General features: G+C 35.3%; 1 protein-coding gene across 1 annotated transcript; it reads right to left on the minus strand.

Annotated features, from left to right (window-relative positions):
- Positions 1-23,242: 23,242 nt before the first annotated feature.
- Positions 23,243-112,340, minus strand: DPY19L2 (dpy-19 like 2). Its single transcript, XM_068550038.1, has 22 exons — positions 111,959-112,340; positions 108,671-108,695; positions 107,226-107,313; positions 103,114-103,251; positions 96,060-96,180; positions 93,307-93,400; positions 89,255-89,312; positions 87,450-87,541; positions 86,271-86,370; positions 68,485-68,562; positions 67,555-67,641; positions 62,192-62,251; positions 58,503-58,583; positions 56,349-56,450; positions 55,215-55,286; positions 52,667-52,713; positions 41,197-41,221; positions 34,504-34,623; positions 33,411-33,585; positions 29,917-30,016; positions 28,492-28,617; positions 23,243-23,425 (listed from the first exon to the last, which is right to left on the minus strand). The coding sequence occupies exons 1-22, from the start codon at positions 112,338-112,340 to the stop codon at positions 23,269-23,271; spliced, it is 2,328 nt and encodes a 775-aa protein (XP_068406139.1). The 3' UTR covers positions 23,243-23,268.
- Positions 112,341-127,705: the final 15,365 nt, after the last annotated feature.

The raw sequence follows: 127,705 nt of genomic DNA on the forward strand, positions 1-127,705 counted from the left end.
CAGAATATAGCTTGGCTCTGATGAATTATGTCCAGACCCTGGTCTCACATTTGGCTGGATCTGCAGGAAAAATATGTGTGTTCTGGGCCCCAGCTGATCTTTTAATCTAGCTTCTGTTCTAAAGTAAACATTCTCTGTTAAAATTGCAAACTTTCACCTGCTTCCAAATAGATTGGTAAAAAGACATATAATATACAAAAATCATTTTTACTTGTAATAAGCTCAGGGTTGCTGGGTGACCAGCACTCACCCAGCATCCTCGGATTGTCCCGTAAGTCAAACCTGATTTCTATGTTTCCTTTAATCAAGGAATTCCTGTACATAAAGAAGAAGGAGGGGGGCTTCCCTGGTGGTGCAGTGGTTAAGAATTCGCCTGCCAATGCAGGGGACACGGGTTCGAGCCCTGGTCCGGGAAGATCCCACATGCCACGGAGCAACTAAGCCCGTGCGCCACAGCTACTGAGCCTGTGCTCTAGAGCCCGCGAGCCACAACTACTGAAGCCCGCGAGCCACAACTACTGAAGCCCACGTGCTCTAGAGCCCGTGCTCCGCAACAAGAGAAGCCACCGCCATGAGAAGCCTGCGCACCACAACGAAGAGTAGTCCCTGCTCACCGCAACTAGAGAAAGCCAGCGTGCAGCAACAAAGACCCAACACAGCCAAAAATAATAAATAAATTTTAAAAAATAAATTTTTTTTTAAAAAAAGGAGGAGGAAGAGGAGGGAAAGAAAAAGAGGGAGGATTCAGCATTGTGATAAGGAGTAAAAATTTTGTTTAGAATATTATGCATAGTGCCTGGCCCATGATAGAGGCTCAATAAATGCTAATTATTGATCTTTACTATATTCTGCCTTATCTTTCCAAGGCTTCTCTACCAGGAGGATACAAATGAGGTCAAACTTACTGGGCGACTTAAATTTCATTGACTGCTTAGCCGGCTCACATCTGCAGGACCTTCAGGCATCCTTCACTGTAAGTTCCATGCCATAGTTCTGGCTATCTTTCTGTTTTTGATTTTTTTCTTTAATTCTATTATGGTCGTACACACTTATTACTGTCAACATACTTAGTGTGTTTTCAATTATTTTTTCAAAGTTTAGGGTTTATTTAATGGCCCAGAATATGGCCCATATAGGTACTTTAAAAGAATGTGACTTTTGCTTTTTTGGAGTGGACTGGCATCTGTTGATAGAATTTCCTTGAGAACCGGTCAGTTTCCTGGTTTTTTGTTAACTCCTTTTAGATTGTATTCTAAACAATTTGGTATTATGTTGTAGGAGTCTGGGTCCTGTTCACATCCTCTGGAGATTTTTGGAGTTTTCCCCAGAAAAATATCTGGAGGATATTGATTTTGTTTGTTTGTTTCAGCAACTAATTAACCTCATTAGGTACAAATCACAAGTTCTGCGGAACAGCGGTCTCATCTCAGGTCAGGTCTCAAAGTGGTAGTGATGCTGCTTTGGGTCTGATTCATGCATGTCCAGCTTGGGCACTAAGCCCAGAACTTGTGTTAGTTTGTACACAGAATTAGTGTACAATTCTGGCCTCTCCAGGGTTTCCCGCACACTCTCCAGTTCCCAGGGCCATCGGTACCGTGTTCCTCTGGCTGGAAAGATGGGCTCCTCATAGCATTTATTTGGCTCACTCTGTTCTACAGTTGCATGTGACTGGCACTACATTCAGGGCAAAGCACTGAGGTAAGAGAGAGAAAACAATAATGGAGATTTCTTCCATACTCTTTGGAACACAGAGAACCCTTTTGCCAGATCCTCTGACCAGAGAGACTGAGTTACTTTTTTTTTTTTTTTTTTTTTGTCCTCAGTGCTTTAGGTGTTCACGCCACTGCCACTGCCATGAAGTTCCAGACTGGGACCACCTTTGTGTTAGAAGTAGGAGAAAAAGAAGAGGAAAAAATTGAGATGTGTTCCACATTTTTCAGGTTGCAGGGGGCCCCCTTTCTTGCTTTGGTTGAAAAAGGTAGGTTCAGAGTTCTGATGTCTGTGTCTGCTGCCCAGTTCCATAACTGGGGCCACTTTCCCCTGAGAGGAGTGAAATAAAGGAGGAGAAACAACCCAAAATACTGGTTTTTCTTCAATTTTTGACTTTCCTCTTCAACCTCCCTCCTATTGCTTATTTTTTAGATTCCTTAAGTAGTTGTGTTTTGCTGTACTGGTTTTAGCCATAATTAGTGAGAGGAAGAGCGTGTAGAGGGCTTACTTCACCTTGACCAGCAATAGCAGCTGCAGTAACATTAATAACTAATTATTATTGAATTCTATATATAACTTGCATCTCCCTGTCCTTCCTTCTTTGGGAAGGCTTTTAAAAATGCTGAATATGTGGGAATTGTGGAGACATGGGAGTCTGACTTCTGCTTCTGCTAGGAGACGTGCTGAGAACTTCATAAGGGGGGTGCTGTCTGTTAGTCCACATGCAGCTCCTTTGCAAATTGGTAGCTTCAATGTCCCATGAGTCATAATGATCCAGTGTCCCATCCAGTGTTCATATGTGTTTTTGTGTTTATGTTCACATTCTGGAAATATAAGGTGCCTGTGATACTAGGTGTAATTGTTGGTTTATTTGTCTGTTTCCTCCTTGAGGGTCCCTGAGGGCAGAGAATTCATCACTGCCCTCTGAGCTCCTTCCATTTTCTGGCACATGGCAGGACTGTGATCATTTTTTTTTAAATAGTATGATTTTGCCTTAAAAATAACTTTCAGATTCTTGGCATGAGTGCCAGCAATTTTCTTGTCTGTTAACCACGTCTGATAATAATAATCTGTCACATATCTCTGAGAACTATCCTGTAATCACAGGCTCTCATTCCTAAGAAAGGGTCAACAGTTCCCAAACATCAGTGTCCTGGAGCTGCCGGACATGGTCACACCGAATATTCTCTACTTCAGAGACAGGTAAACTAACGTCAAGTGTCTCTTTACTCAACCTAAAATTACTAGTCATCATGAAGAAGCTGAAATGGAGAATCTCAGTCAACCCAGACTCATAGTGGCAGTTCTGATCTCAATTGCCCTCAGCTGCCTAGCAGACAGCTCAATATACATTTACAAGCACTCATTTTTATTTTTGCATTAAGACGTCACTTAAGAATAGGTTTTAAGGCTTCCTCTGCGTCTCTGGCTGTATTAACAGTGAAATGCATGGTGTGCCATGCTTCACTGCCATCACTGTGCTCCCCCACTGCCATATCATTTCCATCCTATTGTGGAGCAAAAGCCTTAAAAATATTTTTTAGTCTTAAAAAACAAAGCATTTACATTCTGCTGGTTTATGAGTGCAAGGCAATTTTATGTTATTTTCCAAGTCTTTTACATACTTGGGGAACTTTGCCTTCGAGAGAGATCACCAAGATGTCACATCAACCATTCACCCATGTTCTAAAGTGAGCACCTGCCCTGTCTGGCTGAATGCATGTCATTCATCATATCACCAGGAGCAGCTCCACACCCTCAGGAGCTACGTGGAATCGCACACACAACTCATACTGTCACGAAATTGCCTCAGATGGGAACTTGACTTCCTCCAGAGCATTTTAAATTCCAGCAAATGGGCACTAGTAAACAAATAAACAGGAAATGCTCAAAGGCCTGTGCCCTTGACTTTTGTTCAACGATAATCCTGTGCTTGACCCAGCAGGGAAGCCTATAGTTTGGACAGCAGAAACCTGAACTTCCTCAAGAGGAAGCAGGATCCCTCAAGTCTGCCAGTAAGCCCGGCACGGAGTCAGCTGTGGGACTCAGGGAGTGTCTGCAGCTCCCCACTGAGTCACTTCTTAATGAGGAATAGAAAGAACAGGAATCCCGCTATGGGCTGGAGCTCCTGGGTGTACAGAATGACCCATGTGCCTGCCTTCCTTTCCCTCTCCACTGTTGTACCAGCCGAGACTCGTTCCCCACCCCGAGGTTCAGCCCTGCCCTGCACCCCCAGGCCTACACACTCAGGCTTACACCAACCCTGAGAAGGTTTGGGATGAGAAGAGCTGGGTCAATTACTTGGTCAGTAATTTTTGAAGGAATTCTTGAGATGATCTTTGGAACCCAATTTCTTTAACTCCAGGGTAAATCTATCTTATTTTTCCCTTGCAAAAGTTCCAAGGCTCTTATTCTCAGCAGCTATTCCTCATCCTTCATTTCTTTCACTACCCGGTCCCAAATATAAAATGACAACTCCTGGGTCCCTTACTTTCTAGATCTCTAGTTTTGTCTCCCCATCTAGGGCAGTTTGTTTTTTGTTTGACTGTATCTGTGGATCAGACAGACCTGAATCTAATTTCCAGCCTTGCTCCTCTCTAGCTAAGGGATATTAGGAAGATACTTGACATCTCTGAGATCCAAGTTTCTCACCTGTGAAACATTACTAAGTTGTTCTAAAGATTAAATAGATAATGTATAAAGTGACACAGTGCAGAGAAGGCCTATAAATTATGGCTTATTATTATCATTATTACTATTATTATTTTTAGGAGTGTATGCCTGTCCATTTCCTCCATGAGTGTTGGCCTGGTTTCCAATCTTCCTCAGATTCACTTTTCTTTTTTCTTTTTACTTTATTGAAGTACAGTTGATTTACAATGCTGTGCCAATCTCTGCTGTACAGCAAAGTGACTTAGTTTCACACATATATACATTCTTTTTTAAATATTCTTTTCCATTATGGTTTATTCCAGGAGACTGGATAGAGTTCCCTGTGCCTGTTCCCAGTAGGACCTTGTTGTTTATCCATTCTAAATGTAATAGTTTGCATTTTCCGACCCCAAATTCCCAGTCCATCCCTCTCCCTCCCTCTCCCTTGACAACCACAAGTCTGATCCCTGTCAGACTCACCTTTCTTAATCACACATCACTGAGGCCATAATTTAAAGAATCTGTCCTTGGCCCAGCTCTCACATTCAGATTTATTCTTTACTTTCACCTAAACCTGGTGGTTATCCATGGACTACTGGCCCTACCTGAATTACTTTCCCTGCTTTTTCTCTGCCTGACCTGTCCTTTTATTTCCTGAGCCTCTAATTTATTTACACAAGAGAGAAAGATTGCACAGTATAAATTCTGCTTCCTTCAAAGGTAAATCTTAATATCTTGTATTATTCAGTAAATGACTGGATGCTGATTGTTGTGCATCCATCTATTAAAACAGTGGAATAAATAAATTGATTGTTCTGTTTTTCTCTACTTAACTGATGAGCTCTTTGTGTCTGAACAGACGTTCACACTATTAAGACTATGGTCAATGGTTTTGTGGATATAACCAATAATGATAAAGTTTTAAATTGTCTTTGGATTTGAGTTAGTTCACATTTACTCTCTGAGATGGAAAGGCCTTTAATGGTACTGCCACATGGAGCATCAGATCGAGATTAGGTAGAGAGGGACCTTACACTGTGTCACAAGAGCAAGACTCCTTGCCTGGGCACTAGAATCATGACTGCATTAGTAGGATGGAGTTATCAATCTATAACACCAGAAAGGAAAGGCTCTTTAATCAACTTTACGAAGATAATAGAGTTAAGAATGATTGGACACACACAGAAAAAGAAGTGTAAAAAGTTCATTATAGCATTAACGTGAGCAAAAGTATTTGCAACAACCCTAGGCATTATATTCTCATTTCCCCTCCCTTTAAAGGAGAGGATAGTTCTTTTAAATATGGATCACTCAGCTCCTTCTCTTCGGCATGCTTTGTGTCATTCACGTCCCATGTAGGTCTAAGCTTGATGGCATTCTTTGTGTCAAAACTATTTTTAATGACTGTAAAATCATCAAACTTCAAATTTTAAAGAAAAGAATTTCTATCCTATACATTGCTAACAGGCCCTCCTCCTTTCTCCTCCTTTTCCTCCCTCCCTCCCTTCCTTCCTTCCTCCCTTCTTTCCTTCCTTCCTTCCTTCCTGCCTGCCTGCCTCCCTGCCTCCCTCTCTCCCTTCCTCTCTCCTTTTCCTTCTCACTCTCCTTCTCCTTCTTCTTTATAAAACACATGCTGTTAAGTAGGTGTTATGGGTTGAATTACGTCTTTCCGAAATTCATGTGTTGGAGTCTTAACCCCCAGTACCTCAGAATGTGACTATATTTGGAGACACTGTCTTTAAAGAGGTAATTAAAGTAAAATGAGGTCATTAGGGTGGTCCCTAATCCACTATGACTGCTCTTATGAGAATAAGAGATTAGAACACAGAAACATACAGAGGGGAGACCATGTGAAGTCAGAGGGAGAAGACGGCCACCTGTAAGCCCAGGAGAGAGGCCTCAGAAGAAAGCAACCTTGCCAACACTTTGATCTCAGACTTTTAGCCTCCAGAACGGTGAGACAATTAAGTTTCTGTTGTTTAACCCACTCAGTCTGTGGTGCTTTGTTATGGCAGCCCTAGCAAGTTGATACAATAGATATTCCCCAGGGGTGATCGTTGTGTGTCATTACACTGCTCTATGTTCTGGTCAAGAATGTCTGTCACCTTCCCTTGTGTGGAAATGGGTCGCCAAAGGGCAAATGCATAGGCAATATTAAAAACATACTATGATCTTGGATCTTTGAGGATTTAGTCCCAGGGATAAGTTAGTGAATATAAAGCTAATGTAAAGTACAGCCAGTAAAATATCAAATGTGCTGTGTGGCACAAGAAGTATTGCAGTGGTTTAGGGAAGAGTTCACATTAAGTGACAAGAAAGGCTCCAAAGTGGGAAGATTTGAGCTGGACTTTCAAACTTAGGTAGGAATTGGTAGTGGAGAGATTGGAGAAAACAAAGAGAAACTAGTGTCAACCAAAATGTGGGCATGCTCAGAAGACAGGGCAAAGTCTTCCGGTTCAATTTGTTTAGATGAGCAGTGGGAGATGAGACTGGAAAGGTAGACCTAGACTGCACTGTGGAAAGGTCTTCAGTGTCAAGTAAAGACATTTGCCCTGTGAAGAGTGGGAAGCAATGGAAAGTTTGGAGCAGAAATGTAGCCTGAATGTATGGCAGCCAGTATTTAGGAAGATTAATCCATTATGAGATAGAAGATGGTACAAAGGGAGGAATTTCTGGAGACAGGGGCACAAGGTAAGTTCCTCCCATTGTCCTTATACAAAGTGAAAAGGAAGCTAATGGGGGTTGTGTATCTGAGTAGGAAAGGAAAGGACAAAGCAAGCTTTCCTGAAGGCATCAACAGGAGCTGGCTGCCCATAGGGCTGTAGGAGAGTGAGGTGACTGACCTTTCAAGTTTTGATTGAAAAAGGCCACCTTAGCCATTATTATTTCCATTTTACTGATGGAAATATCAAGGCACAGTAGATTTGCCTGTGGGTATTCAAATTATCTAAGCCAATGAAAACGAAAGTTCCTACTCATTTGTCCTCATTGGTAGGTAGCCTCTATCACATCTTCTACTGCCATGATCTCACTTTTAAAATATTATCATTAAAGTGTCCCTTCCCAAATAACTCTTGTTGTTTCTTTATTGTTGCAATCTCTGTATGCCTTCTCTCATAAATCCTAATCTCTTTTACTCTCAAACCATCACATCTATTATTTTTCATTTTATCAGAGGCATATGGAAGTGGTGATGATCCCCTCAGAAAAAATATATCAGCTGCAACTACCACAAAATAGCTTTTTAGTAAGCACCTACTTTAAAGACTCTCTGATATATATGGCGTTTAATCTCCACAGGAGCCTGTGGGATAGGCAGTATTATCCTCATTTTATAAATGATTAAATAGATGTTCATATGGATGAAATTACCTAAGGTCAAATGGCTATTAAGTGGCAGAGCCATGGCTCCAACCCAGATCTGCCTGTCCATGCTCTTCCAGCATGACCATTGCTAAGATAGAGAAGAAAGGATCAAGAAGACAATTTGCCATGGTTTTTAGGCTAGTTCTTCAAGGTTACCACTATCTGTCTCTTCTAAGTGTATCCAGGATTTTTTCCCCATTTTTAAAATTGGGTTGTTTGTCTTATTATTGAGTTGCAAGAATTCTTTGTAAGTGCGGGTTACAAGGTCTTTCACATGTATATATTTTTAAAAATATTTTTTAGAGTAGTTTTAGGTTCACAGCAAAATTGAGAGGAAGGTACAGAGATTCCCATATATCCCTGCACCCATACAGGCACAGCCTCCCTCATTATCAACATCCCCCACCAAAGGGGAATATTTATTACAGGTGATGAACCTACACTGACACATCATAATCACTCAAAGTCCATAGTTTACATTAGGGCTCACTCTTGGTATTGTACATTCTATGGATTCAGATAAATATATAACAACATATATCCATTATTATAGTATTATACTGAGTATTTTCATTGCCCTAAAATCCTCTGTGCTCCATTTATTCATCCCTCTTTCCCCACACCTTTACCCTTGGCAACTACTGAACCTTTTACTGTTTCCATAGTTTTGCCTTTTCCTGGTATCATATTGTTGGAATCATATAGTATGTTGCTTTTTAAGATTAGCTTCTTTCACTTAGGAATATATATTTAAGGTTCCTCTATGCCTTTTCATGGCTCGATAGCTCATTTCTTTCTAGCACTGAATACTGTTCCATTATCTGGATGTTTATCCATTCACCTACTTAAGGTCATCTTGGTTGCTCCCAAGTTTTGGCAATTATGATTAAAACTGCTATAAACATGTACAGGGTTTTGTGCAGACATAAGTTTTCAACTCCCTTGGGTAAACACCAAGGCGTGCAATTGCTGGTAAGAGTGTGTTTGTAAGAAATTGCCCAACTGTCTTCCAAAGTGACTGGAGCATTTTGCATTCCCACCAGCAATGAACGAGTCCCTGTTGCTCCATATCCTCACCAGCATTTGGTGCTGTCACTGCTCTGGATTTTGGCCTCTGGGATTTGTTTTAAACATCTATGGTAAGACACACAGACACGGCAATGACTGTCATGAAAAAAGAAGTTTACTCACAGCTCCCAAGAGGAGAGGGCACTCCATGCACCCACATGGAGAAGCATCAAGGCCCATCAGGAGGCAGCGGAAGGTGGGGGGAATGTACGTATGCAAGAGGCTTGCTTGTGGTTTCTGTGGGAAGAAACAGGCGAAGTAGGGTAAAGAAGTCTAGGATTGTCTAGTAGACTCTGGGGCATAGGGGCTGTCCCTAGTTGTCTGGTACCTGGCCCTGTGGTGATTAGGGCGGGTGGGTAATGGCCCGGAATCTGAGATCGTATAAACAAGGACCTGCTGTATAGCACAGGGAACTCGGCTCAATATTCTGTAATAACCTAAATGGGAAAAGAATTTGAAAAAGAGTGGGTACTTGTATGGGTATAACTGAATCACTTTGCTGTACACCTGTAACTAACATATCATTGTTAATCAATTATACTCCAATATAAAATAAAAATTAAAAAAAATTAAATGAAGGGAGGAAATGGAAAGGAAAATAAAACCGTATCTGTATTGCTAAAAAAAAAAAGACACCTGGAGGTGTGGACTCAGGATTGGTTAGTTTGCATATGAAAGGTGTGCTTGCAGTTGTTTGAGATCTCTAGGAATTAGCTAACCCTGGGAGGGAGGGCCTGACCCAGTCCCTCCTGGGTCAGCAAGTCCCCAGATATCAAAGCATCAAAATGTAGAAAATAAAAATCATGGTTAATATACTGTCCTTACCACTGCCCCTTCTGTCACCAGCCATGTAAGAAGTGCTTACAAACTACTTAACTGTGTTAAACTGGATTGAATTCAGGGTCTATGTGTGTTACTAAAAAAAGTCACCAACATAAACTTCTTGAAGGCCTTCCTTGAAAACATATTGAATGGAAACTTCCTTACTTTTCAAATGACTGACAGCATATGCTGCTAGACAGTCTGTTTGCTAACCATTTTCACTTTTGTTTTGCAACAATATTTTCATTATTTCATCTATCTCCTAAAATTTCTTGTGAAGATAGACTTCTCTAGAACTCCAGCACTTACGTACTTCCCACCTGAATCTAAGATTTTCTGCCATTTTGACTTTTTTGCGTATTTTAAACTGCTTCACTTTTCTCCTCCCCCTGAAGTAAAGGTATCGGTAGCAATGAGTCATTCACAAATCATGGGCATTTAAGAGCCAAAAGGCCTTAGAGATGATCTGAACTAGAGTGAGTTGCCTGCAAAAGAGGCTTCTGCTGGTCAGGTAAGAGAGAAGTAGCTGCAAACAGAAAAGAAGGAAGGGAAGCCCTCATATTTATCTTCTAATGTCTGACGCTACCATAGACTCAGTTAAAAAAATTGTTATAATGCCAAATTTCTTGCCTTAACAATAATGTTCATTTTCCTGCAGGAGGGGGTGGTTCTAGACAAAACAATGTCTCTTCATTGAGGGTCTCTTTCTACTTCTCTATGACCTTACTTCTGGCTCAGGAGGGCTGTGGACACACCCAGTATGAGGATGGATTTGTGTGCGTGTCAGAAGATTTGTAAGTATGAAATTATCTAACAAAGAATATCATTTCACATGAGTGTGTGTGAATCCATAATTACAAACCACCTAAGATGAGAAAGCGGCATTAGCTAAAATATTTTAAAGTTGAAGTTGAAGTTTCTTTTCTCTTGGGTGGTGGTAATAGTAGGAAAATAATGCCCAGAAAAAAAATCACCTGTTGTGGTAAGTACAGCCATGGTCAATACAGTGAGCAGTGTTGAAAACCTGGGTAGGTTGAGATTGAATCCCCAGCCTAAGCAGATAATCTGAGAGATTGGTCTCACAAGCCAAGTTTTATACTCTGACTGTCCACGTCATGGCTTTACCCAATTAAGTGAAAAAGAGCTTCTGGGAAGCTGTTCCAACAGGAGGCAACCCAGACAACTACTGTCTTTCGTCTGCCTCAACCACCAGCCACCTCCTACCTTTCCCTCCACATCTTCCCCTCTTCCACCATCCCTTCCCTTCTCCTCACCTTGTTTCCAGCAGCAGGAGTGAGAGGTAGGAAGAAGAGCGAGAACTACTTACTAAAGACCCAAGCCAAAAACCTTTGCCTCTGTTTACGTTTTTTATATCTGACTCTCTCAAGGTAAAGCCATCTACAAGAACAGGAATTTAGAAAAATATTTGCAACCTCCATCTAGAAGTAAACCGAAACAGCCACCTTTGCCATTCTCCACCCAACTAGCCTGTGACATTAGGTAAAATTTGTACACAGGACATCAACTCCCTTGATGGTATTCATTTCCATCTGAAAAGCAGTTATTTTTCTTTTTCAATTTGCTTTGCTTTTACTGGTGAGAAGTTAATCAGAAGCCAAACTCTGGAGGCCTGAGATTGTTGGGTTTCTTATTTTACACCTGAAGGGAAAGCCCACTGAGTAAATTCTAAGTTATTTTAAAACTTAAAGCAACATGATACCACTACACTATAGTTACCAGCTATTTTGCAGTATAAGCCATACGGTCATATATTTAGGCTGTGTGCATGTTCTGTTTCCAGCATAATGGCTTTTTAAAATTAAAGACACGGAATTAGCCCTGACCAAAGAAACAACGCAGTAGCAAAGATTCCCCAAGTTGACATAGCAAAATATTGATAACAGACTCCAGAGGGGACGGACAGTCCCTAGGAATAAAGAAAATGTTGAGTGGAGAACAGAAACCCCACCCAGGCAGCAGTTGCTCTGTGCTGTGCTGATCTTCAATCAGTTCCTGGACTTTAGCAAGAACAACAAAAAGAACAACAAACAGCTTAACTGGACACTTACTCTGTTTTATATGCTTTACATGTATTACCTCACTTTTTTCTTCAGAAGATATACCTTTATTATCTCCATTTTGTAGATGATAAAACTTTAAAATGTTAAATAAATTGCCCAGCTAGTAAGTGATAGAGCAGGGATTCAAACCCCGTCTTAATTTAGATACTAATATTTTGAACTTGATCCCCAGAGCACCTAATACAGTGTTGGATACTTAAAAATAATTAAGAATATGTTGATCTACTTTGGGGATAATTTAGCTGTATAGTGGGGACAGCAAACAGGAAAAGTGACCTAAAGGGATCACTCATCATTCTATCTTTAAATTTTTCTGGTTATTTTCCACATTATTCCTTCATGCAATATTTACTGAGCTTTTACTATGTGCCAGGTACTGTGCTGGGTGGAAAACAGAAATAAATGACACAAATCCTGCATGTAAGTAGCTCCCAACTCAGTGAAAGACTCCCAAGTGTAATCAGATAAATTATCAAAAAACATGGCAAGTGGGGTGTCATTAGCAGACCATGGAGGAGCTGGTCAGGACCGGCTTCCAGAAGGAGGGGGCTTCTGAGCAGAGATGTGAAGGATGAGCAAGAAGAGGAAGTGGGAGAACAGGTAAGACCCTAGTAGACTGAGAGGAGAGTGTGAGCAGGAAAAAGAGACGCTGGGGATTTCAAGCAGTTCATTGTTGCTGAAGTGAAAGTGCCGTGTTGGGAGTATCAATGGTCCTGAACAGGGACGCAGGGACAAAATTGGACAGAACCTTCTAAGGCGTCGGAGGTGGGAGTTGGGTGGAAGAAATAGCAGAGATGTGGTGGCTAAGGGAGAGAAGCCAGGAATTATTCTTCTATCACTATCTGTGAGATAATCACAACTAAAAAAGTATAGTTCGTGTCCTTGAGTTCTGTTCATTTCTCCCTGGATTTCTCCCATTTTCTATTAAAACACATGCAGACTAGCTCCTTAACACTTTTTGTACCTGTTTCATGACAAATGTTATAATATTTCATAGCCAGCAGATGGCACTAGGCATATATAAACATTTTGTGCACAGTAATTTTTTAGTGGACATTCCCTCCTACTTATTCCAAAAGAAAATTTTTTTATAGTGCAGCAAATCATTTTGTTAAATATGGGGAATAAACATGAACTATATTTCAGCTTAAGATAACTTTGCTTTTCATAGTATTGTAGCGAGTGTCTAATAAAGCCCAACTGTTCATTTAAGATAACTGGATTTAGCTAGAGTAATTTTGTGACCAAATTTTGGTGTACTCAGCTTCGATGGTTTGAATGCCTGGCTGCTATGGTTCACAAAGGACTTTTCTCCATTCTGGGAACTCTGAGGTTTGACTAGGGTCCAGGGTGTGAGAAAGACTGGGCATCTGATAAGACATGCAGTCCCCTCTCCTGCCAACAGCTACCGTGATACAGCCCAAAAGGGATCACACTCAGGGCCTCAGTGAGCTTCTAAAAAGAAATTTCCTTGGTGGCACCATCTCTGAGTGGTCAGGAAAATTCATGGAGAACTAGCATGGGTGAAGGAGTGAAACTAGGTTTTCCTATAGTCAGTCAGGTTTTTGTTTGTTTTGGTCTTGGTTTTTTGTTTTTTTGTATTTATAAGCCCTGCACACACAGAGAATAGCAGCACCTCTCCAGAATCCCCGACAGACTGAGACAAAGGCCTGAACTTGCTCTGCTTGTGATCTGGGCTGGAAATCCGCCTAGGTTAGTTCAGGTTCTCCAGGAAACACGCTGAGATGGAGTAGGGAGGGCAAGAGGCTTATTGGAATGGGGATCAGCTGTTAGAGGAAGAGGGAGCTGGACTGGGTGGGGAAGATTTTAGGAGTGAGGCAGATCTGATACCTGTGACAGGAGGGGCAAGAAAGGAGAGCCTGGGGATCTGACCAGGTCTTGGCTTACTCAGTGAGGAGCTCCAAAGTCCAGCACTGGGCAGAGACGGCCAGGCCCTGGTACCCTGCTATGCCCAGTCACTGGCTGGGGACTGCCCAGAAGAGTGTGACCTTGGCTTGGACGCTAGTGGCAGGTGCAGAAGGGGCTGCAGTTGGAGGCTGTCAGTAAACTGTACTCCTGTAGCTGGACAGTTAGTTTTTTCCCAGAAGAAGATCCAAGGGCTGGTGCACCTTTGTGGCGCCACACTAGCCTAGTTGCAACAATCACTATTCATGTTAAGATCCCCTTTGTATTCCTTAGGTCTTTCTAGGATGAAGCTGTGTTAACAGGCTACTTCTTTTCCAGTAGTTGAGGTGCTATTTCTGTACAGATGTTAACTCCTAGATGCTTGGGTCATGATTCGACCCAGAATATTCCATGAAGGGGCCTTCCGCTTCATTTGAAGAATTCTCAATATCCATATATGAATTATACATAGCTCTTTTATGGAATTTTAAAAATAAAAGACCACTGTCTACAAGTGTTCAAAAGTTACAAATGAATTTTAATCTCAGGCAAGCATGATAAGGAAGTCAGTATCTGCAAAGGCTCCTCTAACATAAGGCAAAGTCAAATATAAGTGATTTTGTTATTTGCTCTTTTGGATTAATAATTCTTAGATCTTCCTTGTTAAGATCCATGTCAAAGTTGACTCAATGTCTGGATCGCATGTGTGGTGCTTTATAATGCACTTCCACGTGGAACATCTTGTTTGATGCCCACAATTCAAGGTATTCAAGGTGAGGAAGGTATTATAACCAATTTACAGATGAAGAAACAGAGCCTAAGAGTTAACAGACTGGAGAGTAAGGCATGTACGACTTTCCACTCCAGAGGCCTAGCTTCCCTTGAGACCCTGCTACTTGCAGGATCTGCTCCTCTCTCTTCAACTTATGGTAAATACCTCGACACCCACGTGCTCTCACTGAACCAAAATGCAGTTCCTGGATTGAGCCACCTCCCTCAATGGTCCTGTGCTGTTGCACATGCTGCCACCTCTGCCTGGAAAGGCCTCCCCGACCCTGGCCCCCTTTACTTGGTTACTTCCTACTTTCCCTTTAAGATCAGATCAAGCAGCACCTCTGCTAGGAAATCTTACATGAAAGGAATCAGTCTTTCCTTCTGTTGTACCCCAGCACTGATCACAGGGTGATCATCACCTGCTATCTGAACAGACTCTTGTACATTGTATCTATACAGTTGGCAAACAATGTATTTTGAAAAGATCAAACAAAGGACTCTTAAGAACTGCATGGCATACAAAGAGTATCACATAGCAAATATTAATACTTGGTTAGATCTCATTTCAAAGAAAAGCAATGTATCCTATTGAATATTACTGAAACTCATGCTAGAAATTTTGCTTTTGAAAAAAAAGTCTCTTAATGGATATATGCTTCTATGAACTGGGTACACTTTGTATTTTTTCTAGTCTTTGTAGTTAACCACAGGGGGAGAAAAGAAGGTAATTTAACACAATACAAAAGAAACAGGGAGACTAACTTGAGGTTCTAATCAAGGTACTACTGAAAGCTGAGTAATAAAAATCTTGACCTTTGCAAAAAATAAAAACAAATATAATTTGTATTTTTCCTATCTATTAAAGAACATGAATGCTTGATATACAGAGGCTATCAAAGACTCTGATGGGTTGCAAAAACAGAATTCTCATCACATGGAGGCTATCTTAAGGCCATGAAGAAGCTACATTACATTGCACATCTTTTTTTTTTTAAAGGAATCAAATAATTATTGTGAATTGTAACACAATTTCTATGAATGATGTCTTTCTTCAAAGTCTATGAACCATAATGTAAATTTTTTTTCACATTTTCTAGGGAATTATAAGAGTTTCCTTATTTAAAACAAATAAGATGTAATTTTGACTAGAGAAGGGCAGACAGCAGAGGGGAAAATGGTGATAAAATCTTGGGAATTGCAGAGACTGGTATTTATTAACATTTCTAATGATGGAGAGAAGAATCAGACAAGAGTTGTGTTTAATCTGACATACAGCAGTTTTCCAGAAGGATTTAATATCTTCTCAAGACTTCACATATATTTAAGAATTGCTGCCTTAGCTTTACTAACACTAACATCACAAATTTTCATGCCAAAATTTATTCAATGACATTTGTTACTTATTTTTTAAATAGACTTTGTTTTACAGCAGTTTTTGGTTCACAGCAAAATTGAATGGAAAGTACAGAGGCCTCCCATATACCACCTGCCCCAACACACACACTACTTCCCCCATTATCAACATCTCCCACCAAAGTGGTAGATTCGTTACAATTGATGACTCTACATTGATGCATCATTATCACCCAAAGTCCATAGTTTATACTAGGGTACACTCTTGGTGTTTTACATTTTATGGGTTTTAACAAATATATAATAACACATATCCACCACTACAGTATCATACAGAATAGTTTCACTGCCCTAAAAATCCTCTATGCTCTGTGTATTCATTCTTCCCTCCTCCCTAACCCCTGGCAACCACTGACTTTTTAATTATCTCCAAAATTTTGCCTTTTCCAGAATGTCATATATCAATAGCTGGACTTAGCCAGTACATAGCCTTTTCAGATTGGCTTCTTTCACTTAATAATATGCATTTAAGGTTCCTCCATGTCTTTTCATAATAATCGATAGCTCAGTTATTTTCGGTGCTGCATAATATTCCATTTCTGGATGTACCAAAGTTTATCCATTTATGTGCTGAAGGACATCTTGGTTGCTTCCATGTTCTGGCAATTATGAATAAAGCTACTATAAACATCCATGTGCAGGTGTTTTGTGGACATAGGTTTTCAACTCCTCTAGGTAAATACTACAGAGTGCAATTTCTGTATAATATGGTAAGAGTATGCTTACCAAACTCTCTTCTAAAGTGGCTGTACCATTTGGAATTCCTCCTGGTAATGAATAAGGGTTTCTGTTGCTCCATATTCTTGTCAGCATTTGGTGTTGTTAGTGTTCAGGATTTTGGCCATTCTAACCTCTGTAATTTTTCATATTACTATTACTAAGCCCAGAGAATTAAACAGCTTTCAGGAATATATATAAACCAATTTCCACATGAAAGCTGATTCCCAAAACATAGCCAGAACAAGCAAACAGAGACCCAAGAAATTGTAAGTTATTAAGATAAGCTTAGTTATTTTCTGTATGTGTGAACTATTTTCAAGGATTTAGCAATATTTGGTAGAATAGTACATCTACTTAAAGCACTAAAGAAGAGACCAAAGTGAAATGAGTTCTGAAACCAAGGATGTAAGTTTGCAAATCTTCTGAATGATGAAGGCTTTGGGTACTAGAAGGTGTACAACTTGCTTGAAGGCATGTTAATTCAATGTTTCCCCCAAACACTATCAAACAAATAAAATACATTAACACAATTTCTTTCACCACCAACCACAAAATGTAGGCAAACTTTGTTGATACTATACCTGCCAGGGAAGGAAACCGTGAGAACTGAAAAAAAAAGATTAGTGCTTTCTATGAAAGGGATGTGTTCACAGGGCTTGCTTTTTTGTTGCTGCTGTTGGGGGTACTTAAAGGAAGCACCACATGTACACACACCCACGTGTCCTACATTCTTTTCAAATCCCTATTTTACACTCTAATGCTCTGTGTAATAAAAGCTTCCTCCATGTGCTAAAATGCTTTTTAAGTATTAATAAGTGAATTTTAGATCTTGACAGCCTGGTTTCCCTCCCTCACCTCTAAACTGTTCATGTTTTTATCTCCATTCTTGTTTAATTACTTGTCTATTTTCTCTATATTGCTTTGGCTTTTTATTATGCGTAAACTTATGTTTTACATAAAAAATTACTGATTCTCCACTACCAACATCACAAACCTCATCCTGGGTAAGCAGTTTCAGACTCTCTGCAGACAGCTCAAATAAGTTTTGTGAATAAATTTCAAAATGATGCCAAGAATGGAGATTGTGAAACTTGTAGATTCATATAGTTTATAGGAAATTATATTCAGTCATTTGACTTGATATTTTAGGGTCATATTCAAAGAACAGAATAAACACTCATAAATACTACAAGTTATAAATGGTATACTCATACTTCAGCAAGTAAAAAAAATGATATTGACATCAACGTACCGAGAATTTAATATTAACAGTAACTTTGTGAGGAAGGTATTAGCATTCCCATTTTCTAATGGAAAGGACTTAGCAACAGACAGTAAATTGGGAACCTCAGTTTATATATTCAAGGATTGGGTGACAATCAACTAACATATGATTACTTAGCAGTGATATGCTCTAATGTCTTATTATAAAGAAGCAAGAGTTATAAATTTTAGTTTTTTGAATTAATAACAGTAAAAGTAATGATTAAGGCTTTTCATATACCAACTTTTTAGAAGATAACATAATGTAATTTTAAAGAAGCTATACCACTCTTGAAAGACCATGTATTTTCTTCTCATTACTATCCTGAATTTTCCAACTTTCCCTTAATGAATATGAACTATTTTTATAGAAAAAAATTTTAAATAAGAAAAAATAAAAAATAATAACTGCTTTCTATCCAGTTTGTGCTGTTCAATAAAGGTACTGTCATATCATCTGCCACTTGAAGAAACTAAGTAACACATTGCACAAATGGAAGATCATCTACAATTAGAGAATTTGTTTGACTAGCAGGACCCCAGTCTGATGATGCTTGTTGAAGCACCCTAGAGCTACTGAAAGAGAATCGCGGTTTAAGAACCGCTGATGATCAAAGCCCTACTTTGAAGGGTATAAAATATATCACATTATAAAGTATATGTACATCTTAATTACAAAATGAAAACTTATGTACTTAACACCCAGTTAAGAACTGGAACAGGAGCATTAAAGCACCCAGGGCTCCTCCTGGATTGCATTCTCTCTTAGAAGTGATTGCCAGCCTAACTCTTGTATGAATTATGCCTATGCTTTTATTGTTTTGCTACACATATATCTCCTAATATTATTGTTTTGTTTGCTTTTAGGCTATATACAAATACCATATATATTTACACATACATACACACACCACCTTTGATAACTTAGTTTTTTATTCTTAACCTTGTATTTGAGATTCATTCCTATTGATGCGTGAACAGATCATTTTCATTCCTGTACAATATTCCATTGTATGGAATTACTTTGTTTTAATTCATTCTATTCGTGGTCCTTTAGGTTGTTTTCAGCTCCCTCCACCAGGTACAAATAATGCTTCCATGAACATTCTTGGATTCGTTTTCCCTGGCATATTTGCACAGGCATTTCTTTAGGGGAAGTTATTGGTTGCAGGGTCTATATACTTTAAAATGTATTAGGTAATAAATTATTTTCCAAGATGGCTGTATCAATATATACTCCTACTACAGTTTAGTGACAGTTCTTGTTGCCCCTTGTTCTCATGAATTCTTATTATTACCAGACTTGTACATTTTGTCATGTGGTATTAATTTGCATTTCCCTATTTTCTTCTAAAAGTTTTAAAGTTCTACCTTTTTCATTTAAGTCCTTGACCCATCTTAATTTGACTTTTGTGCCTGAAGTTATATTCCTACCCATTCTTTTCAGATTTTCCTTTTATGTATCATGGTTAACAGGAATTTTCAAATAGAGATTTTTCTCTTTTCCCTTATCTGTAACCCCACTCCTTTTGAGGAGACTCAACAGATTTACCAAAGAATATAAGCAGAGCTCCAGAGAACATACTTTCTAATAAGAATACAGTGAGTTTTTACTGGACAATAATGGAAGGTATAAAGCTTTACTAGTTCACATGAGGCCCAAAACTGTTGAAAATTTAATAATTCTGCTTTCTGTATCCTATAAAAAGCAGTTCAGATTAGATCAATAATAATGGTTTAAGAAGTTTCATACATAAGACACAATTTACAAAGTTGATGGTGTCCAACCATGAAATTATGATTACTGAATCCTTATCTAAGCAGTGGCAGCATTGAGATTTTTAAACTTGGCATTTAATATTAAATGTGACATACTGCATACAGTATAAAGTATATAGTATAAGTTATAAACTATTTTAGATAGCCTGAAACATAATGTCCAGCCTATTGAGTAGTAAGAATATATACGGCATTTTTATCAACTTTATGGAATACTTAATGACAAGAGAGACTCACCAACAGTGAGTATCTGTAACACAGATGGTCTTAGGGCTAGACTGGGCTTACATAAATGTGGATGAATGTAAAGAGGCAATACATAAGAGGAAATGCAACCGTTTACAAACATGAATAGGTATCCAATCACACAAACTATGGAATAAATGCAACTTAAAATAATAATACCATTTTGGGTGTCACAAATTAGCAAAAAATATTTTTAATAAGGCTAACCAATGCTAATGAGTGTTGTGAGATGAGCATTATCATACACTGACTTTTGGTGGTGCATACAATCCTTTTGCAGAGGTAATCTGAGGCGAACTGCATTGAAGGCTTTAAAGGTATCCACATTCTCTTATTGAAATTTAACTTTGTGGAATATACCCTACACAAACAATCTGAAAATTAAAAAACTTAATGTACTAACATATTCATGGCAGTGTTCTATATATACATCCATGTAGTAGCAAAAATGGAAACAGCTAAACAATGGCTAAGATACAGATATCTATGCATATATTTATATACAAAATAGGATATTATGTAGCCAGTAAAAACAGTCTATATGTAACACTTCCACATTTACTATATGAAGAACAAAACATAAAACTGTTTATGTTAAAAGAGGAAACCAAGGAAAAAAATTATGCCTAAAGGTTGGAAGAAAACAAAGAGATATTAATGATGCCTGGTGAATATTTTTCCCTTCTTTTAAATTTCCTGTTTTTTTCAAAACTAATTTTCTATAATGAGTTTGTATTGCTTGTATAATAGAAACATATAAAATATAAGCATAGTTTTATTATTAAAATTAAAATGAAAAGTACTCAATGATTTTTGATGCAGTGCCTATTAGCAGCAAAAGAGTACAACACACATATTATTCATTGAAGCTGTACATCAACTTCTGACAACTTGATGATGGAGGGAATTGCTGAGCTTGTGCACAACTCACTTCTACCATGGTTTCAAATAAATGTGCAAAAATATGACCACAGGAAACTAAGGAAAATGCTTCCTTGCACTGAGGAAAAATCTACCCATCACTCAACCCACAGCATTTGTGCATAGTTTTTCAGATTTCAAAAGAATAAACAATAAAATGTATGCAGGTAAGAATCTAATAGCATAATTTATATAAGAGTAAGCAGTAGTCTGGTATGCTTATTTTTTTTAAATTAATTAATTTATTTTTGGCTGCACTGGGTCTTCGTTGCTGCACACGGGCTTTCTCTAGTTGTGGTGAGTGGGGGCTATTCTCTTTGTTGTGGAGCACAGCCTCTAGGCATGCGGGCTTCAGTAGCTGTGGCACGCGGGGGCTCAGTGGTTGTGGTGCATGGGCTTATTTGCTCCACGGCATGAGGGATCTTCCCGGACCAGGGCTTGAACCCGTTTCCCCTGCATTGGCAGGCGGATTCTTAACCACTGCGCCACCAGGGAAGCCCCACAGAATTGTTTTAAAATGGCCAAAAAAGATCACTGCCAATGTAAACATGGTCAATACATCCAGGAAACTATGATTTCTACCTTCATATCAGAATGATTTCAATTTTAAAATGTGTGTTTAGTAAAGAATGAGGAAAGATAGAAAACACACAAAAGAATCTTCAAGGGCTTTTTTAATTTAAAATATATATAGTACATGAAAATAACAAAAATTCATATTAATACATTATATTTATATGAAACTTGTTTCAGTTAATACAGCTCATCCATTTTTGTTGTTAAATTCTACCAACTTCTTTAAAATGTTGCCTATGAAAAGACCATCCAAAATGTGTCACTTTAATTTCATGAATGTTAGGTGTTATAGTTCTTTTCCTTCTTTGCCCCACACTTACACCAAAATGAATTATTTGAAAATGCTAAAATAAGGCTTTCTTAGTGGCTTAGTGGCTTTGTATTTGTATTAAAATATTTTACAACTATAAAAAGTTGAAAATAATTATATTGGTTTCCCTATATATAAATCCACATAAATATATTTGTATTGCATATTTTATTAGCTAATACAGTTTTTAAAAATATTCTACCAACTTCTTTAAAATACTTCCTATGAAAACATCATCCAAAATCTATTTCAATTTTTATGAATGTTAGGTGTTGTATCTCCTTTCTCTCTTTGCCCCATACTTATGCCAAAACAAATTATCTGAAAATGCAAATATAAATAAAATTTGGTATGCTTTCTTAGCTGTTTTGTATCTTGTATTAAAATATTTTACAAGTATAAAAGTTAAAAATTTTATTGGTTTTCCTGTATATATTATATATATGTAATCGTCTACCTACTGTAAGTGAACTAATCTACAGAATTTAGTCATTTTGTTATCTCAAATGTAGAGGTCCAAAAAATAAGGGAATTACAAAAATTTCAAGATGATTAAAGCAGATACACATTAAAATACTACAGCTATGGCATATTTAACATCTCTCAATCAGAGAAAGAGAGTGTTTATCTTTCCATTTGGCAACAATATCTTCAAGATAACTATTTACCACTTTTCAAAGCACTACTATCCGGTAGGTTTTATACTGGAAGAGAGGATCTATAAAACATTGCTGTCCTCATCCAAAACCAAAAATAAATAAAGGACTTTAAAATACATTAATTATGAAAGATGGTGACCAGAAAAAATGACTATGTCCAATGAGCTATAGGGCTTCAAGATGAGAATGCCTTTGCTTCATTCAAGATCTAGAATCTTCAAATTTCATTTGATAAATTTAACTGGATTTTCTTTTCTGATTATGTTTAACCCCTACATTTGGCTGTATACTGTAACAACTTTTATTTTACTTGGATAGTAAAAGAAAAACCACTGAATTCTGAAGACAGATTAATAATCTGTTGAACTCAAACTGAGAACTAATCAGTGAAAAATACTTATCTGGCTGGGTAAATAAATTTAAAGAGATTGAAAACATTACAAAATAAGCTGTTGTTAAAAATACGTAACCTGAAATGATAAAAAAAGTTTTTAAAAGCTATTAAAGATCTTTTCTGAGGGCTACTAAAAGCAAAACAACCTTAATAGACACATGGTTACAAACAAATTTCCTCACAGAGGTAAAGAGGTTGTGATCAGTAACAGGATCTTAAGGAAGTGTCATTTCAGAGACTGCATTAGTCTCTTCTAAGTGGTTTAAAGATTCTGAGCTGGTACATCCTGGAACTAGAGAGAATCCGAAGCAATTCACCTAGTGGGATACAAAAGGACTTACATATCCTTGATTTATTAAATTTCGCTGTTCTTTTACATATATTTTTCTTCTTTAAAGCTTTAAGATGATTTACTCATTTATATGACAAGCTTAATAAGGCTGACATTCAATGGAAAACAATGAAATAATTTACCTTTTAGCAATTAGAAAAATTTAAAGCATTTTTATTATCTTCTTTTTAAGGGTCCCTTATTAAAGCTTGTGATTTTTATTAATGTAAATAAACTAAAGTGATTGTTTTTTATGCACCACAGTGTAAAGGGTAGTCTCATTCCCAGTTAACCTTTAACACTCTGTACATACTATTCTGAAACACTGTGGTGAAGTACGGCCTCTCATCCTTGAGCAAGACGCTACATAAGGGAGGGTTAGCTGAGTTGGAAGGGTCTTCCACATCCCAAATTTCAAGCATACTGCAACCAGGCCTGAAAAAAACAGGCACATATATCTGTATTAAAAATGCATTCATATCTAGAAGAAGTATAATTATAAAATATCTCCTAGAGTTTTAGAGACTAATTTAATAAATTAAAGATTTTAAAGCATCATTTCAAAAAACGTAAGTTTATAATTTAGAGATAATAAAATGAAAGTACGCTGCATTTTCGTGTTCCACTTAACCAAATAACCAATATACTATTGAATCAAATAATAAGGGCTCAATGCACATTCAGAAATATATATTTAAAAATCCACTTTCAAAGTAAAATATAAATGAACATATTTTCTAAGTGGTATTGCCATCCAAACATAAGGCCCATTTATAGCAGAATGAGACAAAGAAAAGTTAATCTAATTCCTGATGAATTTCATATTTCATATTTTTGAGCTTAAATTGACTTGGATTAGCATGAAAACATATATAGTCCAAAGCAGGGCAGAGAAGCTTTTCTGCCAACTTTATTCTCCTCAACTCTTTCCCTTTTGAATGGATTGAATGAAATAATACTTCTCACTAGGCAACAACCCGGCATGAGAGTCATTAAAGGGAAGAAGTCAGGCAAAATTGGTTTCTAATTTTTTAACAGCTATATTGAGGTATAATTTATGTACGATAAAATTCACCCATTTTATGTGTAAGGTTTGATAAGTATGGGCAAATGTATATAGGTGTGTGAGCACCATCATAATCATAACACAGAGAATTTCCATCACCCCAACGAGTTCCCTTGTAGCCTTTTAGAGTCAGTCCTCTCCCCCAAATATAAACCTAGGCAAGCACTGATCCCCCTTCTGCACTATAGTTTTGCCTTTTTTAGAATATGCTAGATAATGCATATCTAGCATATGTTACATACATGGTTACTCACATGGTAACATTGCTATACTTTCTCCTTCAACCTTTCCTTCATGTATTTGTATTTACAATGCATCTCTTAGAGAAAGGCCATAGTTGGGTTTTGCTTTTGTATTCAGTCTGTCAATCTCCGACATTTGATTGGAGTGTTTAGTCCCCATTCACATTTGCAAGTACTGATATGGTTTGATTTAGGGTTGCCACTTTCCTTTTTTTCTTCTATTTGTTTCGTATCTTTTTGATCATCTGTTTCTTTCTTGATTTCTTTTATGTAAAGCAAAAAGGTTTTATTATACCATTCAATTCATCTACTGGCTTATTCGGGTTTTTTTGTTTTGTTTTTTGCTTTTGCATTTTTCAAGTGGTTTGCTCTAGGGATTACAACAGACATCTTCAATGTATCACAATTTACTTTACATTAAAATTACATTAAAATTGGATTATTTCCAAGGAGGTGTGCCAAGAGGGTGGTGTAGGAAGGCCCTGAGCTCACCCCCTCCCATGGGCACACTAAAATTACAACTATTTACAGAGTAACTATTGATGAGAAAGACCAGAATCTAGCAGAAAAGATCTTATACAACTAAAGATATAAAGAAAGAACCACAATGAGATAGGTAAGTGGGGCAGAGGTGTGGTATAGTCAAGACTCATCATATACCCAGGTGGGTGACCCATAGATGGGAGGATAATTACAATTGCAGAGGTTCTCCCCAAAGAGTGAAGGATCAGAGCCCCACTTTGGGCTCGGGGTCCTATATCAGGAAGATGAGCCCCCAGGATATTCAGCTTTGAAGGCAAGCAGGGTTTACTTTTGGGAAAGACAGAGGGCTGTGGGAAAGAGAATCCACTCTTAAAGGGTACACACAAAATCTCACACACTACAGGACCCAGGGTAGAAGCAGCAATCTGAAAGGAGCTTGGGTCAGACCTTCCTGCTGATTTTGGAGAGTCACCCAGAGAGGCAGGAGGCAACTGGAGCTCACCCTGGGGACGTAGATGCTGGCAGCAGCTATTTTGGGGAGCTTGTTCTACCACGTGGACACTGGTGCTGGTAAGCGCCATTGTGGAATTCTTCCTCTAGCTTATTAGCATCGGACCTGTCCCGACCCACCATCCTGTGGGTACCAGTACTGAGAAGACTCAGGTCAAGCAGCTAGCCTGACACAGCCCCACCCACCAGCAGGCCAACATCAGCTTTGCCACACCCTGGAACCTATAACCAGGTGCCTCGTGATCTGGCCCCACCCACCACTGGCCAGTAGCCTCTGCACAAGGTAGGGCCTGGCAACCAACAGGACCGGGGGCCAGCCACATCTACCAGACCATCCATAGTTCTCAGCCTGCCACAACAGAAGGGCCCACGCAGCTGACACAGGGGGCAACCCTAGAGCATGTAGCTCTGGTGACCAGAGGGGAGTGCACTTCTGGGACCCATAGGATGTCTCCTACAGAAGGCCACTTCACCAAGATTGGGAAGTGTAACCAAACTACCAAATACATAGAAATAATAATGGCAAATTAGGCAAAATGAGGTGACAGAGAAATATGTTCCAATCAAAGGAAAAAGAAAAAAACCCTGGAAGAAGAATTAAATGCAGTAGAGATAAGCAATCTACCCAATAAAAAGTTCAAGGTGATGATCACAAAGATGCTCAAAGAACGTGGGAGAAGAATGGATGAACACAGTGAGAAGTTTAACAACGAGATAGAAAATATAAAGAAGAACCAAACAGCTGAATAATACAATAAGTGAAATAAAAAAAATACACTACAAGGAATCAACAGTAGATTAGATGATACAGAGGAATGGAACAGCGAACTAGAAGACAGAGTTATGGATGTCACTGATGCTGAACAGAAAAAAGAAAAAAAAAAATGAATGAGGACAGTTTAAGCGACCTTTGAAACAACATCAAGCATACTAACATTCTCATTTTAGGGGTCCCAGAAGGAGGAGAGAGAGAAAAAGGGGCAGAGAACATATGTGAAGACACAATAGCTGAAAATTTCCCTAACCTGTGAAAGGAAACAGACTTCCAGGTACAGGAAGCACAGAGAGTCCCAAACAGGATCAACCCAAAGAGGTCCACACCAAGACACACTGTAATTAGAATGACAAAAATAAAACATAAAGAGAGATTCTTAAAAGCAGCAAGGGAAAAGCAACAAGTTACCTACAGGTTTTGAGCTATTATGAATAAAACTGCTGTGACACCCTTTCTAGAGAGATGTTTTAATTTCTCTCATTTAAATTCTTCGGAATGGAACTGCTGAGTAATAGGGTAGATGTGTGCTTAAATTTTTTAAGATTCCTCCAAATAGTTCTCCAAAGTGGTTGTATCATTTTCACTCCCCTTAGCAATGTAAGAGATTTACAATTATTCTGTATCCTCTCCAATGTATGGTATTTTAGTTTTAAAAATTGTACTTATTGGTCAGTCACACATTTTCTTTGGGGAATTACGTCTTTCCAAGTCTTTTGCCCATTTTCAATTGTACAGTCATTTTATTATTAATTTATAGAATTTCTTTATATGAACTATATTTATAAGTCCTTTATCAGATATATGCTTTCCAATATTTTCTTCTAGTCTGTGGCTTGCCTTATTTTCTTAATATCTTTTTGAGGAAAATATTTCAATTTTGATATAACCAATTTATTGATTTTTTAAATGGTTAGTACTCTGTGTTCTAAGAAATCTTTACAATTTTAGCTCTTACATTTAGTTCTATCCATGTAAAGTTAATTTTTGTGTATGGTGTAGTATGGGTCATGGTTTAATTTTTTCCTGTACATTATATCCAGTTAGATCAGCAATATTGTTAAAAGACTCCTTTTTCCATTCAAGTGAAAAATAGTGTTTTAAAATTTTCTTTGTGGTTTTTTTCTTTGACCCATAAATTACCCGTAAGTTTACGGCCTAATTTCCAAATATGCATGGATTTACTAGGTATCTATTTATTATTGTTTTCTATTTTAATTCTGTATGATTTAAAACCTTTTAAACATATTGAGACCATTTTTACAGCCTAGCATATGTTCTCTCTTGGTGAACATTCCACATGCCCTTTAAAAGAATGTGTACTCTGCAGCTGTTTCCTGCAGTGTTCAATAAATGTCAATTGGATCAGGTCATTTGATACTATTTGTTGTTCATCTCTTTTATATGCTTACTGACTTTTTATCTACTGTTCCTAGTAGAGAAAAAAATGTTAACTTTTCCAACTATGATTAAAGCCTTGCTTATTTTTTCTTTTAGTTCTACACGTTTTTATTTTGTGTGCTTTGAAGCTCTGTTTAGAGGTATGCATATTTAAAACTGTTAGATATTTTTGATGAATTAATCCTTTTGTCATCATAAAATGTCCACCTTTATTTGTGATAATATGCCCTGTTTTGAAGTATGTTTTGTCTTAAGCTTTAAATTAAATTAATATGATAAGCATACACATTATGATATTTCTGTTTCTTCTTTTGCAAGATGCCGTTTCTTCCTATACATATTTATTAGATCTTAAAATTAGATACAAAAATTAGCTACTAAAATTTCCGAACTTAGCTCTTCAAAATCTGTTATAGCCAATTCTTAATTATCCATAGGAGAAATGAAAATTCTTAATGCTAAAATTAATATAACTAAGGACTTCTTAAATCAAGGACACTAAACAAAGGTCTCAAGATATCCATTACACATCTTAGAATTTTATGTATTTTTAGAGATTCAAAATTTAGAAACGAAAAAATGTTAATTAGAAACGTTTTCTTATTATGTCCTTTTGAGTTACGTGAAACTTTTCTTATGAGTCTTATAAATCCAATGTAAATCAGCTGTAGTAGCAGAATGCTAATATCTGACTTGGCTGTAAATTCAAATCTGTATTTCAGACATCTAATAAAAGTTATCATAAAAACTTGAAGATTATGGAAAAAAGCTACATTTAAGATGTTAAATTAAAATGAAAAAATTAGGATAGCAAAATATACTATACTTTTAAAAAATTACATTATGCTTAAATAATAGTATAATTTTAATTTCCTACATGAAATAATTTTAAATAAAATACGAGGGCAACAATTTAATGGAACTAATTTAAAATATAAATTTTTAAAGAATCAGGACTGCTGTAATAAAGTAAAACATTTGTTGTTTTAAAATATACCATATCATATACCATAGGGCTCATACTCACTTAGTTCTTACAACACACCACGCCTCTTCTAAAATGTAGTAATTCACATGTAACTCCACCAACTTATCTCTCAGTTCTTTTGCAGATTTTCGGCTATATGCAGAATAAACTATTTTTGTCCGAGCTCTTTAAATTCAAACAAGTTAAAATTTTTTAAAATAAATGACAATAGATTTATAACCAAATTAAAACCTCAATGCTTACTGGATGGAGCATTGATTATATATGACCCCAAATAGCATGAATTATTCTGGGGATAGCAGTTGCCACATTTCTACTTATATTTTGCATGTGCTTAAACTTACAGCAATTTGAATTTTGCAGGTACTGCTTATTAGTGTATAAACCAGTTTAGAGTCTAGAGGTAGGTAGCAGTTCAGAATATAAAATTTGCTTTGCATAATTCATAAAATAATTAATCTGGAACAAATTCAGATAGAGGCTAAATATAGTGAAAATATAGATTTCAGTAGATAATTTCATTCACAGAGACTCTGAAAAGCATATGAGTTGAAGCTGAATGTAGCAAATAGAACAATTAGACAGTGGGCATCTAGGGTAGTAGTCATGTAGAGAAAGCAACTTAACAGAAGCTTAAGAGACAGGGATGGTTACCAAAATATGGTACAACAGATGGTTTAGCCCTAAATGGGGGTTTTTATAAAATCCTGAACAAATTATCAATTATGCATTAGACTTTTCTTAGGATTTCAAGCATACAGAATGCCCAATCTCCACAACCAAACATAAAACTTTAAATAATTTAAAATATTACCTCTAAAAATAAGCCAAAAATACATTAAAAGGAAATGATTACCCAATTACTAGAATGACTAAAATAATTTTTAAAAGTCAGTCATTTAAGGAAAACAAAACTTTCAGACCTCAGTGGAAACTAGAGTTCCCATAATCAGCTAGCAAAAGAGCACCCCAAAGTTTCATAAAAGCATTTAATATAGCAAATTTCATGTAGCTTTTCTGTTAAAAAAGGCTAATCATGGGCCACCAGTAAGATGAAGAATGGTTTCTTAAACCAGGCAGAGGGGCTGTGGAATCTAGAACAGGGGTTGGCAAACTATGGCCATGAGCCAAATCTATCCCCACTCTTATTACTATTACTTAGGAGTTTCACTGGAACACACACCCACATAAACACACAGAGGCTAGTCATTAATGTGACATATTTTTCACTTTGAGAAAAACTGGGTGTTGCTATTTTCAGTTTTCAGAGGTTTATTAAGGTTACTTTAAATCAACAGGTACGTATTGTAATTTCTGAATGGTTATTATTAACTTCTAGCACAAATATGAGGATAAGAGTGATTGTGTGTGTGTGTGCGTGTGTGTGTATAAAAATTTCCCTATTCCTATGAGTCAGTAGAAGTCGTTAGTGTGTCTGGTTGAAGTATTCTATCAGTTGCCCACCTCAAGTCTGCATCCTCATAATGTGGGTGATTCACAATGGGGTGAAGAGTGGAGAGCTTGACACTTGCCATTGTAGGCATGGCACCTGCGAAAACAGCATCTGGAAAACAAGATTATATTCCTTAACAACATGTTTTAAAGAAAACCAAAAGTTACCTATCTGTAATATTTGAACCCAGATTAAGAAAGATGAAGTACATTTAAATAATAATCATTGGCAGCATTCTTTTTCTTCACTTAATATTTACTGATGGTCTACACAATAGCCAACTTTCGTTAAATGTTATCTTGGTGCCAGGAACTGCTAAATACTTTTACTAAGATTATAGAATTTAATTTGCACAGCTTTGAGGTGGGTTCTATGTATTCTTATTTTGTAGATCAGGAAGCTGAGACACAGCAAAGTTAAGTGACTTGCCCAAGACTGCACAGCTAGAAAGTATCAGGGCCCACCCTCTTAACCACTTCACTACAGCATACTACCATGTTCAAGCACTATACTAAGAGACAGCACTACAAAGACACACAGGACTGGAAAGAATTGTAAAATTTGATATCTTGTTCCAGTAGTTTAAAGTTCTAGAAACTGGGAGACTATTATAAAGGGCAAGTCTTATAGAACATGTTTTAAAGTGACTTTTGTGGGTTGTGAACTGTAATCCTGAGAACTTTCCAGATAAAAGCATTGTTTTCTTCCCTCAGATCATCTTTAAATATTCATAACTAAGTTTTCTTAGTTTCTGTTTGACTTTATGAATGTATACATTTCATCAAACCACTTCATTACTTGTTAGTAGTACTTTCTGGAATAATAGCTTGTATAAATGTATTGCCTTTTGGTTATAACTAGTCTTACACCAAAATCTACTGTCTGGCTTCAGTTTTAGTTCTGTCTCTTGGGAGACAAAAAGACCAAATGCTTACTTCCTGGCACTCCTGTACAATAAATGATTACATGATTAGGAAGGTTATTGTCATTTTTAATCAGCACAGTAAAATCACTAATAAGAACAAGGCATATTATTCAGATCTACTGTAAATAATTGAATGTTTACTTTCAAATACAATTAAGCATTCTAAATGTAACTTTGGAGACTTCCCTGGTGGCGCAGTGGTTAGGAGTCTGCCTGCCAATGCGGGGGACATGGGTTCGAGCCCTGGTCCGGGAAGACCCCACATGCCACAGAGCAACTAAGCCCGTGCGCCATGACTGCTGAGCCTGCGAGCCACAGCTGCTGAGCCCGCGTGCCACAGCTGCTGAAGCCCACGCGCCTAGAGCCCATGCTCCGTAACAACGGAAGCCACTGCAATGAGAAGCCCGTGCACTGTGACGAAGAGTAGCTCCAGCTCACTGCAACTAGAAAAAGCCCACGTGCAGCAACAAAGACCCAATGCAGCCAAAAATAAATAAATAAATGGATAAATTAAAAAATAAATAAGTAAATAAATGTAACTTTGCATGAATATCTCTTTATATGCCTTAAATTTGAAAATACATAAATAAATTGAAGTAGATGTGTATTTATTATTGTAAGATTCAATAATTAATGATGAAAAGCTCTTAGACTAGAGCAGGGGTTCTCAACCAGAAGTGATATTGTTTCCTAGAGACAGACAACTTCTGGAGACATTTCTGGTTAGCACACTGTGGGGGGAGAGGGGCTACTGACATCTACGGGTAGAAGGAAGGAATGCTGCTCAATATGCTGTCAATGCACAGGGTAGCCCCAAATAACAACAGTACCGAGCTTGAGAAACTCTGGGCTAGAGGGACCCAAAGCTCAGGGCCAGGGTCATCCAGAAGAAACTAGGTAAGCCTGTCCAGCAAGAACTGGAACCACTGAGAAGAAACCATCTATGAAACAGAGAGAAGGGGAGAATACTCCCCAAATGCTTCTTTCCTCTTGGGGGCAAAGTAAACATGAGCATGACAGGGAAACAATAGGATCTTTTCTATAATATATTTAAATCTCCACTTAGCTTACTGCATGTATTAGAAAGAAATTATCCCTTTTGACTTGACAGAGCCTCACTAATACATACATGACTTGGTAAGTGGACCACAGGCTGGATATCAGTTCCCACTTTTCCTCCCAACTGAGCACCTTTGTGCTGTGTACAAACTATACAACCTTACATGGTAGACCTGAATGTAAGCTCTAGTCCCACCTTTACTATAAAATTTAATAAAACATGCGGTAAACATGACAGAATTCATAATACAGTGATGAGAAAGATTGGTAAGATCAAAGAAGAGGCAAAAATGAGGTAGGAGTTTGTAGGAGTTATCTCAGAAGGGTAAGTTGCCAAACATAGGCTCTCTCTGCCAAGAACCCAAGACAAACACTGGAACAAAGAAAGACACAAGCAAACATGAAAAGAGCAGGTATCTTTTAAAGCTTTGGAAAAGCAGCTGTAAGTGGGGAGGGGCAAGGAGAGTAAAGGGACTAGCTACCTTGTACTATTGTACTACAGGGAAAAAGTCAGTAAAGTGTTCATTCAAAAATTCTGATTAAACTAACCTGGAAGCTCTAAGTGATAAGGCACTGTCACCTACCCCCTTTGAAAGTTATAGGCCAAATATCTGAGTTGACGTTCATAAGAGTTTACCTTAATGATAGCTAGTTAGTAAAATGATGACTACCAAATAAGAGATAAGAAGAAACTGGCTCAAGGAGTCACAGGATAAATTTAAATAAACCATAGTGAAGAACTTGTGCCGGAAAAAAATTATGAAACGTCAAAAATTGTCTAGGACAAGACTATAGATTACTTACAGAAAATAATGTAGAATATATTTATCCCCTGGAAAGGTATTTAAAAGTGAAATAAATATCAATCTGCTTGATATGGTTTTGGATAAAGATAGCAAGAAAAGAAGATAAGCTAAAAGAATATTTTAAAGTATTTAAAAATAGCATGTATACTCATCTTTTTGATATGAATTAGTGAAGAAAACAGAATATCCAAGATTTTAACTCTTCTGCATGTGACTGGTTTTACAGACATGGAGCAGAGAGTAGGCACTGATGGAAGTGATGGGAGGGGTGTTGTTAACCTCCCCACAGTCAAAACTATCTTCTCCAGTGGCCTGTCACAAGGTGTGAAAGTTGTCATTAAAGGTTTTTTTTTTTCTTTGAGGTGTCACCGTTATGGTTAAAATACAATAATCTCAGAGTTATAGCACATAACTTGTGAATAATCATTAACTCTTAAAGTCAAGTAAAATTCTTTTTGACAGGTACCTAGGAGGGGTTTAAAGATGACACAAAATCACCTTTTAAAAAGGTTTGATTTGGTGAACACTGCAATTACCATGCTCAAAATCTGTGAAGGTATGAATGCATATGTATTTTAAAATTTTATATCTATATATACACATACACATATATATGAAATAACTGTACAATATATGCAAATGTATAATAACATATAATAATAATGTGTGCGCATGAGTGTGTGCTAGCTATACATATAACCAAACAGCTACATACCCGGTCTGGTATTGTATTGGATCCACTGTATCAGTTCTTCCTGGGGCAAATTATTAAATTCTCCTATTATGCTCCATTGATTATGGAGGTTTGCACAACCTTGTATTGACATCACTGTTAGAATGCCAAAGATAACATTCTCAAAACGAACTCTCCAAAAAAGCCAGCCAAAGAGCTGAAATGAAAGAAACCAATTATTTATAATTCTTATATGAAGAGTGCTATTAGGCCAATAATAAATTCTCAACCTTCTACCGAAACCAAGGTGGATTACCATTTGATACTAACAATATACAGAATATAATAATCATCACCTATTGTTTAAAAACAGCAAATATTTTGGAATTGGAGTCCAGTTAAAAATGGAGGTTTCTTTCCTCTTAAAAGAAGTAAAGAAGGAATACCTGATCCTTCTAGTACTGATTTACTACCAGGAATTAAGATTAGCAAATCACAATTCTGAAACATCCTGGAACTAAATCCGTAACATCTGGCTGCCTTTTATGGACATCTTGAATAACTAGGGAAACCTCACTAGTATTGACAAGTATATTCCTCTCAGGAATATAAGCATTATGATATTCTAAGGCAAGACACTTACAATCAAGACTAAATAAGGTGTCTCTAGAAGTAAGTAACTTGGTCCCAAAATTCTAGCTACTTTGTCTAGCTCTTTTGCATACAGTAACAGAACCCCAGAATTGACAATTTTCCCCACGAATTATCTGAGCCCAACAAGACAATACTAGAGCAATTACACTGCATCTTCTCTAGTATTACAAGAGCACTTGAGGATAGTTTTGACAGGCCAAGAATCTCTTACACTGACCTGAACTTAAAAAAACTATATTTGTGGAGAGGATACTAATAGAGGGGAAAGTCAAAGAATTAACAGCTAAAATCTAGGAATAATTTTCAAAGCTACCTGAATTTGCTTTTCTTACTCTATAATGAATCATGAACTAACATTTTAAATCATTTAAGATAAAAACACCTAGTGTTTTTATGTTTTGGATTACTCAGCAAAGCCATGGTAACTACACCGTAGTTGCTGTAGTGTTATAGTCTAGTTATACAAGAATGAATACCTTACCCGCCGAGAGCATATCAGGGAAGCCATAACACACATGTGAGGTGTCAAAAAGAGCTTCAGCCTCATAATTAAAATGGCAAGGGAAGAAAATGCAAACAACTGCAATGTGTGAAAAATTAGCTATAAAAACACAAAACAAAATTAAATTTTCACTTTATATATTTTTAAATTAATATATGTAAAATAAAGTATATTAAAACTATTATTATTCACTAGGACAAGGATATTTTAAGTTAGTAATAAGTCTATTAATATTTATTCATTCATTCAACAAAGATTTATCAAATGCCTGCTATATGCCAGGTACTGTTCTGGGTGCTTTGGATATAGAAGTGAACAAAACAACACTGAGCAATTCCTGTCCTATGAGGCTCACATTTTAGTACATTTACTAAGGAGAGACAAAAAATAAATAGACATAGCAAATAACAAAATCTATCATACAGTCTATCAGAAAGTGGTAAGTGCAATGGAAAGGGAAGCAGAGCCAGGAAAGGAGACTGAAGTGCAGGGTGTGGTGTGAGACCACAGGCAGGAGAAGTTGCAAGTGTAATTAGGATCATCAGAGTGGGCCTCTTCAAAGAGGTGGTATTTGAGCAAGGACCTACACCAGGTGAGAAAGGGAGTCACAGAGACATAAAAATATGGGATGCTTCACAAATTTGTGTCATTCAGTCGGCAACAAAAATCATAACACAAACTAGATTATTTTAGAAGTAGTGGAATTGTATAAATACTTGTACTAATTAGTAGGACACCCCATTTTGATTAAGATGGGGTTCCACTGAGCAAAGGTTTCAAACAAAACTTTTCTAACAGACATATTCATAAAACATCAACAAACTCCTCACTAGAAAAATGGACAAAGAATTAATACAACCAAAAGTAAGCACAACTAAATATTCATGTTCTAATTCACTAATATTCAAACAAATTAAATAGTAAAGATAATATTTTCATGTATAAAATTGACAAATATTAAATTAATAGAGTGTTAGAGAGTATGCCATGAAACACACTGAAATAACTGGTATATTTCTGTAATTTAGCAATATTTATCAAGACCCTAGAAAACAGCCAACTCCTTTGACTTAAATTTTGGTTCTAGGAATTTAACTTAAGGGAATAATCAAAACACAAAAATGCTTCTACAAAGATGATCGCTGAAGTGAATTTTTCTCAGCAAAAATAGAAACAACCTAAGTGACCAATATAGAGGACTAAGTAAATTACTGCATTTTCACATGTATACAACCATTAAAAGATTACATACTGGAAGATTATTTAATGGCATGGAAAAGTTTTCAGAATATAAAACTCTATACTTACAGAATAATATTAATTCTGTGAAAACCATCTATGTGTGTATATATATGCACAGGGGGAAAAGGCTGTAAGAGAATATACCTAAGAAGTTAAAAGAAATTATTTCTGAATGGTGTTTTTTCTGCATTTTTCAAATTTTAAAGACACGTGCTATTCTTATAATCAGAAATACATAATTTATATTTAAAACAGAATGGCAAAAACTGTACCTAAAGCTATCTTTTTTCCTTTTCTAAATGATGTTTGAAAATAGAAAATTTGTTAATTTTTTAAATAATTCTTGAACCTAGAGTTGGAATGTGGAACATTTATTTCAAAATCAGTCCTTCATTGTTCTTTAGTCAAACTCACCTTTGGACAAAATCAGGAACACGTTTTGGAGAGAAGACAAGACATCAACACACTTCATCCTCAAATAGGTCCTTTTGTTTAGGACCACTAAATCACAGATTGGTAGATTATGTGAGCCATCTACTTTAATCATCTATCCAAAACAGGGATCACTTCTATGAATCTATCAACTGAATATTCACTATTTCCTGAAAAGGAATATGCCATAGGAGTACCTATTACAAAGACGGATAGCTGTATATGTTAGAAAATCTTTTCTAAAACTGAACTAATGTTTTCCTGCAACTTCCACACCTCTGGAACTGCACAAAATTGGTGTAAACCCATTTGTGCATGACAGTTCTCGATTACCTAAATACTGTATTATGACTTTGCATTATTCCCACCTTCAACCTTAGAAAGCTTTCTATCTTTAAATATTCAGAAAAACTCAATTATTAGTTGTGTGTTGTCATAATTCTGGTTGCCCTGCTCTGAATGTGGTACACATTGTCCATCGTCTTCTTAAAATGTGGCATCTAGAAACAGACCATAATAGATATGGATAATCAATACAAATACACATCTGAATTCTCCCAGTATTCCTTCCTTTGGTTATCTTGAGCCACAGGATGACACTATCATTTCCTTCCCTAACTTCTGTTACTTCTATTTTAGCAACAATTTCTCATATGACCAAAATCAAATCCAAGGTAGTAATACTCCTTGACTTTCCTCTATCATCTAAAGGCTGAAGGAAGGACTCTGTTTTCATATGGAGACTTGAAAGATCCCCACCATTACCTTGTCTTCCCTGAATGACGTTTTTTGTGGCTGGATGACACAGAATAGCTATCCCAAATGGCATCACTTATGTTTGTTTTCTGTTCTCACCCAAATGCTCCTAAGCATTCACTTACTCTCAGGCTACTGACTTTCCATAAAGCTCTCTTGCCATAGTTATTTTATCTTCCATTCTATAAGACAGCCTTCTTTTTAACTACCAAGTGGAGGACAGAAGGCTACAGTCAAAAAGTATAGTACAAAAATCACTATTGTATGTATGCCATTGTCAATCTGGTACCTCTTGCCATATAAAAATTACTAGGAAAACTCTCACAACATTTTTTAGAGGCTGGAAGGAAGGAAGGGAAGCTCAGGAAACTGTTCACTACTCATCTTTGGAATAAGTGAGCCCAACTGGGTAAAATGTGAGGTAGCAGCTACCAAGCAGAATGAAAGCAAGGTCTAACTAAAGCCAGTCCAAATGGCGAGTTGTTCCTGTCAAAACTACCTCCCATGACAGTGTGAAGATATCTTGAGAGCATGCTGAAGAGATGTCCTTCACTGGCACAGTTAACAGGGAGCAGAATATTAGATCTGAAATTCTGATCCAGAAGGCACACTAACTGTAAAAGTGGATATTTACACAATGCTTAACTTATACTAGGCATTATTGTAAGGACCTTACATGTAACTCATATGATCCCATAGCAACCATATGAAGATAAGTACTATTATGATTGCTGTTGTTTTTGTTGTTCCCCAAAAGATGTAAAATAACTTAGCCAATATCACATGCTGAGTAAGTGGAAGAACAAAGATCTGAGTCCAGTCTAGCTTCTGAGTCATTGTCTTTAACTACTACCCTATACTTTCTCTCCAAACAATAAACTATTCAACAACATAGTTCTATTAGTCTGTGAATACAGAAGTGTACAGATTCCCAAAATATGTCACTCAATATCAGTTTCTCAAAAGAAGTAATTCTTCCCCCAAATTCTGTATCATTTCACTTCTTCAACTGAATAGCTCTATATAAGTTCAGATGCCTTCTGCTGTATGTCACAGAAAGCTCTTTGGCTGTAAGTAATAGAAAAACCTTGTTTATAACAGAAAACACAAACTAAACAGACTTCAAATATAAAGGATCTAATATAAACTAATCACATAATATAATAAACTAGGGATTAGAAAAATGTGAAGGCTGATGCAGGACTTTTTGTCATGGACAAAATGAGATATGAGTGGGTCAAAAGAATATTCAGGAGTGAATACTCTGAATGTTCTCTCTCCCTAGCCAATGTTCTCACCAGTTCTTCATAATATTAGGACATTCTGGGACTAAATATTGTTCCTAAATCTCTTTCCTTTCTTTTCTTCCCTGTGAATTACTAGGTACTCCTTCACTAATTTCTTAGCCCATAACATAGAAAAGTTGGCTAAAAGAAATAAATTTGATGGAATAAATAAAACACAAATACATTAAATTATGAGGAAAAATCACAACAGTATCCATTAATCTAACAAACTTTAATAATCAATATCATGCCAGTAGGGAGGTAAGCCAGGGGTTAATTTAGTGAGTTGAGGTTTGCAGACTATCCCTGATTCAGAGGGTTAGCACAAAGCAAGGAATTTAGAACTTACCCCCGGTGAAAAAATTATCCTAAGGGATGCTCACCTAATTTTGAAACAAGCTGGAATGTACAATCTTTTGCTATCATATCACATTTAGAGTGAATCAGGGTTTGTGCCTCTCACACCCTATCATCCCTAAGGTGAAAACAGTCCCATCCCAAACCAAACAGATATTTATCAAGTGTGAGTCACAAGTGGAAGTGGGATTAGGAGCCACTTCATTGCTACTGCCCAGAAATCTATCATCTCCTTCCATAAGACCTCCTTTTTTTAGAAATTTAAATCTCTAATCTGCCTATACATCAGGAGTTTAGCATACCCTCTTTAGTTTGAAAAAATTAAGAGATTTGCTATCACTGTCCTTTTTTTGGTCAGCTTGACTTCTTACTGCCTTTTAAAAAGCCATCTTCTTTACTGCCAACAGACTTAAAGTATTTAAAACTCAGATCTGACCATACCATCTCCAACTTAACAACAAAGTCCAGAATGAAGTCCAGCTTCTTTGCATACAAAGGCATCATAGTCTGAATGCTGCTTTCTCTTCCCATCTTCTTGCCTTTTTTATGCATCAGCAACACTGATTTGCCTGTAGCTCTGGATAAATTTATTACCTTCTGCCTTCTTTGCACGTGTACATCCTTTGACTTTGGTAAGCTCTTCCTCTATAGTCATTTGAAAAGCCTTTCCCTAACTACCCCATCCCTTCCAAACACAGATTTAATCACTTCTTCTTCTGTACTACTTTTGTATCTTCCTTTGTCATTGCACATATAATTATGTGGTCACATTTTTTTCCCTCTACTATACCTTAAATTCCATACAAGCAGAAACCTGGTGTATAGTAGGCACATAATAAAGACTGAACTGATAAATATGCAGAATTAATAGAAAAAAGAAAAATGGGCAAAACAAGGACAAATGGAGAAATGAAAGACAATGAGAAAGTAGCAAACTATGTGAGAAAGAGAGGCAGAAACTTAAGGAATACTATATTTCTAAACAGAGGTGGGTTTTAAATATTGTATGATAAAATATGAAGTACGAATGTGTACTAGTAAGTAAAGCTGGATAATGTGACATGCCTGATTTACATAAAAGCAGTTCACATTAGGTGGTATCAGAGTGAATGGCCAACAGCATGGATTTTGCTGCTACACTGCCTGGGTTCATAGTTCTTGGCTCTACAAAGCTAAGGCCACTTTAGCTTTGTGACCTTAGGCAAGTTATCAATACTTAATCTCTCTATGCTACAGTTTTTTTCATCTGTAAAATAAAAAAATAATAGTACTTACATCAATGGGTTGCTGTGAGAATGAAATTATCAAATAACTTCCCCCAAAATGCCCTGCACATAGGAAGCAGTAAGTGCTGACTACTCCTCTGAGAGCACTGGAAATGGATTGCTAGTGGTTAAATGCAAGATTTACTGCAAATTAGCTGTGAGACCTTAGGTAAGCTACTTAATTTCTCTATGTCTCTAGTCCTTGGCAGAGATCCCTTTGCTCTTTTTCCTAAACACACAGCAAGACTCCATTTCCCAGCCTCCCTGGCAGTCAGGTGTGGCCATGTGCCTGAGTTCTGGCTGTGAGAAGGAAGTGATGTGCATCTATCTTTTCCAGCCTTACAAAGCCTCCGGTGCACAATCTTCATTGTTCTTTCTCCTTTGCTGCCTTGTACACATCAAGCCTGAAAACCATATGTTGAAGATGGCAGAGCCATAGATGGAAGGAGTCTGGGTCCCTCAAATACTGCTTGTTGGAGAACTACCTGCTAATCAGGAACTCCGGTTTTAACCTTATGTGAGCAAAGAATTAAATTTCTACTGATTTAAGTCATTTCAATGTTAGTGTTTATCTCTGTAACAGCTAATATCATTTAATTAACATAATTTTCTTATTTGCAAAGTGGGAATAATATTATTATGAGAATCAAAACAGTACAGTACATGGCACATAGTAACTATTTAAAAAATATTAGTTATCATCATAAGCTATTCCTATTAAGTTCAAATTCAGTTGCCCTCTCTTGTAAATTTGACCTGCCACTTAAGACTCAAAGTTCTATTACTTAGGAAATTGTATTTCTAGCCCATGAAGATCTTTCTCTTGTATGTCACAAAATAATTTAGCACCATAAGAAAGGCTATCTTGTTTTGCTCTCCGTTGAAAAATTAGACATATTTGAGGGCAGGAACATCGCTATACCATCTGTTGTATCCTATAACACAGCTAAGCTTGTAACTGGTTGACCATCAGGTCTGTGTGTGGCAAAAAGCCACCAGTCACAGGGCCATGGGTACCTACCCTGATGACCTGTAGCTGATTAGCTCAGTGGGTTAGAAATTAATGTTTGTTATTGTTGAATGAATGAAGGAAGGTAATTTAATTTAATTATACTCTGTAGTCATAAATCAGCCTTCTGGCTGTCAAGTCCTTACTACTGTTCAAAACTGAGAGCAGATTAAAAAGTGGGAAGGATGAGCAGAAATTTATTACCAGTGCTGAAGCACTTAAGCACTGATGATGGTGTATCAACAGCAGAGTTATACCTTTGTGAATTATCCTTGAACTAAAATATAATACACAAATCTAGCAGAGATTAAAATGAAAGTTTTACCTCACCATGTTCAAGGAGCTGTCTTCTGGAATAAAACAAAAATATTCTCTATTTACTGACTGTCCATTATACTATGATTACATCAAAATGAACTTCCATTTATTTGTTCTTATATTTTAAATAAATAAATATATAAGTAAATAAAGCTATCAGATAATATTACTAAAAATTATGGCAATTTAAAAGGCATGATTTATAGTCATTCTATTTAAAGTATATCAAAATGCTGTTCTTTGGTTAAGATAAAATGGGTTTTACTGATTGCTGAAGACTGTACCTCCGGAGAGATAAATGAATAAAAAGAATATCTATTAAATATTCAACCATATACAGTATATATAATACTTTATATAAGTACTGCTGTGACTTTGGAGTTGTTTTTATTTTTCACAATTACTAACGTGAACATCCTTGTACTTAAAACTCTGTGAGCATCTCTGAGTATTTCCTTAGGATAAATTTCTAGAATAAAAGTTACTAGGTAAAGCTTATAAATATTTTTAGTTCCACAAAAGTTGTCTAACAAACTTTCTAAATATTTATGTCTAAAAATTTACTAAATTTTTATGGCATACCTACTGTGTTCCAGGCACTGTGCAGTGAACAGTGTGAACAGAATAGATACTGTTCTTATCCTCATAAAATTTATGTTAGATCCAGACGAGAGGTACAAGACTGCTTATTTTATTGCCCATTGTAAAGACTGAATATTTCAGTCTTTGCAGGATAAGAGGACTTCTCATACGGATTTTGGGGTTGGAGAGAGAATTAAGACAGTATAAATAAGAAAGTAAGAAGTATAAGGAAGTTCAGGGGCACACACAGATCCAGAGATTTTTTAAGAAGAGTAGTGGAGGGAAGGCCTCTTAGAATAGTAGTGAAATCACCAAATTATTTTGCCAACCTTGCAAGTCCTTCCTGACTTTATGCAGTCAAAGGTGGAGGTGGGGGTGAATGGATGGGTTCCCACATGTCCTGAAGTCTGCCAGTCACAAAAGACTCCTGTAGTGAGCTATTGCATGTAAGGGAGAGGCCTGGTAGGTAAGTATTATAATCACCAATGACCCCAACAATAAGTACGGATACAAATAAATCTAGTAACTAATTTAGAATATCAATATACAACCAAATCATGAGACACAAATAGGATGAAAGAAAAACATCAAGATAAATGAGCAAGTGAACTGAACTCTCAAGAAAGAGTTAATATAAGGAATAATAGATAGTATTAAATGAAAATTCCAATTATTATCTTCACAGAAGTCTAAGAGGATCCTGCATCCATTCAATTAAAACAAGCTGCAGTAAAGAAGAGCTTTCAGAAATTATGAAAAAAACATATTTGCCTAATTTAAAACCTCCAAAGAAGGTTGAATAGCAGAATTTACACAGCTGAAATTGGTCATTTTGAAGACCCAGTCATAGAATAATCTGAGAACATAAGAAAAAAAGAAAGAAAAAATATGATAAAAGTAATAATATATGTTCAAAAAAGAGAGGCTAAAGCAAAAAAAAAAAAAAAAAAAAAAAGAGAAAGAGAGAGAATAACTATCCCCTGAGCTAAAGAACGATTTGAGTGTTCAGATTAAAATGTCCATGAATAAACATATAAATAACAGGGTAGAAATCTTATTTAGGGAATAATGGTTGAAAACTTGCTAACTCTGGGGAGAGATATGGACATCCAAGTAGAGGAGGCTCATACGTGACCTTTCCCAAATTCACTAGATATATTATAATAAAACCGTCAAAATCAAAGACAAAAAATGAACTTGGAAAACAGCAAATCATCTCATATAAGGGAACCCCTGTAAGGCTATCAGCAGATTCCTCAACAGAAACCTTGGAGGCCAGGAGAGAATGGGATATTCAAAGTGCTCAAATAAAAAATCTGCCATCTAAGAATACTTTACCTAGCAAAGCTGTCCTTCAGATGAAGGTGAGAAAGACTCCCCCAGACAAACAAAAGCTGAGGGAGTTCATCATCACTAGACCTGCCTTATAAGAAATGCTAAAGGGAGTCCTTCAAGCTGAAACGAAAGAATGCTAATTAGTAACATGAACACACATGAAAGTATAAAACTTGCTAGTAAAAGTAACTATACAGTCAAATTCAGAATACGCTAATACTGTAGTAGTGGTGTGTAAATCACCTAACTCTAGTATAAAGATAAAAAGACCAAAGCATTAAAAAATAAATATAGCTACAATAATTTATTAATGGATACACAATATAAGAAGATCCACATTGTGACATCAAAAGCATAAAATGGGGACAAGGGAAGTAAAAAGGCAGAATTTTTATATGCAGTTGAAGTTAAGTTGTTATCAGCTTAAAATAGACTCAAAACTATAAGATGTATTATGTAAGCCTCACGATAACCACAAAGTAAAAACCTATAGTAGATACACAGAAGATAGAGGAATCAAAGCATACCACTATGAAAAATCATCAAGTGATAAAGGAAGATAGCATGAGAGGAAGAAAGAAACTACAAAACAGAAAGAAAACAAGATGGCAAAAATAAGTCCTCATCTATCAATAATTACTTTAAGTATAAATTGATTAAATTCTCTAATCTAAAGATACAGAGTGGCTAAATGAATAAAAAAAAAAGACCCAATTATGCTGCCTATAAGAGTCTTATTTTACCTTGAAGGATACACATGAAGTAAAAGTGAAGGGATGACAAAAGGTATTCCACACAAATGGAAATGAAAAGCAAGCAGGGGTAAATATATATATATATATAAAATATATTATATGTATATATAAAATCAGGTGAAACAGACTAAGTTGAAAAATGTAACGACACAAAGGAGAAAGTCACTATATAATGATAAAGGGGTCACTTCATCAAAAGGATATAGCAATTCTAAATCTATATGCACCCAGCATTAAGACACTTAACTATATTAAGCAAATATTAATAGATAGGAGAGGAGAAATAGACAGCAGCACAATAATTCCAGGGGACTTAAATACCCAATTTAACATTGGATAGATCATCCAGACAAAAAATCATTGAGGAAATATTGGACTTGAACTACACTTTAGACTAACTGGACCTAAGCATACACACAGTGCACTCTATTCAACAGCAGCAGAGCACACATTCTCCTCAAGCACACATGGAACATTTTCCAGGATAAATCATATGTTAGGTCACAAAACAAGTCTTAACAAATTTAAGATTGAAATCATATCAAGTATCTTTTCTGCCCACAACAGTATGAAATTAGAAGTAGGAGAGCTGGAAAATTCACAAATATAATCCTGAACAATCAATGGGTTAAAGATGAAATCAAAAGGAAATCAGAAAGTATCCTGAAACAAATGAAAATAGAAATACAACATACCAAAATTTATGAGATGCAGCAAAAGCAATTCTAAGAGGGAAGTTTATAGCAATAAATGCTTACATTAAGAAAAAAGAAAGAGTTCAAATAAACAACTTAACTATACACCTCAAGGAACTAGAAGAAGAAAAAACTAAGCCCAGAATTAGAAGGAAGAAAATAAACATCAGAGGAGAAATAACTGAAATAGAGAGACGAAATAATAGAAAAAAAATCAATGAAATTAAGAGGTGTTTTTTTTTTTTTGGAAAAGATAAACAAAATTGACAAGCCTTTAGTTGAACTGAGAAAAAAAGACTCAAAGAAAATCATAAATGCAAGAGAGGACATTACAACTAAATACAAAGAATCATAAGAAACTGTATAAACAATTATAAACCAGCATATGGGACAACCTGGAAGAAATGGATACTTTCCTAGAAACATACAATCTACCAGGACTGAACTGGAAGAAATAGAAACTCTGAACAGACTTAAAACTAGTAAGGAGATTGAATTAGTAATCAAAAGTCTCCCAACAAAAAAAACCTGCAAGACCAGATGGCTTCACTGGAGAATTCTGTCAAACATTTAGACAATAATTAATGCCAATCATTCTCAAACTCTTCCAACAAATTTAAGAGGAAGGAAGACTTCCAAACTCATTTTACAAGGTTAGTATTACCTTGACACTGAAGTAAGACAAGGACAATAAAAATAAAAGAATATTGTAGGCCAATATCCCTGATGAATACAGATGCCAAAATCCTTAACAAATAGTAGAAACCAAATTCAACATAACATTAAAAGGATCATAAACCATGATCAAGTGGGATTTATCTTTGCAATGCTAGGATGGTTCAACATATACAAATCAATAAATGTGATACACTACATTAACAGAATGAAAGATAAAAATCATGTGCTCATCGCAATAGAGACAGAAAAAGCATTTGACAAAATCCAAAACCCCTTCATGATAAAAACAAAAAAAAACTCTCAACAAATTAGGTATAGACAATATAATATAGGCAATATATGACAAGCTCACAGCTAACGTCATACTCAATGGTGAAAAGCTCAAAGTTTTTCCTCTAAGATCGGGAGCAAAACAAGGATGCCCACTCTTGCCATTTATCTTCAACATAGTACTAAAAGTCCTAGACAGGGCAATAAGGCAAGAAAAGGAAACAAAAGGCATCAAAATCAGAAAGGAAGAAATAAAATTGTCCATGTTTGCAGTACCTAGAAATAAATTTAACTGAGGAGGAGACAGACTTGTATACTGAAACTGTAAGACACTGATGAAAGAAATTGAAGAAGACACAATTAAATGGAGAGATACTCTATGCGTTTGGTTTGGAAAAATTAATGTTGTTAAAATGTCCATACTACCCCAAGTGATCTACAGATTCTATTCAATCCCTAACAAAATTCCAATGACATTTGTCACAGATATAGAAAGAACAATCTTAAAATTCATATGAAACCACAAAAGACCCTGAATTTCCAAAATAATCTTGAGAAAAGCAGAACAAAGCTAGAGGTATTACATTTCCTGATTTCAAACTATATTACAAAGCTATAGGAATCAAAACAGTGTGAGACTGGCATAAAAAAGACACATAGACCAATGGAACAGAATAGAGAACCCAGTATTAAACCCATGCATAAATTGCCAATTTATCTTTGACAAAGGCACTAAGAACATGCACAGAGAAAGGACAGCATTTTCAATAAATAATGTTGGGAAAACTGGACAACCACATGCAAAAGAATGAAATTAACTCTTGTCTTACACAACTCACCAAGATTGAGTGGAAATGGATGAAAGGCTTAAATTTAACACTTTAAACCATAAAACTACTATGAGAAAACAAAGGGGAAAAGCTTCTTGACAGTGGTCTTGGTAATGACTTTTTTGGACTTGACACCAAAAGCACAGGCAACAAAAGCAAAAATAAAAAAGGGTGACAATATCAACTTAAAAGCTTTTGCACAAAAAGGAAACAATCAACAGAATGAAAAAGAAACCTACAGAATGGGGGAAAATATTTTCAAACTGTGTACCTGATAAGGGGTTAATATCTGAAGTATCTATATAGAAGGAACTCATACAACTAAATGGCAAAAAAAAAAATCTGATTTTAAAATGGCAAAAAACCTGAACATTTTTCCAAAGAATATACATAAATTGTCAATAAATTGTCAACAGGTACATGAAAATGTGCTCAACATCATTAATTACCAGGGAAATGCAATTCAAAACCACAATGAGATATCACCTCATGTCTATTAGAATGGCTATTATCAAAAAGAAAAGAGATAACAAATGTTGGTGAAGATGTGGAGAAAAGGGAAACTTTGTGGACTGTTGATGGGAATGTAAATTGGTATAACATTGTGTAAAACAGTATGTAGGTTCCGCAAAAAAATAAAATAGAACTACCATATGATCAAGCCATCCCACTGCTGGGAACACATCCAAAGGAATAAAAATCCATATCCTGAAGAGATATCTGCACTTTCTAGTCCATTGCAGCATTATTCATCATAGCCAAGACACGGAAACACCCTAAGTGTCTGCTGATGGATGAATGGTGTATTTCTAAAAGCACTGCTGTTGGTCCTTCTAAATCTTAGATCCACCACTTTTGGAACTCTTACCCTTTGAGAGAGTCACAGGATTCTCAAGGCACTTGGCTCCTGCTTCTTCTGACTTACAGCTTACAAAGGGAGAGATACTCCAATATCACAAAGGCATAATAGTTTCTATTAAAAATAACCATGTTTTGGGGAATGGGCTTAAAGGAGAGATGTGAGGTCAGAAACAGCCAACAAAGGGAAGCAGGAAAGAAAGGTACCTAAAATAATAGACCTAAAGAGTAGCACTGGTAGCCTTAGAAGTTGCCAGGAACCAGCTCTTTTGGTGGAGTCACTGTCATTCGTTACTATGTAATCATCTCTACTGTGCAGAAGAGAGTGGAGACTGCTAGATCAACAGAAAGGTGTGAACCATAGAGCATACGCAGAGGAAAGACCAGGGAGTTGAGAATTCTTGATAAGAAACCATAATAGACATTGACCATGGATTCCAGGCTGTGTCAGAAAGCAAACCAGGAATGACGATTAGATTAGAGCAGTTGAGATCTTGGCGCCTTGAGGCAGCTGAAGAACAAACAGATTTAGTGAGCGGGGAGAAGAGGAATGCAAGCATGTGGGTACCAGGTGGGATTTCTTAAAAGGAGCAGTTTCAGGCAATGGCAAGGTCTGGGCTGTGACCACAGAAGCAGAATTGGCAGCATGCAGTTCACCCACTGTCTTCTTCAGGGAGCCTTGCAAATAAGACAGGGTTCTGTTAAGGACATTGTTTAGATTCCAAATTAAAAGTGCCTTAAAGCCACCAAGTATTAGAGTGTTATTGTGAAGGGATGTGGGGAGACGGCTTCAGGTCACATGCTTGATGGTCACCTGGCACCTTCCCTGAAGCACTTAAACCTGAATACAAACAACTACTGACCTATATTATCTCAGGAGGTGTTCTATTTAAGAATAATTTCTACCATTATGCCATGAAGAAACTAAAATCACTGTCTCAATTCAAAATGTCATTCTGTTGCTGACACCCAATTCTTACAACCCTTGGTTATTTTTCAATCTTGGATGAAATGCCTGTCAAGATCTCCGTTGGCCTATTGCAAGATGATTTCCCATTGGTTGTTGGTTGATTTGTTTTTTCAGTCCACCAGAGGTTTGGCTGTGGGATTTAGCTGAAAACCCAGGGACTGCTTTAGAGAAGTGAAGATAAGAAGTAGGAACTGAAGTCCCAAGCACATGGCTGTGAAAGGCAGCAGAGTGAAGAGTTAAGATCACTGGCTCAGTAGTCAGATCTGGCATCAAACTCGATCTCCACCTGCCAGTTGAGTAGAAGAATCCCATTCTCAGTGTTGTCTTCTGTACTATGGGCTAATAATGTCTACTTTGCTGACTTTTTTTACAAAGATTAGACAAGATCAATTATGTAAAGCACTAAACACAGTTCATTAAACTGTAACATTAGCATTAAAAAAATAAAATAAAATAACCATGTTTTATTAGAGCAATCTTTTCACAGTGCATTCTTGGGAGACAAAAACCTTAACCATCACACCTTGCAACCTGGAGATTTTACGTATTGGAAGAGACACCTCTAGAAGAACTCTCTTCAACCTTGCTGGAAGGGCTCCTATCAGGTACTGCTAACCAACCCTTATGCCACCAGAATCCAAGGAACAGACTCTTGGATTCATGTGACACACCTAAAGAAAGTACAGAACCCTGACTGGACCTGCACATCATCTGGTGACTTGAAAGTAAAGATTTCCCAGAACTGACGTAGATGACATCTGATGAGACAGCTTTCCCAGGATATCCAGGCCAGGACTGTTGGAAGTTTGTCATCAAACTTTTAAGGATGACATAACACTTCAGATGATCACAAATATCTAGGATCTTGATAACATATGAACTTTAGATAAAAAAACACCTGCGAGTACTCCCTCCCACCCTCCTTGTTACTCGCATGTGACCTCAATAGGTTTCCAATCTGTGCGCTTTTCCTCTGATGTGAGACACTACACTCAGGAAAGGTCCTTCCTGGCACTGAGGGACAAAAAGCTGCTGAAACTAGAAAACCTGACTCTTGATCAATGATGCTTTCAGAGAAAGGTCTTGATCAAAAGGGGGAAAGTAAAATAAATTAATAAATAGAAATCTCAATTAAATAGAGTTGGAGACAAGAAGGGGGAACTTTCATGCCCTGTAACAACAGCAGAGTCCAACAGGAAGAAGAAGGATTCCTCTTCTTTCCTGGCAAGGATTCAGCCAATGAAAAGCCATGGACTTTTGGTTTACTATAGCTCTCCCAACTTCGTTTTCCCCTCTATGAAAGTGTTCTCTTCTCCTTGCTGTGCAGGGACTTGCATGTGGCTCACCATGGTTGTAAACCTCAAAGTGCAATCCTCTGGTGACCCCCAATAAACCCATCTTTGTTGGAGAAATATCTGGCAGTCCATTTGTTTTAGGGCAAACAATGAATAAAGAAAATATGGCACATATGTGCAATGGATTATTATTCACCCATAAAAAACAAGGAAATCCTGTCATTTGCAACAACATGGATGAACCTGGAAGGCATTACACTATGTGAAACAGGAAAGACAGGGAAAGACAAATATTTTATGGTATCACTCACATGTGGAATCTAAAAAAGACCAAAAAAAAGTCAAACTCAGAGAGTAGACTGGTGGTTGCCAGGGTCTGGGGACTGGGGGTAATGACGTGATGTTCTTTAAAGGGTACAAACTTTTAGTTATAAGATGAAAGTCTGAGGAAGCAATGTACAGCATAGTGACTATACTTAATAATACTGCATTATATACTTGACATTCGCTAAAAGTGTTCTCACACACACACAAGGTAACTCTGTGAGGTGCTGGATGTGTTAATTCACTTGGTTGTGGTGATCACTTTACGACATATATGTATATCAAATCATTGTATTGTATACTTTATATATACACATATTTATTCGGCAAAAATGAAAACTATGAAAGAGAATACGGGGAAATACTTTTATGATTTTGATGTGAAGTGTTTCTAAGCACACAAATTAACACAGAAAACACAGCAAGTGTACAGTTGTGATTGTATACAAATTTTAAACTTCTATAAAGCAATGACCATTAATAAACTATATATTGATATCCTAGAATAAACTATGTTATACACATAACAGACAAAAGATTATTGTCTATAATATAAAAAGACACCACAAATCAATTTTCAAATGGTCAAAAAGAAACACAAATAGCCAACAGACATATGGAAAGATGTAAAACTTCACTGGCAAAGACTTGTAAGGTGAGTTACTTTTTAAAAAACTATCAGTTAGGGCTTCCCTGGTGGCGCAGTGGTTGAGAGTCTGCCTGCCAATGCAGGGGACACGGGTTCGAGCCCTGGTCTGGGAAGATCCCACATGCCACGGAGCAACTAGGCCCGTGAGCCACAATTACTGAGCCTGCGCGTCTGGAGCCTGTGCTCTGCAACAAGAGAGGCCGCGATGGTGAGAGGCCCGCGCACCGCGATGAGGAGTGGCCCCCACTTGCCGCAACTGGAGAGAGCCCTCGCACAGAAACGAAGACCCAACACAGCCATAAATAAATAAACAAACAAAACAAAACAAAAAAACTATCAGTTAGAAAATGTTAGAAGTTTAATAACAGTGGTGTTCATGGAGATGCAGAGAAATGGACACTCTCACCATTATAAGTTCTCAGTATCCATCAAATTATAAAAATTCATACCTTATGGTCTAGCAGTCCCATATCAAATACTTCAAATATTAAATATTCTAAATACTGAAATAAGTGTCCAAATGAATGTGTACAAGGATATTAATTACTCATAGCACTGGTTGTTATGACAAAAAGATAAATATAATCTAAATGTCCACTGATGTGGGAATGGCTAATTACATGATAGTCACTCGTGATGCTGAATAATAAAACCTGGAGACTACTACAAAGTATGAGGAAGATCTAGGCAGATGCCCAAGACACGCTGTTACATAAAAGTTACAGAATAATACCATTTAAACAGTACATTGGGTTTTCAGAAATGTTTTCTGGAATGATACATACAAAGCCACTTACAATCAGCACAAATTGAGGAGTACATGTAAGAGAGGGGAACATTTCCTCTTTTCTTGATATACTATTTTTTCTGATTGTATTACTATAAGCATATAGTTGACTCCTGAACAACATGGAGGTGAGGGGCGCAGTTGAAAGTCCGAGTGTAAATTATAGTTGGCCCTCCATATACTTGGTCCCTCCGTATCCCGGGATTCAACCAACCACAGATCTAGTAATAGTGTAGTATTTATTCTTGGAAAAAAATCTGCAAATAAGTGGACCCATGCAGTTCAAATCCATGTTGTTCAACAGTCAACTGTATTATTTTTGTGATTTAAAGGCCACTCTGCCCATAGCCATCACTTTCAGGAATGTAATCGCCAAGAAAGACCTCCTATTTGAGCTAAGTATCTTCCTTCCACCAATTGGCTCCCTCAAGTCTGTCATCTTCCACATTATACTCTCTCAAATGTTTGAAGACAGCTGCCATGTACCTCTCAACCTTCTATTATCCAATTAAATATCCCAGGTCTCTTCATGCATTCCTTAAGTGAACAGTTTTCAGGGCTCTAAAAACATTCTTTTAGAATGTCAAGACATGTTCCCCCGGGGCTCCATCTGACCAGAACAAAGTAGAGTGGATCTACTAACCTTCTTGATTTGGAAACAGTTTCAACAAACAAGATGTTACCATTTCAACCATAAGATTCTAATTAGCTCTTCTGGCTACCATACAAAACTGTTTACTGAAAATATAAGCATGGGGTACAGGGTTCATGGAAACTCTCTATTCTATCTTCAGAATTTTTCTGTAAATCTAAAACTGTCCTAAAATAAATTTTATTAAAAATAATCCATCTAATGAACATATCTACAAATATTAAATGTAATCTGAGGTAAAATTTTCCTCAGAAGGAAGTTTTCTTCACAATTCTCATGTCCTATAGCAATGTGTGATTTGAGTTATATTTTGCTCATATTTGTTTATCCCATAATTCTAGTGACTAATAAAACCACAAAGAAATGCAATAAAACAAGCAGTTTTAACAATAATGTAGGAAAAGTTATTTCATGAATATTCAGAAAAACAAGTATGCTTTCTCTGAAAGTTTAAAAAAAAGAAAAAAAAGAATAGCCAAAATAAAACTTTAGCTTACTTCTGTTTACTGACTTTAAATTGCAGTGGTATATCAAAATTAAACTAAATCAATTTAAACTTTGAGTTAATTCACAAATATAAATCCTTCAAAACAAGTCCAAATGCATAAAAGAGAGACAGCCATAAGAATAATACATTCGGTCTTTTTTTTTTAAGAAGACATCTAAGTTTGGTTCATGTTTCCTTTTGTAATCATAATGCTGAAGTTTAATGTATATTCATTTGGAAAACTGATATTACAGTAAGTTATTTAATAACTGAATATAGTATGGTTTAAAAACAACTATGAAATAATTACCTCAGATAAGTGTTTGCAGATAAGACACATAAAATATCACGAAAAGCCTGTGAATAGAATCAAATCGATGAAATTTCTAAGGAATTAAGTGACGTTTAAAATGGCCTGATTCATTAACAAAAATACCCCCACTAGAAAGAAGTATTTTTATTGTTAAAATGAGTCCTCAGAAACAGTTTAGTTCCAGCTCTACCTCAGGCAAATAATTTCTTGAAGTTGTAACCTCCTTTTCTATTTAAAAAAAAAAAGTATTGGAGCAAATCTTTCGCTCTAAAATTCTAAGCTTTTTATATGTGGATAACTTCTTAACAGTGTTTAAGTTTATATTTTACTGGGAGGCAGGTGGGTTGTAGGTGGGGGATTGGTTTCCACAAAGGAGGCAGCTTCCTCCAGGTACTTTCAGAGACTATTTTATCTTGACCTTCTAAGTGAATTAGGAATTTCTCTCTATCTACACAGTCTATATGCCTGCTTCACTCAAACTCCTGATTATTATAAAATTAGCTATGGCATATCTGCTTGCCTGATCTACCTCAGCCTGAAGTGACTGCTACAGAAGGCTTAAGAGCACTTATCAAAACGGGACTTCCCTGGTGGTCCAGTGGTTAAGACTCTGCGTGGCTCAGCCAAAAAAAAAAAAATAATAATAAAGTGTACCAGATGATGATGAGAGAGGGAGGAGTGAAGGCAAAAAAAGTGGAAGCTAACTTTGGCCAAAGAAGCTTTAGCAGCAATTACACACAACTTAAGAAATTTACGGGGAACTTAAAATTTTGCACTCTGCATGATATGTGGCTTGTAACTCACAGATAAACATTGAAAAAAATACGTAACAAAATTTCTACTCTAATGTTAAATTAAATCTAAGTTCAGAATTTTTAACTTCTCTCATTGATTCAAGGGCATCCGGCATGGACGAATGTTTCAAGTAATGAAAATGAGATTATCAGTCTTTTTGGCAAGCAAAAGCCTATTCAAAGGTATAGGTAATAGAATATATGCATTTATAGGAGTCTAAGATTCAATAGTGTTACAGGAAATCATACTAGACATGCCTTCCTCCTTTCCTTCTCAGAAGTGATTTCACACAAGTGAAAAGTTAAATGAACATCAGAAGTATCCCTGAGGTGGAAAATAAGCCATAACAGGAAAAATAAAGACTGAGGTGTTTATGTGGATGCAGAAAGAAGTTAAGCTTTAATGGCTGCAGGGATGGGTGTGTGGGTGTGTGTGTGTGTGTGTGTGTGTGTGTGTGTGTGTGTGAATGCACGCATGCACCTGCTACTGCACGTGCACGGTTTGAGCTGTGGTATGTTTGGGGGCTAGTATTATGTTTATGAGTCTTAGATCTTGTATCTTTATTTTTAAAATAGTTAATAGTAGATCTAGTTATCATTTTCTCCTGTGCTAGATATCTCCCCACTGAACAGTTAATTCTTGCATTAGTCCCCCCCAAGTGGAGCCTTGTAAGAATAACACAAATTGCCATGATGGAAGAGAGAAATATGCTAGTGGAGAAAATCTGCAGCTTGAGCTAAGTAGGGCCAAAGCAATGGAAAGCAGCAAACCTGTGTGTAGTTTACCCATTCGTATCTATCCTGACTCTTTGCACGTGGTCCCTGGGGAACTGGATCAAGAGTGAAACAACACAGATGTACAGGGAGATGCCTTTCTCACTCATAAATTATTCATCTTCTATGTGAAAACAAAGGAATGAGAAATGTGGGAACTGGAACTACATAGGGGAGATAGGCAATTTGACTTTAAATTTAGAACACTGGCTTCAACAGAACCACACTTCGTATGACAGTAGAGAAATCATGTTACTGTTATCTGCTTAAAAGCATAAAATACATACTGACTTAAGGCAGGACAACTTTTAAACAATAAAAATAAAGATGGTTCAAAATTGCTAAAAACTGAGGACCCACTGTCTTTAACCAGACTTTCGGATAAACTACTCCCAGACCAAGAAAATCTTCCAGTGGTATTTTAAACATTATTTCTTCTACTGTGATAACATTTTGTTTTTTTGTGAAAACAGTGGACAGTAGAGAATGATATTTTAATGGCTATACAAATTTCTCCTATTCATGTCTCAAAATGGATCAAGACTTTTTTGAATGTGCTTTATATTTGAAAGATACCAAAGTGGTCATTGTACTTTTCTTTTTTAGTACCTATAACAATTGCAATTATTTAATCATTTGGAAATTATTTGCTGAATGTTCCCCCTGGCTCAGACTGTGAGTTTCAAGATAGGGCTGGGCTTGTCTTATTTATCTCAGTGTACCTACTTTGTTAACGTAGTTCTTAGAACATAGTGGGTAACTGACAAATTTCTTTCGAAAGAATAAGTAAAAATATCTTTTCTAATGTGGCTTTCAGAAAAAAACCCACATAATACTAGATAAAGAAAAATCTGAATAAAAAAAGTTTTTTAGGGAGGGAAGAGTTCATCCTAAAAGTAAGACAGAATTCTGAGCTATCAGCATTAATCTAAGTCCTTGTCTTGAACCCAAAAGCAAGTGAAAAAATTGTTAAATACCTTTTTAAAGATAAAGTAAGTAATCACCATAACGATTGGAAGCAACAATGTCTCTGTGTATCTCAGTGGTGTCTGAAATATAGCAAATTATTCAAAATAATTATTTATTAAATTTTACATTAAATGAATGAAAATGTATGTCAAATTGAGTGTCACAATAAGATTTTGTAAAGGTAAAAGATACCTTTGTCATTAACAGACTATATATTTATCGAGTTTCATGTTCTAATACAAGAATCAAAATTATAAAATAGTTACACAAATATATCAAATAGTTTTAACGATAAAAACTATTAAAATTAGCTATGGATATTATTTTTTCCTTTCTTTTGGTTTTATCTTTTCTTTATTTCTATTATATAATAGTAAGTTTAAAATGTGTGTTTACTGATCCCTGGGCCCTAGATTATCATTTCCTGGGCTGCAAATTCTATTATTTTCATTTGTGAAACTATAGAGCTAACAATGAAGTTATACTAAGTAATTACTGTAAGTATGAGTAAGTACTAAAATAATAGCAGCAGCTAAATAATTCTCGTGAATCGTGATAGAGAGTGATTTACCATGTAACAAAATTTTATATTTCTTGAAGGCAGGAATCAAGTCATTTTACTCTTCATAGTCCGACTACAAACTGCCTCACAGATAATTAGTGGTCAATAATTGTTTCTGAATAAATGTATGACTGATTGGATAGATAAGAGAATAATAGATGATTAGTAGTATATCTTTCTTGGCAATGTCTTATTTTAAAAGTTTGTAATATTTGGGATGTTAAGTGAAAAAAACTGAATTTTTAAAAAACAAAAACAAGAATTTGGGTTTATATTTCCTGAGTGGTCTCATACCTCCAACTGACCTAGATTATTAAAAGTAAGTGAACTGTAGTAACAGTAATTGACTATGGGTCATACAGTATATTATGCACTCGCCCTGGTAGGGGCCATTGTTTACTGATTTTACACATAAACCAGGTGAGGAAGGCCATATAATTAGCAAAAGTTACCATAAAAAAATGATAGAGTAAGTAAATTGGGTGTTTCTGAATAAAATTTTTGAGTTTCCGATTAAAGGGAAAACTTAAGAGCAAGAACCCATCATACCTGTAGAAGAGAAAAAAAGAAACATTCATACCGCTTTTTCCATGAAGTCAAATTCAGGAGCACAGGTGTAAATTAAAGTATCAAAATCTGTATATCTTAAGATTCTGGCTGCAATAAGGTCACTCAGGCGAATCTGGAAGAAAATAAAAACAAATTAAAATTACACAAATAATTATAGTTAATAATAATTGGTTTGATGTAATAGTAACAAATTCTACAGAGAAGATAAATCCAAGGTACATGGATGCCTCTCCAAAAAAAACAAAAAATACAGTGAACCACATTATGTGCTGAATTATGAAGAAAATTGAAAACAAACAGAAATAGCAAGAGAAATGAAAAGGAAAAAGAAGTTCAGAAAAAGCAAGCAGAGAAGGTGATAATGTAAAGAATGAGCTAAAATCAACATCTGCTGGGCACAAACCACCATGCAGTTGATCATGAGATTTTATAATCAGATCATTTATCAAGAAAAAAACAATTTCAGTTAACTCCTTTCACCACACATTGTAAATCATGAACAAATTTTCCATGCACTGTCATTTTCACAAAGCCTCATACATTGAGCACAATTTTTGGTGCTTCTTGAATTTTTCAGACATACATTCAAGCCATTAACTATGAGAGCTATTCTTCAAGAGAATTACAACAACTATACATACTACTTTGATTTAGTTACTCTATCTCAAAGGACTTTAACATAAACACCACCAACCAAATCCAATGTAGAACTATTTTCTACCGATTATTTATTACCTACTTCGGTGAGACAATTATTTTTACACTGCATTCTTAGAAGGCCAGATAAAGAAAAATATTTGGCATGCAAAACATTAACTCAAACTACTTTACAAGGACATAAATAATTATATATCAACTTTGATGATTATCTATGGTTTTCATTTATTCATGATTCCCCTTATCTACCAGTACCAAGGATAATTTACAGTTAACTTTATTTTTCTAATTTAGAATAGGCCTGGTGACTAATTATAATTTAACCAAGCCACTTTAGTTTCAAGTCTTTCTCACAGCTGTCACACAGAAGTCACTTAAGAATACCAAGGGGTGTGTGTGTGTGTGTGTGTGTGTGTGTGTGTGTGTGTTTTAGGATTTGTAAAGAGTTGGGTGACAATGTGGAGCAAGGCAAGAAAGAAAATAACAGACCAACTTAATAAATAACTTAGGAGGCCTAAATAAAGTTTACCATAAAATGTATACCCCCTACAGAATAAAAATTTAAGAACAACAAATAAACCTAGTAAACCACTCTGCAGATCTAACAATAAATGGCAAATAAATCCTTACATTTTGAAATTTTATTTAACATGAACATGTATGCAGGCTCAATTCTCCTGGATAGTGACAGCACTTGACATTTTAAGAGAGTAACTACTATCTATAATCCCTTGTTAAAGTTGAAGCAATTTCAGCATTAGACAGAGTCCTAATTGGAGAGTACTATATAAGGTAAATTTCAGAGTAGATTATTGTATGATACACTCATCTATCCTCATATCCAAACAGAAAGTGCTGAAAAGTCAAAAGTTAAAATCATGCATTGTTTTCTATTCCCAAAACAAACTAGTTAATAGGAACTTTTGCTTTGAAAAGGGCCATTATTTGAGGTATTAGCCTTAAAACAGACAGAAACAACATGCATGAGGGATGTGGTCCATATATTTTCTAGAAGTTGAAAAGACAGAGAATTTTTATCATTCTCTTTATACAAGAAGAACTTTAAAAATATCAAATCACATCTTAATTTTAGTCTATAATTATAAATAAAACTATATTGAATAAATAAAATTTAAAAAAAACTATATTGAGATCTTGAGTTCTATATTGCAAAGCTGAGTACAGACTGTTCATATGTTAACATTTACAATGAATTAATAACTTATTAAACTAACAATTTGTATTTTAACCAAAATATAAACAACTACTTAACGTATTTTTTTCCTAGAAGGCTAAGTCACCATTCATTGATATACTTTCTTCTTAGTGGGTTGAAAAGATCTGCAGGGTATTAGTACTGACTCTGCCAATAACTAGTTTGGGACCTTGAAGAAGGCACTTAACCTCTATAAAATGAAGAGGTTTCATTTAAAAATAGATGGTTTCAAAGTCTTCATCCAACTAAATATTTATAGAAATTCTAATGTTTTAACTAGAAAGTACTTACATGGTCTGAAACACCTAAAATTTTAGATGTCAGAAATTTCAAAATGATTGTCCCACAAAACCAAGCACTACCTTGAATTATCTAGAAAATAAACAAAATAGATAGAAGTCAGAAGACCAAAAGGTCCTTCTTCCTGGAAATTAAACCTCCTATTAATAAGTCTTAAGTGAAAGGGAAACACAAACTCAAAAAAAAATTTTTTTTAAATATGGTAATGAAAGCTACATATTAGAAACTAAGGGATGCATGTAAATCAACGATCAGAAGAAAATTCATGGCCTCATAAACTTTTATCAATAAAAATGAAAGTAAATAAATGAAAAGCTTGACTCAAATATCTAGATAAAGAACAAAAAAATAAACAAAACACATGAAAAGAAATATTCAAGGGAATAATAGTCTATTATATTTAGACCTATGTGCATCCATTTTGTTGTCCTTTACTTCTTCTGGATGTTCTAACATTCCTTCTCTCATCATTTACTTCCTGTTTCAAGGACTTCTATTAATCATTATTTAAGGGTTGCTCTGCTAGCAACAAATTCTTAGTTTTCCTTCATCTGAGAATATGTTTTACTTTCCCCTTCATTCCTAAAAGACACTTTCACTGGATATATAACTTGTGGTTGACAATTCTTTCCAGCATTTACAAATGTTGTGCCACCTCCTTCTGGCTCCCATAGTTTCAGATGAGAAGTCTGCTGTAAATTCGAATCAGTTTTGCCCTAAAGGTAATGCATCATTTCCCTCTGTCTGCTTTCAAGACTTTCTTTGCCTTTAGTTTGCAGAAGTTGAATTATGATGTGTCTTGGCATGGATTTTGTTGGCTTTATCCTACTTGGGATTAACTCAGTTTCTTGACTCTGTAGAGTTACGTCTTTTACCAAATTTGGAAAGTTCTCAGCCATTATTTCTTTTTTTTTTTTAACATCTTTATTGGAGTATAATTGCGTTACAATGGTATGTTAGTTTCTGCTTTATAACAAAGTGAATCAGTTATACATATACATATGTCCCCATATCTCTTCCCTCTTGCATCTCCCTCCCTCCCACCCTCCCTATCCCACCCCTCTAGGTGGTCACAAAGCACCGAGCTGATCTCCCTGTGCTATGCGGCTGCTTCCCACTAGCTATCTATTTTATGCCATTACTTCTTCAAATACTTTTTCAGGCCCACTCTCTTTTTCCTCTCCTGTGGAACTTCCATGATACAAATATTAAATCTTCTGTTATTGTCCCACACTTCCCTAAGCCTCTATCATTTTTTTCCAGTTACTTTTCCTCTGTTGTTTAGATTGGGTAATTTCTATTGTTCTATCTTCAAGTACACTAATTGCTTTCTTTGTTATATTCATTCTTCTATGAAGCTCATTCACTGTTTTTTATTTCAATTACAGTATTTTTCAAGTTATTCTTTTTTTAAAAAAATTCCCAAGTTATTCCATTTTTTAAAAAAAAATTTCTATTTCTTTGGTGATATTTTGTTTGCTTCTAGAGTACTTATAATTGCTCACTGAAGTATTTTTATGATGACTGGTTTAAAATTCTTGCCAAATAATCCCAACATCTTACTCATCTGAGTGTTAACACCTCTTTATTGCCTTTTCTCATTCAAGTTGTAATTTTCCTTATCCTTATTACATGATAAGTGGTTTTACACATTTTTTTAAAAAAAATTTAAATTTCAAAAATATTAGATTTATTCAGATACTATGCATTTTTTTATCCCTAATATATATGGCATATTTTCAAAAATATGGTTTTTGTTTGTTGCCAAAGAGTAGAAATGCAATTAACTTTTGAATATTAATCTTATATCCAGCCATGTTATTGAATTTTTATAATTTCTAATAATTATTTTGTTTTATATGTAAATAATAAATTTTGATTTTTCTTTCCATTTCTTTTCTAATCCTGTTATTTACTTTCTTGCTTTTACATGTTTGAACCTTTAATAAAATGTGAAAAAACATATTTATCTTGATCTTCATAAATGGAATACTCCAAATATCTCTCCTGCAAAACCAATGACTGCTGAAGAATTTTATTGGGTTAAGTAAACTCCCTGCTATTTCTTCTGTGCTAAGAGTTTTTATCATAAATGGGTGTTTAATTTTATGAAATTTATTTTCTACATCTAATGAGATGATCATAAAGTATTTTTCTCCTTTAATTTGCTAGTGTGATAATTTACATTTATAAATTTTCCAGAAACATCTTTGCACCCCTGGGATGAACCCAATTTGACAAGAATGGATTATCCCTTTTTTTTACAAAAACAGGTGTTTTTGTAAGAAAAAGTGTTATTTCACAAAATAGCTTTGCTATTTCTTTCTGATGGTCTTCCATAAAAAAGACATAAGAAAAAAGACATAAAAAAGACATAAAAAGCCAGAATGTCTTCTGCGTTGTTCAGATGACTACCATGACTAATTTCTCCCTTTTGCAAGAGATTGATGGTATTAATTATATCAGTTTTAAAACATAAATATAAGCTGAACATTCATTATATCTTAACTGTTCTCTCCTTAGATTTTTGTTTCTTTGAAATTCTTGACTTGAAAGCATTTTATTCTTTGCAGTCTAAAATTGAAAATATTTAAGACAATAAATTTTCCTCTGAACACAACTTTGGCAGAATTCCCTAAACATCCACAGATACTGCTCTATTTGTTGTCATTTTTCAGTAATTTGTAATTAAAATTTTGACTTCCTTTTGAGTTAAATTATTAAATAAAAATCTTTAAATTTTCTGTTGATTTCTTGGTTTAATCTTTAAAAAAACAAGCTTTGCCAATTTTTCTGAAGTAAAAAAAAATCAAATATTAGAAGGGTCATATCATTCAATAACAAGTGTATTTTCACCATAGGGGATGGGAGAATGCTTCCAGCAATAAGGAACTGGCAACTCATTCCATTTTGTTTGTTTGTATTCTGAGTGGCTATCTACCCTCTTATCATTTCCAGTTTTACTGTACCAATATAAAATATGTAATCATAGAGTTCTTCAATATGGTAGATTTTATTTTTTAGTAGGAGTACATTAAAGACCTAGAGAAAAAGAATGTCATCTGTCTGATATTATGAGAGTTAGTCATTGCAGTGCCTACTTAATAAGGTACTTATTTTACTTTGTAACATAACATACAAATATAGAGGTAATATGGGTCATCCATTTGTACATTTGCAAAGAAGTCAAACAAAGATCAGGTAGTGGCTGAGTTGAAATAAAAAGTGACTGGGAGATTGTAGGGAAAATGTTAAAAGGACAAAAATAATAAGAGTCTAAAGTTGGAAGCCAAAGGAAAGATAGATGATGGATAAATGTAGAGAAAAGAAAAAGGGAAAGTGGGGACAGAACTACAGACTGAGTTATTTTGAAGAGAAGGTTAGTAAACCTAAAGAAAGAAACTCAAAGCAAATAGAAAAAAAAATTAAAAGCAAGGTAGTAGGGTATAGCAGAAGGAAAAGTAAAGAAGAAAGGCCTGAGGGTAGTGCTGAAATAAATGAACTAACTTCTTGAAAATGACTTGTAGATGTCGCTAAGGAGTGTTTCCCACCTTATGTAAGTAGCTATTCATAATATTTACTAACTATAAATCATTCATTTTTAAAGCATATTATCTGTATTCAGTTTATAGAAATAAAAAAGGATTTGAAGAAATTGTGTTAAAAATGTTGAAGCTTACCCAAAAGTGGAGTCCAGATGCACCCAATCTTTGAATTTTATTTCTCTTTAAAATTATCACCTAAAATGCATATGACATAAAATAACACAATTAAATTAAATTAACTTTTTTAAAATTACATTTCAAAAATTACACATTTCAAAAATTACACAGCCACCTCCTTCCATCTTGGCTATAACCAGCCATTTTCCTTCTTAATTGTTGATTTTTCTGAATTTGGACATGGAAAATTTCTTTGGGGTGAAAGCCAAATGCTTTGTGTACCAAAAAGTTGACCCTAGAATCAAGTTAATTCCTCACTGAGTTACTTGGGACGTTTTATGCAGGGCATCTCCTCTGAGGAGATAGATGGTGTGTGGAAGGTATGTCCATGCAAGCGTACATGTAAGTTACCCAGCAAAATTAGTGGTCTAAATTAACATGAAAATCCTTCCTCTCCAAACTCCCAAATATTTTAAAATGTTTAAAAAATATATATCTAACTGAATTTATATAAAAGAAAAGGAACTTTCCAAGTTCCAGAGAAAAGAAGGTGATTTTAAAAAAGTAAAACATTAATTAGGAGAGTTTTTAAGGAGTTCACAGTTTTTAAGGAGGTCTGTAGAACAGGGTTACAACTATGGGCTTGTATTAAAAGGGAGGGCAGCAGAAGAAGACTTGGGACTATGAAAGGTAAGAAACTGGAATTAAGACTCATGCATACAGCTGGGGTCCTCAAAAACTATACCCTTGGTGCTATCGACTGAATGTGTACGTCCCTCCACCGATCCTGTGTTGAAACCCTAAGCCCCAATGTGACATATTTAGAGGTGGAAACTTTGTGAGGTAATTAGATCATGAAGGTGGGAACCTCATAAATGGGATTAGTGCCTTTCTAAGGACAGACATGAGAGAGATGATCCCTCTCTCCATCATGGGAGGATACAATGAAGATATCTGTCTGCAAATCAAGAAGAGAGTCCTCATCAAAAACTAAATCAGCTGACACCTTGATCTCGGACTTCCCAGCATCTAGAACTGTAAGAAATAGATTTCTGTGTAAGCCACCCATTCTGGTATTTTTGTTATAGCAGCTTGAACTGACTAAGACATGCAGGGACTAGGAATACTCCTCCTATTATCTCTACAAGTTGGTAAGGTATTTGTTTATTCCCAAGTTTGTGTTGGAAAAACAAAAGGCTCCAATGAAAAACAAATCTTAGGCCTGTGTATTACTAAGATTTGGAGGAGAATTTTGCATCATCTAATTGGCTCAAGATGAGCCAGGATTCCTGAACTTCCAACAATAGGAAAATATAAATGTACCAGATTACACAATGCAAAATTGTTTGTAAATGCAAAATACAAGAAATAAACAAAATGCCCAGACTTAGGAGAGTGGCTGAATTATCTATGGAATATGCAGAAGGGAATACTTACTATGAAATTATAAGAAAGAATGAAGATCTCCGTGAACTGATATGTAGTGATATCTAGGAAAGGTTGCTAAGTGATACCCAGAATAGGTTGATAAATCAAAATGCAAAAGACTATAGTATGCTACCTTTTATGTAAGTAGGAGGGGGGATAATAAAATATACATGTAATATTTATTAGTGCAAAAAAGAAAAAAAAAACAACTAAATGGGTAAACCAGAAAACCAATGAGATATCTCACTAATAAGAAATAGGTAGGACCAAGGTAAAAAGAAAGGTGGACAGAATGGGGTGGAAGGAATGAGAGGGAGTGACATTTTCTGAGTATAAGATTTGTATATTTCTTATTGTTAGAAACATGGTAATATTTCACTACAAAAATAAATTAAGTAATTAAAATCAATCAGGATGGAACTCCTGCTTCTGGTCAAATTGGTATAACAGGAAACACATTTACTTTCTCATCTGAAACAACTAAGCACTAGCAAAATAGATTATAAGAGACTACTATGAAAAATTAGATGCCAACAAATTATATAGCAAGAAAAAAATGGATTCATTCCTAGATGCATATAATCTACCAAGACAGAATCATGAAGAAACAAAAACTCTGAACACATCTATGACTAGTAAGGATATTGAATCAGTAATCAAAAATCTCTCAACAAAGAAAAACCAGGACCAGTTGGCTTCACTGGTGAATTCTACCAAACATTTATAGAAGAATTAATGTCAGTCCTTCTCAAACTCTTCCAAAAAATTAAAGAGAAAGAAACAATTCCAAACATATTTCATGAAGCCAGCATGACTCTGATATCAAAGCCAGACAAGGACATTACAAGAAAACTAAACCATAGACAAATATCCCAGGTGAACACAGATGCAAAAATTCTCATTAAAATACTATCAAACTAAATTTAACATCACATTAAATGAATCATACACCATGATCAAGTGATATTTATCTTTGCCATGCTAGGATGTTTCAACATATGTAAATCAATTAATGTGATACACTATGTTAACAGAATAAGGGATAAAAATCACACGATCATTTCAATCAATGCAGAAAAGAATTTGACAAAATTTGACATCCTTTCATGATAAAAACTCTCAACAAACTAAAAATAAAGGGAAAGTATCTCAATATAATAAAGGCTATATCTGAATACACTCAGTGGTGAAAAACTGAACGCTTTTCCTCTAAGATCAGGAACAAGGCAAGGATGTCAACTCCCACCATTTCTATCCAATACAGTACTGAAGTCCTAGTTAGAGCAATTAAGCAAGAAAAAGAAATAAAAGGTATAAAAATTGAGAAGGAAAATGTAAAATTATCTCTGTTCACAGATGGCATGATCTTCTATGTAGAAAACACTAAAGATTCTACATACACACACACACACATAAACTGTTAGAATAAACAAGTTCTGCAAAGTAGCAGGATACAAACTCAACAAAGAAACTATGTTGCATTTCTATACACTAAAAATGAACTATCTAAAAAGGAAATTAAGAAAACAATCCCACTTACAATAGCCTCAAAAAGAATAAAATATTAAGAATAAACATAACCAAAGAGGTGAAAGACTTATACACTGAATACATTGCTGAAAGAAATTAAAGAAGACACAAATGAAAAGACAGTATTTGTCTTTCTCTGTCTGACTTATGTCACATAATTATGCCCTCAAGTTCTATCCATGCTGTCACAGATGGTAGGAAAACCTTTAGCTACCATTTCCAGGGCCCTTCATTTGTGTGAGCCAGACTGAGATCTAATATTATATTCCTTTCATCTGAAGGACCTCCTTTAACATAAAAGTCATAAAGTCTTTATTTTGCCTGCATTTTTGAAAGATATGTTTGCTGGATATAGAATTATAGATAGTATTTTAAAATATTTTAAAGATGCTGCTTGACTGTTTTGTTGCTTGCACTTTTTTCTTATGAAAAATCTGACATCCTTACTCTTTGTTCTTCTGTATTTAACATGTCTTAATTCTCTTGCTACTCCCAAGATTTTTTCTTTATTGCTGATCTTGAACAATTTGATAATATGCTTACTCTAGCTCTATGATTTTTGTATTTGAGATTCACTGATATTCTTCATCTCTGAGATTATAATTTTCAGCAAATTTGGAAAATTTTTGGTCATTATTTCTTCAAATATTTTTCTACTTCCTCCCAACTCCCCTCATTTAGAAATGTACTGTACTTTTCCTATATGAACTGTGAACTGTAAAGGAGGGATTGGAATATCATCATTTTGCAATCCCTACTGAATTAATGGATCTGGTACTAAGCGCTGATCATAAAAAGAGAGGCACCAGATAATATGTGCCTCCTGACTGAAGAACAATACTATATACTTGCCGAAGGAATTAAATCTGAACATGTCCAGGTATTAGACCCAAGTATTAATATAAATACAAAAGACAAAAGAAGATGTAAAGCGGCACCATGAGGATTCAGGAGCAAAATCTAGACCACAGGACCCTTCACATGTTCAGTGACCCAGGTAAAATAAAAATATCCCGGGGAAAAAAACAGGGAGACATATTGGAAACCTATAGATAAAAATAGAAACTTAAGTGATGAAACTATAAAGAAAAGCCTGGAGTGATCACCATAGTCATGATAGTCACTACTGTTTTAGAGCAGCTCAAGGGAGTTATGATTGAGGCAGGTTACATGGAAGGCTTCTAGAATGGTTAGAAAAGTTCTGGTTTTGACTTGATGGTAGTTTAAGGATGTTTGCCAAATAACAGTCCACTAATCAGTACTTATCAGTACTAGTCAGAACTAAGTACATAAAACATTGGTTTTATGAGGTTTTCTACGTCTGTGCTATATTTTAAAATAAAAAATGTTTTCATAAAAAGAGGTGGATGAGCACACTGTTACAAGTCCTCTACTTTGTAATACTGAAAAAGTTTGACAAAATGTTGAAAAGAAAGGGCCTATGTCTTTTGGGAGAGAGAAAGAGGAGAAATTACTTACTGGGAGGCAAAAAAAAAAAAAAAGGTATGGGGAGAAAAAATGTTAAAAACCTAAATCTCAAAAGATCCAGTCAATGCACGATACATGGAAAAGTGCTATATTTTGGTATTTCTGTAGTAAGTTATCATTTCTGGTCACTGTGGAAAGAGAACATCCTAGGAACATTCCAGTGGAGGAGAACATTCCAGGTTCTGGCTTATGAATATCGGAAGTGTGACTATAAGGTAATAAAACTGATTTACGGAACCACCATTCCAAATACAACTCTGAGTGTTATTCCATGAAAGTAAGTCACATGAAGAAACTACACACTTACTATAATTATGTTGCCACTGCTCAAAACAGTTTGGAACTCCTCTTTATAAACTATCTTTAGAGATTATTTCCTTATGGGTGCAAGAAAATAGGTCTTATTACTTTGTTGTCACACTATATTTTGATCAAGATCTGTATTACCCAGCCCAATCACCCACCTTATTCACAAGACTTTGGTCGTTTCCAAAAATCAAATCCACCCTTAAAAGACGAAGATTTGCCACCACTGAGGATATTCAAAAGAATGTGCCACAGCCTGTGAAGGCAATTCAGAGGAGTTCCAAAAACGTTTTGGGCAATGGCAGTGTCACTGCAATAAGTATTTAGCCTACTGAAGTGACTTAGAAGGAAATAACTAATTTTTATCATAAATTATGGCATATTTTAAAAAGTAAGTCTTATTACCTTATTATTTAAAAAAAATTTTACTTGGGCATTGCCTTAAAAAGGTACTTTCCTTATATTATTTTTCAAGGATGAGATAGACAAAAGGCATTATCTGAGAAAAATTTTTCATGTGAGCAGTAATCCAGAAAGGGCCTTATTTATTCTCCTTAACCTATATTAAATGGGTAAACTTGCTATTTGACAGGTTAAAAAAAATCTTCACGAGCTTAACAAACACTTACCAATGTCATCAATAGAGACGAAGAATAGTAAGAAGATAAATACATTGGATTTCCAAACATCAACACAAAACAAAGGAGAACCGAAACCTGAAAATTGAAGAAAATAAATACATTTTATAGTTATTAGATAGATAGCATAATGCATACTTTGTCTACAGGGATATAGTCATTTCCAATACAAATTTTATTTGCATAAAAAAGATTAATAAATAGATCCTGACCAAGTGATAACAGAATTTCAACACACTGATAGGTTCCAAGTATTTTCAACACCATAAATACTATATAGCAGAATTTTTTTTTCCCTATTTTCAACTTGGTACAAAGAAAACAGGAAAAATCTTATTGTTTCTATTAACTCAATAATGGAGGGATATAATAAGTAAGACTTACTTATAACTATTAGTTTTCTAATTTGATTTTTGTTGAACTACTTGAGGATTTCCCTTACTAAGGAAGCTTTATTTTATGTTCTTACCTAAAAGATTTTTATTTTTTATTTTCTTAAGGGATATGTGTTTGGAAACTAATATAAAAAAACAATAATGCAAAAACATAAATTTCACAGAGTGTCATATTCATGGAAAGTGTTAAAAATCTCAGGACTCAGGGAGAAAAGGCAGTTACAAAAGTAGTGACAATAATAATAAAAAAACAAAAAGTTTTTTAAAGTTTCAGAGAATACAAAACATCTACAGTCTAGTTGAAAGTATAGTTGCTATAATATGGCATTCAGTTATCCTTCTGAATATTATCAACATCATATGTATTAAATACTACTTGGGAGGAGGTATATAAAACAGTCAACCCTGAGATCTTATTTTAATATATGACTTATAAATATTAAAAATGTTACCAGGTGTACAACAGAAACTAATAAAACATTGTAAAGCAATTATACTCCAATAAAGATATTCAAAAAACTGTCACCATGTTCACATAGATGATCTTCTGAAATTTTTTTGGCTCAATGTACCCCACAACATACATGGGAAATAATGAGGCTATCTGAAATAAAAATATAAAAAAAGCAGAAGTGAAAAAATGTAGAAAAGCATTTCACTATTCATATGCAAAGTAAATATAAGAGGAGAGTTATATTTCCAATAATGATTGTCAAAGTAATGTGAACCAACCTTCTCACTGAGAACTAGAATAGCTCAAAAAAATAATAAAAGTACCTGTATGAAAGTCACAGCTTACTAATACAGCAAAAAAAGAATTAGGAAGCTAAGACCAGAGGAAAAGCGGAAATCTACAGAGATGAGCATGACATTTTGGGTCACTTTTCTTCCAGAGGCATCTGCCAATTCTAACAGAAGCAGATGACTGCCAGCTGAGAGGCAGTTGAGAGATTTCCACACACTTAGCAGTCAGGTAACCCCAAGAATGAGATCTCTGCTAAGTCCCCAAGCTTTGGTTTGGGACTTCAAAGGGTTATACTATAAGAGAGAACCAGAAATCAAAGCAGTGCTCCAAAATACTGAAGCCCACCTTTGAATTATCTCATTCTCTGATGGCATGAAGGAGATTAAAGATTGTTAGTCCCTGTATTTGCCTGCTGGAAACAAATTTAATTTTCTCTGGAAGAAGTTAATATCTTAGTCTCAAATTAACTGTACAATTGTTCATGTACAATGTCTAATACCACATCAAAACTAATCAGATACAGGAGGAGATAAGACATTATCACTAAGACAAAAGAAACAGATCTATGAAGAATCTAAATCTAGTTCAGGGGTCAGCAAACTTTTTATGTAAAAAGCCAGATGGTAAATATGTTAAGACTTGTAGGCCACGTACAGTCTCAATTGTATACTCTTCTTCTTCTTCTACATTTTTTTAAACAATACTATAAAAATGTAAAAACTACTCTTAGCTCACAAACCATGCAAAAACATGTCTGGCATCATCAGACAAAGACTTTATGTTTGACATATGCACGGAAATAACAGATAAGATTGAAAATTCCAGGAGGGGACTGAAAGCCATAAAAAAAAGAACCAAATTAAAAATATACAACTAAATATTACAATAATCAATAATAAGAAGTCAAAGATGGGTTTAAGCAGGTTGAACACAGCCAAACAAAGAAGTGATAAATTGGAAGATAGGTCAGAAGAAAGTATAAAATGACAAAGGGATGAACAACATATGAAAGAACATAAGAGAAGTAGAGCATATAGTATAAAGGTCATACTTTACATGTCAGAAAGGGCTGAGGGAATTAAGTAAAATCTATACTTAAAGACATTATACCTGAGAAGCCCCCAAAATCTATAGAAAAAGAATCAAGATAGGAACATACATATCGATAATTACCTTGAATGTAAATGGATTAAATGCTCCCACCAAAAGACACAGGCTGGCTGAATGGATACAAAAACAAGACCCATATATATGCTGTCTACAAGAGACCCACTTCAGACCTAGAGACACATATAGACTGAAAGTGAGGGGATGGAAAAAGATATTCCATGCAAACGGAAATCAAAAGAAAGCTGGAGTAGCAATTCTCATATCAGACAAAATAGACTTTAAAATAAAGACTATTACAAGAGACAAAGAAGGACACTATATAATGATCAAGGGATCGATCCAAGAGGAAGGTATAACAATTGTAAATATTTATGCACCCAACATAGGAGCACCTCAATACATAAGGCAAATACTAACAGCCATAAAAGGGGAAATCGACAGCAACACAATCATAGTAGGGGACTTTAACACCCCACTTTCACCAATGGACAGATCATCCAAAATGAAAATAAATAAGGAAACACAAGCTTTAAATGATACATTAAACAAGATGGACTTAATTGATATTTACTGGACATTCCACCCAAAAACAACAGAATACACATTTTTCTCAAGTGCTCATGGAACATTTTCCAGGATAGATCATATCTTGGGTCACAAATCAAGCCTTGGTAAATTTAAGAAAATTGATATCGTATCAAGTATCTTTTCCGACCACAACGCTATGAGACTAGATATCAATTACAGGAAAAGATCTGTAAAAAATACAAACACATGGAGGCTACACAATACACTACTTAATAACGAAGTGATCACTGAAGAAATCAAAGGGGAAATCAAAAAATACCTAGAAACAAATGACAATGGAGATACGACGACCCAAAACCTATGGGACGCAGCAAAAGCAGTGCTAAGAGGGAAGTTTATAGCAATACAAGCCTACCTCAAGAAACAGGAAACATCTCGAATAAACAACCTAACCTTGCACCTAAAGCAATTAGAGAAAGAAGAACAAAAAAACCCCAAAGCCAGCAGAAGGAAAGAAATCATAAAGATTAGGTCAGAAATAAATGAAAAAGAAATGAAGGAAACAATAGCAAAAATCAATGAAACTAAAAGCTGGTTCTTTGAGAAGATAAACAAAATTGATAAACCATTAGCCAGACTCATCAAGAGAAAAAGGGAGAAGACTCAAATCAATAGAATTAGAAATGAAAAAGGAGAAGTAACCACTGACACTGCAGAAATACAAACGATCATGAGAGATTACTACAAGCAACTCTATGCCAATAAAATGGACAACCTGGAAGAAATGGACAGATTCTTAGAAATGCACAAACTGCCGAGACTGAACCAGGAAGAAATAGAAAATACGAACAGACCAAGCACAAGCACTGAAATTGAAACTGTGATTAAAAACCTTCCAACAAACAAAAGCCCAGGACCAGATGGTTTCACAGGCGAATTCTATCAAACATTTAGAGAAGAGCTAACACCTATCCTTCTCAAACTCTTCCAAAATATTGCAGAGGGAGGAACACTCCCAAACTCATTCTACGAGGCCACCATCACCCTGATACCAAAACCAGACAAAGATGTCACAAAGAAAGAAAACTACAGGCCAATATCACTGATGAACATAGATGCAAAAATCCTCAACAAAATACTAGCAAACAGAATCCAACAGCACATTAAAAGGATCATACACCATGATCAAGTGGGGTTTATCCCAGGAATGCAAGGATTCTTCAATATATGCAAATCAATCAACGTGATACACCATATTAACAAATTGAAGGAGAAAAACCATATGATCATCTCAATAGATGCAGAGAAAGCTTTCGACAAAATTCAACACCCATTTATGATAAAAGCCCTGCAGAAAGTAGGCATAGAGGGAACTTTCCTCAACATAATAAAGGCCATATATGACAAACCCACAGCCAACATTGTCCTCAATGGTGAAAAACTGAAACCATTTCCACTAAGATCAGGAACAAGACAAGGTTGCCCACTCTCACCACTATTATTCAACATAGTTTTGGAAGTGTTAGCCACAGCAATCAGAGAAGACAAAGAAATAAAAGGAATCCAAATCGGAAAAGAAGAAGTAAAGCTGTCACTATTTGCAGATGACATGATACTATACATAGAGACCCTAAAGATGCTATCAGAAAACTCCTAGAGCTAATCAATGAATTTGGTAAAGTAGCAGGATACAAAATTAATGCACAGAAATCTCTTGCATTTCTATACACTAATGACGAAAAATCTGAAAGTGAAATTAAGAAAACACTCCCGTTTACCACTGCAACAAAAAGAATAAAATATCTAGGAATAAACCTACCTAAGGAGACAAAAGACCTGTATGCAGAAAATTATAAGACACTGATGAAAGAAATTAAAGATGATACAAATAGATGGAGAGATATACCATGTTCCTGCATTGGAAGAATCAACATTGTGAAAATGACTATACTACCCAAAGCAATCTACAGATTCAATGCAATCCCTATCAAACTACCACTGGCATTTTTCACAGAACTAGAACAAAAAATTTCACAATTTGTATGGAAACACAAAAGACCCCGAATAGCCAAAGCAATCTTGAGAATGAAAAATGGAGCTGGGGGAATCAGGCTCCCTGACTTCAGACTATATTACAAAGCTTCAGTAATCAAGACAGTTTGGTACTGGCACAAAAACAGAAATATAGATCAATGGAACAGGATAGAAAGCCCAGAGATAAACCCACGCACATATGGTCACCTTATCTTTGATAAAGGAGGCAAGCATATACAGTGGAGAAAAGACAGCCTCTTCAATAAGTGGTGCTGGGAAAATTGGACAGGTACATGTAAAAGTATGAAATTAGAACACTCCCTGACACCATGCACAAAAATAAACTCAAAATGGATTAAAGACCTAAGTGTAAGGGCAGACACTATCAAACTCTTAGAGGAAAACATAGGCAGAACACTCTATGGCATACATCACAGCAAGATTCTTTTTGACCCAGCTCCCAGAGAAATGGAAATAAGAACACAAATAAACAAATGGGACCTAATGAAACTTAAAAGCTTTTGCACAGCAAAGGAAACCATAAACAAGACCAAAAGACAACCATCAGAATGGGAGGAAATATTTGCAAATGAAGCAACTGACAAAGGATTAATCTCCAAGATTTACAAGCAGCTCATGCAGCTCAATAACAAAAAAACCAACAACCCAATCCAAAAATGGGCAGAAGACCTAAATAGACATTTCTCCAAAGAAGATATACAGATGGCCTACAGACACATGAAAGAATGCTCAACATCATTAATCATTAGAGAAATGCAAATCAAAACTACAATGAGGTATCATCTCACACCGGTCAGAATGGCCATCATCAAAAAATCTAGAAACAATAAATGCTGGAGAGGGTGTGGAGGAAAGGGAACACTCTTGCACTGTTGGTGGGAATGTAAATTGATACAGCCACTATGGAGAACAGTATGGAGGTTCCTTAAAAAACTACAAATAGAACTACCATACGACCCAGCAATCCCACTACTGGGCATATACCCTGAGAAAACCATAGGTCAAAAAGAGTCATGTACCAAAATGTTCATTGCAGCTCTATTTACAATAGCCAGGACATGGAAGCAACCTAAATGTCCATCGACAGATGAATGGATAAAGAAGATGTTGTACATATGTACAATGGAATATTACTCAGCCATAAAAAGAAATGAAATGGAGGTATTTGTAATGAGGTGGATGGAGTTAGAGTCTGTCATACAGAGTGAAGTAAGTCAGAAAGAGAAAAACAAATACAGTATGCTAACACATATATACGGAATCTAAGGAAAAAAAAAAAAAAAGTCCATGAAGAACCTAGTGGCAAGACGGGAATAAAGACACAGACCTACTAGAGAATGGACTTGAGGATATGGGGAGGGGGTGGGGTGAGATGTGAAAGGGTAAGAGAGTGTCATGGACATATATACACTACCAAGTGTAAAATAGATAGCTAGTGGGAAGCAGCCGCATAGCACAGGGAGATCAGCTCGGTGCTTTGTGACCACCTAGAGGGCTGGGATGGGGAGGGTGGGAGGGAGGGAGATGCAAGAGGGAAGAGAAATGGGAACATATTGTATATGTATAACTGATTCACTTTGTTATAAAGCAGAAGCTAACACACCATTGTAAGGCAACTATACTTCAATAAAGATGTTTAAAAAAAAAAAAAAAAAAGAATCAAGCACTGACTCATAAAAGTATTAGTAGCTCCTAGCAAGGGATAAATTAAAACAAACAAAACCCAACCACACATAGGCATGTCATAGTAAAAACGGCTTATAACCAAAGGCAAAGAGAAAACTCTTAAAAAGGGTCTGAGACTAACTGACTTTAAGACTTACTGCAAAGCTGCAGTAATCAAGACAGCATGGTACTGGAGAAAAAATAGACAAATTGATCAAAGGAATAAAATAGAGGGTCTAGAAACAGATCCACACAATTATAGGCAACTGAGCTTTGACAACGGCGCAAAATGGAGAAATGACAGTCTTTTCAACAAATAGTGCTGGAAGACTTGGACACGCACACATTAAAAAAAAATAAATCTAGACCTAGATCTTACACCTTTCAAAAAACTGGCTCAAGTGTATCTTAGAGCTAAATGTAGAACACAGACTAAAAAACTTCTAAAATATAATATAGGAGAAAATCAAGGTGATCTTATTTGAGGATGAGTTTTTAGCTATGACATCAAAAGCATGATCCATGAAAGAAAAAAACTGATAAACTGAACTTCCTTAAAATTAAAAACCCCAGCTCCACAAAAGACACTATTAAGAAAACTAAAGACAAGCCAGGGACTGTGAGAAAATCTTTGCATAACCCATATCTGATAAAGGTTTGGTATGTAAAATGTACTAAGAACTCTTAAAACTCAGAAATAAGAAAACAAATAACCCAATTTAAAAATGGTCAAAAGATGTGAACAAATAACCTAACCAAAGAAGATCTACAGAGGGCAAATAAGCACATGTAAAGATGTTAAATCCAATACTACATTAGGAACTGTAAATTGGAACAAGGAGATACTGCTACACACTTAATAGAATGGCTGAAATCCCAAAACCTGACAAAATCGGCAATTTCTTACAAAACTAAACATAGTCTTACCATACAATCCAACAATCACACTCCTGGGTATTTACCCAATTAAGCTGAAATCTTATGCCCACTCAAAACCTTCACATGAATGTTTAGGGAATCACCAAAGACTGGAAGCCACCATGATGTCCTTCAAGGGTTGAATGGATAAACAAACTGTGGTACATCCAGACAATGGAATATTATTCATCAATAAAAAGAAATGAGCTACCAAGTCATGAAAAGACATGGAGGAACCTAAAATACATATGGCTACGTGAAAGAAGTCAGTCTGAAAATGTGACACAACCTATGATTCTAACTATATGACATTTTATTTTGGTGGTACTTTATTTCATTAAAAATTGTACAGCTCTACTGTGAATTACAGTATTAACATTTATTTTAGGGGACTGCATTCACAATAATAATTATGACTGGACCCAGGAATTCTTTTCTTTGGGCCTTTGAAAAGTCTCATGCAATTTAACATTTAGTGGTAACCAGATTATGAATTTGTTGTATAAGTAAAACAACAATGGATAATTCATTCAAGAATTCCAAAGAGATTTTTATTTCAAGAGGTGCCAGTTGAAGATGGCAATACTTTCAAGTAATAACCAATTTACCTGAATATAGTTTCCCAGAACTTTACTTATAACTTAATTGCTTGGAGCTTAAAGTATAGTTTTCTTAGAAACGATGCTATAAATTCAAATCCATTCAATGGATACTAGAGGGCCAATGCTATCTCCACCCTAAAGAAACTTATTTGCTGGTGGTGTGGAAAAAAATGCAAGGACACAAATATCTCTGCAAACTTCGTTTCGACACATTATCAAGTGCCTCATAAAGCAAGCTCAAGCAAGGCCATAGAATCTCAGAGTCAAAGAATGCATAAATTGTTATAAGTATATTCTATAGATCAACTACCCAGAATTTGGGAGTTTGGTGCTAATATCTTACTCTCAAACTTCCTGTCATTTTTTCTTCTCCCAGCGTAAATACCTTACTACCTACCTCCTCCCCCAAAATGGATGGGGAAGGCATAAAGTGGTTCCAACTAAAATTCCAGCTAACAGATAATCAGAACTTTACTGGATTTAAGAAATTTGTCCCTTTTATTAAGCTTAGAGTCTCTACCAAGGATCCCTCTGCTATTTTTTTTCAGCTTTATTGAGATATACTTGACTTAAAACATTGTGCAAGTTTAAGGTGTACAACCTGTTGATTTGATACACATATATTACAGTATTATTACCACTGCAGTGTGAGCTAACACCTTCATCACGTCATGAAATTCTCATTTCATTTTTGTGGTGAGAACATTTAAGATCTACATTCTTACCAAGGTTCAAGTATATAAAACAATAACGTTAACTACAATCTATGTGATAGATCGCCAGAACTTATTCATCTTCCAGTTGCAAGTTTGTACCCTTTGTCCAATATCTTCCTACTTCCCATACCCCTCTGGCCCTGGTAGCCACCATTCAACTCTCTGTTTCTATAAGTTTGGTTTTTTTAGATTCCAAACTAAATACTAATACGTGATACTAATATTATATCCCGTGATATAATACAGTATTTGTCTCTGTCTGACTTATGTCACTTAGCATAATGCCCTCAAGGTCCATCTATGTCCTATGGCAGAATTTCCTTTTTCTCATGGCTGAGTAATACTCCATTGTATATACATGTAGCGCACCTTCTTTATCCATTCATCTGTTGACAGACACTTAGGTTATTTCCATACCTTGGCTATTATGAATAATCCTGCAATAAACATAGAAAGGCAGATAATCTCTTCAATATTCTGTTTTCATTTCCTTTGGATATATACCCAGAAGTGGGATTACTAGAGCATATGGTAGTTCAATTTTAAATTTTTTGAGGAGCCTCCATACTGTTCTCGATAGTGGCTGCACCAATTTACATTTCCACCAACAGTGCACAAGGGTTCCCTTTCCTCCACATCCTCACCAACACTTGTTATCTCTTATTTTGATGATATTAATCTCTTATCAGATATAAGACAAGTGAGATTACATCAAAGTAAAAAGCTTCTGCATAGCAAAGGAAACACCAAAAGGGTAAACAGCAACCTATGGAACGGGAGAAAATACCCCATATATCCGATAAGGGGTTATATCCAAAATATATAACAAACTCATATTACTCTAGCAAAAAACTGATAACATTTAAAAAATGGCCAAAGAACTGAACAGCTATTTATCCTAAGAAGGTATACAAATGGTCAATAGATATATGAAAAAACACTCAATATCATTAATCATCAGTGAAACGCAAATCAAAACCACAATGATATATTATCTCACACCTGTTAGGATGGCTATTTTCAAAAAAACAAATGACAAGTATTAGTGAGGATGTGAAAAAAAGGGAATCCTTTCACATTGTTAATGGGAATGCAAAATTATGCAGCTGCTAAGGAAAACAGTATGGAGGTTCCTCAAAAATTAAAAATAGAAATAGCATATGATCCAGCATTTCCACTTCTAAGTATTTATCCAAAGGAATTGAAAACAGGATCTTGAAGAGATATTAGCACTCTCATGTTCACTGCAGCCCTATTCACAATATCCGAGATATGGAAATAGCCTAAATGACAATCAACGGTCGAATGGATTTTAAAATGTTATACACATACAACAGAATAGTATCAGCCTTAAAAGAGAAGGAAATCCTATAACATGCAACAATATGGATGAGAATATTATGCTGAGTAAATTAAGCCAGTCACAGAAGGACAAATACTGCATGATTCCATTTATCAGAGGTATTTAGAATAGTCAAACTCACAGAAATAGATAACAGAATAGTGATTGCCAAGGGCTGAGGGGAAGAGGAAATGGGAAGTCGCTAATCAACACACATAAGATTTCAGTTATTCAAGATCAATAACTTCTAGAGATCTATTATACAACATGTGTCTATAGATAACAATACCTATACTGTACACTTAAAAATCTATTAAGAGGGTGTATCTCATGTTCAGTGTTCTTACCACACACATATACACAAATACACTTTAAAAAAATTTAAGGCTCATTACATAAAAATAAAAGGACTATATAACAACTGTGCACATAATGATGTTCCATCAAAATGTTTAAAGCAAGAATTTACACAGCTATACAGACAAATCACTGTTATAATGGAAGACTTCAACACATTCCTCCTCTAGTAACTGAAAGCAAACAAAAATAGTAGAAATCTAAAAGATTAGAATAATACAATTAACAAACTTTGCTTAACATACGTAGAACCCCATATCTAACAAATATAATCAATCTTTTAAAATGCAACAAAAATAGAAAATACCTGGGAACAAATCTAATGAAAGATCTGTAAGACCTCTAAAAATCTATATTAACATTATTGATAGAAATTAAGAACTAAATAAGTAGATATATATCATGTTCTTTGATCAGAAGACAATATTTTAAAGATCTTAAAAATTTTTATTTACTGCAATCACACTTATTGTCAAACTGAAAAGGAAAGGAATACAGTATGTATATAAATTTGGGGATGGGGACAAGCTTAAATATAGGTTTTTAAGAGACACTGTGAGAAAGTGTGTCCAGCTCATTTAATAAAAATAACTATAGTTGTTAAAAGGAAGTTCATAAATTTACTTTGTGAAGAAAATTAATCTTGACACTAATTATGAAAAATGTATCATACAGATTCTTATGTAGAAAAGCAATTAGGTAATACAGTAGACAATTAATTATGGTTTTACAAAAGGTACAGAAGTACTCTTTAAATGCATATTTCTTTTATTAATGCTTCATGAAAACTGAAGGCATTTTAGTAAGGAAATAAGACAACACAGCCAAGCGTGTGGCCTTCTATAGAAAAGAGTTGAAAGACCCTAGAGATGCAACAAAAATAAATTGGAAAGTGTTGGTGCTCTGAAGTAGGCCGACTTGATTTTAACTTAATCTCTGAGCCTCAGTGTCTTCATCTGTAATCATAAGTTAATAATACCCATGTGCCTGGACTCCTCGAGGATTCAATAAAATAAACTATAATACTGAAGTCTGGTATATGTTAGTCTCCCTTTCCCTCCTCTCATAGACCAATACTGTTAGGATATGCAGATCTAGACCCCCCTTCTTAAACATCATATTTACACTTTGGCTAAAAAAAAAAAACACTTCACAGGGAAAATTGTGCTTAATAGCTGGACTGTTGCTATTTGAATTGCTGGTTGAAAAGTAAGCTCTCTCATTTAGATACAAGCAGCAGAATCAACATTCTGTTGTGAAAATGTAGAAAACTGACTTCTATTCTTGCCTCCTTTCATCATACTTCTCAAGATAAGTAGTTCTGAGGGTAGGGCAAAATTTGTTTCCATGAAACAATAAAGAGTTTTTAATCTGTTCAAATGCTTGGACCAATTTTGTTCCTGAAATCAGAAATGAGTACAGGCATTTAAAATAAACTTTAAATAAAACTGTGTATAAGGAATGAAACTATAAATCCCTTCTGTAAGCTAATTTTTGATTCCCTGTTAGTTTACACATATAGAATAAACTATATTTTAACCACTGTGGCCACAAGAAACATTGTCAAACTAATAGAGAGAAATCAACCTGTAGACTGAGTTTAACAACAAGATGCAAGGTCAGACAAAGCTTTCAGAAAGAGCTGACATTTATAGTAAGAGTAGCTGCTTCTACATCCAGTGGAAGAAACATCAACTCCCCTTGGAAAAAACCATTTTGGTGACCTCTTTTAGTTTTGTAGATCAAAGGCAAGCAAGCACTCACTCTTCTTGAACAAAAGGTTTATTTGACTTGACAAAAAAAATTGTCCTTTCTCAGACCCTTGGTGTGTGAAATTTGATGTTCAGTAAAGACAAAGGAACTGGAAAAAAGTTTCATAAGGAGCTATGAGTCTCCTGGTGGAAAACATTTATGAGACTCACCAATACTTGAACATCTCCAAAACATTAATATAATCCTAATTTGGCAAGACAGAACCCCAAGGAACTTGAAAAACAAACACATTGTGTAGATTATAGAATTCTGAACTTGTGAGCTCACTCACAAGAACTGTACACCAGAACTGCACAGTCTTTTTTTAGGAGAAGCCTAGTTCTACAGACAGCATTTAGCTGATGCTGAAATTCCTTATGACTCAACTCAGCTATCTCAGCACTGCAGGCGCGCTATGAGACATTTACAAGAAAGAAAATGGTGCCACTCATAAGTAAAAGCACGGAGTCCAGGCCAATTTTAGTGTGAAGCACTTGGCATCTATGGCTGTTAGGAGTTTTCTATCTTCAAGAAGGTGAATTTGAGTTCTTGACATCAATGCAAACCAGGGGGTTTTAAGTTCACACTTGGCCTCTGGTTCATTCAGAAAGCTGTAGGACAGGAAACAGGACTTGTCAGCAGGACAGATTCAGATATTTCTCTTCAGTGGGAGCTCTCAAAGAAGTCTTCATGGTAGCCTCACCCCAGGTGACAGCTCAGGAGCAAAGAAAGAAGACGCACATCACATAAATGCAGAAGCCACTCTGGCTTAGAAGATCCATAACCCATGGAAACTTCTGCAAGGGAAATGACACTTAAAAGAGCCACCTCGGGCTTCCCTGGTGGCGCAGTGGCTGGGAATCTGCCCGCCAATGCGGGGGACGCGGGTTCGAGCCCTGATCTGGGAGGATCCCATATGCCACGGAGCAACTGGGCCCGTGAGCCACAATTGCTGAGCCTGCGCGTCTGGAGCCTGTGCTCCGCAACAGGAGGGGCCGCGATGGTGGGAGGCCCGCGCACCGCGATGAAGAGTGGCCCCCGCTTGCCGCGACTGGGGAAGGCCCTCGCACAGAAGCGGAGACCCAACACAGCCATAAATAAATTAATTAATTAAAAAAAAAAAAAAAAAAAAGAGCCACCTCACTTAAGGAAGCCCGAAGTCAAGGCATCCCCCTCAGGAAGAACTTAGCTCACTTACAGTTTCTTCCTCTCGGATGCAATTAGGCAATCACCAAGCAACGTGCCTAGTAACATCATGGTCACACAACACAAGCAAATTTCTAAGGGAAGAGAGCTAGAAGGTTAACTGAGGGTCAAATTCCATGCAGAAGGGGTAAGTTTTGCTAAACAGCAGTGTGGTGGCATTGACTGTGTACCCAGATTTCTGAATCCTCCAGATACAAGTAGTCTCATTTCTGGCTTCAACAGTGAGGCAAAAACATCTAGTCCTGATATTTGGCCCAAATAAATGGCCGATGGGCTTATCAGTGGAAGAGAAACTCCAGGGAGGGAAGAAAATAATCTTCTTATAAGCAGGATGAGGGCATGGAGTCACATTAAATATTAAAAGAGATGTGGCTTTATACATACCCCAAGCAAAGAATCAGTTATATAAAGAAAGAATATGAAATTGACAACCAGTTTTGTATAGATATATTGATACTATCTCTTCCGGAAATAATCTGCATCTCTATCACTTCTGATTTTATAACCTCCTTCCTGCAACTATCCCTTTTACTGTCCTTGGTCATAACAATCTCTCCTACATGAATGGGAATTCTCTAATAAAATATAAGAAAATAGAGCATATTATAAATTAAAATCCAGTTACTGAATAAGTCACAATTTCTCAATTTCTTAAGAATGATAATGCTTTAAGGTCTTCTCACTCCAAATATTCTAGGTTTCTACAACTGTTGCTTGTAATTTTTTTCCTTTAAAATATAGCTAATCCTTGAGTTCTTCAGCCCCATTTCTCAGACAATATGTGCAGGAGACATGAACTAATTTTAACTTTAATCTGTGAAAAATGTAATCAAGAATAAAAGTCTTAGCACACTCCCAGAAAAATAACTTTGAATTATCTTCACGTTAGTATTAAAAAACAAAAACACAAGCAAACAAAACTTTATACGTTAATTCAGAAAACTAAAAGCTGGGAGTTACATCAGCATCATGGCAGCATAAGATGTCCTGCTTTTCTGCCTCCGCCTTTTAACAACTAAAATTTGGCATCCATCCATGAACAAAAGTGCCTCTGTGGAAGTTGCACCATATGCCAAGGGTTCCGGGAGGAGTCTTGCCCACCTATGTATCTGAGAATAGGCAGACAGACCTCAGCACAGGCTGTGGAATAAGCAGGAGCCAGTGAACTAGTCCCAGCTCTTCTCAGCTATGGTTGAAGAAAATCTGGATACTGCTGACTTGGGCAGACACCCACAGACAAGAGAGCCCTGTAGAATCCAGTCTTCCTGAGGAGAGGCTCAAGCACTTCATTGGAGCAAAAATATATATGAGTTTGGATGCACTAGAGAGAGTAAGAGGAACTTTGCCAACACCACCCTATCCCCAAGGTGGCACAGTGAGAGCCTGAACTAGCCAGTGGCAACCTCTCCCATGGGGGAAAGGGAGAATGATGAGTGTGTGCCTGGCATCCCCAGCTATGCAGGACATTGCTGGAAAAAACAATTTCTTTCCCACAGCACTCAGAGCTGTGCGGCGCGACCTCCTTGACTGGGGCAGGCAGGAGATTGAGAAAGAGGCAAATGAGAATATCAGAGGGCATTAAAAGGATGCAGTTCCTTCTGGTTGTGCTCAGGACTCTGGCAGGAAACCTGCCTACCAGCTGCTGAGAAAACCACCCAAGGATCCCTCCACTTGGCCTGCAGGCACTCTTGACACCTCCTGAGTGTTAAACTCACACCTCTCCCGACTCTGCAGCTGGCTCCTTTTTCATGTTCCTTAGTGTGGCAGTAAGAGTGAGTTCTAGTAGATAAGGAGCTCATGTGAAAAAGAGGCCAGGGGTCTGTGGGCCTGTCTAGAAAAGACATACAAGCCTAATAATTCTGCCACAGAGGGAGCAAGAAGCATGAAGCAGGTGTATCCATATAAGGTCAGAGAAAAGCCCAGATATAAGCAGGATGAATGAAGAATATATCCCACCTGAAGGCAACCTGAAATGCAAAAACTGCAACACAAAACTTCAAGGAACATGAAGAATCAAGGAAACATGACATCACCAAAAAATCTTAATAGTCCTCCAGTAACCAAACTCTAACAGAATTCTATGATTTACCTGATAAAGAATTCAAAATAGCTGTTTTGTGGAAACTTGATGAGATACAAGAAGACACAGAAATACAATTCAATGAAATCAGGATAACAACACATGAACAACATGAGAAGATTAACAAAGAGATAAAAATGATTAAAAGAACAAAACAAATTCTGGAACTGAAGAATTCAATGAATGAAATGAAAACTGCAATAGAGTATCAACATCAGAATAGACCAAACAGAAGACAGAACAGTGAGTTAGATAGGAACTTTGAAATACGCTGTCAGAGGATAACGAAGAAAAAAGAATGAAAAAGAGTGAAGAAAGTCTATGTGATTTATATGAAAATATCAAATGATCAAATAAGAGAATCACCGGAGTTCTATGAAAAGAGAGGGAGAAGGGGCAGAAAGTTTATTTAAAGAAATAATAGCTGAGAACTTCCAAACCTATGAAGAGATTTGGACATGCAAGTTCACAAAGCTAATAAATCACCCCATTATTGTAATTGAAAAATACCTTCCCTAAGACACACTATAATAAAACTCAAAAATCAAAGAGAGAATCCTAAAAGCAGCAAAAAAAAAAGGACTGTAACATATAAGGAACCCCCATTACTCTATCAACTATAGTAATCAAAATAGTATGGTACAGGAATAAAGACTAATATACACAGCAATGGAACAGATTGAGTGACCATAAGTAAACCCATGCATATACAGTCATTAATATTTGACAAGGAAGCCAAGAATACTTAGGGGGAAAAATAATGTCTTCAATAAATGGTGTCAGGAAAACTGGATATTTACATGAAATTGGACTTCTATATTACACCACTCACAAAAATTAACTTAAAATGGATTAAAGACTTAAATATAAGACCTGATGCCATAAAACCCCTAGAAGAAAACTTAGGGAATATGCTCCTTGACCCTCATCTTGGCAATGATTTTTTGGATTGTAACACCAAAAGCAAAAGCAACAAAAGAAAAAATCAACAAGTGAGACTACATCAAACTATTGATAAAAAGCTTCTGCACAGCATAGGAAACAATCAACAAAATGAAAAGGCAACCTATGCAATGGGAGAAAATATTTGCAGATCATGTATTAGGTGAAATATTAATATCCAAAATGTATAAAGAACTCATACAACTCAATAATGAAAAAAAAACTGATTAAAAAATGGGTGGAGGAACAATAAATATTTTTCAAAAGAATACATCCAAATGGCCAACAGGTACATGAAAAGACACCCAACATCACTAATCATCAGGGAAATAAAAACAAATCCACAGTAAGATATCCCTCCATACCTATTAGAATGGTTATCATCAAGAAGACAAAAGAAAACAAATGTTGGTGAGGATGTGGAGGAAAGGGAACCCTTGTGCACTGTTAGTAGGAATGTAAATAAATTGGTGGAGCCACTGTGAAAAACACTATGGAGGTTTCTCAAAAAATTTGAAATACCACTACCATATGATCCAGCAATCCCACTTCTGGGTACATATTCCAAAGGAAATGAAAACAGAATATTGAAGAGATATCTACACATCTATGTTTACTGCAGCATTATGTACAATAGCCAAGGTATGGAAACAACCTAAGTGTCCGTCAACAGATGAATGGATAAAGAAAATGTGCTATATATATATATATATATATATATATATATATATATATATATATAAATCCTGCCATCTGTGACAACACAGATGGACCTTGAAGGCATTATGCTAAGTGAGATAAGTCAAAGACAAATACTTTATTATATTACTTGTATGTGGAATCTAAAAAAGCCAAACTTGTAAAAACAGAGAGTAGAATGGTGATTACGAGGGGCTTGGGGGTGGGGGAATTAGAGAGACGTTGGACAAAGTATACAAACTTGCAACTAGAAGATGAATAAGTTCTGGAGATCTAATGTATAGCATAGTTATTACAGTCAATACCGTATCATATAATTCAAAGTTGCTAAGAGACTAGATCTTAAACGTTCTCACCACAAGAATGAAATAATAATCATGTGACTTGATAGAGGTGTTAACTAACACTATGGTGTTAATCGGGGGATAATCATATTGCAATATACCAAATCAATACGTTGTATATCTTAAGCTTACAAAATGTTAATTACATCTCAAAAAAAAAAAAAGCTAAAAGTCTAGTATATCTTTTGAATGGATAGAAAATCATTAAGGCAATATCAAAATTACCCAAGGAGCTAAATTAATACATCTCCTTGCAAGGAAATGATGCACACTAGAAATCTATTCTACTATGTTGGCATATGCAAATAATGAAAACCACAGAAATTCTGTGTTAGTTATAGACCAAATATAAGGAAGTAAGGCAGAGGGAATACTCTTAACATGCTTTAAACATGCAGCATCAATTAAATTGTGGTTATAACTTCATTCTTTGTAGACAACTGGCAGGACAAGGATTCTTGGCAGAATTTCTCACTGCCAATAAAGAACATCATTACATATTATCAGTGTTTGTTAGTTAGGTGGAAAGGAGTTCTAACAAAAAATCATAGTAGGAAATTTCATCAAAATTGACCTTTTACTCTGCTTCCCCAGCTCAGTTTCTTGCCATTAGCTACTTAGTTGTTTGAAGAAACAGGATATGGCCTCAGTTCACTGAATAATACCATGATTAAAGCTCTGAGAAATGGTGTCCAGTAAGATTCTGCTCTTCAGACAGAACAGCCAACATTTAGCTGGATTAGAAGCAGAAATCCCCTACCATGAAGAATCAAAGTGGCCCTTACCATGTTGCGCAGCTTGGCAACTAAAATGATTCCTCAGACAAAAGGAAAATCTACAGGCAGGTTTACACAGATCATCTCAAATACCAACAGGAAAAATTATGGATTAAAATAAGAGGAAAAAGTCTTTTGCAGGTTTACTATCTGCCTAACTAACCAACACATTAACAGAAGGTAGATTTATATGATTAAAAAAAATCACACATGTATATAAACTTTATATTGAAAATCTTTATATTTTATTTTGAAAATCTATTAGGGCACAAATATAATCACATTTAAAATTTCTCTGTAATGAAAAAGAATATAAAAAAAGAATGTATATATGTGTATAACTGAGTCACTTTGCTGTACAGCAGAAGTTAGCACAATATTGTAAATCAACTATACTTCAATAAAAAAAATTTTTCCTATGGAAACAACCAAGCACATCTTGCATTCAACTTAAATTAGTTTAAAATCATCTTACCTGTGTAAAAAGTATAAACTGAGCAAATTGCCAGGGAAGCATAAAAGCAACATTGGAAAGGCAGAGTGCAATAAAATGCTTTTTACTATTGTTCGAGGTCCTTAATGGAGAGAATTGACACCAGTAAGTTTTACTATAAAAGTAGCCTATCATTAAACTGAATGACTAGTTGCAAAATGCTGAAATCTATTGATCCCCTTACCTTTGATGTTAGACAACAAAATATAGTTAACTTTTAAAAGCTCATTAAGAAGAACTTAAAATATTTGGGTTATAAAAATGCTTATAATAAAACAAACAAAATTAGAGCTTTAAATAAAGCATTGTATCTAGTTTATCAGTAGGTATCTTAAACATATAGCACAAGGAATTCGAGTCATTATGTTGTAAACTTTTAATGGAGTATATAATCTGTAAAAATAATGAATCACTATTCTGTATACCTGAAACTAATAAAATATTGTAAATCAACTATATTCAACTAAAAATTTATTTTTCTTTAACTATGCATGACATTAGAAATTTAATACTCCAGCAAGAATGTCAGAAAATAGAATCTGAACTGACCTTGCATACCTCGAGATATTTACACTACATGAGCAGAAATAACTTTCATATACCACCACTTTTATGTTTCAAAAAGCAATGAAGAAAAGTGTAAGTGCTGGTGAAATAATTAGCTAATGACTATGAGAAAAACTTAAAGAAAGAGATTTTAAACAATGACTTTAAAGAAATAATTCTGGAATACAATTAAACTAATGCATATTGAAGTTTAAACTGTCCATTCTGCAATCATGAGATTTATCAGTAACCAATACCTTTTACCACATAGACTTTAGTACCTTTTAGAATATGAAAAAAAGAAATGCACACATTTTGTGTAAATTATAAAACTGTAACTCTTCTTTTTATAAAGGTTGTATTGGATTTCCATAAATTCTTGTACTATGGTATATAAATTTTCAAAAGCAAAATTTTTAATGATATTGTTTAATAATATCACAAAATTTATCACATAAATATTTATCATAATATTTATCACAAAATAAATAGAAGTAATTTATTTTTGAAGTAATTTTTAAAAATAGAGCCTAGATTTAGTAATTATAACGATAAGTTGAAGTAATTTTGAGAAACTTACAATTCAGCTAGTTTCGTTTTATAAATAAAAATTACCTGAGAATCACAGTTAAGATGTACATCTGAAGTACAAGAAATGGATATGAAAAACTTTCCCGGAGAGGTGGTGTCCACATCACCCGAGTAGCCTGAAATCAATAAAATGCTTACCTCACTCTATGTTCCATTGCAATAAACACAATTAATTTAAAAAATCATGGGTGGGCTGGTTTTAGTAATTTTAATACTAGGCTCATTTATTTCTGGATACCTGGTATAGCTCCTCAGTTTTTGGAGTTCTCTTCCAGCACATAGCCATTAGGTAGAGAGCCATTAACTAGCAAGTCCAGAAACAAGTCAAAGATAGACCAGGCCAAACATACGGACACTCGAAGGACAAACAAGTTGATAGGGTTAGGAGCAGTGAGGATTCTGGGAAAGACAAACCAGATCCACATTCCAGCTCTTCAGTGATGACCCTGGGCATCCCAGGGCTTTGGGATTTATACATGCTCAGAAAAATATCTAAACAAATGTCACCTAGGGCATTCACAAACACCAAATGTTTACACATGACAAGTTTAATATGTATAGACACCCATTACAAGTAATTAAGACTGTTTCTGAATTTGTGAAATATACCTTTGAAAGAGTTAACTATAAATTTCTAAAAATAACTAGAAGTATTTGGGATTCACTGATATGATGTATGCAATGAAAGTATTAAATTTTCATATAGACTTTAAAACTGTTTCCAAAACATATGGGTGGGAATATTATAAAATTTTATATCAAGAATTCTGAAATTCTAGAAAGAATCTAAACTCTTACAACCTTGCAACAGTCTTAAAATTTATTGCTCTTCTTCCAGGAAACCAAAATTGTAAACCTCAGAAGGTGAGTTACGGTATGTATAAGAAGGTCAACTCATAGTGTCAGTCATCTGGCATACTCAAAGAAAAGGTCTTGTGTTTATACTAATACACTGGTGACTGACAATGTATTTGTTTGCTTTAAGTTAATATTATTTAAGATACTTACGTATAATTTTTATGATTCCCTTGTCTAATTGATTTTTTTAAATTAACCAAGTATCTACCTTTCCCAATAGTAATGGATAGAGACTTCTACCCTATATAATCTGTGCCATAACATATTACACATTTTGCTTCCAAAAACTAGCAGTCAGATTCTTCCACTTTTCTTGGCCATATCCTCAGCATCTAACACGGACTCTGGCACACGTTTTGTACTTGATATTTTGTTGAATGAATCTATCATATTCTAAAAAAGTTTCCATGAACTCTTTTTAGGTGGACCATGTCTTATTGGGCTGAGTTAGTAAGTTAATTTGTATTTTGAATTCAGCATTTTGTGTAATTGAAAAGGCAGCATGATGTAATAGAAAGAAGTGAGGTTTTAGAGCCAGAAAGATGTAGAAGAGGAAACCCAGCTTCATCATGGCGTGAATGTGGAATCTTGAGTACGTAACTTAACCTCTCCAAATTTCAATTTCATATCTTCTACTGTGAGGATAACAGCCACCTCCCTAAAAAGTTTGGTGGGAGTGAGATAATGTACATAAAGTGCCTGAACTCAACAAATATAGTACTTCCTTTTTCTACAAAATGTATGTAACATATATACATGCTAAAACCAGGCAAGATAGCTCACATCATAAATTCTAATTATTATGTAAAAATGTGGATCAACATGATTAAAACATCAACTTACAACACAAGGTTCTTTAAAATACTGTCAAGTCCTAAGTAATATACAATTAAATACTGTTTTGATGAATACATTTCCTTGTTCCTATACCACCCCTTCTATTTCTACAAATTATTTTCTAGAAAACAAACCTCTCCATGGTTGAAAAAGTAGCATAATACTGTAATTAGACCTCCAAGTTGAGTCCCACTGTAAAAAAAATGTGTACAATCAAAATTCATGTAAAATATAGTGAGTTTTTCACAAACTTATCTTAGATTTTAAAATGTCATAGTACTAAACCATATAAAATAACAGTAAAAATTTCAAAAGTACCCATGTAGTTGATGTTTTACTCTTGAAACGTACAAGCATACAAAGTGTACATACAAAGTAATCTGAATGTTATTAATTTATATGTAAAATATTTTCTATGTAAAATATTCTATGTGAACATAAAATAATTTTTAACAAACAGGCCAGCACTTCAGAGTCTACATTGCATTCTTTGAATATTCTGAGTGGAGGCAAATTTTTGTCATTCCAAATTGGATTTCAGTGACTGAGAGATGAAGAGTCTAACAGTTTCATTTAGCGGTAACTGAACCATCTAAACTACTGCAAATATTCTTTTGTTGAGTCCCAAGAAACAACAATGTAGAATACAAAACTGAGATCAAGGATGGCTGATTACTATCAAAGATTAAAAACCACTTCTTAAAGCTGCCTTTTCTTTAAAGTATTGTTCATCATTATATACACAGCTTCAGACTCTGAAGACAATAAATACCGGTTGAATGATTGAAAAAAGGAAGGAATGAGTTTAACAAAACAAGCAGAGGAAAGCCAATGGGAAGTAATATACCTTTAACAGATTTTCACTAAGGGAAATTCAAAGGACTCACAACAGAAAAGAAGAAATTGAAAGGAGGAAGGTGTGAGAAGCAAGAACAAATGCTGCATATAGAAACTAGGAACATGAGGATAAATCTAAGGAAGATTTGACAACAAAAAATAACAGTGATGACTGCTGTGGAGGGGTACTAAAAGTACTAAATTATGGTAATAATTACAAGATGCTAGGGGCTGTTTTGAAGTAAAGTGTTCTGAAATTCCTTGTACTGATCAAAAAGGAGAGGAAAGATATCAATTAATTTTTGACTTGATCAAGTTAGATATGCATGTTAACATTTTATCATTAACCACCAAAAGAATAGAAATGGAATATCTACCTTCCAAGTTAGTGCCAGTGCGGGAGGGTGGCCAAGGTAAGAAATAGAAAAATTTCCCCAAATCCCTATTTCTTTTGTTTCTCATATTCTCATATGCCATAGTTTCTAATCTCCTCAGAGTTTTGGTGACACTTTTATAGCCAACATATGTTATATCTACATATCCTTCTTAAAGACTGGAGCCTAATAATGTATTTGACATTCTAGAACTGTGTAACCAATTTAGAGAAGACTATCACCTTTTGGGTAGCTCTCCCAATGAAAAATACTACCTTTTAAAATGTCTTAGTCTCGTGTAACATTTTCCATACTTGAAAAAAGCATAATAAATACAAACTATTTTTTAAACTAGAACATTTTAAAGCCTGTTAACATAATCTAAAAGTAATCCTTTCCCTCAAAATACTGATGAGCTTATGTATTTTTCCTATCTGGCACACATATAGAAAAGTGCATAAAAATTTCTAGATAGCTTATAGAACACTTATAAAGTGGATATTCTTGTATCTACCATATATCATTGAAACAGAAAATTGATCACACCCTGAGACCTCACTTGCCACCCCTTAAGACAGCCACTATCCTGAGTTTTGTGATTACCAATATAACTGCTTCTATATACATATCATACTATCATTTAATCTGTGTTTAAACTTTATACAAATATAAGTATGCAGTATTTTTTAATTTTGTGCATGCCTTGATCCATTCAACATTATATTTGTAAGATTTTTCCATGTTGACGTTTGCAGCTTTAGTTCATTATCATTGTTGTACAGTATTTCACTGTATTAATAAACCTACAATGTGTACACTTCTCTGCTGATGGACATTTGTTTCTAGTTTGGAGCTACTACAAACAATGCTGCTATGTTCTTGTATATATTTTCTGGTGTACATAAAAGAGCTTCTTAGGGCATATTTACTTTAAGTTGGAATTGCTGAGTTATAAGGTATCTACTATTACTAGATAATGCACACTGTTTTTCCAAAACAGCTGTACTAACTTATATATCCACCCACCAGGGTTAAAAGTTGCCTTTGTCAATCTAGTAGGTGTGAAATGGTATCTCATTGTGGTTTAAATTAGTATTTTCCCCATAATTAATGATGGTGGTCAATTTTACATATGTTTATTGGCAATCTGGAATTCTTCTGGGAAATGTCTATTCATAAATATTTTGTCCAATTTTCAATTGGGTGGTCTGTCTTCTTAGTCTTTGTCTATCCCCTAGAATATAAATTCCATGAGGACAGGGATTGTTTGTTTTGTTTTGTTTTCCTAGCACCTAGAATACTGCTCCCAGTCACAGTAGGCATTCAAAAAATATTTGTCAAATTAATGAATGCAAGTCTGGATACCACATTGCGTACATGCTTTGCAGTATCTTTTCCCAGCTTGTGGCTTATCTTTTCATTCTATTATATCTTGAGGAACTTAAATTCTTTTCATCAAATTTATCAGTTTTTTTCTTCACGGCTGGACTTTTGTACCTTGTTTAAGAAATCCTTTCTTACCCCCAAGTTACTGATGATAATCTTCTATATAACATTTTAAACATTTTATAACTTTGTCTATCACATTTGAGTTTTTAATCCAACTAGGATTTGTTTTTCATAAGTTCTGACTCTGCTGTGTTCCATATGATCTCCCCATTATTTCAGCACCATTTATTGAGAAGCCTATCCTTACCCACTGATCTGTAATATCCACTTTGTCATATACCAAGTGTATATCAATGTACATTTCTGCTTCTGGGTTCTACTTTATTCCAGTGATCTATTTGTCTATCTCTATGCCAATATCACATTGTCTTATTTACATTAGCTTTATAATACAGAAATAATTAATGAAGTAAGTTCTCACATTTTCTTCAGGATTGTCTCAACTATTTTAGGCCCTGTGCATTTCTGAATAATTTTAAAATCAGCTTATCAAGGTCAACAAATTTTATCAAGATCACAATTTTTCACTGATTCTGTGCTAGGATTTTTATGCTGAAAACTTCCAAACACAAGGGGTATATATATATTAATCTCTATAGAAACATAAACCTTATGAAAACTCAGTAATTGTTGAAAGATTAAATCTAGATTTTTCACTTTTAATGTTGTGCAGTTCAAGAATAACATTGTAAAGAAATCTGATGATTCAGTTAAAAATGTATTCTGTTGTCAGAAACAAAATCTGACAAAAGTGTCTTAAATAATATGGATGCTTATTGTATCATTCAACAAGAAAATAAAAGATAAGTGTCTGTTGGCATTGGTTCAGCAGCAGAAGGATGTTAAGGCAGACATATGTGCTATGTTTATGGCCTTTCCCTCATGATCACAAAATGACTGCAATAGCTCCACGTATCACATCCAGGTAAAAGCAGGAAGATAACAGAAAAGGGGCAGCTGAATCTAACCTTTTGTTCGAAAGGCAAATGCTTTCCTGGAGTAACCAAGTCTGATTTCACCTTCTTTTTCACCAGAAAAGCTAGTTCATATGGCTCTCCCAACATGCAATGGAGAGTGGGAAGCAGAATACATGATTGTCATAGTTAACTTCAACCTATCACCTGAAATTGGGCACCCTGCTACCCCAAACAAAATTGTGGTGTTGTTATCAAGAAAGACAGGCTATCAAATGTAAGTGTCTGCTACAAGTGATATACAATTTCTTTTATTGCTTTCCTAATTTCACATGAACAGAGATGAAAATTAGAAATATTAATACTTTGCTACTAATGCCAACCAATGATCCCCTCTAATGTTATAATAATTTTACACATGATCTAGAGGTATTTTCATTAAAATCTTCGTTAAGGAATCTTAATTAGCTTAAAAAATAACCCCATAAGGATAAAAGAGGGGCCTTTAAGATATTGTCCATTAATCTTGTTATTTATCCTTTTAATTTAATCAACAAACGTCAGAAAGTCCTTATTATTCCACTGAAAGATCTTTTAATACAGTAGTCTTACCTCAAGTATGCACCATATATGAAGAACAATCCCATCATTATTCCATTTAAAATAAAAATCACACCAACATAAAAGCAAGCAGGGTCTCCCAATCCTTTAAAAAGACACAGATTATTCGGTATTTAATGAATAAATTACTATACAGCAATTGGGCATAATTATCTCAGTGCTTTGTAATCAAGAGCTCATGAATTTGCTGAAAGCTTTGCTGCTCAGACTGCTGCTCTATTTAATAGTTACATTAGTACTTTCCCCATCCATGAGGCATTATTAGTTACATTTATACTTTTCCCTATTGAAGTGTTGTTATAGTGTAATGATTAGTTGGTGCTTCATTTTATTTAGGTGATGCTGCTATTGTTCCGTATCTAGAACTGTCTGTAGAGCCATTTGATAAATTACAAGCGAAAATCCATTGCATTAATTTTATCTTCTGCTAGGCTCTAGCATGAGCAAAATACGGCCCCTGACTTCAAGGAGCAGCTTTAGTCTGTATGGGATAAATTGATCCATTATCATGTATAGCCAGGACCTTAATACTTAATATATCCTGGGTATAAGACAATACATATATATATAATATATTAACACACACACATAATCTACTAGGTACTTTGTAATCATCATCTCACATAATACTCAGAACAAATCTTTGAAATTACTTGGTATGAAAATACGTTTTTTAATGGTTGAGAAAACAACACAGAAAACTTAAGTAACTTGCCAAAAGTTATTTAGCTATAACTGGTGGAGCCAGGATCTAAAGGCTGGCCTTTGTGATTTCTTCTTCTCTGATCATTCCTTTTCAGTCTGTCCTAGTAACTTCTCATCCTTTTACACACCCCCCTTCAATGTTGGACCACCTTAGGCTCTGTCATATACCTTCTTCTTTTCTCAGTCTGCATATTCTCCTTAAGGAAATTCTTCCACTTCCATGGTTCCAATTATCATCTATATACAGATGACTCCAAGTCTACCTTCAGATGAGAACTTTCTTCTTATTCCTGTAGATATGTATATGCAGGTAGCCACTTGACATCTACACTTTGGGGTCTCTCAGGTACCTCGAATTAATAGCAATTCAAACCTGCTACTTTTTAAAAATGTTTCTTACCACTTTGAATGGAGGGACTCAATTAAGCCAGAAACCCAACAGTGTTACATAAATTCATTCTCCTTCCCCTTCCCTATCAAACAATTACCAAATCTTGTTTCTCCTTCCAGCTATCTCTCAAATCCATTCATTTTCCAGTTACCTTTCCTGCAATCACTTGCTGAAAGGAAAACAGTTTCCTACCTGGCCTCACTGAATTCACTTTTGTCCTTTACTAGTGTCTTTTCCATGTAACTGCCGAAATTGTGTTTTGAAAATAAAAATCTGTCAAAATTCTTCAATGAATACACATAAAATCCTTAACTAGTAAATGGTCCTTCATTGTCGGACCCTTGCTTACATTCTAAGCATCATTTCACACCATGTTTTCTTCTCTATCTCTCTGCTCTAGGAAGTCTAGCTTTCTTTCAGTTCTCCCTTGCCTCAGGACTTTGGAAAATGCTGGTTCCTATTCTTGAAACACTTCTTCTAACCCCAGCAATCTTATTTTCCTATTTGTAACATCCACCACAGTTGTAACCGCTAACATCCCTCTTATGTTGCAAACTCTATGAGGGTAAGGCCCCATGTTTACCCAGTTTATCTTGGGGTCCCAAGTGCCAACACTAACCTATCACTTAGTGGCAACTTAATAAATACCATATATGTACATATATAAAGTGATTTTTTCCCATCCCTCAGAAAAGTTTATACCTTCTAAGCTGGTTGAGGCAGTCTCTCAATTCCTTTAGTTTGTACAAAAAAAAAAAAAAAAGTCTAATTGCCCTCAAATATCTTCTACCAATGCTGTTTTAGACCATGGTTATAAAGACCATCTGAGGGAATCAGTAAAAATGTAAGGGAAACATGGAAATACAAATTTAGGATATATTCTGAGAACTGAATGTTACTGTACACAAGTCAACAAAAATATATTTATAAAACATAATGTTCTAGAGAATATGAAGAAATAAAGAAAAAACAACTGTGTTATGCAAGTAGATACATGTGATTTCAAATAAGAGTTTCAAGGAACAGCATCATGCTAAGATTGTAACAGTGCTAAATTGCAAACATCTTAAATGGAAGTGACAATTACAGATCCTGGAAAACTGTTAGATGATTCGAAAAGCAGTTCTTTGACAAAGATACTGACGTAGAAGATGTATATGAAGAGTTTGATTAGAACTATTCATGGACTGTTAGAGCACAAAAACAGCAGAATTTCTAAAGTAATCTATTATATATCTGATTTTTAAATATTTATGCATAACTAAATTTTTACATTAACTATTTATGTTAACTATTACAGGTAGAACTGTGACTATTTAATCTACATCCTCCAAATTTATATATTCAAGCCACCCCAAAGCTTTTTTTGTACCTTCTGAAATGGAGGAATGACTTATAATCAATATGGTCTTACACTGGAGTATATTAATACTCAAATTAAATTCCAAATTAATACTCTTATTAGCAAGTACATTGCCTTCTCAGAAAATTAAAGGGTAAATACACTTTTAGGTGAATCAGTTCTAGACTGTTTTTAAAGAAAAAAAATCACAGTAGTTTATAATAATTCTTAAAGTGAGTCATAACATTATAAAATGTTTATGTAAACATTAATGACAATACAACAGCATTTTAGGAAGAAACATGCCTTCACAGCTTTGAACTTCATTTAGAGGTTCTACTCTGGTCACATTCCAGCAGGTCTTTGTTTCCAGCCCAAATAAATTCATTATTCCCACAAATATGCGATACCAGAAGGCTATAATCACCTACAAAAGATAAAATCAAAAAGATAATAAAGAAAAATTCAATATCTTCTTAATCATAATTTTTCCAAAATACCATTTTATGATGGTTGCCTTTAACATTATAAACTTTGATGAATTTATTTAAATCATTTCATGTGGGAAACAGTCATTTAAAATTTTATACACACACACTATCAACTAAAGTTATGTATTACTGAGTAATGCACATCTACAAAATTTATGTTGTGATCGACATCTCTGTAATATACTCTTGTAATCAACTCTAACATAATTAATAGTAGCTGTAAAATCAAGCATGAAGTACATAATTATGATAATTAATAGCAAAATATAAAGATTTACAGAAGTATTTCATAACATTTCCCTTAGGTCCTTGAACTTATTTTCTTCATAGTCTAAAAACCAACTCATAGTCTATAAAACCAACTGCACATGGAACAATAGCTCCTGTGCCCATTAAAACTCTGACCAAGCAGATTTAATTAACCAGTACTTCCCAACCTGAAATCTACTTTAAAAAGTTTAAAGACAAGGGAAAATAGCGACAAAAAAATTACAGACAAAATGCTCATGCCTGGGAGATTTTTTAATAAATAATTTTATAGATTTGGGAAAAATAATGCAAAATCATTGGGGAAAGAAGTTAAAAAAAGTAAAGAGGAGTTCAAAGGGAAACTAAAAATAACCTAGAACTACTTTTACTATTTTGGTGATCATCCTTCCAGTCTCTCCCTAGGCATAAAAAACATGTAGCTAGAGTTATTCATTATGTAATATTATATATTATAAGATGTTAATGTAATATACATCACTAAGCAATGTCATAAACATCTTTTCATAAATAATATTATTTACTATTTTATCACTTAATTTTATAAGACTGACATTCTGCTTAAATTTATAACTTCTATTCTTGTGTATTTTTCATACATGTACAAAAAATTTCCACATCAAATGTATGTGCAAATTCTAGAATTATACTCCTTTCTGAGATGTCGTTTAATATGGTAGAAAAGCATGACTTTGAAGTCAAAATAGAACAAATGATTCTGACTCTGCAAGGTATGGTTTCTATGGTGTGAAGTAATCCTTCAGCCTCTGAACCTCAGCCACCTCATCTGTAAAATGAGGTTAATATCAATAATAACCATCTTACAAGAGTGATGGGAGATTAGAGCTTATATATATAAGTACTGGCATATAGTAAGCTTTAAATGCTTTTGTCTTTTCAAAATACATTGTTTCAAACTTACACTTTTAGATGAGAAATTAATCTCATCTTTAGAAGAGAAATTAATCTCCTTGTGAACACAAAGTATGGACATTTACTTCAACACTTAAGTACTATATAAGGTCTCAAGCAAATGTAAATCTGCATATTGTATCTATGCAATATGAAAATAAGACTGGACGAGTCCTTGTTGCCTGTCATTTACATGCTTTCAAGTTTTAAAAACAAATGAACTACATTACCATGATTACTTGTTCAAAGCATCAAAGAAGCTGAAAACTGTGCAAATTATTCAATAAATATTTTTAATAAGTAAAAAGAAAAAAATTAGCTAATGTTTTAGAGACCATACTGTTGGAAACTAGTGGAACAAGAAACAGAGATGTAATGACATAAAGTTCCAAAAATAACCCAAAACTAAAAATAATACTTATCAAACACTGGAAAAAATGGGCCTAGTCTAATAAGCTAAGTCCTTATCTTATATACACAGAGTAAGTCAACGTTAACTAAAGTTGAAGATTCAACAAATAGGTTTTTTTTCTTTTTGATTTTTCCATTTACACTAGAATTAGACAGATAATCATTAGAGGGAATAAGGTCAGACTGCTTTTGAAAAGTAAGTTGGGATATAGAGAAAGCTGCTGCAGAAAACCGCTTCTTTCATCTTAGATCTTAGGTAGGTCTATACTATACAATTGTTACTACTACAAATTACATTGAAAAGTACTTATAGAAATTAAAAAAAAAAAAAAAGAAAGAAATTTGGGAAACCCATAAGTACTTTGTAATTAAGTAACAATATTTAAGTATCCAATGGATCAAAGGAGAAATCACATGGGAAATTAGAAAATCACTTAAACTAAATGAAAATGAAACAAAGGTCAATATTTAAATAATGTAAATTTCCTATTCCTACAAGTACAACTAGAACTCCTGAGAATAATATAAATCAAACACAAGAAGACCCTGAAAGGTAGAGGAAAGAAGGCAAACTAGATAGGAATGTCAGGGCCCAAGGAATGACATGGTAATAGGTTCCCTGGACTTACCCTTTGCCTTATTTTCTCAGGTTTGGAGTTAAAGATACTTTGATACTTGATACTGAAACCAACGAAGAAAGTACCAAAAAATTAAACCACATACTAATATCCCTTATAAAGACAGACGTAACAAGCCCTAACAAAATAATAGCAAATGGATTTCAGCAATATATAAAAATAATTATATGACATGATCAGATGGGGTTTATTCCAGGATGCAAGACTATTTCAGTATGAAAAAATGAATGTACTCCATCATATTAATGGAACAAAGAAGATAAATTCCATGATCATATCAATTGGTGCAGAAAAAGCATTAGAAAAAATTCAATACCCATTCTGATAAGAACTTACAGAAAAAAACTAGGAATAAGAGAGGAACTACCTCAATCTTATAAAGGTCATGTGCAAAAAAACTTACAGCTAACTTTATACTTAATGGTTAGAGACTGAATGCTTTCTCCCTAAGACCAAGAATGAGGCCTGGATGTCCATATTCACCAGTCTTAATAAACGTAGTACTGAAAGTTCTAGCCACTGCAATAAGGTAAATAAGAGAAATAATAGACATACAGATTAAAAGAAAAAAATAATACTCTATTTGCATATTAAATGACTCACTATGTAGAAAATCCCAACATATGCATAAAAAAAAAAAATACTCCTAGAACTAATAAGTGAATTCAGCAAGATTGCAGGGTAAAAGTTAAACATACCAAAAAAATCAACTGTATTTCCATGTAGCAATGAACATATGGGCATCAATATTAAAAATACAATCTCCTTTATCATCATTTAAAAAAACATGAAATATTTAGGTGTATATTTATCAAAACACATACAAGACTTGTATGCTGAAAACTACACAATGCTTTTGAAAGAAACCAAAGAATACCTAAATAAACAAGCGACATACCATGTTCATGAATTAGAGGACTCAATAGCGAAGAGGTCAATTCGCCTCAAATTTATTTACATGTTTAATGTAATTCTTATCAAAGTATCAATAGAATTAGATATAGAAAACATTCTTGTTAAATACACATTAAAAGGCACATGAACTAGCTAAACCAATTTTGAAAAAGAATGAAGTGACAGAAATCAGTTTACCTAATCCAAGACTTACTGTATAGGTACATTAATCAAGACTATATGGTACTGACAGAGGGACAGACACATAAATCAATGGAAGAGAGCAGGGAACACAGAAATAAACCCATAGAAATATGCCTAATTTATTGTCACATAGGTGCAAAAGCAATTCAATGAAGAAAAGATAGCCCTTTCAACAACTGGTGTGGAAACTATTGGACATCTATAGGTAAAAAACAACAACAACATAACCTTTACCCAAGTCTCACGTCTCACATCACATAAAGAAATTAATTCAAAATGAAATGGATCACAGATAGAATTCTAATTGCTTTTAGAAAAAAACAAAATATTTAGCATCTAGGGCTAGGCAAAGAATTCTTAGACTTGACACCAAAAGCACAATCCACAAGAAGAAAAATTGCTAAACTGGACTCCATTAAAATTTTAAAATTTTCTTATGCAAAAGACTCTACTTAAGAGGATGAAAAAACAAGGTATAGACTGGGAGAAAATATTTGCAAACCACATACCTGGCAAAGAAGTAGTACCTAGAATATATAAAGAACATCCTAAGATTCAACATTAAAAAAAAAAAAAAACCCAATTAGAAAATTAGCAAAAGACATGAAGACACATTTCACTGAAGAGGGTATACAGATAGCTAATAAACAAAAAAAAAAGGGGTGTTCAACAACATTAGTCATTAGGGAAATGCACATTAAAACTATGATGATAAATCACTACATTCTGATAAATCAGAATGGTTAAAATAAAAAGTAGTGACAACACCAAATGCTGGAGACCTTGTGGAGAAAGTGAATCACTTATACATTCCTGGTAGAAATGTAAAATTGCGTAACCACTCTGGAAAATAGTTTGGCAGTTTCTTATGGTTTATTCCTTTTTTATTGCTGAATTGTATTCCTGGTATGAATGTACCACAGCTTCTTTAACCATTCACATGTCAAAGGACATCTGTGTTGTTTGCAGTTTTGTGCTACAATGTATAAAGCTACAATAAACGTGTATAGGTTTTTGTGCGAACATAAATTTTAATTTCTCTGGGATAAATGTCCTGGAGTACAATTGCTGGATTATATGGTTTACATCTGTAATTTAAAAACTGGAAATAATTTAATATCCATAATAGGGAAATACACAATTAATTTTGGAATTCATAAAATGGTTAAAATTAGAGAAAAATAAACATGTACATACATTTTCAAAAATTCCAAAATAAAATATTGAGGAAAAAGTTGTAGAGTGATATGTTCAGTATGAGAACACTTATGTGAAATTACAAAAACACATAAAACAATCCTTGAAAAAAGAACTGGATAGATATACACATCAAATTCACAATAATGATGCTTGTGAGAATGGGAAAGGAACAAACTTAACTGGGAAGCAGAACAAAGATGACTTTAACTGTATTTATAATGCTTTATTTATTTTAAAATATCAGAAGCAAAAACGATAAAAGAATAGCATTTATTTATTGTAGGTGGTTGACCACACATATTTGCACATTATTCTCTAGCTTCTGCAATTTTAAACATTTTAAAATCAAAATAATAATAATTTTTAAAAGCTATAAAATATGAAGAAAGAAATAAAAAGACTTTTTAACTAATCTGCTGGATTCTGAGATAACTCAAAAGTAGTTCTTACCATGTTGTCAAGTCAGCATTTACCTTCAGAGTTCACAAACTGAATCTACTATATTTTTTCTTCCTTTTTCCGATTTCTAGAATTTGAAGACTATCATAAAATTCATACTTTTTTTAGTATTGGGAAGTATTCATAGATTTCTAGCTATATAACTAAATAAATCTTGCCTTATTAATGTATCCCCAAGGTCACTATTCTACTCGTTCCTGTCACTGTCCCTTCATGTGATCAGTATGCCCATCCACACGGTCTCTAAAGCCAACAGATGCAACTGACAAAGGATTGATCTCCAAAATACACAAACAGCTCATGCAGCTCAATATTAAGAAACAAACAACCCAATCAAAAAAATGGGCTGGAGGCCTAAATAGACATTTCTCCAAAGAAGACATACAGATGGCCAACAAACATATGAAAAAATGCTCAACATCACTAATTATTAGAAAATGCAAATCAAAACTACAATGAGATATCACCTCACACTGGTCAGAATGGCCATCATGAAAAAATCTACAAACCATAAATGCTGGAGAAGGTGTGGAGAAAAGGGAACCCTCTTGCACAGTTGGTGGGAATGTAAATTGATACAGCCACTATGGAGAACAGTATGGAGGTTCCTTAAAGAACTAAAAATAGAACTACCATATGACCCAGCAATCCCACTACTGGGCATATACCCTGAGAAAACCGTAATTCAAAAAGAGTCATGCACCACGATGTTCACTGCAGCACTATTTACAATAGCCAGGACATGGAAGCAACCTAGGTGTCCATCGAAAGATGAATGGATAAAGAAGATGTTGTACATATGCACAATGGAATATTACTCAGCCATAAAAAGGAACGAAATTGGGTCATTTGTAGAGACATGGATGGACCTAGAGACTGTCATACAGAGTGAAGCAAGTCAGAGAGAGAAAAACGAATATTGTATATTAATGCATATATGTGGAATCTGAAAATATTGGTATAGACAATCTTATTTACAAAGCAGAAAAAGAGACACAGATGTAGAGAACAAATGTATGGAGACCAAGGGGGGAAAGGGTGGGTGGGATGAATTGGGAGATTGGGACTGACATATATACTATTGATACTATGTATAAAATAGATAACTAATGAGAACCTACTGTATAGCACAGGGAACTCTACTCAGTGCTATGTGGTGACCTAAATGGGAAGGAAATCCAAAAAAGAAGGGATACATGTATACGTATAGCTGATTCACTTTGCTGTACAGTAGTAACTAATACAACATTATAAAGCAACTATACTCCAATAAAAATTTTTTAAAAAGAATCTATTGTACTTATATTTGTATCTATTTTGCTTTTGCCCTGACATTACTTTTCATCAAATCATTCATTTATTGCATTTTATAAAAACAAGGAGGTAATTTGATGAACACTGATTAAAGAATGCTTCAATAATATCTTCCCATAACGTTTTCTCTGCTGATGTTTTGTAATATATGGTCTTTGTAAATATTGCAGTAGCCATGTACTGCTTTTCACCGAGACTTGCTTGGGGAAAAGAAGAGGAATTTAACAAGATATATTTATGCTAGAATTAGAAAATAATAGATTGAGGTTTAAAAAAAAAATAAAGCCAACAGACCATCTCCATCGAGAATCCTTCTTGGCTCCTTCCCATTTGGCCTATTACGCTGGTCATTAATTCCATACCAAGGTTCTATTCTTTAAGTTCATGTGAGCATAATTTCTGGGGTTTTTAAATTTAGGAGAGGAACTTTTGATACACTGCTCAACTGTAAGGACACATACAATCAATAGACTCTAAAATCCCCTCCTTCCTATAATATCATTGTGCTTACTATTTTTATCTGATAAAGAAGAATCCCTCTACAAATTTTTGTCCCCAAATATTGCTTACCTCTGGATAAAGATGGAAGCGTTTCACTGTATTAATTACAAGGGGATATTCAGTGAGCCTGTCATTCATAATCATCCACAGTCCTTCCAAAAATGAAGGTGCTTCAATAATGGTTTTGAAGTAGGAATAATAAAGTCCCTTTAAAAAAGTACAAATTGTCAATGTAAGTAAAATTTGAAAATATTTATTTTTATAACTCTTTTTAGAACAATTTACTCTGAAAAAAAGAAAAGGATAGATAACAAGACTACCTAATTTCTCCTCGCTAGTGCATTCTTGGATGCAAAAAAGGCATAAATTTTCAGGTTATCACTATACTATTCTTTCATATTTTCTGTAGGTTTGAAAAAGAGTTAAAGGGATGGTTAAACATTTTAAGGAGCTTTTCCAACCACACCTTAAAATATGTAAACAATATATTTTTAATTTTACCAAGCCTGATTTTACCCCCACATTATGAGATGCCTGGAGGTTGAGATCTGATGATTTTGGCACAGAGATGACTTCATGTCCTTGTACATGTAGAACTTTGCATAGAGAAAATTACTTCTTTTTCTCCAACTCTTAAGAAATAAGTGACCACAAGAGCATTAGATGGAACTTTGTGCTTTCATCTTACTTCCTAGTTCCATCTATTGGCTCTGCACAAAGTGAAAGCTAACTAAATGTGAACTGATTATTGTTCATGACACAAATGCTGTGTCCTGAAAAAAGGATTACTTTAGTGTATTCCAGCATGTGGAATAATGATTTTATTAGGCTACTAAAAGTGCTGTTTAGTTAAATTCCAAAGATTAACAAAAGCATGTTGTTTCACATTACTTCATCAATTTCCTGCTTTCCTTCCTAAAAAATAAAGGGCCACATAGTTGGTAATACACGCTCCCTCAAAAAACATTAAAAGCAATTTTCAACCCTACACTCATTCCTGCTTCATACAACTATAGGTACTTTATTTTTGATAGACTAAGCAACAATAGTGACTATTAAAATTAAAGATCTAGGGGGCTTCCCTGGTGGCGCAGTGGTTAAGAATCTGCCTGCCAATGCAGGGGACACGGGTTCGAACCCTGGTCCAGGAAGATCCTACATGCCACGGAGCAACTAAGCCCGTGCGCCACAACTACTGAGCCTGCGCTCTACAGCCCATGAGCCACAACTACTTAAGCCTGGGCGCCTAGAGCCCGTGCTCCACAACAAGAGAAGCCACCGCAATGAGAAGCCCATGCACGGTAACGAAGAGTAGCACCCGCTTGCTGCAACTAGAGAAAGCCCGCGCGCAGCAATGAAGACCCAACACAGCCAAAAATAAAAATAAATAAAATAAATTTATTTTTTAAAAAAGTATAAAAAAATTAAAGATCTGTTTTAGCTGATGTCTGGAAAAGCATTTACTCATAATTTTGATTAGTAAAATAAGTTCATATAAGGATTTTCCCTTTTGCTTATGAGAGAAACAAGGCAATACTACAATGAAAAGATATTTAATATGCATGTCTATACTTAAATAGAAAACATAAATTTTTATTAATAACAGTTATTATTTTGGGGCCAGGTACTGTGCTATGTGCTTCATTCATTTTCGTCTTCCTTCATTTTCAATAAAACCCTGTAAGGCTGGCATTATTTCCAGTTAACAGATGAGACTGAGAATCAAAGTCAACTTACTAGCCATTACGCAAGAAAGCACAGAACTGCTATCTGAATCTAGTGATCTGTCATCAAAGCCCAGACTCTGCCACAGCTATGCTCTTTATTTAATAATATTTTATATCCTGTCTTTGGAAATACCTATAATAAAAATTCAAATGCCATACAAATGCTAACACACTCAGTTCTTCAAAGCTTTAAGTGGCTATACGGTGAGACTTAAAAAGCAATGGCTGAGATACCTAGAGTAGGCAAATTTAGAGAGACAGGAAGTAGAATAGAGGTCACCAAGCAGCTAGGTAAGGAGTGAGTGTGAGTGCGGAGTTAAGTGTTCAGCAGGTACAGTCTGTTTGGGATAATAAAGTTCTGGAGATGGATGGTGGTGATGGTTGCATAACAACGTAAGTGTATTTAATGCCACAGAACTGTATACTTTAAAATAGTTGAAATGGTAAATTTTTCTAATTTTTTTAATTAAAATTTTTTATTTTAATTTAGCCACAATTAAAACCAAAAAACAAAAGTAGTGGCTAAACAGTCAGGAGAGCCAGTTTCAATTCTTCTCTTGGCCCCTAACTAGCTGATCTGGAAGACAGTCCTGGTCTCTCTTAATTGTAAATTTCTGCAATTCTGGCATTCTTTTTCCCATTTAACCCCCATAACAATTATGTGAAATACATATGGTAGATAGCATTATCTCCATTTTATAGGTTAGGTGTCAAAAAAACAGAAAGCATTATATCAAAAGTTGTCTCTTAAAAGAAATTATCTTGAAATCAAGAGAGCTAAAAAAAAATTTAAAGAGCCAGATAAAACATGGGATCTCCCAACTCCACCGTAAGAGAAAGCAATTTCTGATCATTTTGGTAGCCCTGTATCACTTCTTAAACCTTGTCTTTGTTTTCCTTCTTCCTCAGCTATTATAATTGATCTTTATTATCTTCAAAAGGAGTCTGCCTTAGGAGAGGAGGAGAATGAGGTAAAAGAAAAAGAATCCTGAAACACTTTTTTTGTTATATATGTTTTATTTTTTAGATTTCATATATAAGTGATAAAATAGAGTATTTGTCTTTCTCTGACTTATTTCACTAAGCGTAATACTCTCTCGGACTACCCACGTTGTTGCAAATGGCAGAATTTCATTATTTTTATGGTTAATATCCCATTGCATATATATATATATATATAGATATATATTACATCTTCTTTATCTATTCATCTGTTGATGGACACTTGGGTTGCTTCCATATCTTGGCTATTGTAAATAATGCTGCCACGAACATTGGGGTGCATGTATCTTTTCAAATCAGTATTTTTGGTTTTTTTTGGATATGTGCCCAGGAGTGGAATTGCCGGATCATATGGTAGTTCTATTTTTAGTTTTTGAGGGATCTCCATAATGGCTGCACTGATTTACATTCCCACCAACAGTGTACAAGGGTTCCATTTTCTCCACATCTTCAGCAACATTTGTTATTTGTAGACTTTTTGATGGCAGCCATTCTGACAGGTGTGAGGTGATATCTCATTGTGGTTTTGATTTGCACTTCTCTAATAATTAGTGATGTTGAGCATCTTTTCATGCACCTGTTAGCCATCTGTATGTCTTCTTTGGAAAATGTCTATTCAGGTCTTCTGTCAATTTTTTTAACTTTTTCTTTTATATTGAGTTGTATGAGTTGTTTATGTATTTTGGATATTAACCCCTTACCAGTCATAGCATTTGCAAGTATTTTCTCCCATTCAGTAGCTTGTCTTTAAATTTTGTGGATGGTTTCCTTTGCTTTGAAAAAGATTTTAGGTTTAACTAGACTCTATTTATTTTTACTTTTATTTCTTTTGCCTTAGGAGACAGATCCAAAAAACATATTGCTACAATTTATGTCAAAGAGTGTTCTGCCTATGTTCTCTTCTAGTTTTATGGTTTCAGGTCTTACATTTAGGTCTTTAATCCATTTTGAGTTTATTTTTGTTTATGGTGTGAGGACTAAAACACTTTATTTAAATAATAAACCTACAGGCCAGATTTCAAAAACAAACCTATGGCTACCTAAGGGGAAACGTGGGTGGGGAGAGATAAACTAGGAACCTGGGATTAACATACACACATTACTATACATAAAATAGATAACCAACAAGGACCTACTGTATAGCACAGAGAACTCTACTCATATTCTGTAATAATCTACATGGGTAAAGAATCTCAAAAAGAATGAATATATGTATACATATAACTGAATCAGTTTGCTGTACACCTGAAACTAACACAACGTTGTAAATCAACTATATTCCGATAAAATTTTTTTTAAAAACAGCAAAAATAAAACAAAATAAACCTATAGGCTATAGCTTGAGAAACAGTGCAATTCACCCAAAATTCATTTCAGTTCCTAATAAATTTCCACCTTATAGTCTCACTATTCTTAAACTACAAATGAATTCATTAGAAGAAAGAACCTAACCATTTCAGTGCGAAAAGTCATCTCCCGTTCCAAGGATGAGAGGTGAGAAAAATGACGATCATTTTCAAAAAGCGTTATTAAATGTATCCTAGAAGAAAAATAACATGTTTCAAAAATAGCACTAAAATAACTATTATAAACAAAGTATGAAAGCCATAAAAAGACAAAGAATAAATTTTTATAATAAATATTGAGATAATTTTTTAACTTGCTAATTTGTATATTTTTAGGCATTTATAAGCTAGCATTATTAGCACACAGCTGAAATTCCTTAACTCCCTGGTTCCTAATCTTAATTGTATATCTAAAACTCCTGCAGATCTCATCACCCTTCCTCCCACTCCAGGCCTCTAAATCAGAACAGAAGCATGTTTTTGTCTGTTAGGTTTCACAAGTGTTTCCAATGTACCAGGTTTGGGGAATGCCTCTAACTGTTGAAAAGCTTTGGAATATAATTTTAAATAAAATTATTTTAGGTTAAAGCAATTTTTAAATAAGAATAATACTACATAAAGTGCCAAAGAACACAGGACTGTACTTTGAGATAGTTTATTAATGCAACTTAAAAAAACAGCTGTAGGTACTGAAAACATGAGCATATGTGACAAGTAAGTTATAGTCAGCAATTATGCTATCCTTAATTTACATAGTAGATGCTTTCGAATGAAGTACAAAATAAATCAAAATTCCATATAGCAACCCTATCTTTCACTCACCTTCATTTACACATAGGACACATGCCACGGTACCAACAGCTGTAGGAAATGTTTCTTACCATTACAGCCTTAGTTCTAACATCGAAATCTCCCTGCAGAATAATGATCAGAAGAGCCCTGTCCCAACAGGATGTGGGGCAGATCCCATTCTTCCCAATAGTAGAAATCCTTGAGCTCAGGTAGAAATGAAGATATGTCAGAGGAAAAATATTATTATTTTACATATAGTTTTTACAAATATATCATTTGTGTAAAATTATGTGCAGGTGTGCGCATACTGAAAGGCTCATTTAATTTGTATTACCATCACAGAGTGTTTATCTTCATTTCTACCTGATTTCCAATTGACAGGTGTTACTAAAACTTTATCTCTAAGTTTGTCACTGACAACACTCAATTACTATAAAATGAGGAAGCTTTTTACATGAAATAAACATGAGAAGTACACTATAAAAGCTAGATATTTAAGAAATATAGTGGTGAATCCTTTGATAAAGCAAAAATATTTTAATTCATAAGTTACTATTCCCCTAATGCATCCATTTATAAATGTTGCTTCACATGAGGTTTTAAAAAAGGTAATATATATACATATATATATATGTAAACTGGTGCACATACAGATGTTCTATACACATAACAAGCAGTTACTGTTTTATTATATGCAAACAGCAATGGCAATTTTTAATCCAAATGTTTTCATTTATTTCAAACTGAAACTAATCTTACCAGTGCAAAATTGCCACAAAGGCAGCTGGAAAAAGAAGAAAAGAAAAAAGTCATTAAAAGCTGCTTCATTATAACATACCTTTAAAACAACTATTTAATAATTTTTAAAACAAACATTGCACTGTTGAAAGTTCCCAATCATGCTTCTCCAGCTCTTTTTCCATATTCTTACTATCCTGAGCTCATTCCTACCACTCTTCAGTATTTCTCAGATTTACTAGTTTTATGCCACGATCAGCAAACTATGGCCCATCGTCTGTTTTTGTATTGTCTGCAAGCTAAAAATATTTGTTAAATTTTTTAAGGGTTATAAAAATAAGGAAGAAGAACAGGTAACAGAGACCATATGTGGCCTGTGAAGCTTAAAATATTTACCACTTGGGTCTTTATAGAAAAAGTATATACTCGCTACATATGTTAACTTTCTATCTAATACATACATAATATACTCTGAACCACTTTAAAATTAAACCTATACCTTCCCTCTCAACTCAAAACAGATGCCCCTCTGGTAAGGTTTCATTAACTCTTAAGATACACAGAGAATGCCCTATTCAACTATACTTGTATCCTCTTTCTTATTCTCCAGACAATTACTCTTAAAAATGATATTTAAGGAAAAGATCAAATATCCTACTAAGTCCATCTAGCTTTCCAAAAACCCTCAAAATATTTGTGCGCCTCTCCCTCCTCATACTCCACATTCCACACCTGATAAAATGGTAAGGTGTAATGACGCCAATACTGTAAATGCAAATAAGTGCTTATCACAGTTCCTTTCAAAGTTGTGATAAAAAGCCTGTCTCCTGGGCCCCCGTATCCTGTCTCTGTCAATCTCACCTCTGATAGTGACCCAACCTTATACTTTACTGAAACAAAGATCATTTAATGCAAGCACTCCCAAAGTCTCTTATATCCACTTCAACATTTCTCTACATAGTAATCTTTGCTTTTCTATTCTCTACCATCTCAGAAGAGAAAGCATCTCTTCTTTTCAACAGTTAGCACCTCAAATTTGTGCCTTTAATTTCATCCTTCCCAATTACTCCAAGACTGCACTATCAAGTATTCCGTCTCTTGGAACCTTAATCTCACCCTCTCCCCTTGGTTCTTCCCTTCAGCCTTTAATTTTCCTAGGCCTTAAAACACTTCTCTTGATGTAGTAGCCCTTCCAACTACGAAATATTCTCTCCTCCACCCCCTGCCATTATCTGACAAGATGCTTAGCCAACTTCTTTCTTCTAAGTTCCTATAACTCTTTTAAATGACCAATGATCAGTTAGTTATCAACATCAATGGCCTCTTTCACTTCTCCTGCTTTTCAATCTCTCTGTAGCATTTGACCAGATTCTTAGATTTCTTCCTCTGTTATCTTCCATCATACCAACTCTTTCTGACCATTTTGTTTTTATATGCTTATCTATCTGGTTTTCCTTCTCCTCTCACCTCTTAAAACTAAGTATAACGTGTTTTCCCAAATAGCTTTACTTTGCCCTCTTTTCTCTCTTGGAAATCTCACTCAATCTTAACGTTTCAACTCACTTCCACATGGATAATTCCCAAATCTACACTCCTCATGCCTGAACAAATGTTCTCTCTCCCTCTCCTCACACTCTTTTCCTCTTCTACCTCACTACCTACCCAGTTCCTCTCAATTTGTTGCCATCAACTTTCACCTCTGTCCTCTCTTCTCCATTCCTACTGTTGCTACCCTCATTAAGACCACTATTGCCTGGATTCCAGCATCCAATTATTTTTTCTGCTTCTTTTCTCAGTCCATATCCAGTCCATTTTACACAATGCTGTCAAATTACTCTCTGAAGCACGCTTCTGAGCATGTCACTCTATTTAAAAATCATTCAATGCCAACATTGTTAATGTACTAAATGTCACAAAATTGTTCACTTTAAAAATGGTTAATTATATGTTATATGCATTTCACCTCATTAAAAAATTATTTTCCTAAAGAAAAGAATCAATCGGTGCCTCCCTACAGAATGAAGTCCAAATGCCTTAAACCTAGGCTTGAATTGACTCTCCATGGCTGGTCCCAACCAACCTTTTGAACTTCCTACTTCCTCTTCTTTTTGTACCCTTACTCTGCTTTCATATTTTCTTACTTCCATGACTCTGATTATGCTGTTCTATAGGCCTCTAAACTTGTTCTCTGCTTCATGCATCCAAATATCAGCCTTTTGGTCACAATTCAAATCCCACCTTTTCCTAAAAGTCTTATCTGATCTCATTTCCCACTTCTCATCCTCCAGTATTAGTTCACTCTTTTGAACTCTCATAGCACTTAATATACTCAGTCATCATTTCACCCAACATTGACCGAGTGCCTTCAATGTGCCAGTCATGGGTGCACCAGGGCTTGTGTTTGGGCAAAACACCTCTGTATTCAAGACCATGTTGATTCTGGATGTGGAATGTATCTGTTTCCATAATTAGACATCTGACAAAATCTAAATATGAACCCCCATCTATTATTTCTCAAGTATTTTCAACACACCCCAAATGTGGACATTCATTCTACTTTAATTAACATCAGCAGTCAACTTATGATAGAAAAGAAATCACAGTAACTTACATTAAGAGACATTTATCTATGTTTCAATACACATCAGCAGCCAGTCTGACCAAAGACTAGGCTCAAAACTGATTTTAATGAAACAGCAATATTTAAGTTACGTCTTCAGCTATAGAAAATGAGAAATACAAATAAACATCTTCCAAGTGCTTAAATAAGAAAATTTAAGCATCAAAGCTCCTCAGCAAGATGAAAATAAATGGAAAACATGGGGAAGTATATTGCCTAATGTGACTCTATTTCCGCTATTAAAGATTCTCAACTCATTAAAATAACCAACAGTTTATTTTGCTTTATTCAAGGTGCAGAAAAAGATGTCTGACCTCTCCCCCCGAAAAAGCTACCCTATCATTTTCACAACTTGTGATAAATGGCTGCCTTAAGATGACATTTTGTTGGTGACACATGAAGTGATCACTGTTCCTGAAAACCCTTGAAAATGTTTTAAAAGAACTTAAAAAGAACTTTAAAAGAAGGGGGCTGGAAATTCTTGTCAGCGATTTTCCAGAGATTGGACCTCGCCATTATTGCTGCTAGACTTGCTTGTAAAACTGATCTGCAAGATTCACCAAAACCACTTCCAACCCGAGGCTCAGAGGGCCCGCGAGTCCCTCGGATGCGAGCCTACCGCGCGGGAGTGCTGGGCCTCGGGCCGTCGGGGCTCCTGCCGAGGGCTTTCCCCGGTCGACTCTGCTCACCTATGCCGAGGGTCATCCTGCCCGTGAACTGACATCTCCGCAATACATGCATCTTGTTGCGGAGCTGCTCCATGAAACAGCTGAGGAATTGAAAGCGGCCGAGAAGAACGGTCCTTGCGACCACCTCCATTTGCAGGCAATTCTGCGCGTTCAGGTTTCGGGTCCTCCGCGGCGAGTACTCCCGGGCGCCCCCTGGCAGGTTCACCCCGCATGCGGGCAAAGGCCGCTCCGGCTTTTTCACCTCCTCCTTCGGCTCCTCGTCCAACTCCGGCTCCCCGGCTCCGGTGGCCCGGCGCCGCCGCCGCCTAGACTGCGTGGAGCGGGGAGAGTGCGACGGCTCTGAGGCCGCTTCTTTGAGCTTATTCCTCGTTTGCCCGACCATTTTCTCATAGTCCCTGTTCGGATGGAGCTGGTACTCTCTCCGGCGCAGGCCCGGCCGACTCGGGCGAGGTCCGCAGAAGTCTGGCTCGGCTCGCAGCCTCAACGACTAGTCCCCGCCGCCGTTGCCGGCCACCGGGTAGTCAAGGCGACCGCGAAACCTGGAAGGAGGGCGGCGTGAGGCCCAGGCTGCCCCGCGCGGCCGGTGCGCCGCCCACGCGTGCAGCCCCACGTGCGCAGGCCCTGCGCGCAGCCCGGCGCGCATCCTCCCACGTGCGCCTCCACGTGTACAGCCCAAAGTAAGCGGACTCCGCGCAGCGCCCCACGCGCGTCTCCCCACGCGTATCCTCTCACGTGCGCCGCCCAGCTCACCGCTGCCCTACGCTGCTGGTGGACAAGTCTGAGGAACTTTCTTCGACTTTAGGCTTAGCTTTGTTATTTTTACCAAAAGGTTGTCTGTCTCGAGGTTATTAAAGGGAAAGGAGATCTCAATTGAAAGAAAGAACCGTAGAAAGAGAGCGAGGGAAGGAAGTGGGCGCCTGTGATGCACCTGGCACTTATTAGGAGCGTCTCTCCTCGCCTCCTTGGAACACTTAGCATTGAGCACTCAGTCCGTCTCCTACGCCGAGGCAGTGGCCCGAGGCCGCAGGCAGCAGGTGGCAGAGCAGGCGTCAGCCCGGTGAGTCTAACACCAGAGCCTCTGGTTGACGCGAATTCGGTGATGTCCCCTTTGAGGACAGCGCTTATTAATCTATTCTAAAGTGAAATTGTGTCCCCAACAAGGTTGCTCAGAATTCGTCAGCGGTTGAGCGCGGAGTTGCGCTCAGCAGTCTCCCCCTTCTGAACCAGGGAGCACCCAGGACCACGTGAGAGGGGAGCCCCATAGTCACTGCACAGCCGCACGTGATGCCAGGGCGGCTGGCAAAGATGGACAGGGGCCATTGGCATTTTTCATGTCCTCTGCTACAGTCCAGGCCGCTGGAGCCCGCGCCGCTTCATGTCCCATCTGTTTTATCATGGATCGAACTCCCTAAGCCCCTTCTCCCCCATCTAATCTAGGCTCACTGTGGCCAGGTTAATTTTCCGCATGCCACACTGTTCAGAAATGCTCGTGGCTCCCATTAGCCCACAAATAAAACGTAAACTCCTTGGCTTGTTCGTCGGTACCTTCAGCAAGCTGCCCCAGTCTGCCTTTTCAACTTTAGTTTCCCACGTCCGCGGACACAAATCTTCCTTTCCAGTCATTACAAGTGAGGTCCGCAGTGTGACTCCATAACTATCCGTTTACTTACATGAAAAAGCCCTCCTGTAGCTTTTTCATCCATTTCTGCCTGCCCATCTCAATTCTATCACCTTCCAAGCCCCAGCCCACATTAATTTCCCTACTCTGAAGGTCTAAAGCAGTTACTGACAGTATTATTCACCTTGTCACTTATTTAAATTCGATAAGTGCTGATATTGTTGGTTTGTAAGATTTTCTTCAAGGAGCGTTTCTGCATTCCTGGCACTATGTTTGGTGCTTAAAATGTTTTCGCATCTAGGGAATTCCCTGGCGGTCAAGTGGTTAGTACTCCGCGGTTTCGCTGCGAAGGCCAGGGGCCCCCGCGGCGGGGCCAAAAAAAAAAATTTTTCGCATTTAATTCACACGATAACTTTGTACGAATTAGGAAACCGCGGATCAAGGATGTAGTGATTTACCCAACTTTTAACAGCTAATAAATCGTCCAATCCTGAGTTTAAAATACAAGGTACTTATGGGTGGTTGATAAAAATGTATTATTGAGTAAATATGCAAATTCAAAAAAATACCTTATTTTTTCATATGAGTATTTTAATATTGTTTTTGGAGTGCAATGATTTTGTTTCCCTTTAATAAAAAGGGAATTGTAGAATTATGTTAGATTCATAAAGTGAATTGGGTGGATTTGCACCTTTTTGTATGTATTAGAACATCTGGTTCTGGAGCCTTTTAATTTTTCTTTAGTCTTTACGTTTCCTTCATTATTAATGGTGTGTTTACATTGTCTACTACTTCTGGTATCAATTTGGGCAATTTATATTTTCCAATAGACGTTTCAAGTCAGCTGAATTATACACCCTACTTTTACCTGAAATTGATATGGCCATCTGTGCCTTTTCTAAAAATCAAGTGTTTTCCCAGTTAATCTGTTTATCCTTCAACTCTCTGTGATTTTAATAGATGTGTTTATTTTAAGTTATATCTTTTTGAATATTTTAAAAGGTAATCTGAGGGTCCTTTTTGATAAATTATTCATTTAAGTGATTTTATAAGTTTTATGTCTTTGTTTTTCATGAGGAGTGGGTATTTTTGTGGGAAGTAAGGAGTGGCTGCTACTGGAATGTTGGCCAGATGTCATTTTTAGTGACATTTTCTTGTACAACTTTGAACTGGACTTTCTGATTTTGGTCTCCTTCTTTTCAATCTATTTTGCCTATTTCTTATGTTTCCCTTTTTTGTGAATTTGTTTGTTTCTTGGAGTTTCCAGTTGTCTTTTGGATCACTCCATGTCCTAACAGAATAAAGCATATTCTTTCCGTTGGTCTAGCCCTTGAAAGTACAAATCTGGTCATTTTTGGCATTTAAAAAATAATTTTTATAATAATGTTCATTGTACTATTATTTATATAATTGAAAATTAGAAGTAACCTCCATGTCAAACAATGAATTACAGAACACTGATAACAGTGAAGCATTACTAAATTGACTAAAGTCGTTTTGAATGAATATTTAACAACATGGGAAAATACTCATGATATAGTGTTAAAGGTAAAATAAGCAGGATATATATGATTCAGATATATAGTAAACACATAGAATTAACTGTGTTCCATACTGCATTCTAAATCTTTTACATAGAGGACCCATATATGCAAGATTACCAGTGCGTGACCTTTAGCCAGTAACTTAACTGCTCTAATATTTATCTCCCGATCTGAAAAATGCTGAAGTACCTAGTAAAACATAGTAAAGCATCTAAAAGAGTATATGCTTAATTTTAAAATTATTACTATATATTGGGGACTTCCCTGGCAGTCCAGTGGTTTAGACTCTGCGCTCCCACTGCAGGGGGCACAGGTTCAATCCCTGGTGGGGGAACTGAGCTCCCACAGGCCACACAGCGTGGCCAAAAAATAAAATAAAATAAAGTAATTACTATATCTTGCTCTAGAGTGACCATATTCAGAGTATACTGATGAGTATTATTTCCAATTAATGTTTTGCTCACCTGGATTTTTGTCATTAAGTTATATGTTAGTTCTATTATTTAAACAGTAATACGAGTTGAAGGTTCACTAGTTAACTCAGAAAACTGAGAGACAGTTGCCTAAATAATTTTGCATTCTCTCAGTAAGGAGAGGGATAGATTGTGTATGTGAGGGAAAACATGGCGCTCAGTTTTATTCACTTGAATAGAATCATGGCAAGTTTTCATCTTTTATAACTTCTCTAACAGTGTTCACTTATTTTGAGCTAGTTATTTTGAACAGTTATTTAAGTCATATTTTAGCTTTGTGCTTATTAATGACAGTGACTTAAATCAGTATGCCTGATACTTATTCTATGGTGAACTGACAATTAAAATAGTGCATTATAATTTGATATAATGCAATGTATTCTCAAATTATTTTTTCCTCTTTGAGATGAAGATACCTTGTGATTTAGTAAATTGTTTCTCTTACATAGAGATTTTCCAGTCATCTATATCGAAAAGTTGTCTCTGTTTTTCTCTTTTAGTAAAACAATTGCTAATTTTTACCCCAAAATGCAATGAAACTGTATAACCAGCAGATGGCAATAACGACTTGTAAATCAGAATTTTAAAAATTTACAGAAGTTTTAAAGTTCATTTTTAAAAAGAAAAATATCACTGTTCTTGTAATATATCAGTTAACTAAATATGAAGTGTAGGGAAATTCCAAATATAATCCATCATAAAAATAATTACATTGCATATTTCATGTATCAAAATAATTAAGATATTCATTGTGGTCAGTGGTTGGTTTTCCAAATAATAATGACTTTGCTTTCATTGATTCAGAAAGTTTTTAATCAAATTTAAGTGTTTTAACTTTGCGCAAATACATAGACATAAATTTAAGTGGATAGCTGAGTTACATCTATAACTAGCTTGGTTATATGGATCAGGAAAGATAGAGGTAATTCAGTGAATATCATTTTGAAAATGTTTAATTTTCCACTTGTAAGTTGATAATTTAAAGTACTAATTTCACTTTAACAGATAATCTGCATACAAGATGGGGTTTTATTTGTGCTGTTTCACAGTTTCTTATACATTAAAGTACTTTTTTTCCTCTATTATGGTACAAAGAGTTGGAATTGGCATCAAAGTGTTTATCTCTAGTCTGTCATCATCAGTCCCAAAAATGGTAGCAAAATTCTTAGAATCTCATGATTATGCTAACTATAAGTGAACCACATATCCAAGATTTTTTCTGAGCATTTTGATTTAGTAATTTTATTCATTTCAATTAAGAAGTTTTAAAAAGATGAACTGAATGGGATTCATTTTTTTAATACTTTTGCAAGAATTCCTATAAATTCACAAAGATGAAAAAATTTCTGTTTATTCATGTATCTCTATTCTTGTCTCAAAAATAGAATAACCATAGATATAGGCTTCTTGGTGGCTATTTGTTTTCTAATTGGTCTGTTTTATATGTTAAAAGATTCTTTCAAATTCTTCTTCAGCAAGTTGCTTCCACTAAAAGAAAAGTCTATGCATATGTATATTTTATAAAACAGCTGCTTCAGTCTAAAACCATTACATATCTCAGATTGATTCATTTTTAAATAGTGCATTTGCTGCTATTGAATTACTTTATACAGCCTGTTTAAATTCTAGTTGGATGCAGGTGCTTTTTCATAGAAGAAAATGGAAAGTCACCGAGTTGCAGTGAAGCATACAGTTTGAATGTAAATGCATCTGTATATGACAGTTTGCATAAAACTGCCTTTTCATCCATGGGAGAAAAGGTATCTGTAATAAGTTGGAATTTCTAAGAGTTCTAGTCTACTTTCTGTGTCCATGAGGGTCCTATTCTCCTTTTAAAACTGTAGCTCTCTCAGCCACCCATACTGTTTAGTTCCCCAGATGTGTATCAGATGAAATGAGATCCCCTTGACCTTGAACAGCCTTATATAGGCATGTGTCATTCAGAGGAAGGAAGGTAATCCATTAATTAATTGGGAGAATTCCTTCCCCTCCCACATGGAGAGACTGCCTAATTGCATAAGATATGCACACTGATTTGAGCAGAAGGGTACTCAGTAATCATTTTTAAATGACTTAACCAGTATATACACAAGCACATACATGAATATTTATACCAGACCCCAAAAGTCAATTTTTCCTTGAACCCAGTGGTGATAGTTCCATGAACAAACTCCAACATATTGAGATTTTTAAAAATTTACCACCAAAGTAACTAATACAAGAATTACTACAGTCAATATAAATAAGCAAAAGTCTTAGACTATATTAAAGAATGAACTGTATTATATGTATGGGCAGGTTAAATACAAAATATAGCAAAAACAGAAATGAAACATAAGGCACCTGTGTGCTATGTTTTATATCACATAATATTTTAGATTGACTTAAGATTTAACTTTGATCATGACATAGTGGTCAAGAAATACCACAGTAGGGTATGAGCCAATATGTTTTGGGCAGTTTACTTCTCTAGCTCTGATTTCTTCAACTATGAAATAAAGACTTCGGACTACATGGCCTTATTAAAGTCTTTTAAACTTATTTGATTGTAGTTAGTATTTGAACGTATGTTTAGGTAGCTGGAAAAATATACCTAATGAGTCATCAGTGCCCTGTACCAAACTCCCTTCTTAACAGTGCTTCTCTTCTCTCCTCATCTATCTCCAGCTATGTGTTCTGATTCCACCTTTATGGTCTTACTCTCTGCAATCTACCCCACAATTTTTCCCCATCCTGTCCTTTAGTTGCTACACCTCTCACTGCCAACTCAGATGAATTAAGCCTATCTCTCTCTACCTATTCAGGCAGCCCCAAACCGGCCTCCACCTGATCTCTGTTCTGGTTCCTCCCTGATTCCACTTGCTTTCCAGTCTCTTAAGTACAGTGGGCTTCATTGTTCCTATTCTCTAATTACATCTGTCCTTTAGGAGCCAAAATGGCGACTGGAGTATGAAGGGAAGGGGAAATGCCCCTAAATAAGTAATAAGTGTTTATATGAAGACCACCAGGCTCTTGCTTTGGGCAGCAGAGTCCTGCTTTCACATAAATATTGACCCATCCTTAAAAGGTAAATGTGGAAGTTTAAAATTTCCTTCTTGTTTTTGCTACAATCTGAAACTCTTGTTGAGACACATTTACCAGTGACAATGTAAAATTCATTAGGAGAAAAATTGTTGAGTTTTGCTTTTATGTTTCTTATTTAAGGTTGCGTACCTGGATTCCGTAAAGGCAATGTAGACCTTAAATTTTTTTTCTTAAAATCTAGAAATTTTTGTTATAGGGGTTAGCACAGTGTCTTAGTTATGAGTACAGACAGGATTTGAGTCCTGGCTATCTCACTTACTGTAGATCTCTGAGCATTTAATTTCTCTAAACCTCAATTTTCTCATACCTCAAATGGGAATAATAATAGCTCCTACCTCATAGAGTTGTTGCAAAGATTAAGTAAGATAATGTATATAAAGTACATAGATATATAGTAAATGTTTTACAAAAGGTAGCAATTATTATCATAGCAAGGCTCAAGATGGAGAAGAAATTATTTATATCATCTTTTTCTTTTCGGGGAGTCCAAAGAACCAGCTACAATTCCTCCTAGGGAAAAAAAAAAAAATGGAGCTAAAAATAAGCCAATTTAAATTGAGAGCCTAAAACCATACAATGCTATCTAATAGGCAGTATTATCTTCTTTTCACAGATAATAGGCAGTATTATCTTCTCTTCACAGAATTTTGAGGCAGGCAGAAGATTCTAGACTGCTCACTCTTAACTCACAAGTACACAAGATTTAACTCCCCTGGAAGTCCTCAAAGTTGACAAGTTGGGCCCTACGAAATGGAAATAAAATATTTTCTGGATAGCTTTTTCTGTGTTTTAAAGTAACAGCTTTAGTGAGATATGATCCACATACCATAGAATATATTCTTTTAAAGTGTAAGATTCAGTGACTTTAGTATATTCACAATGTTGTGGAACTATCACCACTAAGTCCACATTTTCACTACCCCAAAAAGAAACCCCATACTCATTAGCAGTCATTCCCATTCCTCCTTCCTTCCAGCCCCTAGCAATCTGCTTTCTGTCTCTCTGAATATGCCTCTGCTGGACATTTCATATAAATGGAATCATACAACATGTGGTCTTTGTGTCTGACTTCATTCACTTAGCATAGTGTTTTGAAGGTTCATCCATGTTGTAGCATTTATCAGTACTTCAGTTCTTTTTATAGCTAACTAATATTTAATGGTATAGATATACCAAATTTTATCTGTTTACCAGTTGCTGGACATTTGGGTTGTTTCCATTTTTATGGCCATTATGAATAATGCTGCTATGAATATTCATGTACAAGTTTTTACATGGACATAGGTTTTCATTTCTCCTAGGTGTATACCTAGGAGTGGAATTCCTGGGTCATATGGTAACTTTATGTTTAACAACTTTATAAACGGCCAGACTGTTTTCCGAAGCAGCCACATCATTTTATATTCTCACCACCAATGTACAAGGGGTCCAATTTCTTCACATCCTTGCCAACACTTGTTATTGTCCATCATTTTGATTATAGCCATTATAGTGGTGTGAAGTGGTATCTCATTGGCTTTTTTAAATTAATAGACTTTATCTCTTAGGATAGTTTTAGGATTACAGAAAAACTGAGCAGAAAGTACAGAATTCCCATGTATCCCTTCCCCTCCACTGCTGCACACAGTTTTCTCCTGTTATTAACATTTTTTATTAGTGTGGTACGTTTGTTACAATTGAACTAATAATGATACATTATTATTAACTAATGTAACTATACTTTGCATTATGGTTCACTCTTTGAGCTGTACAGTTCTTTGGGCTTTGACAAATGCATCATGTCATGTATTCACCATTATAATATCATACAGAATTGTTTCATCACCCTAAAATGCCTATGTGTTTCACCTATTCATTCCTCCCTCCCTCTTCCCAAACCCCTGGAAACCACTGATCTTTTTACTATCTCCATAGTTTTGCCTTTTCCAGATTGTCATACAGAGTGGCTGTACCATTTTGCATTCTCACCAGCAATAAATGAGAGTTTCTGTTGCTCTTTCTCTTTGTCAGCATTTGGTATTGTTGGTGTTTTGGATTTTAGCCATTCTAACAGGTGTGTAATGGTATCTCGTTGTTTTAATTTGCGTTTCCCAAATGACATGTGATGTTGAGCATCTTTTCATGTTTATTTGCCACCTTTACATATTTTTTGGTATGTTGTCTTTCACATAGATCTTTTGCCTATTAAAAACTTAGATTGTTTTCTGATTGATGAGTTTTAATAGGTCTTTGTATATTTGAATACAAACCCATTATCAGATACGTGTTTTGCAAATATACTCTCCCAGTTGTGGCCAATCCTTTCATTCTCCTAACAGTGTCTTTCATAGAACAGACTTCTTAAAATTTTAATGTAGTCCATCATATTAACTTTCTCTTTAATAGATCTGCTTTTGACGTTGTATCTAAAAAGCCAACGTTATCTAGATTTTCTCCTGTTATCTTCTAGAAGTTTTATAGTTTTGCATTTTACATTTAGGCCTGTGATCCATTTGGGGTTAATTTTTGTGAAAGGTGCAAGGTCTGTATCTAGATCCATTATTTTACATGTGGATATTCAGTTGTTCCGGCATAATTTTTTTCAAAAAAGGTTATAGTTTCTCCACTGAATTGCCTTTGCTCCTTTGTCAGAGATCAGTCGACTGTATTCATATGGGTTTATTATCTGGGCTCTCTATTGTGTTTTGTGGATCTACTTGTCTGTTCTTGCACCAATACCATACTGTCTTTATTAACGTAGTTTTATAGTAAGTTTTGAAGTCGAGTACTGTCAGTCCTCCAACTTTGTTCTTCTTCAATATTTTGTTGGCTGTTCTGGGTCTTTTGCATATAAACTTTGGGATCAGTTTGTTGATAGCCACAAAACTTGGTGGGATTTTGTTTGGGATTGTGGTGAATCTATAAATCAAATTGGTTGTCACTATTGAGTCTACCTATCTGCAAATGTGGAATATCTCTCCACTTATTTAGATCTTTGACTTCTTTCATCAGAGTTTTGTAGTGTTCTTCATATAGATCTTGCACATATTTTATTGATACCTAAGTATTTCTTCTTTATTTTTGGTGCTGATATAAATGGTGTTGTATTTTTAATTTCAAATTCCAGTTGTTCATTGCTGATATATTAGAAAGCATTTGTCTTATTTTTATTAACCTTGTATCCTATGACCTTGTTATAATTGCTTATTAGTTTTATGAGTTTTTTTTGTTGTTGGAAGTACGTTAATATTATATATATATTTTAAAAATCAGTAAGAAGGAGAGGAAAAAACCTTAAAACTATAAGCAAACTGAACAAATGAACCCAGTTGTATTGCAAGTGAATAACATAACCATATAGGAGAAAAAAACTAAGTAACTGCTAAACATGTCATTTGACTATATACACTTAGTTGGTAGCAGGGTAAACAACTGCAAACAAATGCTGAACTCTTTTTAGAAGGTTTGTTGTAGTTGTATGAAAGAAGTAGTATGAAATTATTTGGGGTGTATAGTAGAATTGAGTAAATAAATATATTGATGTTGTTGGGAGCCAGGGTTCTCATTGTGGAAGAAGGCAAATACAGATACGGAATGGGGCAAAGCATGGAAAAAAAGATCCTATGGGAGTACATTGGAATTGGAGATACCAGCATACACTCATGATTTCTAATACATTTTATATACACACACATACGTATATTTGAACATGTGTGCTTACATACATATATATATACTCCTAACATTGTCAGCTGAAAAGGCCTAGAAACATAAGACAATGAGCACATCTGGCATGCAGATATTGGTTACTAATACAGTTTCCCAACTAAAAGGAATCTGGGCTCCTGGTAGAAACTGTTGATTCCAGGGCTGAGGCAGGAAAGGTACAAGATGAGCCTGGAACAGTGTGTTATGCCAGAAATTGAAGAACTTAAAAAAAAAAAGTAAATTAGGGCATGTCAAGAGGACACAGGAGCCAACTTAAGGGGCTCCCAGTGACCAAATCTGGGATGATTTGAGTATCACGATAACTAAGGGTAGTAATAAATTATAAGCCATTGAAAAATAGGAATTCTTTTGCCATGAAAGACAAAGGCTGAGGAAGGATAAGTACCAGATTAAAGGAGACTAAAGAAATTTGACAGCTAAATGCAATAAGTGATTCTGAACTGGATCTGATACTTCTTACTGAAGGAAAATATATGCTACAAAGGACATCATTGGCATCATTTCGCAAAATTGGAGTACAGATCGTAGGTCACGGTATTGTACCATTGTTAAATTTCCTGAACTTGCTAATTCTACTGTAGATATTTACTGGAATCTTCTTGATTTTAGGAAATAGACTTTGAATTACTTAGGGATAATGCGGCATGATATGTGAAGCTTACTATAGGGATAATAGGGCATGATGTGTGAAGCTTACTATCAAATGTTCAGAAAAACAATTTGTGTGTGTGTGTGTATGCGTTGACTACTCAGTAAGAATGCAAATGATAAATGGGGCAAAAAGTTAACAATTGGTGAATCTGGGTAGAGAGTATACAGAGTTTCTTTGTACAGTTCTTGCAACTTTTCTATAAGCTGGGAATTATTCCAAATAGAAGATTTTTAAAGGTTGGTGTTTGGCATGCACAAAATATTAAGGGTAATAGAGCAGACTTCTGAAAGCAGAAGGTTTGATAACGTCAAGCATTTTGAAGGACTGTTACGTGGAAGAAGGATTAAGACTTTGAATTTGGCTAATCTTATTTTGTGTCAGTCTGCTTTGTGTAATATTACAGCACATCCAAGAGCTCATGACTAGAATGAGAGGTAGGAGTTCTTTAAGCTTTATGGAGTCTTCTATATCATTCAGAACAGAAAAGTGCGAAGACTGGCGCTTCTAAAGGTTCTTCCGGTAGAGTGAATGAGTGAAAGGGACTGGGTGTAGGAAAATGGGAACTGGTGGCAACTTGAGAGCAATGTCCTCTCTAAAGACTTTCAAGTGCGATTAAAGACAAAACCACAACTCTGCATAGTACTGCTGTGCGTTGTGTCTGGCCTGGGAGTGGCCAGTTATGATCCCCTGATCTTACCTAATCCTCCTCTTTTTTTTTTTTTCAGGTGAGGAAATGGGTACCAAAAGTCACAAAGTGTGTGAGATAATGAAAGGTGTAAATGTGTGCATGTATATCGAAACACATCATATTTAATGAAAGAAATTAACATCCACACATTTGTACTTTTGTACAATTTTGGGTAATATATAATTTTAAGCTGTTTACAAATAACATGTAATGCTTCAAATATTACATAATGTTGATAATACATTTCTAGCAGAAATAAATATATTGCACTTAAAAAGAACTTCATTAGATGTTACTTTATAGTATTAGGCTTATAACTTCTTTTTTCATAAAACATTTCCCATGCCCTTCCCACCACCCCCAGCACACACACTTCATTACAGTGACTGTTCTCACGCAATTCGTTAAGCAAATGAACACAGCAAACAATAGAACTGTGATAAGAGTCTACTAAAGAGGCTAGATCCAATTTTATCCTTTAGGAAATAGAAGACCTTCTTTTAGGTTTCTGAAACTAAGAAAAACAACAACTAAATACAGTATTTTAATGTACCAGAAGTAAAATACAACAAGTTGTATTTTTTGTCCAGATGTACTATTTCACCAAAATGTTTTTATTTTCTTATTATCAGGGGAGGAGATTGGAATTACCTAAGGGAGAGACAGAGAAATAAGGGCCAGAGAATACTTATGGATTATTTGTCTATCAGATATTTATAAATGAACCTTTGCGTATTTAGGCATGCTGAAGAAAGCTAAGTACTGGAATATTTTATTACTGGCATGGAATAGTAGTGAAGAAAGAATGTTATGATTTCCTAAAATTTTAAGAGTTTTTAACCTTCCCTTTGCTTGTTTACATAAAATCCTTACATTCTGAAATAATATAAAAATTTATAAAATCCATCCTCCACCCAAGCCTAGCTCTCTAAAGGAGCCAGCTGAAAATTTTTTCTGTCTAGTCTAAATTTATAGTATAATATTGTTTTGTTTGTAGTAATTATCAATTCCATACACATTTAATAATGAAAACAGTTTTCCTTACTTGGTCAGTGGAAGATTGAGTAAAAATACTGTTTTTCTTGCCATATTTTATCCTGCACATTACATAACTGACTTTTTGAACTTTAGTTACTGAGTCATGGCTTGAGTTTGACTGTGTTTTTAATGAGGTGGTAAAGTCACTCCATTTACCTTATTTGAAGCTCATTTTTCTCTGTATAATTAAACTTAAATATAAGCAGGACAGCCTGAAAAGCTAATGTGAAATTCAGAATTGGGATAAATATCCTACTATCTCTATGAAAAATTCATAGGCAGTATGGGATGAAGATGCTTTGCTTCTAAGAATACTTATTCTTGGGCTTTTAGAGGGTTTCCTTTTTATCCCCCAGGGTGGGGCATTGTGGCTGGAGAAGTGCAATTACAGAGATGCAGATAAGGGTGGAGAGAGGAGGTTTTGGAATATCCCACAAAGTCAATGTGACTCTTACACAGGGTGTTTACTAGATGATGCATCATAATCAGGAAGTGTCTTAATATCTCCTACTCTGTGCCCACCTACTAGAAATGGTGGTAGACCTTTAAGACAACATACCATTGTTATAAACTCAAAAGGACCAGCAATGTAATATAAATTCATTAATGTAGACCTTGTTACCTAATAATTTGTGATATGTTGGACACAAACTGGATATGTTTATCCTTTATACTGCCAAGGGTGGACAGAGGAGGGGGGAAGATTTACTAAGTAAAAGAAATAAATGAGCTTACTCAGAATTATTGATAAACGTTTTAAAAACATATCACATATGTAGAATCTACTAAGTTATGAATTAATTCTTTTGGGTTAGATAAAGCCATTCTGGCAGGGCCGCTTTTAAGCAGCACTATACGTTAGCCAAGCTTTTTAATACTGTAATATACCTGGGGGGGGACCCTGAATTTATTCCAAATATACCATAGCTCATGCTCCTTATTATTCAGTTGGCTTTGTCCCTAATTATCTAGTTCTTGCAATTGATTTTGGTAAAATAAACTTTAGAGTTTTAAATGTTAAATACCTAAGGAGTTAAGTAATAATCAACAAGCAGAAGAGCTCAGAAGAACCCTGGTGGGGTCATATATCTACCCCTGGTTTCCATGACTAGAGTGACTGATCAGGTTAAGCTCCATGTCACCTGTGTTTCTTCTTTCTTGTTCAAATAATACCAGATACTTAAAAAGTGTATCCAAGAATTTCAGGTGTGATTTTCCAAGAGCATGCTTTGGTGTCTTAGTCTTTGCTTTTCTCTAAGTGTGCTATTTTTATTCTTATATTGATTAATTACAAAATAAATTTATGAATTCAGGACGTACTAGCATAAAACCATATTTAACAAAAATATATAAACCTACTTTGAGACACACCAATTGGGAAAAATGTCAAAATAGTATTAAAATGATCCTTTCATGCTCGTTGAAAAGAAAATTCAGATATGGATTTGCTTTAGTAGACCAGTCATTTATTAGGGTATTAAGTAGTATCATGTAAAATAGTATTTACTTTTGTTATTCCTGCTTTAAGTAGCAGTACTCTGTATTAAAAGCACTGACAACAGGCCAACTATTAAACATTAAATCCCTATCCTAAGCTCTGTGGATATTTACTTTAAACATTATGTATAACTACTTTTTTAAAGAAACGCACATCTGTGCTGTGTTTGAAAACAAACTACCTGTGGATACTATAGCATAACATGCAAGAAGTTAGAAATAAGCCTACAGTGTCTGCCATAGGACTTTGAGATGTTTGGTTAACATATGGAGAAGCTGGTGCTTCTCCATAACCAAACCTTGGAATACAGTGGAGAAAGTCAATTGCAAGTTCCAACAAGAGCATCACTTAGACAGGCTGTGCCAATTATACCTTGTTTCATAGGCTGGAAATGCCCAAGAAAGTCATTTGATATGGAAAAGCCTAACATTAAAACAACCAAATAAAATCCCACTTGAGTTTGATGTGATAAGTATATTACATTTGACTTCCAAATACACGTCTACTCTCAGCAGCAAGATTTCCCATCTCTTTGAACAGATTCAATACTTTCGTAGTCAGAACGAAGTAGAATGAATATTACATTAAAAACTAAGAATATTGGGGAGCTTTGTGAAGAAGACAGGTTAAATTCTATAGCTAGAATGCATTATATCTAAAATTGAAGGACTACAAACTTCATTAAACCTCTGTTATTAGGGAAAAGAACTGTTGCAAAATGCCAAATGTACTACCCTGATTGTAAATGCTTAGATATATATGGCTCAAAAATAATACAGATGTTATATATAACTACAATATAGTTAATTACTATTATAAATATTAAAAGAAGGCTTAAGAAGATAGCAAGAGTTGAAAATAAAGTGGATAAATCCTTTAGATTTACTTATAAGCATTTCCAATGTTTCAGTCAGGGTGTCACTGAGTTAACATGCAATTTCATATTATGGACCTAGAAAAATGGTAGAATTACTGAATGTAATACAGTGAGAAAAAAGGGCCAATCAGATAGATGGACACATACCTATTCATGACCAAAGGTTAAGTGGTGGCTATATGGGCATTTAGAATGGTCATTCATAAATCCTTGTCAATCAGTGGCAGCAGCTAATCAAACAATGAAGCAGATTTACTGAAAATGAGAATTTGGCCTGGTGCATTTTAACATCCATAAGGTCTCCCAAAGCTGAAGTAAAAATGAAGGGAGCTCTGGTATCCACGGCAGAAAAATTCCTTTTAGAATAGGGCAACCATCTGTTTATTGTAGTGAAAGAAAGTCTCATGCGTCAAGGTGTAGAGACTTTAAAGTGTCCCTCAGTGAATAAATCAGCAGTGTATTTAGAATGCAGCCCAGAAAAATAAAACCTCAGTTTTATTTGTATATGGAAGATTTTTCCTACATAAATGGCAAGTAATTGCAAGAAAGAGAATTAGAAAGAAAGAA

The sequence above is a fragment of the Eschrichtius robustus genome, chromosome 8 (assembly GCF_028021215.1).
Source record: "Eschrichtius robustus isolate mEscRob2 chromosome 8, mEscRob2.pri, whole genome shotgun sequence".
NCBI lineage: Eukaryota > Metazoa > Chordata > Mammalia > Artiodactyla > Eschrichtiidae > Eschrichtius > Eschrichtius robustus.

Bases quoted from the DNA above. Each gene is read 5' to 3' on its own strand.
- DPY19L2 (XM_068550038.1), bottom strand. From the start codon at position 112,340: ATGGTCGGGCAAACGAGGAATAAGCTCAAAGAAGCGGCCTCAGAGCCG. The intron at 33,586-34,503 runs GTAAGGTATTCA...CTTTCATTTCAG, and splicing joins CCCTGATATGCTCTCGGCGG to CTCTTTGGCTGGCTTTTTTG. The intron at 23,426-28,491 runs GTGAGTATGAGC...TGTTTTTTTCAG, and splicing joins TGGTGTGTTGTAAGAACTAA to GCCTGGTTGCAGTATGCTTG.